Source organism: Podarcis bocagei (assembly GCF_964188305.1).
Source record: "Podarcis bocagei genome assembly, chromosome: 10".
Classification (NCBI taxonomy): Eukaryota; Metazoa; Chordata; class Lepidosauria; order Squamata; family Lacertidae; genus Podarcis; species Podarcis bocagei.
The window spans coordinates 69,189,795-69,322,004 of record NC_138135.1 but is presented as its reverse complement, the minus strand read 5'-3'; the positions used below and the strand labels follow the sequence as shown (position 1 = coordinate 69,322,004).

General features: G+C 43.6%; 3 protein-coding genes across 7 annotated transcripts; 2 read left to right on the top strand and 1 right to left on the bottom strand.

The window, feature by feature from the left end:
• The first annotated feature begins 27,787 nt into the window (after positions 1–27,787).
• LOC308596609 (uncharacterized protein) lies at positions 27,788–110,144 on the top strand. 3 transcript variants are annotated; one of them, XR_014012553.1, is made up of 5 exons: positions 27,788–27,903; positions 53,523–53,650; positions 91,598–91,723; positions 98,783–98,837; positions 99,633–100,149. XR_014012553.1 is itself a non-coding variant. In XM_081211882.1 (5 exons), the coding sequence occupies exons 2-5, from the start codon at positions 53,627–53,629 to the stop codon at positions 109,082–109,084; spliced, it is 381 nt and encodes a 126-aa protein (XP_081068008.1). In that variant the 5' UTR covers positions 53,113–53,217; positions 53,523–53,626; the 3' UTR covers positions 109,085–110,144. The 3 variants fall into 3 exon arrangements, 2 of the variants coding, with proteins under 2 accessions (XP_081068008.1, XP_081068009.1); XM_081211882.1 differs by lacking the exons at positions 27,788–27,903; positions 99,633–100,149 and adding exons at positions 53,113–53,217; positions 108,909–110,144; XM_081211883.1 differs by lacking the exon at positions 27,788–27,903 and adding an exon at positions 53,113–53,217 and having other exon boundaries at positions 99,633–100,148.
• Positions 110,145–110,222: 78 nt separating this feature from the next.
• ALG10 (ALG10 alpha-1,2-glucosyltransferase) lies at positions 110,223–122,832 on the bottom strand (the record flags this gene model as incomplete). Of its 3 annotated transcripts, none has more annotated exons than XM_081211731.1 (4): positions 110,223–111,253; positions 111,591–117,374; positions 118,782–118,976; positions 122,668–122,832. In XM_081211731.1, the coding sequence occupies 3 exons, from the start codon at positions 122,830–122,832 to the stop codon at positions 116,319–116,321; spliced, it is 1,416 nt and encodes a 471-aa protein (XP_081067857.1). In that variant the 3' UTR covers positions 110,223–111,253; positions 111,591–116,318. The 3 variants fall into 3 exon arrangements, with proteins under 3 accessions (XP_081067857.1, XP_081067859.1, XP_081067858.1); XM_081211733.1 differs by lacking the exon at positions 122,668–122,832 and adding an exon at positions 122,377–122,464; XM_081211732.1 differs by lacking the exon at positions 122,668–122,832 and adding an exon at positions 119,273–119,365.
• TPRKB (TP53RK binding protein) lies at positions 122,776–131,387 on the top strand. The gene is made up of 6 exons (XM_081211849.1): positions 122,776–122,914; positions 125,378–125,450; positions 126,721–126,904; positions 128,056–128,178; positions 129,398–129,574; positions 130,970–131,387. The coding sequence occupies exons 3-6, from the start codon at positions 126,761–126,763 to the stop codon at positions 131,054–131,056; spliced, it is 531 nt and encodes a 176-aa protein (XP_081067975.1). The 5' UTR covers positions 122,776–122,914; positions 125,378–125,450; positions 126,721–126,760; the 3' UTR covers positions 131,057–131,387.
• Positions 131,388–132,210: the final 823 nt, after the last annotated feature.

Here is a 132,210-nt window from a genome sequence, read left to right as displayed (position 1 = left end):
TGGTGGTCTATAATCTGATGTATGCTATAGGATGCAGAAAGCCTGTCACAAACTTCTCATAGATTTAATAATTGATTATTTCACTTAGTTCCTATGAAAACTACAGTCTTGTTATTTTAAGCTCTGTGTTGCAAATTCCATGTCAAATAAGATGTCTGCCTCATCAGCCTGGAAAAAAATATATGGCCTTTTACTATCCATTTATAACCAGGCTTCGAAATGGGCCCGGGTGTATCATTTGCAACACTTTGTTCATGCAAGCCGCTTCCAGCTAAAGAGAGATTAAATGTGTCACACCCTGAGAGGCCAAGCTTGTTATAGATTACCATGATCACTCTCAAGAATCATGATACTATGGTGGCTCAAGCTCAGGCTTGCATGGAAAGAATTTAAAACAACACATTTGACCCGGCATACTGTCAGAAATCAGTGCAGTGTAGAGTTGTGCGTTTTCATTGTTACCTAACTGAATGGAGGTCTGATGGTGTCTGAAGGGGTTACAGGTAACCATAAACTCAAACTGCATCAGCTAAAAATCTGTTCATGACTACATAATCATCACTGGTTCACCCAACTGTCACTGCAGAAGACTCAATTAAACGTGTGTGTTGTGACAGATACAATGCGGGATCCGTTAGGCGAAGTCCTTGGGCTGTTTCCATCCAGGGTTGGCCCAAGACATTTTGACAGCTGAGGAGTCTCCAAGGAGCTGTACACGGCAGTGGAAGTAACAATCCCAATTCTGTCTTGAGTTCCTAACATATCAGGTAGGGTGCCCCCATTTTCTTTTTTTTATAATTCTTATTAATTTTAACATATAAATTATAATACGTACCACAAAACTTCATCACTTACATAATCCTTTTTTGGGGGGGGGGGGACTTCCATCAGCACCTCTGATGATCCACCGTTTTGACCATTTCTTATGCATTTCTTAAATTCATATTGCCTTTAATTATTTTAACTAACCATCCTCCCCCTTATCCATTTTTGCAATAATTCCAATAATGCTCCTCACAAAACTTCTTGCAAACCTACAAATGTAGTCTGATCATCACAAATACTTTTCAGATAGTCTGTAAATTTACTCCAGTCTTCTGTGAATTTCTGGTCCCGCTGGTTTCAAATCCTTCATGTTAGTTTATCCAATTCTGCATAGTCCATTAGTTTCATCCTCCATTCTTCTTTCGTCAGTAGTTCTTCCATTTTTGGGCCAATAACATTCTTGATGCGGTTGTTGTATATAAAAACAACTTACATTCATTTCTATTGATATCACTTCCTACAATGCCCAGTAAAAATGCTTCTGGTTTCTTTATAAATGTACATTTCAACATTTTTTTTATCTCGTTATATATCATCTCCCAGAAGCTTTTCACCTTTTTACATTCCCACCACATGTGATAAAATGTTCCTTCTTTTTCTTTACATTTCCAACATTTATTGCTAACTTTATACATTTTAGCTAACTTCACAGGTGTAATATAACATCTATACATCATTTTCATCGCATAGGATGCCCCCATTTTCATCGGAGAAATGTTGGGGTGTGTGGAACAGGATGTCCCTTTCTTCATTGGAGAAATATTGGAGGGTACGAGCTGCAGAAAACTAGTCAACTACTAAACAGGAGGCCTGACCAAGGAAATTGAATTATTCCAGATCACGGTCACTACACTCCCCTTGGTCCTCAAGCCATGCCTGGGGTTGCCAGGCCGTATTGCTAACTGACCTTGTGGCTTTGGGTGTCAAGGCAGCTTATAATGAAGCATTCTGTATTTCCTTCTGCTTCGGCTTTTGGCATCTCAAGGTTTGCCTGTCCCTAAATATTCATTGCGGCAACATTTTCCCAATGAAAATAGGGATGTCCTAAACAAGCTATTCCAATTGCCATTTCCTAGTCTCAGCCGTTGCCCTTTATGGAGTACTTAAATGATGATGATTGTAATGAAAGCATAATGGTTGTAAGCACCAGGATCCTCATTATCTGTGTCTATTAGGAATAATGCAGCAGCAGGGGAAGGAAAAAGCCCACACTCTGCTTCACATTAATCCTGCTCTAATAACAGGGCCAGTTTCATTAGGAGTCCCGAATGCTTGCGGATAAAATCTTGATTCCTTTCCTCCCTCCATCCTGGCACATTCTGATGTCACATTTCAGGCCTGCCACAATCAACAGACCACATAGGTCTTGAATGAATGACTGCGCTCCATCAGTAAGTTTTGCTCCATTTTGCAGTAACAATGCTGCTCTCGGCTGGCCCAGGATCCTGAGAAGTAAAGCTGTCGAAAGAAAGCCTGGAAGATTCTTTCTCCCCCAGGAAGGGAACATTTCCTGTGTATTTTCTGAACAATTACAGTGGTACCTCAGGTTAAGAACTTAATTTGTTCTGGAGGTCCATTCTTAACCTGAAACTGTTCTTAACCTGAGGTACCACTTTAGCTAATGGGGCCTGCCACTGCCGCCGTGTGATTTCTGTTCTCATCCTGAAGCAAAGTTCTTAACCTGAGGTACTATTTCTGGGTTAGCGGAGTCTGTAACCTGAAGCGTCTGTAAACCGAGGTACCACTGTATCATGATATTAAACGAGAGAAGGTCTCAGAGTTGGGGAGACCGGTTCTGGGCACAGTTGCACTTCCTCCAAAGGAACAGGTAGATAATTTAGGGGTGCTCCTGGCTCCATCTCTATCACGAGGCTCTGTAGCGAAGATTGCCTTTTATCAACTTGGGTTGGTATACCAACTATACCCTCCTCATAACCCCCAACATTCCTCAGATGAAAATAGGGACATTTTTCACTTCCAGCCAACTGACCCTCCTCAACCCTCCACCCCATTTTTTGCCATCGTTCCCTGCGTAGCATTTCCTATCAGAAGAAGGATAGGTGCAGCCATCACCACACCAATGGGACACGGAATGCATGCCCTCCACTGTCCCGAAAAAACAACTTTCATCCCAATGTTACTATATATTTTTATTTGATAGAGTTACAGAAAGAAAAAGACACGGCACTAAATATATTTTAGAAAGCGGCAAGATTAGACGCGGACAGACAAATCGTACTTTAAAAAAAATCAAGACTCATTGCGCTCTGCTCCACTCCCCCTTTCTTCCCACACAGGGATGCCCTGCCCTCTGCCTGCACCTCAGAGCCATTGCGCCACACGGAGCTGGACCTTGGTAGCAGCAACAGCCCCTCCTCCTCCTCCTCCTTCTCCCTTGCACTCCAGCAGTTGCTATGAGCTGCCCAAGGGAGGAGGCTGGCAGTAATGGTCATGAAAAGGCATGAAGAGGCAACGGGATGCATAGCTGTCAACTTACAGATTTGAAAATAAGGGACCAGCAGCCTTGAAAATAAGGGACCAGCAGCCAAAAGAAGGGATTTTAGTCAACCAGCTGAAATACGAAGTTAAAAGGGACCAGATGATTTGGGAGAGCAGCGCCGGTTTTTAGCCCTTCGTTTCCAGAGGTTGCTGCTCAAGACACCAGCTGACGAAACACTGCAATTAAATAACTAAATAAGCAGCAAGCACTTTTCGCACAAAACAAAGTCCAAGCTACGAAGATGCTGCTGCAGTTCTGTATCTTTTCTCATGCTCCATCTGCAGCTCTGAGTTCCATCAGGTGGGGGGGGAGGAAGGTGGGGGGAAATAGCGCCCGAAGTAAACCCGCAGATCAGACCATCTATGCTAGTCTACCACTGCAAATCTATGGGAGAAGCGCTTGGGGTCCTTCCTCCGCTTTCCTCCTCTATGGTTAGCCCTTGGAACACCTGCCTCCTCCTCCTCTCTCTGAACTGCGTTCTCTATGGTTGCCCTCGCTCTCCTCTCAATGCTCCTCAGCAATTCATAGGCCGCGCCAGGCTGCCCATCTCATCCGGGTCCTTCGGCGGCACAGCCGCAGTACGGCCTAGCGGGAGCGGCAGCGGCAGGCAGAGGGGAGGCGCCAGGCAGAGATGCTCCGTTCAGCGGCCGCGAGGAGGATGGCAGCGGAAGGGCCCGAGGCTCCCGCCAGTTCCGGGGGGGAAGGGCTCCCGGGGGCCGAGGCTGGTGAGAGGAGGCTGGAGGGGGGTGGGCCGGGCAGCCAAGCAACACAGTTGGAGCCTCCCTGGCCGGGAGGGAGGGAGGGAGGGAAAGGAGCTGCTTCCTTTGAAACCCAGGAAATTTAAGGGACAGCAGCGGGACACAGTGCTGGGATAAGGGAGTTTCCCGCCAAATAAGGGACGGTTGACAGCTATGACGGGATGCTCCCTTCGAACAAGCACCAGTTTATGCTCCTCCCTGAGCTTGGCTCCGCGGGTGCTGGCAGGGGGTGGGATACGGACGTTCTGGGATCAAATCCGAAGCTGGGCTGGCTTTCATCATTCTGAGACTGCCCCTGGAAAATTGGGATACTCGGAGGCTGTGTCCCCTTTTGATGACAGGGTAGCTTGGCCGCTGTGATGGATGCACTGGTGACTTGAAGACTGAACTACTGTACAGTCACACACCTCTCCCTGTCTCCCATTCAGGTAAGCAAGCAGGCCTGGTAAGGGGTGTGGCCTGGGGAGAGGGGGGGGTGGCCGAGGAGAGTCCCAAGGTACAGGCTGAGAAATCTGGACGGCCTCCTTTGGCCCCCAAGTCTGAGGTTCTCCAACCAGCATTGGACTTCTTTAAATCTAAGGTGGGTGCAGATGTCTACTTATCCGATAAACAATTGAACTAGGTAAAGGTAAAGGGACCCCTGACCATTAGGTCCAGTCATGGCCGACTCTGGGGTTGTGGCGCTCATCTCGCTTTAGTGGCCGAGAGAGCCGGTGTATAGCTTCCGGGTCATGTGGCCAGCATGACTTAGCCGCTTCTGGCGAACCGGAACAGCGCACGGAAATGCCGTTTAACTTCCCGCTGGAGCGGTACCTAATTATCTACTTGCACTTTGATAGGCTTTCGAACTGCTAGGTGGGCAGGAGCAGGGACCGAGCAACAGGAGCTCACCCTGTTGCGGGGATTTGAACCGCCAACCTTCTCATTGGCAAGCCCTTGGCTCTGTGGTTTAACCCACAGTGCCACCTGCATCTCTCAATTGAACTAGAAATAGCCTAAAAACAAACCTTGTGGAGAACAGTTCCATTTGTGTTTCCAAAACTAACTCTGCTCAAGGAAAATAATATTGAGCTCAGACAAGAAAATCCCGCCTTTTAAGTCAACTCCACCCTTGGGAAAGGTTGTTCACTACTATTATAGCCAAGCTACACTCCTGCCTTTGTCGGTGTTCTCAGTTGGCCGTGTTAAATGCTATGGTTTATGAACCCTGGCAGGTGTGCAGAAATCCCCAGTTAGAAACCATCTTGAGAAGCACTGAGTGTGGAATTGCTTCACCAGCTCAGTAGAAAACAATAAAGATGCTTTTCCTTTATAAGGGAGGAGATGAGACAGATTTTCTTTTTTAAAAAGTGTTACTTCTTAAACAGAAACTCTTCATTTTTATTTAGGGAGCCTCAAAACACCTCCTTGTGATGTTACCAGGTTCTAACTAAGTTTTACTCATATTGAATGAATGAACCTAAGTTAATCATGCATATTAATTTCAGTGGGCCTACTCTGAGTAGGACTAACCTTGGCTACAATCTGCTGTATGTATCAGGTGACTGCTAATAAGTTTACTGGATAAAACCTTACAGGAAGAATATTTTACTATATTAAAAAATACGAAGAAAGTGTAACAAAAATGTCTTGACTTGGGAGGTAAAGATGGGAGAGAAATCCTACAGAGTTCACATTTAAAGTCAAATGTACCTAATTCTTGCTTTCCAAAACAGCAAACTGTTTCTCACATATGTGGGAACCCCTGACCCATAATACTTTTTCTACAAGAGTCACAAAATCCTTGCGCATGGAGAAAATCAGAGCTGAGTGAGTTGAGGAAACCTGATATAAACTTACCTTAAATAGGTTTTCATATCTGTGGGCTGGCAGGTAATAGGGGCATTAAATGGATGGATTTCATGATGGGTGGGTTTAATAAAGTTAAGGAACACCCTCCCTTCAGATGTGAAGGAAATAAGCAGCTATCCTATCTTGAAAAGACATCTGAAGGCAGCCCTGTTCAGTTTTTAATATTTAATGCTGTACTGTTTTTAACATTTGATTGGGAGCCGCCCAGTGTGGCTGGGGAAAGTCAGCCAGATGGGCGGGGTATAAATAAATTATTATTATTATTATTATTATTGGAGGGAAAGCTTAGTTTTGACCTGACAGGTATAAGTGATCAACTGTACATCAGGCTGATCATCTTTCTGAAATGATCCTTTGAATTTGATGCCCCCCAGTTTCATACTGTTTCCTGGTCTGACAGGTTACCTGAGATGAGTTTTATTACTCTGCTCATCCTTATGATCAACACCTCAATGGTACCCAAAGAGAGCTTGCATCCTTAGGTCAAAGACACAACGTCTCTACATTTAGCACTCTTGTGCAGTCAAATCATTATCGACATTATCAGACTGACAGATTTGCCTAGCCACTACAGGAAGCGTTCGGCAAACTAATGAATCTTTCCCCGAAATCAGCTGCCACAGCAGCTCTGGCTCTTTTTCAGACAGGAACCGTTTCAGTTGTTTTATGATGAACATGCAGAAACTGGGAGCTGATCTTGAATTGTGCACACTTGATTGTGCAGGAAGCATGCAAGGGAAGAGCTCCATCTGTTTTAGCAAAAAGAGACATCTAAGAAGCCATGCTTCTTACTTTGTACTAAGCTACACATTGCCAGGACATCAGTCAAATAATGGCTCCTGACCAAGGCATAAATACAATATGTATCACAGGGGCAAACTCTGCTGAACTCACAAACGTGACAAAGGAAGGATAATATCTAATACGTAAAAATATTCTCTTCTAAAATCTAATCACATCCCTACACATTTTTGGACATTGTTTTTTAAAAAAAAAAAATCTACATTTTTTATTTTCACGTTTTACAATAGAATCACAAATCTGATTTTACAGATCCAATTTTAAAATCCTATCTTTGAGCTTCCTCCCCACTTTCTGTGGTTACTTATGTCTATCCAGGTCATAGCTATCTACCAGTCATCCTTTCTATTAAATAGTGGGTGGACATAGCAGACGACACAGATATTTCTCCAAGTAGTTCTTCGTAAGTAAGCTGGAACTGAACTGAACAGCAAACAGCTCAGCCGGCCTGCTTTTATAGGCAGCCGGCTGTCAACACTGTAACAACAACAACCCAGGGTTTCCTGCCTAAATTAACTGATTTAGTGAAAACTATACAGTGGTACCTCGGGTTACAGACGCTTCAGGTTACAGATGCTTCAGGTTACAGACTCCGCTAACCCGGAAGTAGTACCTCGGGTTAAGAAATTTGCTTCAGGATAAGAACAGAAATCGCACGATGGCGGCGCAGCGGCATCGGGAGGCCCCATTAGCTAAAGTGGCACCTCAGGTTAAGAACAGTTTCAGGTTAAGAACGGACCTCCGGAACGAATTAAGTTCTTAACCCGAGGTACCACTGTATACACAACACCCCTGGTGGCCAGGGTGAGAACTTCAATACATAACATTTTCCGTTCTATTTAAGTTATTCTCACTGCACGTGTTCTTATCAGTCTGGCTAGTGATTTAAGCTGTTTACAATAATTCTTCAGATAATCAATAAATTTTCACCATTCTGTATTAAAACATCTCTCTTCTTGATTTCTCAATCTTCTGGTAAGTTTCGCCATTTCTGCATAGTCCATTAGTTTTTCTTGCCAGTCTTCCTTAGTTGGAACTGTTTCTTCTTTCCGTCTCTGGCCATACAATGTGCAAGCAGCCATGGAAGCATACATAAATCGTTTCCTTTGTTCTTTGGGTACCTCTAAACCTATTATTCCTTTAAAAAAGGCTTCTGGTATGTATGTATGTATGTATGTATGTATGTAAAGTTCTTATTTATACTTTTCAAGTTTATACATTTAATTAGTTTTACAATCAATTTAACATTTCAAAGTTTGACTTCCTTCGCCCTCTTTCTGTGGTTCCTTACATTTATTTTTTAATATCTTCTGCATATCCAAATTCATTTAATTATCTACTTTAAATAGACACTCTTATGAAATAATAATCCTGCCAATGTTTTTATCTGTTTGCAATTTATTTGTAAATATTCAATAAACCATTTCCATTCTTTTATTAAAAGTTTGTTATCTCGATTTCTTATTTTTCCAGTAAGTTTCGCCATTTCTGCATATTCCATGAATTTTTATATCCATTCTTCCTTTGTTGGAACGTCTGCTTCTTTCCACTTTGGGGCAAGTAGCATTCTTGCTGCTGCATTTATGTATGCTGCAGCATACCTAAATTTAAAAATTTCTATACAATTTCGGTAGGTCTGTCCCTATAACTCCCAAAAGAAAAGTTTCTGGTTTTTTTTACAAAAGTTATTTTGCACATCTTTTTCAGTTCATTGTATATCATTTCCCAGTAAGCTTTAACCGTTCTACAGTGGTAGCTCGGGTTACATATGCTTCAGGTTACATATACTTCAGGTTACAGACTCCGCTAACCCAGAAATAGTGCTTCAGGTTAAGAACTTTGCTTCAGGATAAGAACAGAAATCATGCTCTGGCGGTGCGGCGGCAGCAGGAGGCCCCATTAGCTAAAGTGGTGCTTCAGATTAAGAACAGTTTCAGGTTAAGAACGGACCTCCAGAATGAATTAAGTACTTAACCCGAGGTACCACTGTACAAGACTACCACATATGATAAAAAGAACCTTCTTTCTCTTTACATTTCCAACACTTGTTTGATTTAGATTTATACATTTTTGCCAATTTACTCTGTGTTACATACCAAATGTAATTTTCAGCATTTTCCCAACTCATTATATATCATTTCCCAGTATGCTTTTGCTGCCTTGGAAGACCACCACATATGAAAAAAGGCACTCTCTTTCTCCTTCCAACAGGTATCTGATTCTGACTTACACATTTTTGCTAATTTACTGGAAGTCAGATACCATCTATACATCATTTTCATATAATTTTCTTTTGTCCCATAAATTTCATATCAACATTCCACAATCGCTCTCACCCTGCCATTTCAATATTATGACCAATATCTACTGCCCAACGCTTTTGGACATTGATATTGAGTTAGTCGTACCTTGGAAGTCGAACGGAATCTGTTCCGGAAGTCCGTTCGACTTCCAAAATGTTTGGAAACCAAAGTGTGGCTTCTGATTGGCTGCAGGAAGCTCCTGCAGCCAATCGGAAGCCATGGAAGCCCCGTCGGACATTCGGGTTCCAAATAACGTTTGCAAACCGCAAACACTCACTTCCAGGTTTGCTGTGTTCGGGAGCCAAAACGTCCGAGTACCAACGTATTTGGGATCTAAGGTTGTATATTCGATTCCCATATATATATATATATATATATATATATATATGGCTTCCAAAAGAACATTAAAATACTATGATACATCAAACATTAAAAGCTTCCCTAAACAGGGCTGCCTTCAGATGTCTTCTAAAAGTCTGGTAGTTGTTCTTCTCTTTGACATCTGGTGGGAGGGTGTTCCACAGGGAGGGCGCCACTACCGAGAAGGCCCTCTGCCTGGTTCCCTGTAACTTGGCTTCTCGCAGTGAGGGAACCACCAGAAGGCCCTCGGTGCTGGACCTCAGTGTCCGGGTAGAACGATGGAGGTGGAGACGCTCCTTCAGGTATACTGGACCGAGGCCGTTTAGGGCTTTAAAGGTCAGCACCAACACTTTGAATTGTGCTCGGAAACGTACTGGGAGCCAATGTAGGTCTTTCAAGATCGGTGTTATATGGTCTCGGCGGCCGTTCCCAGTCACCAGTCTGGCTGCTGCATTCTGGATTAGTTGTAGTTTCCGGGTCACCTTCAAAGGTAGCCCCACGTAGAGCGCATTGCAGTAGTCCAAGCGGGAGATAACCAGAGCATGCACCACTCTGGCGAGGCAGTCCGCGGGCAGATAGGGTCTCAGCCTACGTACCAGATGGAGCTGGTACACAGCTGCCCTGGACACGGATTTAACCTGTGCCTCCATGGACAGCTGTGAGTCCAAAATGACTCCCAGGCTGCGCACCTGGTCCTTCAGGGGCACAGTTACCCCATTCAGGACCAGGGAATCCTCCACACCTGCCCGCCTCCTGTCCCCCAAAAACAGTACTTCTGTCTTGTCAGGATTCAACCTCAATCTGTTAGCCGCCATCCAACCTCCAACCTATATATATAGGTAAAGGGACCCCTGACCATTAGGTCCAGTCGTGACCGACTCTGGGGTTGCGGCGCTCATCTCGCTTTACTGGCCGAGGGAGCCGGCGTACTGCTTCCGGGTCAAGTGGCCAGCATGACTAAGCCACTTCTGGTGAATCAGAGCAGCACACGGAAATGCCGTTTACCTTCCCGCCAGACAGGTACCTATTTATCTACTTGCACTTTGACGTGCTTTCAAACTGCTAGGTTGGCAGGAGCAGGGACCGAGCAATGGGAACTCACCCCGTTGTGGGGATTCGAACCGCCGACCTTCTGATCAGCAAGTTCTAGGCTCTGTGGTTTAACCCACAGCGCCACCTGCGTCCACATATATAGATATATAGATAGATATATAGATATATAGATGATATATATAGATATATAACACCTCAAGGGCGTCATCAACACCTACCAACTGATTGTGGGCCATTTGATCCATAATCTATAGCTCTGCAGCAGAGAAATATAAAATCTCCTTTCCAGTGCTCATGGTGTTTTGCCCTCTTATTACAATGACATTCTTGCCACTTCCAGCCCTGTGATCAGGTCACCCCTTGCTGTTCTGGAGGCCGGGTCAACGTCTGAGTCTTTAGTCATTCCTCTGAAAGAGAGCGTTGTACTTCTGCATGTCACAGACCAAACGCGTGGGCCGTGAATGCCAACAATGGCCTTCCTATTTCAGGGTGTGCATTTCTTCCTTTTCTTTCTGTTCTACGTTCCACACCCACCAGCCAAGAGCGCTCAAATCATTATGCAAACAGTCTATTTAGCCTATGGACAATCTGTTCTAGGAAAAGCGGCAAAAAGTAATAACCCTTCTTTTCCTCCCCTCAGCCTCCTAGAACAGTCGACTGTACTTAAAGTCAGCCTCAGCAGGGTAACGCTGCTGTTGTGGCCCACAGTGGAAAGTTCTATTTTTGGTGTTTCCTTCATTATTTCCATCTGGCGTCGACGAGGGAGGCTGTGCTAGGTGGAATCCCGCCGCAAAGTCCTGCGTCGGCTCCACCACTCTGCAGAACACACCACCAGCAAGCTGAGAAAGTTGTGCGTCTTGCAGGCTTGTTCGTCAATCAATCAGTCTGGACCCCAGACAGGTCTACATCCCATGATTCATTGGCGATTCGTTGCTCACTAGACCTACCTTGCCCTGAGCTGCTGCTGCTGCCAATCTGGGAAGAGAGGGCAAGGTGGCGGGGAAGCTACTCCACAGTCTCCCAGGGCCAGGTGAGGAGTGAAAAGGGAGGAGCAGAAGCAGGTTACACAGGCGTAGTCTCTGCCTGAGGTCAGGGATAGGGGATCACTGTTGTGGCAACTGCCTCATCAGGTGCACACTAACAACAACAACAACAAATTATTTATACCCCACCCATCTGGCTGGGTTTCCCCAGCCACTCTGGGCAGCTCCCAACAGAATACAGTGGTGCCTCGCAAGACGAAAAGAATCCGTTCTGCGAGTCTCTTCGTCTTGCGGTTTTTTTGTATTGCGAAGCAAGCCCATTAGCGGCTTAGCGGATTAGCGCTATTAGCGGCTTAGCGGGCTTAGCGGATCAGCTGATAAGCAGTTTAGTGGCTTAGCGGATCAGCTGATAAGCGGCTTAGCGGCTTAGCAGATCAGCTGTTAAGCGGCTTAGCGGATCAGCTGATAAGCGGCTTAGCGGATCAGCTGTTAAGCGGCTTAGCGGCTTAGGATCAGCTGATAAGCGGCTTAGCGGCTTGGGAAAAGGGGGGGAGGAAAAAAACCCCGCAGGAACTCGCAAGACATTTTCGTCTTGCGAAGCAAGCCCATAGGAAATTCGTTTTGCAAAGGACCTCCAAAACGGAAAACCCTTTCGTCTAGCAGGATTTCCGTCTTGCGAGGCATTCGTCTTGTGGGGCACCACTGTATTAAAACACGATGAATCATTAAACATTGAAAACTTCCCTAAACATGTCTTCTGAAAGTCATATAGTTGTTTATTTCCTTGACCTCTGATGGGAGGGTGTTCCACAGGGCTGGTGCCACTACCGAGAAGGCCTTCTGCCTGGTTCCCTGTAACCTCACTTCTTGCAGCGAGGGAACTGCCAGAAGGCCCTTGGCGCTGGACCTCAGTGGCCGGGCAGAACGATGTGGGTGGAGACGCTTCTTCAGTTATACTGGACCGAGGCCATTTAGGGCTTTAAAGGACAGCACCAACACTTTGAATTGTGCTCGGAAACGTACAGGGAGCCAATGTAGGTCTTTCAAGACCAGTATTATATGGTCTCAGTGGCCACTCCCAGTCACCAGTCTAGCTGGCGCATTCTGGATTAATTGTAATTTCCAGGACACCGTAGTGGTGTTGTACACACAAAACTGGAAAGGAGACCAAATTCCAACGAAGAGGAACTGGCAAGTGAAGTTGTTGGACTACGCAGAGATGGACAAGCTGACAGGGCAGTTAAGAGACCAAGAGTACCAAAAATTCAACAACAATTGGAGTAAATTCAAAAAATATCTAGAAGACTACTGTGGCAATTTAAAATTTTTGACTGGGCTAGAATGCCTCTTGTAAAGACAACTAGTAGAAACTGTGGGAAAGATGGAAAACAGAAGATTAGATACAATTGGAAAGGCATACAACATAGAATTCTATGGACCTAAGTAAGAGGTGGAAGGAAGTCTGGTGCAAACAAGGTAACAACACAACAAGTAGATAAGTAACACAATTTTTATTTTTTGTTTACGCATACATGTTCAATGGTGTAATGTTGAGAGATCTCAAATATTTATTGTAAATGTTGACGTGTATAAAAAGGATGGCTGTAAATCAATTGAAAAACCAATACATATGGACAATGGAGAAAAAAAGTAATTTCCGTGTCACCTTCAAAGGTAGCCCCACATAGAGTGCATTGCAGTAGTCCAAGCGGGAGACAAGGAGCTGAGAGACTAGGACTGGTGGACATGCCTTTTCCAGACTTGTAAGTGCACTTGTGACAATTAAGAGTTGGTTCCTCACTCTGGACATTCCAGGCCTGCCAGCTCTATGACAAATGAGACCTCAAGAGATCTCACTAGAAATCGGTACCTATTCCAGTGCTGCTTTTGTGCCAGTGGCAGACCTGGACACCCAGAAGGTCCCTGTTTTCCAGGTATGTCCCTTATTTAGAGAAGCTGTCCTGCTGATCACCAGTATTGATTGAAACAAAAATAACTTTCTCGGTAATATATTCATCTTTCTGATTGACACTCTGCCCAGCAACAAAAGTTTCATTCTATTTGCAAATTTCTTTGAATATCCTCCCAGGTTTTCAAATAATTATCTTTAAGATTTATATTCTTTGCTGTTAACCATACACCTAAATACTTAATCTTCTTTTCAATCTTTAGACCTGATATTATTTTATTACTCTCCTCATTCATGTGGTTTTTTTTTTACTAGAAGCTTGGTTTTATCGTTGTTGATTTTAAGACCTGCTATTTACATATATATATATAAAATCTTTTCTAATGCTTTCAGGATTGACTTTTGTTTCTTCTACAGAAATCAGCACCTATTCTAGTGCTGCTTTTGCGCCAGTGGGAGAGCCAGACCCTCCAAGTGTCCCTATTTTCCAGGGGTATCCCTTATTTAGAGAAGCCATCCTGGCTTCTGATTTGATCCTGGAATATCCCACTTTTCCTTAAAGTTAAAGGTACCCCTGGGTTGTGGTGCTCATCTCGTTTTACTGGCTGAGGGAGCCGGCGTTTGTCCGCAGACAGCTTCCGGGTCATGTGGCCAGCATGACGAAGCTGCTTCTGGCGAACCAGAGCAGTGCACGGAAACGCTGTTTACCTTCCTGCCGGAGCGATACCCATTTATCTACTTGCACTTGACATGCTTTCAAACAGCTAGGTTGGCAGGAGCTGGGACAGAGCAATGGGAGCTCAGTCCATCGCAGGGATTCGAACCGCCGACCTTCTGATCGGCAAGCCCTAGACTCTGTGATTCAGACCACAGCGCCACTTTTCTTTAGGATGTCTCTATTTTCATTGGAGAAATGTTGGCGGGTATGGAGTTATCCAACCTCCAAGCTGCCTGAAGGCAATCCTGTATAGGGACGTCTTTTTTAATGTTTAATGTTCTATTATGTTTTTAGATATGTTGGAAGCTGCCCAGAGTGGCTGGGACAACTCAGTAAGATATCTGGGGTATAAATAGTAAAATTATCACTGTGGAATGGGACGTCCCTATCTTCATCGGAGAAATGTTGGAGGGTATGCAGAGCAGGTGAAGTGCCCTTGGGGGTGCTGCCTCGGGGGTTTCAGCCGCCTGAGGCAGCTGCTTCATCCCATCTCATGGGTGGACCACCCCTGCCTAATAATAATAATAATAATAATGGGCATCACAAGGCAAAAAATCCAACACACAGGCTAATTTAATTTGGGTGAATGTAAGAGAGCAGAACAGGGCCATTCACACTGTCCTGCTTTTGTCAAGTTGGCCATCAAGTTTCAAAAAGCACCGAAATGAACGATTTCAGAACTGCATGGAATGAATCCAGCCCAATTCCCCACCTGCCTGCCAATTGAGCCACAGATGTAAAATAAATAGAGTAGCCAAATAGGTCATGGTCAACAATTAAGTGTTTTTCCTCTAGCAACAATAACTCTGTATGAATTCTCTGCGTGCCTGCTTTGTTCAATGAGGAGGTGTGGCTCTGAGCTGGGAAGGGATCTATTTAGTAACGTTAATCTGCAGAGGCCGGCAGTAGCTTATCTGAATTTTCACGCCTGCCCCAAATTTGCTACTTGGTGTCTTTTTAGGGTTTGCTCTTATTTATTCCACATTGATTGTGGTTTCTTTTTAAAACAAAAAACCTGGTTGATCGTGAATGCAGAGGCTAATAAGGAATTGGCTAGACAGAAATTAGGCCTCTCTCAATGATGAGAGGGTTGGCTGGTTAGAGGAAGGGTGGAAGGCCACAGACATATGGAAATAATGACCCCAATTACAGTTGCAGAAGAGTTCAAATAATAGTTAATGATAATGGGCAGACAATATGATTATGCTAAACTAGGAAGGCCAAAATACAGCGCTCAGAGAGGAACAAGACCAAAGCAGGAAGATACTGCTGGATGGCTTGGGAGGAAAATTTGATTTGGTACAGCAAACAGAAGCTCAGCTGGGGAGCTCAGTTGCTGGATTTGGCCCAGAAAAAATTGTCTGGATGCAGAGAACCTGCCTGTCAGGGGCTGGACTGAGGAGGAATGGTGGGGGCCGGCCCCCCTTTTCCTGAACCTTCTCAAGAACAGGAGGACAGTATAGATTTAGAACAGTGGTTTGCAGAAGGGCATAGTTCAGAGGCTGCAGAGGGGAGAAGCTGGTAAATATTGGGAGAGGAACAGCAGGAAGAAGACATAGCACCAGGGGAGAGACAGCTGACAGACTCAGTGTCCTTGAAAAGAATTCCTGACCCTCCTTCTCCCAGGGCCAGGAGGGCTTTGAGAGTAGTAGAACAGAAAGCTCAGAGGCAGAAAGCTCAGATTAGCTGATGCAGGGATGACGTAGAATAGGAGAGATGGAGGGGGTGGGACTTGGAGCAATGTCATTATTTAGGGAAGACTGCATTCCTTTGTCTGTCACTGTGAATATTGAACAAATTGATTGGTAAGAACTTTTATTGTCTATCTGCTTCTTGGCTGCCACCGCAGGAAGGACGGAATTCCCCGAAGCCTGCCACTGCCACAGAACATGTGGAACTGCTTGCCCCAAGCAGTTGGGTGTAAATTCCTCAAACATTGAGCCTAACAGATTAGAAATGTTGGCCATCCCTGGATGCAAGGTATGCTATGGCATACCCTCCAACATTTCTCCAATGAAAATAGGGATGTCTTATTCCGTGTTATTATTTTTATACCCTGCCCATCTGACTGGGTTGCCCCAGGCGCTCTGAGCAGCTTCCAACATATATAAAAACATAATAAAACTATACAGGGTTGCCTTCAGGTGTCTTCAAACGGTGGCATAATTATTTATCTTCTTGCCTCAGGGGTCGCATAACTCCATACTCTCCAACATTTTTTTGATTTCAATAGGTATGTCCTAAGGAAAAGAGTGGCATTCTAGGATCAAATCAAAAAACGGAACGGCTTCTGTAAATCTGGGACTGTCCCCGGAAAATAGGGACACTTGGAGGGTCTTATGTGTGGGAAAGACCTACATTGGCTCCCAGTACATTTCTGAGCACAAATCAAAGTGTTGGTGCTGACCTTTAAAGTCCTAAACGTCCTCGGCTCAGTATACCTGAAGGAGCATCTCCACTCCCATCGTTCAGCCTGGACACTGAGGTCCAGCTCCGATGGCCTTCTGGCAGTTCCCTCACTGCAAGATGTGAGGTTGCAGGAAACTAGGTAGAGAGCCTTCTTGGTGGTGGCGCCAGCCCTGTGGAACGCCCCCTCATCAGATGTCAAGGAAATAAACAACTATCTGACTTTCAGAAGACATCTGAAGGCAGCCCTGTTTAGCAAAGTTTTTAATGTTTGATGTTTTATTCTGTTTTTAATCTGTTGGGAGCCGTCCAGAGTGGCTGGGGAAACACAGCCGGATCGACTGTGATTAATTTACTACTATAAATTAGTAGTAGTAGTAGTAGTAGTAGTAGTACTGGGTGGTGCTGTGGGTTAAACCACAGAGCCTAGGACTTGCCAATCAGAAGGTTGGCGGTTCGAATCCCCGCAATGGGGTGAGCTCCCTTTGCTCGGTCCCTGCTCTTGCCAACCTAGCCGTTCGAAAGCACGTCAAAGTGCAAGTAGATAAATAGGTACTGCTCTGACGGGAAGGTAAACGGTGTTTCTGTGCGCTGCTCTGGTTCACCAGAAGCGGCTTAGTCATGCTGGCCACATGACCCGGAAGCTGTACGCCGGCTCCCTCGGCCAATAAAGCGAGATGAGCGCCACAACCCCAGAGTCGGTCACGACTGGACCAAATGGTCAGGGGTCCCTTTACCTTTACCTTAGTAGTAATATTACACGCACCAGTGCTCAGACGCCGCTTGGGCCTCAGTCCCTGGCAGAGTGAGGTAGCTTTCATGAACGTGACTAGCCCTGGCTTGGATATTATGCACTTTGCATGCAGTTGTTCTGCCTCAGGCAGCAAAATGTCTTGGGCAGACCTTCGTGGTCACTGTGGTTGTGGTTATTACAGTGGTGCCTCGCAAAAGAATCCGTTCTGTGATTCTCTTCGTCTAGCGGTTTTTTCGTCTTGCAAAGCAAGCCCATTGACAGATTAGCGGATTAGCGCTATTAGCGGCTTTGAGCGGCTTTGAGCGGCTTTTAGCGGCTTATCTGCTGATCGGATCAGCTGATAAGCGGCTTAGCGGCTTAGAAAAAGGGGGGGGGAACCAGCAGGAACTCGAAGACATTGTCGTCTTGCGAAGCAAGCCCATAGGAAATTCGTTTTGCGAAGCACCTCCAAAACAGAAAACTCTTCCGTCTAGCAAGTTTTCCGTCTTGCGAGGCATTCGTCTTGCGAGGTACCACTGTACTAGAGTGGAAAGAGAAGTGGACAGTAGGACATTGAGGTTGAAAGATGAGCCGTGGAAGAGAGAAATTCAGGACCCTAGAAATGTTGCAGGTTTTGCGCTGGGTAATGGACCTTGCAGTTTACAAATACAATTCTGAAATGTTGGTTTAACAGCAGAAAGTCTCTTTCTTCCGGTGAGATGAGATTACCCAGGCTGACTGAACGCCAAGGGTGCTGTGGGAGCACACTGACCATTAAAAGCAACAGATTTACTTCTTTCCACAGATAGCAGAATATTCTCGGAGCAGATGGTATCTCTGTTTGCCAACTCAGTGAAATGTTGGCAGCTGAGCATTTCTTTAATAGCAACATCAACATCAGTTTTAGAGGTGAGTCCTTTTTTGCTTCCTTGTTCGTTGGTTTCCATGACGTCTAGAAAGCTATGACAACCAGAAAGACAGAGCAATGGCTATCATTATTTCCCTGTGACATTCTTTAAGCAGATTAAAGTTAGGGGAAGTGGAATTATTAGCTTGCATCTATATTTAAAGTAGGGGTTGTATTATTGCGTAGACTGCTTCGTACAAAAGCTGCAATTGTGGAATTACTCATAAACAAAGTTTACAAAATAAAATACGGATAACACACAACACTGTATATATTTAGAAAATGAAAATAACTACTGCCCCAAATCTTATATGTCTCTGGGTGTATTCTGTCAGTGTTCTTCAAAAGTTGTTGGACTACAACTCCCATCATCCCCAGGCAGTTTAGCCAATGGTCAAGGATGATGGCAGCTGAACTCCAATGACATCTAGAGGGCCAAGGTTCAAGATCATGGCTTTAAAGTGACCAGGAAACAGAAACGCAGGTTGTAGGTATTAGCAAGCCTGATTTCCAATGGCTGAAACTACCTGGAGGTGGAACATTGGTTTGTTTGTTTACTGAAAACAGGGGCTTATCTAGGGGTTGGCCAGCTTGGCGCCCGCCAAGAATGCAGGCCCAGGATGGCACAAAACCCCCGCCTCTCCACTCTGACTCAGAGTGGCTAGGAGCCCAGTCTCTCATCTGCAAGCTCCCTGGGCTCCTCTTCTGTAGCTCTGGGCGGCTGGGTGAGGTGCACAGGGTCCTCTGGGTGCCTCAGCAGAGGAATTTGGATGCTGGTGTGGACCGCTGCAGGCTCCTCTTCCCAGCTGGTTGGCAGCGCTATCATACCGTCCAATAAAACTGCTCTGTTCTGCCTTGGTCAGACCACACCTGGAATACTATGCCCAGTTCTGGGCGCCACAATTTAAGAAGCATGTTGACAAGCTGAAAGGTGTGCAGAGGAGTAAAAGGCGAAAGATTTATACGATCTGAGGTGAAACCAGAGTATGCCAGCGCTTAATGGCGGTCCTGCCTCCGAGCTCCGGAGAAGGACTGCTTCGCAAGTTCGGGTCTTACCCGCTACGGCGAGCGGGGGACCCCTAAAATCTCAGGCGCTGAAGCCTGAGAACAAGGAGACTCGGTGGGCACCTTTGCGCCCCCCGGTACCGTGAAAGAGCCTTTTTAAAGGCTACGGATCGACATCGGGAGTGAGCGCGGTGCTGAGAGTCGTTACCCAGCCATAAGCGGAGAGCGCCGATTCCTTCCTGAAAAGAAAATTTGGACGGAATTCCCGTGAGTAGGAGCTGAAAAATAATCGGGACCCTTTAAACTTTGAAAATTGAGCTAAAAGCGGGGAGATTAAATCAAGGAAGTCTGCCTCCCCCCGACTGCATGAAAGTGAAAGCAACGGAACTTTAAACTTGCATCCGCTGAAACCCGCTTTTTAATTAACCAAACCGGGCACTTAGACCTTAGATCTCCCCTCTAGCTAGCAGGGCAGAGGGGAGGTGAATGAGACTTTAATAACTGCATGATTCACCTGAAGTAAAAATCCTCCGCTGTCTTATCTATTGAAAGTACGAAACGGTCTGCCTCTTTAGAACAATAGGTCACTGAACTGACTTTTGCCTGCAAAGTGATACTGTGACACAAAGTTTATACAGTGACTGGCTACAGTATAGTACAAGAAGAAACAGCATAGACTGGGAAACTGTGGCAATTTGCAGCTACAAGCTTTTAGTAACATTGACTTTGACTGTGTTAATCCCTCTTTTTTATATCTTTGGACATTCTCCTTTGTTCTCGTACTTGGATACTTTATTTTATGGCCATTTTGATTTGCTCCCCCTAGAGGGTAAAGTAAAGTTCGGCACGGCCTAGGACAGTGGAATTTTCCAACGGGAAATAGTTCCCGTGGGAAGTGACCTTGACATGAGTGGCGCACAAGAAGAGATTGTCACAAGAGCCAAAATTAGGCAACAACAACAACAGCTGCAACAGCAACAGACAAAGAAAAGAGGCTCAATTTCAGCTGCAACTCCAGGACCAGCAGGAACAACAGAACAAGAAAAAGGAGCAGCTGCCTCTATGGAAGCTGTGACAGATGCTCTGCTCAAGATAAATCAAACTCTGGAGTCTTTGACAAAACAGACTTTAGAAAATACACAAAAATTAACAGAAATATCAGTAAGACTGAACCAGAACACAGAATCTATAAATAAATTGGTGGAGGAAAACGCTACTACACGTCAAATTGCCGAAGATGCTAAAGCTGCTGCTGGAGAGACGCAAGAGAAACTAGAGCCGATTGCTAAGAAGGTTTATGAGCATGACGCAACTTTGGCCTTGTGGGAGTTACAGAGAAAAGAGAGAAATTTGAAATTAAGATCGATTCCGGAGAATGAGAGAGACAACCTTGCGGAATACCTGACACGGGAGTTTGTGGACTGTTGGGATCTGGAGGAAGACGAATTTAAAATTACAACAGCTTTTAGACTGGGCAAAAAGCAGGACAGAAAGACTCCGAGAGACTGCCTGATTACATTTAGATCCAAGGAGGAAAGAGACAAAATATTAGGACTACATTTTGAAAAGGCCCTGCAAATTGGCAACTCAACTGTACAGATCTTTAAAGACATCCCAAAATACATTCTGGATCTAAGAAACTTTTACAAGGACCTGGTTCTTTTGTTAAAGAAAAATTCCATCCGCTTTAGGTGGGAATTTCCACAAGGACTGTCATTTGACTATAAGGCAAAGAAGGTGAAAATAAAGACAATTCAAGATAAAGACAAATTCTTGGCAAGAAATCAGGAGGACCTGCAGAAGGGGACCGTGGACGTACTTGCAGAACAGAGGAGAGCACTAGATATCCTGAATCTCTCGATTGGACAAAAATTACCACCATCAGAAGAAGAGCAACAACTTGGAGCTGTTGGAGGAGCTTTAGGAAAATAACAAGATGGCTCTGCAATTCCTCAGTTGGAATTGTAATGGGCTCAATGGGCCTTTGAAGAGAAGACAAGTATTTCATATTTTGAATAGAGAACAGTTGGATTTGATATGCCTACAAGAAACTCATATAACTAGAGCCCACAGGAGACTACTTACAAACAAAAGGCTAGGACAAGAATTTGTTTCATCAGATAAAGTTAAGAAAAGAGGAGTTGTAATATATGTGAAAGAGAAATGGGCTCCAAAAATGATATTTAAAGATGAACAAGGGAGATATTTGGCAGTGGAGATACAAGTACAAGGAGAAAAACTCTTAGTTGTTGGAATCTATGCACCAAATGAAGGCAAATCTGACTTCTTTAAGAGACTTCATGAAACCTTGACGGACTATCTGGATTACAATATGATAATTATGGGAGACATGAATGGCGTGGTCTCCACTAATATGGACAAGGCACAAAGACTAACAATTAGTAAGGAAGGGAGACTTCCTAAGACTTTCTTTGAAATGACTGAAAATATGGACTTGATAGATATATGGAGAACAAGGAACCCTCTGGAGAGAGAGGGAACCTTTTTCTCCCAAGCAATGATGACCTGGACCAGAATTGATCAAATTTGGATTACTAGTGGTATGGCTCCAAAGATTAAGAAGGTAGAAATCTGCCCAAAAACTTGCTCCGACCATAACGCCGTGAAGATGGAAATGAAACTTACAACAACTGGTCAATTTAGATGGAGAATGAATGACACCCTCTTTCGAGACAAGGAGATTCTTATGAAGGCCCAAAAAACTTTAAAAGACTATTTTGAAATAAATTTGAGGACTGACGTTGAGAAAAGAGTGATCTGGGACGCAAGCAAAGCGGTGATGCGAGGCTTCTTGATTCAACAAAACTAAATAAAGAGGAAAAAACAAAATGAGAAAAAAGAAAAGATTTTAGAAAAGATAAAGGAAGGAGAGAAAAAATTAAGAGTAAAACCAAAGTCCCAGGAGATTTTAAGAGAGATCAAGTTATATCAAACACAATATATGGAATTGATGAACCTAGAGATCGAATGGAAGATAAAGCAGATGAAGCAAAAGACATTTGAATCAGCAAACAAATGTGGCAAACTTCTGGCATGGCAATTGAAGAAAAGGCAGAAACTAAATACAGTTACAAGCCTAGAAGTGGATGGAAAGAATATATCTAAACCTAATGAAATTAGAAATTGCTTCCTGAGTTATTTTAAAAAACTTTATACTCAAGGCCTGCAAAATGAAGAAGATATAGACAAATTCCTTGATAAATATGGATTACAAAAAATCTCTCATCAAAGTAAGATGGATCTGAACCAGAGAATAACAGAACAAGAGATAGAGGCTGCCATTCAGAATATGCAACTGGGCAAATCTCCAGGACCAGATGGATTGACTTCAAGATACTACAAATCGCTGAAGGAATGGCTGATTCAACCACTAAAAGAAGTCTGTAATGAGATCCTTGAGGGAAAAAAGACACCTGAATCGTGGAAAGAAGCATATATTTCACTCATACCAAAGACAGAGACTGAAAAGACTCAACTGAAGAACTACCGCCCAATATCTCTACTTAATGTGGATTACAAAATTTTTGCAGACATTTTGGCAAAAAGATTTAAAAAAGTTTTGATGGAGAAGATTCATAGGGACCAAGCAGGCTTTCTCCCTAAAAGACACCTAGCAGACAATGTAAGGAATGTGATAGACATTTTGGAAAAGCTAGAGGTGAACATAAACACTAAAGCAGTATTGATCTTTGTGGACGCGGAGAAAGCCTTTGACAATATTTCTTGGAGTTTTATGATAAAGAATCTTCATGGGATGGGGGTAGGTCAAGGTTTTGAGAATGGTATGGCCGCAATATACTCTGAACAAAAAGCTAAATTGATTGTAAATAATGTAGTGACGGAGGAACTTAAGATAGAAAAAGGAACACGACAGGGGTGCCCAATTTCCCCATTACTTTTCATTTCAGTTCTGGAGGTGTTGCTGAACATGATAAGGGAAGACCAGCAGGTTAAAGGAGTGCAGGTCGGAGCTAAACATTACAAGTTAAGAGCGTTTGCAGATGACCTAGTATTGACTTTGCAAGAGCCAAACACTAGTACGAAAAAGGTTTTAGAAATAATACAACAGTTTGGCCAGGTAGCTGGATTTAAGTTGAATAAACAAAAAACCAAAGTCTTAGGAAAAAACTTAACAGATACAGAAAAGGAGAAGTTTCAAGAGGAGACAGGGTTGACATTGGTTAAGAAGGTGAAATATCTAGGGGTTTATTTGACATCTAAAAATGTGAATTTGTATAAAGACAATTATGAAAAATGTTGGTCAGAAATTAAAAAAGATCTAGAAATATGGTCAAATTTGAAATTGTCAATGTTAGGCCGAATTGCTGTGATTAAAATGAATGTATTGCCTAGAATGTTATTTTTGTTCCAGACCTTGCAGATTCTGGATAAGATGGAATGTTTCAAGAGGTGGCAGAAAGATATTTCGAAATTTGTCTGGCAGGGCAAAAAGCCCAGAATCAAATTTAAAATATTGACAGATGCTAAAGAAAGAGGGGGTTTTGCCCTGCCGGACTTGAAATTGTATTATGAGGCAGCAGCATTTTGCTGGCTGAAAGAATGGATGCTCCTCGAAAATACAGACATCTTAGATCTGGAAGGTTTTAATAATGCTTTTGGCTGGCATGCATATCTATGGTATGATAAAGTCAATAGTGCCTTTAAGAATCACATTGTTAGAAAAGCATTGTTTAATGTTTGGATAAGATACAAAGATCTGTTGGAAAACAAAACCCCTAGATGGGTCTCACCAGTGGAGGCCAAGGCAGTGAAGAAACTCAATATGGAGGTCGGATGGCCGAAGTATTGGGAAATCTTGGAACAAGATGGAGATAAGTTCAAATTGCAAAGTTATGAGAAACTGAAGCACAAGGTACAAAATTGGTTTCAATACCATCAAATAATGGAATTTTTCAAACAGGACAGGAAAATTGGCTTCCAGAGGGAAAAATCAAAATTAGAAACTGAATTGTTAGAACCCAGTATTAAGAATTTATCTAGAATGTATAACTTGTTGCTGAAATTGAATACACAGGATGAAACAGTCAAATCAGCTATGATTAAGTGGGCACAGGATGTCGGTCACAACATCATGTCAGATGACTGGGAATGGTTATGGAACACCGGTATCAAATTTACGGCGTGTAACGCCTTAAAGGAAAATATTATGAAAATGGTATACAGGTGGTACATGACCCCAGTCAAGCTGGCAAAAATTTATCATCTGCCCGACAACAAATGTTGGAAATGTAAAGAGACTGAAGGTACCTTCTATCACCTTTGGTGGACATGCCCGAGGATTAAGGCTTTCTGGGAAATGATCTATAATGAAATGAAAAAGGTACTTAAATGTACTTTTCCTAAAAAACCAGAGGCCTTTCTCTTGGGCATTGTCGGCCAATTGGTGCCAAAGAGGGATAGAACTTTTTTTATGTACGCTACAACAGCAGCAAGAATACTCATCGCAAAACATTGGAAGACACAAGATCTACCCACTCTGGAAGAATGGCAGATGAAGGTGATGGACTATATGACACTGGCTGAGATGACAGGCAGAATCCGTGACCAAGGAAAAGAGACGGCGGAAGAAGAATGGAGAAAATTCAAAAGTTATCTTAAGGACTATTATAAACTTAATGAATGTTAGAGTGTTGTGGTTTTCTGGAACAAAGGGATACAGTGGTATAAGGTCAGAACACAGAGATGACTAAGATGACAGAGGTTGGAAAATAACAATTGGGAGTTGCTTAAAATTATGGACATTGGGATGCAGAAAGGGGGGGTATGGGGAAGTCCCAGAAAAGAGGTTTATGAAATTATGTTATGAAATTATACGTGTATGTTTGTCTTTTTAAGTGTTTGTTTGTTCTCAAAAATTTTGTTAAACTAATAAAAATTTTATAAAAAAAAAAAAGAAAGGTGTGCAGAGGAGGGCAACCAAGATGATAAGGGTCTGGAAACCGAGCCTGATGAGGAACGGTTGAAGGATTTGGGTATGTTTATCCTGGAAAAGGGGAGACTGAGAGGCGATATGATAGCCCCCTCACTGCCACACCCCGTGCGACCTCACAGCTTGTTCCCCGTCTGCTCCGGCTGCTTCAGCCCGCCATTGCTGCCAAACGTACCCACCCTACTGCCTTATCTTTGCCAGCTGGACTCACTCCTCCTCCTCTGTTGCCACCACCACCACCTTGACAAGGCCACTGCCGCTCCAGGTTAAAGAAGGGGAATTTGAAAAAGCTACTCTAAACTGGACCTTGGTTTTTCTCAACCCACCAGCAGAAGTTGGCCGCATCACTTACAAAGTAAGATCTCTGAGAGCGAACTGTCAGAGTGCAAAGAAAAGATAGACTAGGCTGAAATATTTCCCACTTATACAAGCAACAAGAAGCCAATATCTGGGTCCTTTCTAACCCGATCTTTTAAGAAGTTGGAGCTACAGTGGTTGAAAAGGTGAGCCAGCAGCATTTATTCCACTGATCCTGTCAAGTTCTCTGCAATTATTAGCCGAAATGTGAGCAAAGGTTTCCTCCCCCTGGCATGTGGAAGATGGTTGGGATTAGAGGCTAAGAGTTATCCTTTTTGAGGCTTGAGAAGGAAACAAGCCACTGGAACTGATATACCCCTTGTCAGGGATTAGCTTGCAATACTGGCAGATAATGTTTCTTTGCCTTGCTTCCAGGGATCACTGCATTTCATTGGTCCAAACTTGCCAGGCTTAGCAAATAACAACTCTTCTTGCCCTGAACTCCATTTTCTAATGGGGGGGGGTTACAGAAGAGTGACAGCAAAATACACAAAAGCAGAGATGCCGTAGTGGACCCTGAGAAAAACATTGGTAGGGGGTAGCCATATGATAATAAATAATAATAATAATTTTTTATTTATACTCCGCCCTTCCTGGTTCAAAAACCGGGTTCAGGGTGGCTAACAACAAATTTAAAACACTAAATTATAAAAGCAGCATAAAATACAGTATAAAAACATGAATGACAATAAAAATCAAAAATCAGTTTGAGGGAAATAAGCATTAGATAATGCCCAGGGCTAGCTTTTGAATTGGTCCTACTTGGGCCAGCGAGGAGGCCAGGGGAGAATTAGCTGTGGGGTCTCAGAGCGGGTGATCTTCATAAAAGGGGAGGGGGAGGGAAGAGAAAGAAAATAAAGGATCAGGCTGAATTCAAATTAAAGGCCAGGTGGAATAGCTCTGTCTTACAGGCCCAATGGAAGGAGGTTAAATCTTGCAGGGTCCTAGTCTCATGGGACAGAACATTCCACGAGGTCGGTGCCATCACTGAAAAGGCTCTGGCCCTGGTGGAGGATAGTCTGACTTCCTTAGGGCCCGGGACCTCTAAACTATGATTATTCATGGACCTTAAGGTCCTCTGCGGGGCCCTCCATGGAATTGCTACTGGGTTACAATGCCATTTGTCCTTGGCAACTGGCCGTCCTCTATGGGACTGATGGCAGTCGTGTAGTCTGACAATACCTGGAGAGCACCTTGTTGCCTTAATACCTGCTTGGCATAAGCAACACTTCTCTCCACCACCACTCTATTGCCAGAGGCAATTGCTGGGACCTTCAGGCAGAGAGTGCTATGGTAGGACGCAGGTGCGCTGTGGTCTAAAACCTCTGAGCCTCTTGGGCTTGCCAATCAGAAGGTTGGCGGTTTGAATCCCTGCGACAGGGTGAGCTCCCATTGCTCAGTCCCAGCTCCTGCCAACCTAGCAGTTCAAAAGCACGTCAAAGTGCAAGTAGATAAATAGGTACCACTCCAGTGGGAAGGTAAACAACATTTCTGTGCGCTCTGGTTTCCATTACAGTGTCCTGTTGCACTAGAAGTGGTTTAGTCATGCTGTCCACATGACCCAGAAAGCTGTCTGTGGTCAAACGCCAGCTCCCTCGGCCTGAAAGCGGGATGAGCACCACATCCCATTGTTGACTTTAACTGGACTTAACCATCCAGGAGTCCTTTACCTTGACCTTTAACTTACTGCTTGCATGTCCAGCTTGTTGGCCACTGTAAGAACAGGATACTGGAAATGTTAAAAAGAATTATGTAAGAATATGTCATGGTTAAGAGAATTTGGTATAAATAAGATTTAAGTTTTAGGGCCTTTTATGGTAAGATAAGGTTAAAATAGATTAAGGTAATTTAATGACAGAATATTATGAAAGATGGAAAGGATTTGCTGAGATAATTAACAACTAGAATACAAAAAAAGGAGGTGTGAGGAGGTCGATGAAACAAGGTAATGACAGTTAATGATTTGGGAATATTGGATTTGTTTTTAATTTTTTGTCTATTTTTGATTTTGATGTATGTGTTTTGTTTTGTTTTTGACCTTGTTTTTTCATTGATTCGTATTGTTTAAATGTGACTTGTTTTTTCCTTCTTCTTTTTCCTTTGTTTCTTTGTAATCTTAAAATTCTCAATAAATATTATTATTTTTTAATAAAAAAAAAGAACAGGATACTGGATGGGGTTCTTCTCATGTGGACCTTGGATTGATTTCACAAGAGAGGGAAAGCACTTGCTGTATGCTTTGATAGCCTTCCAATGTCCACAAGGGGTAACGCATAGTGAGACGGGCAGCTGTGGTGCTCAAGGTGTGCTTCTGACTAAACATCAGGAAGAACTTTCTGATGGGAAAAGGTGCTCGACCGTGGTCTCCCTCAGGAGGTGGTGAACTCTCTTCCTTGGAGGTTTTCAAGCAGAGGTTGGATGGCCATTTGTCATGGGTGCTTTAGCTGAGATTCTTGCATCATGGTGATCCTCCAGGCCCTTCCAGCTCTATAATTAGCCCCATTAGCTAAAGTGGTACCCGCGTCCCTTGGTACCAGCTGTACTAGTTACCAATTCATTTCTGCTCTAGGCCCAGTTTAAAGTGCTAGGGGTTATCATCAAAGCCACAAATGGTTCGGAAACAGGTTATCTGAAGACTCACCCTCACGGACCTCCCTAGGCCTTAAGAATGGTTACCACCATCATGGCCCGCCCCAGTCTTTGCTGTCTGGTGTCATCCAGATGTTTTGGACTACAATTCCTATCAGCGCCAGCCAGCATGTTGGTGACCACAGGAGTCCAGATGTTTTTAGGAGTCATTCCTTTATAGACTGATTTGCTTGGCTTCTTCACTAACTGGCTTCAAACACGTCGTAAAAACCTTTAATGTTTCAATTAATGGAAAATTGATCTTGGTCTATATCTTGCAGGCTGTGGTTTTGCCACTCCTGCTTTTTACTTGAACTCTTGTATTGTATTGTCTTAGAGTCAAGTGCTCTTATCCTGGGATTTCAACTAATATGTATTCTATATTTTTATTGTATCTCTGAACCTCCCGAGAGAGGTGTTTTGTTTTTTTTTTTGCCCTAAAAGGCAGAATGAAAATACTCAAATAAATTAATAAATCTGAACACACATTCATTAATTAAAAAACTAAGACAAGATCTTGTCTCTGACCTTTCGGTCTTTGCCTTTCAGCACTCCCTATTTCCCCTGTAGAAACATGAAATTATTTATATTTTAAGCTTGCAAATTATAGGTAATACTATGGTTACCATCCTTAGAGCGAAAAGGCTTGCATCATCTTGCAAGCTGCCTGGTTATTTACATAAGTTGAATGCAATCAGAACTGTGTCACCAAACATCTAGATGATAAAATCCCAATGCTTTTTTGTGGACGTTGGCCAAGAAAATGGGAACATTGCTTGGCTCTGCTGGTACCAGGAACACTGCAAGAATCAATACAATCTTGGGACTAATCTATGCAATATTGAACGTATCTGGATGCAGCAAAAATCCAAGATGCTTCCAGTTCTGCATTATTTATGGTGACACATTAATGCTCGAAAGTGCTTGGAATTCCCACACCTAATTACATTAGTAGTTGGCACCTGGCCAACATAAAGACTCTATAATTTATTGCATCAATTAGCTGAAATGAAACGAAAAGGACATCTTATATAGTTGTAACTTGTTAAAGCCCCCAGGTTTGACGACAGGAGAATGTAATGGGGGCGGGGCGGGAGGCCACTCATTGAATGCTCAATTAAAGCCAGAAATCTGTGAGACAGAAATAGAAGGTAAAGGATTTCTGATTTTTCGTCGGTCCTCTCTCTATAAACTTCATCCACTCCAACATAACACCCAACAAAGGTTACCTTACCTTCTGAATTCTCTCTCTCTCTCTCTCTCTCTCTCTCTCTCTCTCTCTAATTTTCCCTCTCTCTTTATTGCTTTCTAACACCCCCCTGTGGCGATCACACAGGGTCCCTGGATGTTTCACCGTCTATTGATCCCTGTGCCACCACTTTATTTCTCACTGCCACCACCCAGACCCTTGTTATTGTTGTTGTTTAGTCGTTTAGTCATGTCCGACTCTTCGTGACCCCATGGATCAGAGCATACCAGGCATTCCTGTCTTCCACTGCCTCCTGCAGTTTGGTCAAACTCATGCTGGTAGCTTCAAGAACACTGCCCAACCATCTCGTCCTCTGTCGTCCCCTTCTCCTTGTGCCCTCCATCTTTCCCAACATCAGGGTTTTTTCCAGGGAGTCTTCTCTTCTCATGAGGTAGCCAAAGTATTGGAGCCTCAGCTTCAGGATCTGTCCTTCCAGTGAGCACTCAGGGCTGATTTCCTTAAGAATGGATAGTTCTGATCTTCTTGAAGTCCATGGGACTCTCAAGAGTCTCCTCCAGCACCATAATTCAAAAGCATCAATTCTTCGGTGATCAGCCTTCTTTATGGTCCAGCTCTCACTTCCATACATCACTACTGGGGAGCGGTACCTATTAATCTACTTGTACTTTGACGCTCTTTCGAACTGCTAGGTTGGCAGGAGCAGAGACTGAGGAACAGGAGCTCACCCCGTCGCGGGGATTCAAACTGCCAACCTTCTGATCAGCAAGTCCTAGGCTCTGTGGTTTAACCCACAGCGCCACCCGTGTCCCCCTAAAGGTTATTAACCTTATAAATCAGTGTTTCCCAACCACTGTTCCGCGGCACACTAGTGTGCCGCGAGATGTTGCCTGGTGTGCCGCGAGATGTTGCCTGGAGGGAGGCGGGCGAGTCGGGCGGCGAGAGGCGGGGCGGCGGCGGCGAGGAGAGGCCGCCCAGCGCGGGGCTCTCCCCGTCTGCCTGCCTGGCTGCCTGCGAGCTCGGCGGGCAGCGCCTCCGTCCGCAGCGCCCGCCTCGCGGCTCTCATTCCCTGCCCCTGCCAAAGCTCACCCAGCCAAGCCGCGCTCTCCTTCCTGCCTCGCTTTGCTGCCTCCTCCCCACCCCCAAAGCTTGGAGGTTCCCCGGCAAGGGGGAGGAAAAAAAATTGAAACTTACACTTTCGTGCGTCCCTCCCGGCGTGACGCTGCGCGCTGACGTCACGGGGCTGTAATGGTGGTGTGCCTCGAGATTTTTTTCATCAAACAAGTGTGCCTTTGCCCAAAAAAGGTTGGGAAACACTGTTATAAATGTTTGTGGATTGCAATCCAGCTACAATCTACACTATATGCAATTTTAATATATTGATCCCCATGGGTAACCAAAAGATTACGTTCAAATAAATTCTTATGCGCTCCTTCGTATAACACATAACTGATATGTGGAATTCACTGTCACAAGATGTGACGACCACCAGCTTAAAGGTAAAGGTAAAGGTACCCCTGACAGTTAAGTCCAGTTGCGGACGACTCTGGGGTTGTGGTGCTCATTTTGCTTTGCTGGCCGAGGGAGCCAGCGTTTGTCCGCAGTTTTTCCCGGTCATGTGGCCAGCATGACTAAGCCACTTCTGGCGAACCAGAGCAGCGCACGGAAACACCATTTACCTTCCCGCCGGAGTGGTACCTATTTATCTACTTGCACTCCCCATCGCAGGGATTCTAAAGGTTGTATTCCACATGGAAGGGATGGGGCTAAATTTCTTACAGCTGGATACCCTCCACCTCATTTTTGCCTGCACTCCAAACTCAGGTGTAAATACGTGAATAAATCATATTTCTTAAAGCTACAACAATCTCTGCAGTCTCTTCAATTCTCCAGACCCTGGGTAAGTGCCTGGGGATAGCACCCAATTTTTGTAACCGTATGTTCTGGTGCTCTGTGTCTTCGTTTTGGGGTTTTGATTTGATTTACCAGGCGACATGCAGAGGTTTAGCATGTTTTGCTGGAGTTATCACAAAGAATAAAGACTATGGTTCCAACCTTCGCATTTGTTACTCCTGGGTAATATGGTTGGTGGCGATTGTGCACGAGCTTGTATGCTACGTAACAGTTTAATTGACATCTATATAATTTTATGTCTATTTATAGTGGATGGAATTGAAGAAATGAAGCAGCGAATTCATACCATGTCACATTGGCATTGTTTTGTTATTTTTTTAAAACGCCAAGTTCAAAGAAGGGAAGCGAAAGCATTTTTCAATGCCATTAGCTGTTAACCTGAACTGCCACATGGGCTCCAGACCTTGAGCAATGCCTGCTAATGCACATTTCTCCTCTTGACATTTAAGGAATATACTAGGGGGTAAATTAAATCTTAACTCACTTTCACAGTGGATGCTTTCAGAGAATGAATGTCAACAGGTGAAATATATATATATATATATATATATATATATATATATATATATATATATATATATGCAGGTTTTGGTGTCTTCGGGTGTCTTCCCGTGTAAGAGTTGGGGTGTCTAGGCGACGTTTCGACGAGGTCTCACTCGTCATCTTCAGGCTGGTGCTTTCGGCTTCTTGTTACTGGAACAGAGCAGGATCTCAGTGTTTGAGTTCCTATAAATACTGTTGAGGGGGTGTGGTGTATAGCCTCCACCACACCCCCTCAACAGTATTTATAGGAACTCAAACACTGAGATCCTGCTCTGTTCCAGTAACAAGAAGCCGAAAGCACCAGCCTGAAGATGACGAGTGAGACCTCGTCGAAACGTCGCCTAGACACCCCAACTCTTACACGGGAAGACACCCGAAGACACCAAAACCTGCATTCCTGTACCCGTGAAAATCTACGAAAGCATATATATATATATATATATATATATATATATATATATATATATGCGCAATAGACAATTGTAAGTTTCATAATCGAAATATAGGCCCAATTCAGACATAGTTTGAAATTATGGTCCTCTGCTTTGTGGGGAAGAGTGCATAAACCCAGGCCCTCACACTCCCCACACCTGTCAGAAGCACCCATTTTGCTTTAAACTAACCACTGTTTCCCATGAATTCCAAACCAAGGGAACTGTGGTTTGTTTAAACGATGTTTGTAGAACAATCCAAGACCTCAAGGAATGCTTTGACCCTGACTTGTTCTCATTAACCATACTTTAAGCAAACGACCCTTTCATGAATTCCGATGTCACAGGGAGCTGTGGTTAGTTCAAAAGCAGCATTGGCATGTGAGGAAACCAGTGAGGGAGAACGCGCTAGCTTGGGGATCCCTGTAGCATACTCAAGGAGCAGGAAACCATGCTTTCTCCCATCCAGAAAAGCGCAAGGAGAAAGCAAGACACTGATGGATGATGGAGAGAGGGTAGCTTTCGCCCTGCTTATTTTGACATAGAGGTCTCACGTTTGAATTTCTTGAATATGACTCCCATGGTTTTGGTAAATGAAATGGGAATTCCATTTGAGCATTCTCCTGCACAGTCAACATTACACGAAGGAAGAGAGCAGGGTATATGATATACCCCTGTCCACGTGTCTGGAAAAGCCTCTCCTCCTTCCGGAGGGGAGGGATTGTGAGCGGGAGCCGATTCCCGTGTCACGCAGGGGACGTTCGGCCCCCTGCCCTGGCCATCATCGCTGGCGCGCCACGCCTCCCAGCTGAGCACCCAATCGGGTGACAGCGCGGGGGCATGGTCTAGCCACTGAAATGCGGCCGTGCCAGCTCTCCCCGCCATTGCTCTGCCAATCTCCACGAGTCACCCACCCACCACTCCTTATAGGCCGTAGCTTCTCGCTTGGCCTTGCTATGGACCCATGGTTGGTCGCCCTGGTTGCCCAGGGGGCCTGGTAGGAGTTTTTTCCAATTGGCAAATTGGCCTCTTGGTTTTTTCCGTCTACCTCGTAGCAATCGTCACAACTTTCTTGGTATTTGGTGGTTAGGCATTGGAATGTGTTGTTGGTGTATGGAAGGGCAAGGTGTGGCCATCGCCTACCCCTTCACTTATGGGTATTCCGTTAAAGGAATCCGACGATCGTGGATCCTGTCCGATACCCTGTGGGGCGGGGGGCCATGGCACGACCCTCGGTGACATCAGGGGAGAGCTTACAGTTGTATTTGCATCAACAGGCTCCCCCTACTGGTGGTTAACCCCTCATCAGACTCACCCCTCTCCGAGTGGGTGGAGTCCAATTTTCTGTGGTCCAAGGCCTAAGCCAATACCTTCTCACATGCTGTAATCAATAAAGTTGTGGCCTTTTTTAGCCCATTAACCTAATATACTGTGTCCATCATCAATCATTTTATTCGACCGTCAGTCAGTAAAAAAATACATTTGTCAGTACACAGTTAAAAACTCCAGGAAGATTTTAGAACTTAGTCAACACTAAAATGGGCTAAACAGATAGCCCCATATCAATACAGTCAATTTTAGTCTTGCGACGCTTAAAAGCTAAAAAAAGAAATTTGGCCACCAAGGAAGGTATAGCTCTAGTGACGTTATTCAGCAAGTGTAAAACCTGGTTTTCTCCGGATAGGAAGCTAGATTGACATAGAAGTAGGTCTATAAAATTTTGTCTAAGCTCTGCATAAGAAGGGCAAGTCAAGAGGATGTGTTCGGTGGACTCAACCACACCCATGGCGCAATGACAGGTTCTCTGGGCGTATGGTACTCCCCTGTACCTTCCCCACAATATCGCAGAGTCAAGGACATTTAATCTAGCCGCTGTAAGAAGTCTACGGTATTCCACATAGTGAATTTCTGCAAGGTAGGGGGCTGGTATAATCCGATAAATCTGGTCCCCTAGGAACATCCCTGGTTTTCTGTGTCCATGTGTCTTTATTACTCCCAAGCGGGGGACGGGTCCTCGAATCACAAGGTCTGCCGCAGAGAGACTGCTCTATGTGCGCAGGCTGTCCCTGTGATTGAAAAACCTGGTGGTGCCACGTTCTCAGCAAGGGAGGGGAGCCTATGCACGTTGAGCAGGCCCCACACTTCAGGCCTCCCCTCGACGTGTGTGCAATGGGAGGTGGGGCTCACAGACACAGCCCTGCCCTCTTTCTACCAACCGTGTTCACGAGGTGGAGGTCAATGACTAAAAGAGGGATCTAGAAGCCAGAACACCCAGCCAATTAATGTAAACCTGTGTCTAGGATACCATTTCCCCTAAGCAATCTCTTTCATGTTGTGATAAATGGAGGGTTAGCCTGGCTCACCCGAAGGTAATCAGAAGCAACTTGCGGGAGGCATCATTTTAATTACAGCTCTTGAGCATCATTTCAGTGCTCTAGTTGCATTGCCTAGGGGGTTGTTTGTCATATTTCTTTTTTAATGAAAGATGTGATTAAAGTTTGTTGGTCAGAGGACATTATCAGAATTTTAAAGCAGACAAAGGAAGGAGATTATGGATTCAGTCTCATACACACTTAACTAACAGCAAACCCCATGGAACTCTTTATTATTTTTTATTAAATTTTATCGTAAGATCTCTGGGAGGTCACAGAATAAAATACAAAGTAAAAACACAAGGAAATAGCTAAAACAACAAAACAATAACCGCCTTCCCACAAACATATTTAAGAATATTAATCAGCCAAATATTAATCAGCCAAAGGTTGGGGGTTCTGTTCCTGACACCCCCCCAAGCGTATTGGCAGAGCATGCCCCTCCCCCAGCCCGTTCCACCCCATTTTCAGGCAACTTCTGGGTCATCAGCAAGAAGCTCGTGTGTGATCGCGCATCAATCGGATGCGCATAAAATGGTAGCTGCCTATAGTCACTTTGGATGTGCAAAACATGGCGAGACTTATTTTGACTGAAGCTGTTGCCTGACTGCAAGTCGTGGTCTCCAGTTTTTTGGAACGAATGGAGATGAAGAATTCCTGAAAACGAGGGACTAAAAATGCTGTGGTGGGAGCTATTCACCCAAGAGCCCCCCAGGGAGGGCACAGAAGAAGATGACTTAGATCCCAGATCCTGGTGGTGGGACACTAAAAAAGGGACGAGATGGTAGGTGCTAGAAGCAGGGGGGTTGAGCGATCAAGGGGGGCTGGTCAGGAGAAGAAGGGTCTTCCAGGGCATGGTTAGAGACTGAGAGTCACAGTGACAGCGCAGACTCAGATTGAGGGGAGTCAGAGGTTGCCCCTGCTACCTGGTAGCAGGAGAGTCTGAGTCCTGATGGCTTGCCTCTGTGATAGGAATTTTATGGTCTTAGATATATGGTAATGTTCATAACTGCACATACATAGATCAACACAGGAAGACCAACCTGGAACCATTTTGATTCCTAAACTGACCAAATCCTTTCTCTGCAAGGTTAACCTGGAAAAGCCTCCCCATTGTCTCTTTCCTCACAAATCCTGTCTCAAGGATATGTCTGTTTGAATAAGGTGTGAGCCTGTGACCTGGCCAGGAAATAAGTATTTTACCACTACAAAAGAATGGCCCGGCTCCCCAGGCAATCCAATCAAGTAACTTGCCAGACAGGAGATAAACTGTGACAGGAGAAAAACAACATTAAAATTTCTGTGATGTAGGTGGGATGTATCTGAGGGGTGGTCTTAGGTTACACCCCTTCTGTGATGTATGCATAATGTTTCTGGGGGTGGTCTTGATCTAGAGGATGGGAATTTCAAAACTCTTTATAAGCCCTTGCACAGCATTTTTTGGGGGGTCCTCTTCCTCTCCTGTGTGTGAGGGGAGCACCTTGTTGCAACAGATCAATAAAGATCAGGCTTACTAGCTGCTTTGCTTCTCAATATTCTCTGGTTGGCCTCTGTTATTTTCTCCTACCAATAGGGAACCTATGTAAGGACTCTATATGGGCTCTTGGATACCCCATAAGGGAAAAGGGCATATTTTTATTTACAACACCTCCCCCTCTGACACCTCAAACTAGGAGAATCCTGCACATTGCTGAGCAATGGGCCGGAAAGGCCCGGAGGATGCGCTTGCCCCATCGACACAGCCTCTGTGGGAAGGATCTAGAGTGAAAGGCTGGAGGAGGAAGGGCAGAGCTACTGGTCAGTTTCAGTCTTAACTGGAGTAAGGCTAACCAGAGTGTTGTTAGAAAATAAAGAGCTAATTGCATTCCATGCCTGTCCTGTGTTTGCCTGCCTTGTGGTTGACCTGCCTCACCGACAGCTCCTTGACACCCTCCCAGCTCTCACCTGGGATATTTCCTTTCTCCTCCCAGCCTCTCACCCTGGGTGGCCTGTTGTGGAATTCTACTCAATACTGATCCAGAACGGAATCCAGTGTATAGTTAGCAGAGTAAAAACTTAAACATGTCACAGGATTCCCAAAATATAGACCAGAGGCAATTGTATTTCATCCAGCAGAACTTTACTGCTACCAAAGGCAAATAAGCATAATGGTCACAAATCCAACACATTCAGGATTGGCACTGGCCATAAGAAATCCAGTTGCAGCCGACTTAACTTAAACTTACAATAACTTAAAGGTAAAGGTAAAGGGACCCCTGACCATTAGGTCCAGCCGTGGCCGACTCTGGGGTTGCGGCGCTCATCTCGCTTTATTGGCCGAGGGAGCTGGCGTACAGCTTCCGGGTCATGTGGCCAGTATGACTAAGCCGCTTTTGGCGAAACCAGAGCAGCGCACGGAAACGCCGTTTACCTTCCCGCCAGAGCGGTACCTATTTATCTACTTGCACTTTGACGTGCTTTTGAACTGCTAGGTTGGCAGGAGCAGGGACTGAGCAATGGGAGCTCACCCCATCGTGGGGATTCGAACCGCCGACCTTCTGATCGGCAAGTCCTAGGCTCTGTGGTTTAACCCACAGCACCACCCGCGTCCCTACAATAACTTACAGTAAGTCTAAAACCTTAACACTAAGCATACCATGTACAGAACACCACTCCAGAAGGAAGAGAGATAGAAAGTGAAACTCAGGCTCCATCTGGCCCTACTTTTATAGTCAGCATGACCTTGACAGAAGAGATAAGAGAACCAGTTTAAGCCAGCTGTACTCAGCTTCTCTGAAGGGATAACCCAAACATCACAAACCTTCTGCTTGTTTCTTTCACACTGAGAAGCTTCCAGAACCCTCCTGAATTAATTAGAATAGGAAAGATCTCTACACATCTGAAACTGTTCTTAAACTGAGGTACCACTTTAGCTAATGGGGCCTCCCGCTGCTGCCGTCCGATTTCTGTTCTCATCCTGAAGCAAAGTTCTTAACCCGAGGTACTATTTCTGGGTTAGCGGAGTCTGTAACCTGAAGCGTCTGTAACCCGAGGTACCGCTGTACTAGGAAATGCAAACTGACATGCCCAACATTTCTCTGCTTCCCACCCAGGGTCCTCCATCTACTACCCCCATCAGTGTACAACCCCAGACCTAAAAAATACTGTTCTTCTGATACATGGGCTAAATGTGAAATCATTTCCAGGAAATGTCCAGTCTGACTGCGTGGTTATTTGAAAATCTAGAGATATGCCAGCCTTCTCTGTGTCGGGCTGAGCCTGCCTGAATGAGAGAAGGGCTTCTGCCAGAGCTGGCAATGAGTAGAAGGAACAGAACTTAATAAAAGAGGACAAGGTCTCTGGAAAGCCCCAGCAGGGAGCTTCATAAATGAGCTGGTCACTGTCGTTGTGTTACCAAGAGATCCCACTGCGTCTCCCTGCGGCATTATTTATGAATCAAGGGAGCACTGCAGATTACCGTGCCAGGGACGTCTTGAAGGAGGAATCTGAGGATGACTCAAGCATCCTCAAACAACCTTATACTGAATTAGACATTTGATATTCCTAGCCTAGTACTCTCTCTCCCTCTTCTGGCTGGCACCACGCTAACTGGGTTCCGTTTAAGTCGGCACAGTTGGAATTGTGGTAGGGATCGGACCCAGGATCGTTCCTATGCAAAGCATATATTGAGCAAGAAGATAGATACATATTTAAGTTACAGGGAACCAGGCAGAGAGCCTTCTCAGTAGTGGCACCCACCAGATGTCAAAGAGAACAACAACTACCAGACTTTTAGAAGACATCTGAAGGCAGCCCTGTTTAGGGAAGCTTTTAATGTTTGATGCATTGCTGCATTTTAATATTTTGTTGAAAGCCGCCCAGAGTGGTTGGGGAAGCCCAGCCAGATGGGCAGGATATAAATAGTAAATTATTATTATTATTATTATTATTATTATTATTATTATTATTATTATTATTATTATTATTATTATTGACCAATCAATGCCCTTGGCGGTGTTGGATGGATGCTACAGCAAAGTACATTATGAAGAGAGACTTTGTCTGTGTGGGAAACCCTGTGTGGAGGACCTGTGCCACTATTTATTGCAGTGCCCGTTACATATAGACCCAAGAGACCGATTCATAAAACCCCTGTTTCCAAATGGAACTCACCTGAATAGGGTGGAAAGGCTGCTGAGCGATACTGATGACTTTGTAACTTACAAAGTAGCACTCTATGCGTTGGCAGCTAAGAAGATCAGGAGGAAAGAACTAGATAAAATAGCGGTCAACTGCAAAGGGGATTCGGATATTTAATTTGGCACATTTTACTAGAGAATCTTCTGCTATTCTGTTTTATGCAACAAACAATCTTAGTAGTTGTGACCGTGGTTCATATTGTATGTGTGGTGCCTGATGGTTTTTATGGTTATTGCCGTTTTTCCTTTTGTGATTTTTCTGAATGATGCCATGGCCTATGGCTAGCGCAATAAAAGTCTATGACGATTTATGTGAGAGACCCGGCGCTGCGCAAGGGATGTGGCACAGTGTCAGCATGGTGGTCTACTTTACCTTACTCATCGTTCGACAGAGCACTCTTTTTCCCAGGCTGAAAAAGAGCATCCTAAAAGAAAATGTGGTTTGTTATCCTGAAGAGGAGGCAGTCTCCACACTAAGACATTTTGCTGCAAGCCAGACTAGTCATTAATTACTACTGTCTATGTACATGTTTCAAAGCAAAGGAACATAAGAAAAAAGGACAGGTTCCTTTCCCTAGGAGTTAGTAATCTAAAACTTGATAGGACAGGGAGACAGGAAATAGAGGGGAGGAGAGACAAAGGCAAGAGCTTGTTGTTGTTGTTGTTTAAAGGGATGATTTAACTGAAAACATTCATCTGCAATTAGTGCTGCGTGGTTAAGTTAAATGAAAAGCAATGGTATTTAATACATTTTTAAAATAAAAAATATTTATACGTTTCAAATATATTTATACTTTTCACTGGTTTTACAATCATTTTGACATTTTAAAACTTGACTTCCTTCCCCCTCTTTCTGCGGTTCCTTAAACGTATTTTTATATCTTCTGCATATCCAAATTAATTTCTCATTTATTTCTCTTCTTTATATGTATACTCTTATATAGCTGCAGGTGATTCCAATAGTCCTGCCAGTGTTTTTATCTGTTTACAATTTATCTGTAAATATTCAATAAACCATTTCCATTCTTTTATTTTAAAAAAATTGTTATCTTGATTTCTTACTCTTCCGGCAAGTTTTGCCATTTCTGCATATTCCATAAGTTTTTGTATCCTTTGCTGAGACTTCTTCTTCTTTCCATTTTTGGGCAAGTAACATTCTTGCTGCTGTAGTTGCATACATGAATAAATTTCTATACAATTTAGGTAGTTCTATCCCTATCACTCCCAAAAGAAAGGCTTCCAGTTGTTGTTTTTTACAAACCTTATTTTAAACATCCTTTTCATTCCACTGTATATGGTATTTAATACATGTCATTCTTTTTGAAGGCGGAATAAATGATAGTCTTACACTGTGCATTCTGTGACATTTTATCACAAGAACACACAATTCTGCAGGGAGTCTGGTGCAAAGGGTATTTCAGAGTTGGTGTAATTGGGGTTGGAGCTATATTATACTTTCTTCTTACCAGGCTTTCTTAATAAATCGGGGACTTGGGAAGGAGGCAGTCATTGTCAGATAACGAGCGTGAGCGGCAATAATTTAGGATCCAAATTAATCGTACTGTAAATGTTAACTCTAGAAGGAGACAGAAGAAATGAACTCCTGCTGTGCCTTATCGTGCAGCCTTCCCAACTGACATCCTACTGGGGAAGTGATGTGCTAAATCTCCAGGCTGACTCAGTGCTACCACTCTTGCAAAAAACAAAAAACAAAACCCTCCCCCCAAAAAGCCACATTGATCCTAGAGATAAGTAGGTGCTCTCAGAATGATGTAGAGCAGGGGTAGGCAACCTAAGGCCCGGGGGCCGGATCCGGCCCAATCACCTTCTCAATCTGGCCCATGAACGGTCCAGGAATCAGTGTGTTTTTACATGTGTAGAATGTGTCCTTTTATTTAAAATGCATCTCTGGGTTTTTTGTGGGGCATAGGAATTCGTTCATTTCACACACACCCCAAAATATAGTCCAGCCCACCACATGGTCTGAGGGACGGTGGGCCAGCCCAAGGCTGGAAAAGGTTGCTGACCTCTGATGTAGAGCAAGGACAATTATTCCCTCTATTTGTGAAATTAAACAGGCCTCTCCAGCACTCTGTCTGACCATTCTGAACTATCTGAACACTCCATCGTCCCCATAAATTCTCTGCCACATGAACCTTGGTGGTTCCTTGTTGTTGTTCCTTAGAAAACAAATGGATGTCGAGAGGATCCCTTTAATGGTCAAAGTTGTTGGTCTTTTTACAGCACACCTGTGTAGAAGTGGCATTTTTAGAATGGTATTCTCCAAGAAGTTAGGAAGCTTTCCAGGCAATCATGAAGTCTTGTGGCAATTTGAAGCCTAGAAAATGCACACTGTCCTAGGTTTTTGTGGACTCTTGCCATGATATATATATATCTGTTAGCCTTTAAAGTGCCGTTGTTAATAATAATAATAATAATAATAATAATAATAATAATAATAATAATAATAATAAATTATTATTATTTATACCCCATCCATCTGGCTGGGCTTCCCCAGCCACTCTGGGCTGGGAAAATACAGTAAACCATCAAACATTAAAAATTTCCCTAAACAGGGCTGCCTTCAGATGACTTCTAAAAGTCTGGTAGTTGTTTTTCTCTTTGACATCTGTTGAGAGGGCGTTCCACAGGGCGGGTGCCACTACCGAGAAGGCCCTCTGCCTTGTTCCCTGTAACCTCACTTCTCGCAGTGAGGGAACCGCCAGAAGGCCCTTGGTGCTGGACCTCAGTGTCCGGGCAGAACGATGGGGGTGGAGACGCCCCTTCAGGTATACTGGACCAAGGCCATTTAGGGCTTTAAAGGTCAGCACCAACACTTTGAATTGTGCTCGGAAACGTACTGGGAGCCAATGTAGGTCTTTCAAGACCGGTGTTATACGGTCTCAGCGGCCACTCCCAGTCACCAGTCTAGCTGCCGCACTCTGGATTAGTTGTAGTTTCTGGGTCACCTTCAAAGGTAGCCCCACGTAGAGCGCATTGCAGTAGTTATTAGATTCGTTTTTGCTGCAACAGACAAATATGGATACAGTTCACGTGAAACAGCAATGAGTCGAAGCAAGTCTGTGAATGTGAGCATCAGGAGGTACCAGCATCTTCAGAGGAGGAACCCCAAGCTTTTCAGAAGCACAAATAACAGAACTGAAGTCAACCTACCTCAGATATATGGAAGGATGAACCATTGCCTCATTCCTTCCTTGCTAGAAGTGTACTGTAGGGGGAAACTCAGGAAAAAAAGAGAGATTGTGTTTCAAGTACTATTGAATCCTCTCTCTCTCTCTCTCTGTGTGTGTGTGTGTGTGTGTGTGTCAGAGAGAGAGAGGTTGTGAACACACGGCATTAAAAAGTAGATAAAGTTACAGCATGAAAGCAGTAATATTTTTTTAAAAAATCCAAAGTTGATAATATACTCCAGAGAAAAGCTTTTTCAGTGAATTAAAATCGCCTCTCATGGGAAATGCAGGAACGAGAAGTTATAGAATGGCAGCGAATTGGTTTCCACTTCCATCTGAATACTAATCTTCCTGCTCTGCAAAGGAAGAAGTGAGACTGATGGAGAATAACATTCTATAGTTACTAGTGAGAGTCAGGCTGGTGGGATTTCAATCATAAAATGAGCTCTACTGGAAGAGACAGAATTTAAATGTGAAAGCACCTCTCAACCCACACAGACTGCCATTTCTGCAGTTTTCAACTGGGAATTCCTCTGTGCTGCTCTCAGTTTAAAATGTTGGTGCTGTGCTCTTCTCAGTTTAAAACCTCCCTCCCAATTTTAAAATATCATTTGTTGTGCTCACGTGCGAAGAATTGGGACTCAAAATGGTTGCTGCCACACCTCTTCACGTAGGACTCAGCTATACAGCTGCAAATGTTTTAAGTGCATTATACAAATGTGACACTAGATGGCGATGGTGAGCTAATGGCAAATTCAATATTTATATTTAAAACTTTTTTTAAAAAAGCATTTTCACAGCATTTTTTGATATGTGTCTAGATGCCACCTGAGTTTAAGCAATATATTAAATCGCTTCTCCACTTGGAATGACTAGGCAGCCTTGCAAAATACTTGATGAGAGGAAATTCTGCTTGTGTGCTGGCAAACTAGGCCCCAAATCCATAACCGAGTACAGTCAAACCTCGGTTGTCGAACGTAATCTGTTCCGGAAGCCTGTTCAGCTTTCGAAATATTCAACAACGAAGGCGCAGCTTCTGATTGGTTGCAAGAGCTTCCTGCACTCAAGCGGATGCTGTGTCGGACATTTGGCTTCCGAAAAACCTTTGTAAACCAGAGCATTTACTGTTGGAACGACGCTTGCCTCCCGGGAGCAGTGCCAGCCTCCCAGTGCACTCCAAAGGCGAAACACTCCGATGGTCACTCCCTGGCTGCCATTCAGGAATCTCCCTCTCAGTCCAGGTGAAAGAAAAGTCCAGCAAAGAAAAGAGAACTTTCCCTGGGGCTCCTGCTGGCTTCTCCGGAATCAGTCGCATTTCCGCACTGGACGCCTCGCGGTGCCCGTCTCCGCCACTCCGGCTTCAGGCATCGGAACCCGACTCCCCAACTTTAGAGTGGGGTAAAGTACAGAGGAGTTCAGGCGCTGAGATTTGACTGTACACCCACCCAGCTAGACTCACTTCAGGTACTGGAGCCCAATGGAGGGGGGAGAGGAGTTGAAATATCAGTACAGTGGTGCCCCGCAAGACGAACGCCTCGCGAGACGAAAAACTCGCAAAACGAAAGGTTTTTTCGTTTTCAAATTGCCTCGCAAGACGAATTTCCCTATGGGCTCGCTTCGCAAAACGAAGCTTGCCCCGCAAGCTCCGGGGACAGCGGGAAGCGCAGCGCGTCTTCCCCGCTGTCCCCGGACCTGGGGCTGAGGGGAGAAGATCGCTTCTCCCTGCCGCCCCTTGCTTCAAAAGAGGTCCGGGGACAGCGGGAAGTGCAGGGGCTGCGGGGAGAAGATCGCCCCTTGCTTGCCCCAGCATCTTCCCCGCTGTCCCCGGACCTCTTTTGAAGCAAGGGGCGGCGGGGAGAAGCGATCTTCTCCCCGCAGCCCCTTGCTTCAAAAGAGGGGACAGAGCGGCGCTTCCCCTCTGTCCCCGGACGGTCTCCATAGGAACGCATTGATTGATTTTCAATGCATTCCTATGGGAAACTCGCAAGAAGAAAAAACTTGCGGAACGAATTAATTTTGTCTTGCGAGGCACCACTGTATGTAGGAAAGCTCTAGGTTTTAGAGGCTAACTGTCCTCTGCTGGGTCTATTTTTATGTTGAGGAATCTCTGGTTGCAGAATTACCTGGTATCAGTTGCAGGCTACAACGAACCACCATTGACAATTCCCCCACTTTGCTTGCTGGGTAGCCCTGTGCTCCTCATTGGGCTACTCTGGCGGGGAAAATAGCGACTCACAGAGCAAGTGTTATCACCAGTGAGCTCTGCTGTGGCCCGGCAACTTCCAGAGGATGCCACATGGCGATGCTGCACATCACCTGCAGGAAGCATGGGATGCAGGTTTCTGTGCCAGTTTTGCTCCTTAACTAAACTACAAGGGTAAAGGTAAAGGTAAAGGGACCCCTGACCATTAGGTCCAATCATGGCTGACTGGGGTTACAGTGCTCATCTCGCTTTACTGGCGGAGGGAGTCGGCGTACAGCTTCCAGGTCATGTGGCCAGCATGACTAAGCCACTTCTGGCGAACCAGAGCAGCGCACGGAAATGCCGTTTACCTTCCCGCTGGAGTGGTACCTATTTATCAACTTGCACTTTGACGTGCTTTTGAACTGCTAAAACTATAAGGGTAGACCAAGGTTTAAACAAACTGGTCTGTCACAGTCATGTCCAGTTTCAGCCTTAAATTCAGTTCCCAACATTCCTGCAGCAATCTGCAAGCTTTTTTAAAAAAAATTAATAATAATAGAAATTCATCCACATTTTACTGCAGATTTCTCATCATGTGCCTAATGTACCCATTTCTGCCATTCACCTAGTATACTGCATCTTCAATTATTGTCACAAAGTACATGTGCGTTTTTTATGCATGTGTTTTTGTACATATTTTGTACACATTGGCTGGAGTACCATGCTGCAAAATTCAGAGACGTGCCCTTTTCAAAGGAAGGCTGTGTTTTGGTTTGCATAGCATTTGGGGAAGTGTGAATTTGGTTCTCCTTTAAAAGTAAACTTAATCAAATCTCTCTCCTTCATTCCTTGCTGTGCTCCTAGCAAGCATTTTGAAGGGGATTGCTTAAACCTTCACATCCTTTTTTTGCTTCCTGAAAAATAGCTGACAACCTGATCTCTTGGTGGCTCTGTTTAATACTCTTATCCACCGCTGGATAGGGTTGTTGCTGTTATTATTATTATTATTATTACAGTGGTACCTCAGGTTACATACGCTTCAGGTTACAGACTCCGCTAACCCAGAAATATTACCTCAGGTTAAGAACTTTGCTTCAGGATGAGAACAGAAATCGTGCTCTGGCGGCGCGGCAGCAGCAGGAGGCCCCATTAGCTAAAGTGGTGCTTCAAGTTAAGAACAGTTTCAGGTTAAGAACGGACCTCCAGAACGAATTAAGTATTTAACCTGAGGTACCACTGTATTCTTTAGATATTCTTCTTCTTTAGAAGACATCTGTAGGCAGCCCTGTATAGGGAAGTTTTTAATGTTTCATGTATTATTATGTTTCTGTATATACTGGAAGCCACTCAGAGTACCTGGGGAAACACAGTCAGATGGGTGGAGTACAAATAATAAAGTTGTTGTTGTTGTTGTTGTTATGGTTTGAAAAACTGCACAAAGAGCACAAAAAATTCCAGCCATCGCAGCCTCCCCCATTGCTGCGTCTCCACACAGAAGGAAGATTTCATCTCTAGAATTTCTTCTTGGCGTGCAATTGTTTAAAGAGCAGGCGTCTCAACTGGAACAGTGCTACCTATGTGAAAGTGAGCTTTTGCTTCCAAACCTCCAAACTTCAACACAATATTTCCCACTCAGTTTTGTCTCTGCTTCACCTTGAGAGGAAGCAGATACGCAAAGATTGCCGCCGAACTAAAGTAAAAGATGAGGGAATGTCAAGGCAGCAAAGCAGGTGTCAACGTTGAGAGTGTATTGCCAGAAAACGCTGTTGTTTTAAGTGACAAGTTCTTTTGAGGCATCATATGGAATGATTTGGAAAACCTGCTTTATCTCTGACAATTACACCATTCTCCCCCCTTACCTTTTCCTCACCGCTTGCCTTTCAAACAATTTGGCTTCTTCCCAGATTCCTCCGCAGGAGCCTATTTCCTTCCTCAATCTGTGTGTGATAATGCAGTGAAAATTCACCAGCGACTCATGGTACATTCAAATCTCCTGATGTTTCCACTTCAAGCACTGATAACTTCTCTCCTTATTTTTCCTCCTCCACCTTCCCCCCCCCATTTTAATGAGCCTTATTTCAGTCTTTTGTGTTAAATTATAAAAGATTTGCCTCTGAAAAGGAAGCCATTAATAGTGCTATTGTGCGACACCAGGAAGACCTGCCACGCTTCGGTTCTATGAATAGAAAACGCAGAAATCTAGCGAGGTCCCCAAGCTTTTCGTTCCCAAAGGTAGATTGTGTCATTTATGGCCTGAGCCCAAGATTGGAAGCCACCGTTTTTTCAACATGCTGGTGATTGACTGCAAGGATAACAGGCAACATGTAGCAATGACAATAACTTTACACATTACAGTGGTACCTCAGAAGTCAAATGGAATCCATTCCGGAAATCCGTTCAACTTCCAAAATGTGCGGAACCCAAAGCGCGGCTTCCTATGCCTGCAGGAAGCTCCTGCAGCCAATTGGAAGATGTGGAAGTCACATTGGACATTTGGGTTCCAAAGAACGTTTGCAAACCGGAACACTCACTTCCGGGTTTGCAGCATTCGGGAGCCAAAACGTTTGATTCGCAAGGCGTTCGGGATTCAAGGTACGACTGTACTTGGAGCCTTTCCAGACACCATTTTATCATGCATTCATGTTGGTTTGTGCTCATGATGGGGTGGTTATAATCTTGCTTTCAATACTGCTTGCACCTGCAAAAGTATTGGGGTGGACATACTGCTTCATTACCCTATCTGGGACCCCACATTTAAATTCTTATTCACACAGCTCCTTGCTGTCCCTAGTAGGACCAACTTGGCCATTTAGCCCTGGTGATCATTCAATGTCTACTGCCTGGGGTTTTCCTCCCCAAAGAATGACTTTTTGAATTTTATTAATATTGATGCTGCATTTTATGTTGTATTCTGTGCTGTTTTATGCTGTTTTTAAGTTGCATTTTAATTAATGTTTTATATTTGCTGTTAGCCTCCCTGAGCCCGGTTTTTAAACTGGGAAGGGCAGGGTATAAATAAATTATTATTATTATTATTATTATTATTATTATTATTATTATTATCATTATTATTATCATTATTTCCAATAAGTGCGTATGCTGTAGCTTCTTGCTAAAATCATGTAACTTTTCATAATGCAAATGAAATTATCCAGATGGCAATAATGCTGCGTCAAAGCATCACAGACTTACCTCTAAGTAAATATGCATAGGATTGTGTTATTAATATGTTGTTCAATTGCTGCTGAATGAGCAGAGGATGGTGTTAATACAGTGGTACCTCGGGTTAAGAACTTAATTCGTTCTGGAGGTCTGTTCTTAACCTGAAACTGTTCTTAATCTGAGGTACCACTTTAGCTAATGGGGCCTCCCACTGTTGCTGCACGGTTTCTGTTCTCAGCTGAAGCAAAGTTCTTAACTATTTTTGGGTTAGCGGAGTCTGTAACCTGAAGCATCTGTAACCTGAAATGTCTGTAACCCAAGGTACCACTGTACAAGGTTTGGTAATGTGTCTGAAGAGGCCCATAATACCAAGCTGTCAATTATGGATATGCCCATCCTCTGGTTTATGCCAACTCTTGCAGCTTTGCCAAAGATGGAATTTGCCTATATTAAGAAGAAACTCAAGACGACTATGTTAAACTACCAAATCAGTGCTGCTTCTAATAAACTCTACATAATTCTTCATTTCCACAGCAATAATGGCTGCATAAAGACTATTGAATCATTTCTCATTCTGAATCAGTGTTCATTCTCTTCCAGCTCTGTAACCAATCATACAATTTACTTATTGAAATTTCTGCTGTACTAGACAATGTACAAAATACATTTTTGTGTGTGTGTGGAAGAGCAAATATGCCTGTGCTTGCAACTTTAAATGAATAATCTCTTACTTCTCCTAAGTGGCAACGTTCCACGTGTCGCCTTCCTTCCCTACGAAAACGTGGCCTTTAATAATGGGGAAGAACAAACAAAGGCACAGAAGATCCGGTTATTCACAGTATTGTTTAGATTAGGTCTACAGAGATGCTTTCAGAGAGAGGCAACTGGGCTGTTTCCTCCATATGTGTAAATCAGGGGCAACCAGAACTTAATGGGAGCCAAGATTTGGCTTTGGGACACCATACCCTAATTCCTCAGATGAAAATGGGACAATTCACATTCCTCCCCAACCCTCATTTTTTGGTCATGTCCTCCGAACATTTCCTACCAGAAGAAGGGCGGCTGCCATCAACAACACACTAACAGGACACAGGACACACACCCTCCACCGTCCTGAGAAAACCCCTAATCCCGAGTGTATTTTATTTTATTCTTTGGTAGATTTACAAAAATTAAAAAGACTCACATTAATAAATATTTTTTAGAAAGAGCCAAGATTATTTCCCCCCAAATTATTTCTATTAATTTTCCAAATTATTACAAATCTAACCAAATTACTTAAATTTAATACAATTTCTTAAAATCAGGTTTCCCACTCCTGTTGCAAACATACGTTGACCATTTCCTCCCATAGCTGCATCATCTCTTGTTTAATGTTCAATTGTCATCCTTCGCTAGTCGTCCATCCTTGCAGCTGATCACATTTTTTTCCTCTTTACAAACAGCACCTCTGTTACATCTTATAAATATAAATCCATTTCACGTGTGCAGTCCTTCATATACGTTGTTCCAGGTACAGGTTGGTAGCCGTGTTGGTCTGCCATAGTCAAAATAGAAAAATTCCTTCCAGTAGCACCTTAAAGACCAACTAAGTTAGTTCTTGGTATGAGCTTTCGTGTGCATGCACACTTCTTCAGATACGCTTCAGATACACTTCTTCAGATACACGTATCTGAAGAAGTGTGCATGCACACAAAAGCTCATACCAAGAACTAATATACATTGTTGTTTCAGACCTGGTGTGCTGGGAGAATTAATTACTATCTTCCCTTGTTCAGTTCTTTGCAGTGTTTATCTGGATGGGACAAGGTCACATTCCATTCCTTCCACTGTTTACTGACTAGCGCAGGGGTCAGCAACCTAAGGCCCATGGGCCAGAAGCTGCCTACGGAGGCCATTTAACTGGCCCACGAGCCACCCCCGCACCAAGCCGCCCGCTCGGTGAGTCCCCATGCTAAACTGGTGCAGTGCGGTGCGGGGACTCTCCCATGGCTCCGGAAATAGCTTCTGCGCATGCCCAGACGCCGGAAATCGCGTCTGCGCATGTCCGTGGTGCTGGAAATTGCTTCTGCGCTTGCCCAGATGCCAAAAATCGCTTCTGCGCAGGTGCAATTTTCAGCGTCTGAGCATGTGCAGAAGTGATTTCCGGCGCCACAGACATGCGCAGATGCGCTTTTTGGCATCGCGCTGCACCAGTCCACGGAAGTGATCCAGCCCATGCTCAGTAAGCCTTGCTGACCCTTGACGTACGAGCTGCGGCCATAAATAACTCCAGTCTCCACCATTAAAATTCTACTCTGGAGTTCTTCCTCGGCACACAGTTGAAAGCAAAATCTCTTCTCAAATTCGGCCTCTTGCCAGATCGAAAGAGCCAAGATTAGAGGTGGGTGCACAAAACATTTTAAAAAATAAATCAAAGACTCATTGCGCTCCGATCCACTTTTCTTTCTTCCCGCCCAGGGCGGCCCTGCCCTCTGCCTGCCCCTCAGAGCCAGTGGGTCATGCAGGGTTGGGCCTCAGCAGTGGCAGCTGCTGCTCCTCCTTGCTTCCAGCTGCGCAAGGGAAGAGGCCCACAGCAGTGGCCACAGAGAGGCCACACTGGAGGATGCTGCTGCACAGCCACCACCACTCGTCCTCCTCTCTGAGCTTGTTGGCGGTGGCTCTGGCAGGGGAAATATTTATTTACTTGATTTTGTACACCACCCTTCATCACAAGATCTCAGGGCGGATCGCAGGGACATTCTGGGATCAAATCAGAAACCAGGATTGCTTTCTCAGTTCCGGGACTGTCCCTGCAAAATTGGGACACTTGGAGGGTATGGGATACATGGAGTCCAGAAACGCCCCTGGAGATGTCCAGAGCATATATTTCTCACTGCAATGTTCCTGGAAATCTACCTTCTCACTGCCCCTAACTGTGTAACCAGCTACATTTTATCAGTTTCTTGCTATTCTCCTAATAGATCAATGCTTGAAATAGTTGAATATCTGGCAATATTTGAATATATGTTTTTAAGCTGACCCCTTTTGGTTTCCGCATGTGACAGGAAGCATGTCTCTTTCTCAATGGGCATCCTTTCCCCCAGCAACATGAATAGCAGAAGGACCATATGTTGAAATAAAAGAAGCTTGTCCGTATTATTCCCTCTGTGATAGCTAATCTGCCTACCCTTTCCAATGCGCGCGCGCTCTCTCTCTCTCTCATAGTTTTATATTCTGCTAATTGCTTCCAGGCCTTTAGGGGGGTTGTCATGAAGACGTACAAAGCGTTGATAGCTTAACTGTTAATTAATGTGGTAGAATAACGGTTGAGGTGAAGCACTGAACTGTCAGAAAGAAGAGGTTAAGTTGGGTGCATAAAAGCCACAAGAAGGTAAAGACAGGAGAGTTATCACTCCTGATTTATGGCTTCATCTTAAGAAAAATGAACGGCACTGCCCGATTTCAAACATGAAGCAACCAAAATGCCTAAGCTCATCACATAGTTGCTTCCTAAATGAGGGTACTGACTTCAGCATTTGCACAGGAAGTTGGAAACCAAGTAGTTTTGGTAAACCGTAATTCCCTAGGGCAACAGGTAAGGATGGAAGGAAATGTCAATTGTGGTTCTCTTAATTTCTATCCCCCCCCCCCATTTTAAATTCAGGTTTCCACATTTCTAAAGGAATTTGCAGTTTTGACTAACAGACAGATTTTTAAAATAATAATAATAATAATAATAATAATAATAATAATAATAATAATAATATCAATAGCAATATTTATTAGACATTCTACTAATAGAAATGACTCAAAGCAACACATCATACATTTTCACAAATAAATTCATCTTTATGCATGCTTTCTCCTAATGTATGCATTTTTGGGAACATTATTTCGCTAGAGGAGTACATCGCAAAATTCAAATACGTACAAAAGTGGAAGGACAGCTGTGTTTCAGTTCTCACATTGTTTTGGAAGGTGTGGATTCAATGGATTTGGCTTTAAATGCCAACCAAATCAAATCCCTCCCCCATCCCTAGCAGCCAGAGAGTCTCGCTGAAGTTGTTGGACTGCAATTCCCATCATCCTTGACCATTGTCCCTGCTGTCTGGGACTGATGGGAGCAGGAGTCCAACAACATCAGAATAGCTACCAGTTTCCCACTCTTGCCCCACCAGGAAGTGATAGCAAGTGGGATTCGTCACCCTTTTGAATCCTGGAATTTTAATGTTCCGAGTGTCATGAACTGGCAGGACACCCAGGAAGAGGAAGGGGATCCCAGCTGAGGAAGGGGAAGAGGAGCTACTCAGTGGACATCAGAGAACATCAAAGGGTCAGCTGACAGTTCATGGGAACCAAGGGAAGTGGACACATCACCAGAACCGGAAGTGCCCCCTTCTTCACAAAAATGACAGTCTCTGAGGCAACGTGAACAGCAGGAACTACACTTTAAGAGACAGAGACAGGCGAAAGAAGACAGCCCAGCTTACTAGCTGATCAGGGAAGATCATGGGACTTGCTAGGTCTGGGAGGAGGTTTGTGGTCACTAAGCTGGACTGAACTCAGGGGAGGTGAAGATCATATGCTTCATTAAGGAGAGAGACACAGCTACTCAGCTGGAGCAAGCTCAGGTGCATTCAATAAGATTGGGAGGAATAAAAGCAGAAGGAAGGCAGACTCAACATTCAGGCTCAACATTCACCATTGATGGACCATGGCTTGACTGTCTTGGGATCTCCACCAGACTGTGGTTCCAACCCTGGATCTTATTCAGAGACGGGAACCTGGCCTTAAAGTTTGAATTTGAACCTTTCTCATTGCATTGGACCTGAACTTGCACTCAGCCATTAGACTATCTGATTCCTCTCCACCGTTGTCTTTGGGACTGTGGTCAATAGAACTTCCTACTTAGTGCACATGGCAAGCAGCATAGCCTATTGGGAGTAAACTTTGAGTATGCTGGGGCTCAGGACAGCAAGAGACCTTGGAGGTCATCTGGTCCAGAAATGGGGACCTGTGGTCCTCCTGATGTTATTTGATTACAAGCCCCACGCTGGCTGGGGCTGATGGGAGCTGGAGACCTATAACATCGGGGTGGGGCACAGTTTCCTGAGTTAGATCTGGAACGTGTGGTTATGCTATGTCATGCACATATGAGCAGCAAAAAAGGTGGGAGGGGGTTGGAAGACTTTCTGTATTTTTCATTCTCTGTTCCTGACAACTTACCAAGGCCAGCAAAATACTATCTGCCAAGCATCCCTAAATTCTCCCTATTGTTTTCACATTTCCTCCCAAAATCCCAGGTCAATATTCAAGATGTCAGCAATTAGAACATATGGTTATAAGGAGCAATTAAAAATGATCCACATACACCCCTTATTGTTCAGTCCAACAGTGGGTGAAATGATAACAGATCTAAGTTAATTAATTTTATGATGAATGATTTTAGAGTGTTGTTTATGCTATACTTTTATACTGTTTTATTGTTGTTAGCCGCCCTGAGCCCGGCTTCGGCTGGGGAGGGCGGGATATAAATAAAATTTATTATTATTATTATTATTATTATTATTATTATTATTATTATTAGGGGAAGGAGGGCAGCGATGAGCTGCTCCTCCTGGCACCACAAGCAGGCAAAACAGGGTGGCAGCGCTGCTACTGTCCTGCGTGCTCCACTTTTGGGGGCAGCAGAGGCTTTCTGGAGGAGGATTGGGGCCTGAAGGGGGTGCAGGGGACAGGCAGCGGCCTTGGCAGGCCTCCCCGGCAGCCCAGAAAATCGGCCTATGTGAGGAAAATGAGACTAGGCCGAGTAGATTCGGCCTTGCCTTGCCTTGGCCCCGCCCCCAACCCAGCTGGCCAATCGGCTGCTTCCAGCAAAGGCAAGGCAAGGCCTAGTCTACTCGGCCTACTCTCATTTTCCTCACACAGGCCACCTTCTGGGACCCAGGAAGCCCAGCGCCGGGTCCCAAACCACCTCTCAGAGGGTAGGGCACTAATTGTTCTTGATAATTTTGCCGCCCCCCCCCTCCGTGATGGCACCTGGGGCAGACCGCCCCCCCCCCATTCGCCCCTGAAGGCAGAGTGGATTCTCCAGATATTTTCCCCTTTTCTTCCCCATGAAACAACAAGCACACCATCTTGCAAACGGTAAAAAAACAAGATTTACTCGCTCGGAATACTGGTTGAAGAGTAACGGGTGCAGCAGCTTTAAGGCAGACTTAACATGGTGATTCAGTTACCAAGACCTACCTTAATACAGTTTTGGGTTTGTTTGTTTTTTAATTATTAGATTTCCCACCTTAATACAGTTTAAAATGGGGTCTGAGGATTGGCATGCAGATTGTTCTTCACATTTCTGGTTCGGTGATCCGATGAAGAAGAGGAAGAGAAGAAATGGGGTGGGGTGTGCCCAGGCAGGTAAGAGAATATATCTGTGTCTCTCACAGAGTTCTCTCTAGCAAATTTACAAGAAAACTCCTATCATGTGCCTATCGAGCAAAACACGAATCGTTGGTTTGTCTGCATTGTAAATATCCCACAATACAGTGGTGCCCCGCAAGACGAAATTAATTCGTTCCGCAATTTTTGTCGCCTAGCGAATTTTTCGTCTTGCGAAGCACGAAATCCCATAGGAATGCATTGAAAATCAATTAATGCGTTCCTATGGTCAAAAACGCGGGTGGCGCTGTGGGTAAAAGCCTCAGCGCCTAGGGTTTGCCGATCGAAAGGTCGGCGGTTCGAATCCCCGCGGTGGGGTGCGCTCCCGCTGCTCGGTCCCAGCGCCTGCCAACCTAGCAGTTCGAAAGCACCCCCGGGTGCAAGTAGATAAATAGGTACCGCTTACCAGCGGGAAGGTAAACGGCGTTCCGTGTGCTGCGCTGGCTCGCCAGATGCAGCTTTGTCACGCTGGCCACGTGACCCGGAAGTGTCTCCGGACAGCGCTGGCCCCCGGCCTCTTGAGTAAGATGGGCGCACAAACCCCAGAGTCTGTCAAGACTGGCCCGTTCGGGCAGGGGTACCTTTACCTTTACCTATGGTCAAAAAAAGTCCAAACAAAGCCAAATTTGGTACAACAACAGTTTATTAACTGCTCTTTAAAGTCACACATACTGTAAAGAGCAGTTCAAAAATTGAAGGGAAAATAAATTAACTTTATAAACAAAACATGTCTTTGTTTTTAGACAAAGAAAACAAAGTCGCGAGACGTTTTCGTCTTGCGAAGCAAGCCCATAGGGAAATTCGTCTTGTGAGGCAAATCGAAAACGGAAAAACCTTTCGTCTAGCGGGTTTTTTGTCTTGCGAGGCATTTGTCTTGCGAGGTACCACTGTATCTAGATGCCTCTGGGAAAATTAAGATTGTGAGCAACTGGGTTCTTTGCAGTACCCCCAGCTGCTTTGGGGGGGAAAGAAAAGATTTTTTAAATAATTAAAAGGGATGATCTTGGGTTAGCACAAAAGACCCAGGATTTAGCCTTTCTGGGCCCTTACGGTTGCCCCTTTCTTAAGACAATTTCCTTTCTAAAGCTTAGGGAAAGCCTATCTCTGACTGGCTTGGGATCTATCAAATTGTATGTGGGAACTATGGTAGATCGCATCTATTGCGTATAATCCATTTCACTAATAAATAATACAGAGCTCCACATGGTTCTCCAGAATGAATTATGCTGTAGTATCAGAAGCTATTTCCCCAAAGGTCATTTAACAAACTGTTGAAATAAGCAACTGCAGCCGAGTGGATGAATTTCATGCAATTTGCAATTGCACAAGTACGAATTAGAGTTGTTTGTCAAAGGAACTGGCTATTCAGAAACGGGCTATTCAGAAACAATTTGTGAATGTGAAAAGCAGGGATTGCTTTTGGTCTAAGTTAAGGAAATCATTGAAAACCAGTGGCCACCTCTTGCAGGATCTGTGCATAGGGAAATACATAGAGCATGATCTGGTTCACATGAAGCACTTTTAAATCTCACCGATTTCCATGGTGGAGAGGGACTGCAAGTGCTTCAACTTGGCTAGGCAATGGTTTTGTGCCACAGATTTCCTTTCCAGGGACAGTCCTGGATTTAAAGAAGCTGCCCTGGTTTCTTACTTGATCCTAGACTTTTCCATAGGACGTCCCTATTTTCATCTGAGAAATGTTGGAGAGTATGGAATTATCCGACCCCTGAGCCATCTAATGGCAGCCCTCTATACGGAAATTTGTTAATGGTCAATGCTTTATTATGCTTTTATGTATGTTGGAAGCTGCCCAGAGTGGCTGGGGCAACCCAGTCAAATGAGTGGGGTATAAACAGTAAAATTATTATTATTATTATTATTAATTAATTAAATAGGACACCCCTATTTTCATTGGAGGAGTGTTGGAGGGTATGGGTTTCTTTGGGAGTACTCAAACAAATAAAAGGTAAAGGACGTGGGTGGCCCTGTGGTCTAAACCACTGAGCCTCTTGGACTTGCTGATCAGAAGGTCAGCAGTTTGAATCCCCCAAAGGAGGGAGCTCCTGTTGCTCTGTCCCAGCTCCTGCCAACCTAGCAGTTCAAAAGCACACCAGTGCAAGTAGATAAATAGGCGCCGCTGTAGCGGGAAGGTAAACAGCGTTTTCACTCCCTCTGGCTTCTGTCACGGTGTCCTGTTGCGCTAGAAGTGGTTTAGTCATGCTGGCCACATAACCCAGAAAGCTGTCTGTGGACAAACGCCGGCTCCCTTGGCCTGAAAGCGAGATGAATGCTGCAACCCCATAGTTGCCTTTGACTGGACTTAACTGTTCAGGTGTCCTTTACTCCCCCCCCCCTTACTCAAACAAATCAGATTTTGCTAGTGCTTCCTTTGCCTTACAACGTAGTTTTTGCATATAGAAATATATATCTTCTTTGGCGATCACTCGTAGCCGAGTAAGATTGTCTTCCATAAACATGGTTTTAACAGTGAGTCTGTAAGTGACTGTGGAGGCCAATTCTGGATCCACACGTCCTTCCACAGTGGGGACATTAGTTTCAAGGCGGGAGTTGATCACGGTATGGATTTGCCAAGCGTGCCTTCCTCTCAGCAAGTTTCTCCCTTGCGTCCTGAGTTCGAGTGTCTTCAAAGCCCATGACACCTTTGGTAAAGGCTGTTCTCCAACTGGAGCGCTCGCAGGCCAGTGTTTCCCAGTTGTCAGTGTTTATATTACATTTTTTTAGATTTGCCTTGAGAGAGTCTTTAAACCTCTTTTGTTGACCACCAGCATTACACTTTCCATTTTTAAGTTTGGAATAGAGTAGTTGCTTTGGAAGATGATAATCAGGCATCCGCAAAATATGACCAGTCCAACGAAGTTGATGTTGAAGAATCATTGCTTCAACACTGGTGATCTTTGCTTCTTCCAATACACTGATATTAGTTTGCCTGTCTTCCCAAGTGATGTGTAAAGTTTTTCGGAGACACTGTTGATGGAATCTTTCAAGGAGTTGGAGATGATGTTTATGGTTCATGTTTCACAAGCATATAGTACAGTGATACCTCAGGTTCTTTTTATCATATGTGGTAGTCTTGTACAGTGGTACCTCGGGTTAAGTACTTAATTCGTTCCGGAGGTCCGTACTTAACCTGAAACTGTTCTTAACCTGAAGCACCACTTTAGCTAATGGGGCCTCCTGCTGCCGCGCCGCTGGAGCATGATTCCTGTTCTCATCCTAAAGCAAAGTTCTTAATCTGAAGCACTATTTCTGCGTTAGTGGAGTCTGTAACCTGAAGCATATGTAACCTGAAGCGTATGTAACATGAGGTACCACTGTATACCCTGAGGTGCACATATAGAAATATCTATATATACCCTGAGGAAATTTGCCTTTTTGGTGTAGGGATCAAAAAATCGTCAAGAACCAAAAAATGCCACCAGCCTCTTTATGTAACAGAAGGTGCATTGTCACAGAAATAACATCTGTAGTGTATCAAATTCCAAGCCACTGCCCTAATGTGTCATTAACATTCAGATGCCTGCATTGTGTAGTCTTTTAGAAACGGGGGCGAGGGGGGGCTGAAACGATCCAATCTTTAAGGCTACATTTGGAGCACAGTGCTCTGTAATAACTTGTGCTTTTCAAAACCCCTTTCCCCACTCAGTCTAAAGAGGGTGGTGAAGGCTGTTGTTTGAGCCACAGCTGCTCTGATATTTTGAGAAAAATGAAAAGTGCCATTATGGTTAAAATGCTGTGAGATCAGCATTCTTTCCCCCCATGCACACACTCACATCCCCATTGCACATTTCAGGTTTTTTAATATATAAGGTCTCTGTTTTCCTGGTTAGTAATTATATAGGATTGCCAGGTGACTCAAATTTTAATGGGTTTTCTTTCCTCGTGTTTACTCCTCACTTGGTTTAGGTTTAAGTTACAAGGAAAACATTCGAAACAATGGAAATTAAAATAAAACAATGGAAATTAAAATAATTTTCAGGAACACAACAGTTCCTGGTTGTTACACTGCTTTTTGCTTTGCTCACAGCAACTAGCCTTATGGTACAGAAGGCAAAATGAGGTATAAATTTGAGAATAAGAAATAAGGAGCATTCAACTATGCATATGTGTGTGTGTGTGTGTGTGTGTGCGCGCGCGCGCATGGTGTTTGGGTGGTTTGTCGCAGCCTTTTCTGTTCTGCTGCCAACCAGATGTTTTTGATTCCAACTCCCAGCAACCCCAGTCACTATGGTCATGATGGGAGTTGATTTCCAAACAGCTGGATGGCACCAAACCAGGAAGGCAGGGAGAGGTGGATTTTCCCATTGATCAAGTGAAATCGCGTACCCAAAATCTTGCCCCCACCTTATCATAACTTCTTTAATCTGTTCTTCTTTAAGTTCCCATTCAAGTAATAAATTATACATTTTTGACAAATTAATTTGGAATTATTTAGAAGTTCTAGCTTGAGTTTTGATTCTTTATGAAAGCCAATTTTATTATCGGAATTAAATTTATCATATAGTTGATGATATTGTAACCAAGTAGAACAAGCCTGTTTGAGTTCTTCATACGGTTTCAATTTTAATTGTCCTTGTTCTTCTTTTAAAAGTTGTTTATACGTAACTCCAATTTTTCCATGTTTTTCTTTTTATTGAGATAATTTCAGATTCAGTTGTTTTTGCTTCATCTCCAAAAGGGCTATATTGTCCAACATCTCTTCTTGTGTTTTATTAATTTCTATGACCTCTCCTCCAACCCGTTCTGTCTCCCTCTTTGTCTCCTTCAATTCTTTCTGTGTGCGTTTCATTGAGTCTTCCACAGCCTTGGATCTAACTGCAAGGTCTTTTACTTTGCCTGACAATTCCCCCCCCCAACTGCATCTAGATTTTTATCTAATGTTTCCTGTACCTCCAATAATTTTTTCTCCATATATTGTTCATTCTGTTTAAATTCTTTCCTTATTTCCACCATTAAACTTTCCTAGTCTCTGATCTCCTTCCCCTCCTTCCCTTTCAGGAGAAGGGAAGTGCCTAGAGGGACGTCTTTCCCCTGGGGTGCCTATTCCCTTTTCCTCATTTTTCCCAGACATGATGTTTATTTTGGCCCAAAATACTGCTGACAACCTCCAGAAAGTCCAATCTTTCTATTTTTACGTCAAATTCCCTCCCGTCCCACACGATGGCAGCAAACAAAGAAATGACCTTTCCTTCAGTACAGTTACTTTCGTTTTCTTTGTCTATCGCACCATCGTGTCCAAAGAAAGCTCACAGGAAACAAAGAGCAGAAAAACCAAACTACTGTATATGAGGAATAATAATAATAATAATAAATTTTATTTAGACCCCACCCTCCCCAGCCAAGGATGGACCGGGGCGGCTAACAGCCAATAATAAAAGCAAGTTGAATGAATACAACTGAAAAAAACAAGATATAAATACATTAAAACATTAAAAGGAAGATATTTGTAATCCAATTTGCATTCTTCTTCTTTTTCTGCCGCTTGTCGGCTTAATCCACTGGTGACCTCTGAAAAGCGCCACAAACTCCAGCAACAATAGCGAACAGGGTTTCCAATGTCTTCCTCCTCACGAAACAATGCTGGCAAGGGGGTGAATTTTATAAGTCCCAGCGCCAAAATCTCCTTCTCCAACACTGTCTTAAAATCCCCCAACAAAGTCCGCTGATCGGCTTAGTCCACTGGAAGCCTCAAGAAAACGCCACGTACTCCAAAAGCAATCAGGAACAGGGTTTCCGGGGTCTTCCTCCTCATGAAGTAATTCCTTGCTCCTCCTGCAACCTTCCGCCATATGCCGTCTTCTCCCAGCTGCCGGGACGGACTCCCTTTCTGCGCCGCGCTCATTCAATTTCTTCGACAATGATGTTCTCTGGAAGAGAATGAAAGAGAGACTGAATTAACAGCCTCTCTCAACAACGCCTGCCAAACAATACCCAACCCAAGGGTCCAACCACCTCAGCTTTTGTAGCTGGAGTCAGTCAGGGCTCTGCCTACTGAGGTGAAGTGAAAAAGGCCTGCAAGGCACAGCAAGAAGGCCTGGGAGATCTTTCTCAGGAATGAACCATAACTCTACTAAGTGAAAAGTCCCCAGGGTGTGGAGATTAGTTTACCTTCCTGGGGTGCTGGCCGAACACGGGACCGGTGTCATTGGGCTATTGCCTTCTGCAGAGGAAAGAGAAAGCTGGATGAGACGCCTTATGTGAAACTACAAAACCCACCATTGACAGGTGCAAGGGAGCCCACAAGGAGGCCCAAGCCAGGAAAGACTGGCCTCCCTCAGGCTTGGGCCCCATCCCTTGCCCCAGAGGACCTTCATGGGCCCTGCAGCCTCCTGAAGGGCAGAGGTGGAAGGGCAGCACCAGGGAAGAGGGCAGGACATGCCTCTGGCATCATCCTGACACCCCAAGAACCCATGCCACCTGCAGCTCCGTCTGCAGGTGAATCTTCTCTTTTGGAGTTCATGTTTTTATATCGGATCATTCTTCATTCAGCCCCATTTCCAAAGGAAGACAATCCCAACGTCCCTTGAAATGCAGTAGAAGACGCCCAAGTCTAGGGGTGTCCATAGCACAGGATTAGACAATCTGCTTTGCATTATCACCATCCTCACTGATATTCCTGGATGACATCTCCAGGTGGGGCAGAGAAGGTTCCCTGTCTGAAACCCGGGAGAGATGCTGCTGGTCAGTGTAGACGACGGTGAGGTGGATGGGTCAATGTCTGACTCTGTCCCAGGCAGTTTCCTATGAATATTCCTCTTAAGTCATTTACCCTGAAGACAAGCAAGCTAACTTCTCCACAAGACCAACCATCAATTTCTCTATTTAGAAGACAATATGGAAAAGTCCCTGAAATATATACAACAATGCAAGTACAAAAATATTGAATATGAGAGGATTCTGACCTCTGTAATGAAGCAATAGGCAAAGGGTCCTGAGGCAGAGCAAGTTGGGGGGGGGGCATCTGTCAGGGACTCTTCACTGTGATTCCTGCATTGCAGGGAGTTGGGCTAGATGGCATTTGGTGTGGCGCCCAGTTCCACTGTCCTGGGTCCTGTTATATTTAGGCACCATCACTTTTCTATATGCCTGCTTCAGTCCTTGGAGACCTAGTTCATTCACCCTTCAAAAGCACGTCTTTAATGTGGTACCTTGTCGAAGGTGCACACCTCATTCCTGGCATCTATCTGCCCTGTGCACACTACAAACACATTTATACTACAAACAACAACAAAAACAGAAACAAAGAGCAAACCACCAATCCTGCATTGAACATATACAGTGGTGTCTCGCAAGACGGAAAGAATCCGTTCCGCGAGTCTCTTCGTCTTGCGGTTTTTTCGTCTTGCGAAGCAACCCCATTAACGGCTTAGCGGATCAGCTGATAAGCGGCTTAGCGGCTTAGCGGATCAGCTGATAAGCGGCTTAGCGGATCAGCTGATAAGCGGCTTAGTGGATCAGCTGATAAGCGGCTTAGCGGATCAGCTGATAAGCGGCTTAGCGGCTTGGGAAAAAGGGGGGGAGGGAAAAAAACCCCGCAGGAACTCGCAAGACATTTTCGTCTTGCGAAGCAAGCCCATAGGAAATTCGTTTTGCGAAGCACCTCCAAAACGGAAAACCCTTTCGTCTAGCGGGTTTTCCGTCTTGCGAGGCATTCGTCTTGCGGAGCACCACTGTATATAATTTTCATTAAATTTTCTGTTTTGCAATTTAGAATATTCATTTAAACAACCTTAAAATAGCAATGACTTCCGTTCTTTTCTTTCCATGGTTCATTTTACATAACATAAATCCTTGCATATTTTACATAAACTAAACCATTCAGTATTTTTTTATTGCATCCATCAAAACTTATTTACACTGTTGAATTTATCTTAATCCTGCCAGCATTTTCAGTTGTGCACAGTTATTTCCCATATATTCAATAAACGTTTTCCAATCTCTAAACGTATGTTTCTCGTTCTCTTATGTTAAGTCTGCAAGTTGTGCATATTCTGTCAACTTAAGTTGCCATTCTTCTTTGGTTGGGACCTCGCTCGTATTCCATTTTGGTGCTAACAAAACACGGGCCACAGTACTGGCATACATAAATAACCTCTTTTGACACCTGGGAATTTCAGTCTGAATTCTCCCCAACAGAAAGGACTCTTTGTTTTTTGGGGAAAGTACTTTTGAACATTTTTTTCAATTCATTATGTATCATTTCCCAATATTCTCTTACACCTTTACAAGTCAACCACATATGAAAGAATGTTCCCTCAACCTTTTTGCATCTCCAGCACTTATCTAATTCAGACTTATACATCTTAGCAAGCCTACTCGGAGTTAAATACCGTCTGTACATTATTTTCACGTAGTTCTCCTTCAAAGAATAGCATGCTATTAACTTCAAATCACTTTTCCGGAGCTTTTCCCAGAGGTTAAAAATCGATATTGTGACCTATATCTATTGCCCAGTGTGTCATTGAGGCTTTAACAAACTCATCTTTTGTTTCCCAATCTTATAACAGATTCTACATTTTGGAGAAAAGTTACCGTATTTTTCGCTCTATAAGACGCACCAGACCACAAGACGCACCTAGTTTTTGGAGGAGGAAAACAAGAAAAAAAATATTCTGAATCTCAGAAGCCAGAACAGCAAGAGGGATCGCTGCGCAGTGAAAGCAGCAATCCCTCTTGCTGTTCTGGCTTCTGGGATAGCTGCGCAGCCTGCATTCGCTCCATAAGACGCACACACATTTCCCCTTACTTTTTAGGAGGGAAAAAGTGAGTCTTATAGAGCAAAAAATACGGTACTCATTGTTTTTTAATAGTTCTTTTGAATTGTGAACTTTGGTCCAGAAAACCATTTTTTCCTATCTAATTTAAACATTTTATGTAACTGATGGTATTGTAACCAATCCATGATATGGCTCTGTACATTTTGAATGTGTTATAAACATGCAATGCCAGATGGCACTGGAGAGCAAATAAATTTTCTATGCGATTTGTCCATAGCGATATTTTCTTTTCTTATAACCATTTAATTTCTTATCTATAGCGGGGCGTTTCCTGTGTGTAGATCCATCCCTGGTCTCGCATTCTGCACTAACTTCCGCTTCTGGATCAAGCCCAAGGGAAGCCCCATATAGACTGCATGGCAGTAGTCCAGTCCTAATGAGTTGTAATGGGTTGGTTTTTTTGGGGGGGGGGGTTGTGATTTTATTAATTTCTTGTAACCAACCTTGGAAGGATTTGTATCCTGAAAGGCGTGGTGATGGCGATGGAAGATAAATGAGAGAAGACAGGATGGCAGCTGAACTTGCATCCTTCTAATTAAAAGGTTTTTGATTGTGATGGGTGGAAAACAGTTGGCAATTTCATAGCGATGCCTCTTATCAGAAAGGTGCCGGGAGGAAGATCTGTTCATGTTCTATCAGCAGTGCTGCAGCTTCCGAGACAGAAAAATTTGCCATGCCATATGTATAATCAAATGTGGCATCTGCCTGTGTGTGTGTGTGTGTGTAGCTGGTTCACCTCAGCAAGAGAGAGGAAAGGCATATTGTATTCTTCTCGTTATGAAAGCATTGCCTTTATTATTAAGGTCAAAAAGCAGAATCTTGGAGACAACTGTGCAATAGCTATTTCAGTCTGTCAGTGCCGAAATGAATTGCTTCAAATTAATTACCCTGAAAGCAAGCCATTGGTTGTTTTAAGAGCCAGAATGTTTCGTGTCTGCGGTAGGGCCTGAAGTGGGCTAAAAAAATTTGCTACAATTTTTCCTCATTTGTGATATAATGGGGTTTTTTTTTAATAGAAAAAAATGACTGAGGAGAAGCAGCCTTGACCCCCTACAAGTGGTAGTCAAGAGAAACCTTACGTGTTCAAGTGTTTAATGCATGCAGGAAATGTATGCTCAAAACTGTAAGTGTATGGGAGGCAAGTGCATCTTCCGAAATACAAGTGGGGCCTACAACAAAATGTTGCAGGGTGAAGTGTTTCTGTTGAGGTTTCCACCCACTCTGTTCCATTGTCTCTCCTGCCCAACTTTCTGTGTCCCCCTCTCTTTCATCAGTCAGTCAGTATTCCATGGCCACTAAACCCACATGGTCTTCATTGAGGTATTGGCAATGGACGGCATTGAGGTATTTAGGGTTTTTCCTCTTAAAAATATGTACTTCCTTCTACCTTTGGGTCCTCTTAACCCTGATGATACTCCCCTTGTGGTGCTGTTTTAGCAATTACATTTAATTCCTGAACTTTAGGATTAGATAGAATCACACTGCTAGAGGTCCTCAGTTCCTCAGAGAATTCTGTTGTTTTTTTCCTATCAGAGACGGCCAGCTGTTTTATTTTATGTAGTGCAGCTAGGAAATGGATGAATCGGTCCATTTCAGTTCTCTACGTTTCTCATTCTTCCAATCTTCAACTTGCTTACAGTCTGCAGCAATTTCTGATTTGCTTTTTTAACCCTCATGAAGATTCGTTACCATTTTGGTGCAAATTTCTCCTAATGAGCTCTTCTGTATATGCAGTTAGGCCAACACACATATTCCTGCCAGCAATTGCCCATAATGTACACCCTGTATTCTATTTTCACAAATATATGCATTACACACACACTTTAACCTAGTATATGCATTTTTCTTTTTCCTTTTTTTTTAAAAAAATGCATTTTTATACATTGGCTGGAGATCAGCATTACAAAATTCAGAAAAGTGTGAATTTCGAAAGGTTGAATTCTGATTCACACCTTGTTTCTAAAAGCCCCAATGAGGGAAGTCTTCCTTAAAGTACAAACTGAATTGCAATTCTCCTCCATCCCCTTAATGCAGGGCCTTCTCGGTAGTGGCACCCGCCCTGTGGAATGCTCTCCCATCAGATGTCAGAGAAATAAACAACTATCTGACTTTTAGAAAGCAGCCGTGCTTAGGGAAGTTTTTCATATTTGATGAATTATTGTATTTTAATGTTTTGGTTGGAAGCCACCTAGAATGGCTGGGGAATAAATTATTATTATAAGTAGTAGTAGTACTCTCTGCCTACCAAGGGCAGCTCACCCATAAGGTTACTCAGAAGGCAGGATCCACAGGGGCAGCAGATCTGGCCGCTGGTAAATGCATTGCCCACTGTTGCCACTACAGTGGCAGCAACAACTGGGGTCTCCTTGGAGGCTGGATCTGCCTCTTCCTCAGAAGCCCCTCCAATGCTACCTTTACAGCAACTTCTTGGTGAATAGGAGGCTGTTCTCCTCCCACCTTTGTTCCCAAGGTAGATCTTTATTCCCTCCTTGTTCTTGATGTAGTGTCAGGCTTCAGGGAATCAGCTTCCTCCCCCCGTGGCAGTAGATAAGAGATCAAACAAAAGGAACATCTTACCAGTTAGAATCTTTAATAATCACAGCAAGAGAACAAAGAACACGTCTCCTAGAAATGGCGGTGCTCCCAATTAAGGGTTACTCCCCCCCACGGCCCTATTAATCTACATCACTCCTACGTCTTGTAATCTAAGTTTGTAACCTCTGCGCTTTTTGTTCTGACACTTTCTGAGCTCTCTGCGACTTTGGAGAAGGGAAGGGGGAGTGCTGTCCAGAGACTGTGAATCTGTTAACTCTCTCTCTTCCAGTGTTTCTTCTGCTAGCTGTTCCCCACCCAGTATTTCCCAGCTTCTGGCTTCTGAACTATGCCCTTCTGCAAACCACTCTTCCAAATCTATACTGTCCTCCTGTTCCTGGGAAGATGCAGGATCGGGGGGGAGGGGGGTGGCTCCCACCATTCTTCCTCAGTGCAGCCCTCCTCAGGATGACATGTAGCTCTTCACTCACCCATTCTTCCCCAGTGAGAGGGATGCCACTTTGCGCTTTGCCTCGGGTGCCAAATTGCCTTGGACCCGCACACCCTCTTGTTTTCTGTAGTGTTGTGATACCCTTCCCTCATCCTCAGCCTTCTCCCTCCCAGCTCCCTGCTGGACCTGCAAACCCACAATCTGCTTCTTTACCCTTTACTGTACTTTTATTTTCCCTTGAAATCCTTCAATTTTACCTCCTAGATTGTCCATTTTGCTTTCTGTGTCCCAGAAAGCCTTCTCTAACCATCTTTTCCAACTCTCGCCTTCTAGAGCCGTAGGACCTCTACCTGATGCTGTCCTATCCGAGGCCACACAATACATTTAGAGCACATGGCCTTACCCCCAAAGAATGTGGGGGACTGTAGTTTCTCCCTCACAGAGCCACAATTCCCACCCCTTTAACAAACTACAGTTATGTAAAGCCACGTGCTTTACATAAATGGTTTGTGTGTGGCCCTACTCTTTACAAAGATGCTATGTATGAGCATCTGCTTAACTCTCCATCCCTGCCGTCATCTCGCTGTATCACTTCTGGTCCACCTGCATCTCCATCCACTTGAGACAGAAGAGAAAGCAGCAGCATCTTCTGCATCTACCTAACAGTTAGAAGCAGAGGAACAATCAGTACCTTGGCATGCAAGAGACTGAGCTCTGTTGCACATGCAGATCTTTGAAATATGTGGTTGTGTGAAGAAACCTATTGCTAGCTGTGGAGAGAAACAACAGCGTTCCATTCTCTCCAAAAGCTGGCAGCTTTCCCAAACTGCAGGGAACCTTGGGATTCCTCAGAAGCTTGTCATGTTCCACAGCGAGAAGATCAATAATGGCAGGCAAGCTCGCCTGGAAGCAGCAGAGCTGCCCCGAGACATTTTGCTGCCTGAGTTAAGGTGCATATTATCTAAAGCAGGCATCCCCAAACTCGGCCCTCCAGCTGTTTTGGGACTACAACTACCATCATCCCTAGCTAACAGGACCGGTGGTCAGGGATGATGGGAATTGTAGTCCCAAAACAGCTGGAGGGCCGAGTTTGGGGATGCCTGATCTAAAGCAATTCAAGTAATTCTGGCCACTGAGGCAGGAGATCCCACAGCCCCTCTTCCTTCAGTAAAAATAAAACAACAATAAGTGAAATTTTCAACGAGTCGCTGTCCTTTCATGGAACCCTGAATCACAGTCTGCCTAATGGTTGGGCCGTCCCTATAAAAGTTGGTTAACCACTGCTGATCTTCTCCTGGAATGCACAGAAGGACGTTGAGAGTTTATGGAACTGGGGAAGAGATTCAATTCAGTTTGTATTTCAAGAAGAATCTTTCAGATCCACACTTTCCAAAACTAGGTGAGAACCTGAACTCGGCCATCCTTTGGAATTCACCCTCTTCCACATTTTGAAATGCAGTTCCTCTGATCAAACAAGGTTTGCAAAAATACACATAATAGGAAAAGTGTGCAGTCCAGTGGATCTGTTAGTAACAACAAATTCATACAACAATGCCATCTGTTTAGGGAAACTGTTTGCAAAATATGGACATAGGTTGAAATGGCAGACAAAACCATGTTTATTAGGGTAAATTTGCACTAAAATGCAGATGAATTTGTATGAGGAATTTTTTTTTTAAAACCCTGCAATTTGCTGTAGAAATGTGGAGAACTAAATTTAAGATTTGGAAAATGAGAAAATAAGAAACCCCAAATTGGCAGGCCCGTCTGTCCCTAGCTGGGATTCACTTATGCTTCACCTTGGGGCTACATTGAAGCCAAAATGGCGCACTCAGCACCTTAATTTGGAAAAGAGATGTAGAACATTCCTCAAAACGCTATGCAATATTCAGGAATTCTGTGGCAGATGAACAGGAGCTCCTTAGCAGACAAATGAGTCTGGAAAAAGAAAGAGACCACTGTTGTAAATAGTGTGTTCCTTCTTGTGGTTTAACCGTAGCATCATCATTAAATATTTTATACACTGCCGTCATACGTCATGTACAAATGGCCACTCTTTTTTCCAATTTAATATCGTCGCCACGGTAAATCAATCTTGACAAGTTTTCTTCAGCTCGGAGGAGATATATGGCTCTCATATGTATTTTTGGAAACTACCAATTACAGCTTGACAGAAGCAGACAGCCTTCCCTCACCGCAGACTGCTGACCAAAGAGCTGCAAGGTTCAGGAGGCAAAAAGAATATTGAACACTTTAAATTGGTTTTGAACTCGGAGCATGTTGAATGGCTTTGTGCTGACATGGCGAGGTCAAAAGGTGTCACGGTCTCTCAATAACTGTGTTCAGATTCTTCCATCTTAGCTCGCAGAAACACAATAAATCACCTGAATATAAGAAAAAAACAACCACCCCAAAAGCCTTTTAGTACAGAATCGGCAAATAAGCAGGAACCTACCGAATCAGTATCATTGTGGTCAGAAAAAGAGGAAAAAAACCTTTTCCATTCATCGTGGTTTGCTGAGTTTTTTATTTGAATTCAATGAACTCAAATAACAAAATGTGATTATTTTTAAGCATTCTTGCTGTACTTCAGTTTTACTTTAATATCCTTGTTGGTTTACCATCCTCGCTGTGCTCTTCCTGACAACAAGCCTGGAATATAGATCACTGTTATTGCGATGCAAGACAGCTGACACTGAAAGATGGGGATTTGCTAGGTATGTTGAGCTTGAACCTGTTGATGCAAGGAAAAAAATAGGTATATAGAAAGGAGAAATTCTGGATGCCCAGAGCCAAGTTGGAACAAATACTCTTTGGTGAGAGAATGCCAGCAGAGATTTAAAATCACAAAATATGTAACAAAGTGGAAGGTGGAAATATAGGCTGTTAGACCTTTAAAATATGCATTTCCAAGTTAGTTCCAAAATAGTCCTCTCTTCCCCAAGCATGGGGGGGGGGGAATCCAGATTTCGTACATTAGAAGTGGTTTACTAACAAACTCTTGAAAGGTCAGGTTCATGTGTTTTTCCATACATCAGTCAGAAAGGTTGCACAGGCAAGCAGTAAAACTTAGCATAAGTTCCAAAGTGGTGAAAGTTCCTAAATTATTGGTTTAGAAATACAAAAATGGCTAGTGCGAGACATTCGGCTAAACTGGAGCAACCAGCTTAGCCTCTCCACATGCTAAATTTATCAAGTAGACTGAAAGGGGAACAAATGCTTGCTTACCTAGTTCCTCCCAAGTTGAACGGATTTAGCTATACCTGTTCAGACAGCTTACTCTGTGGTATTAACCCCTTCATAAGAAGTAAGCATGTTGGTTATATGAGGCTGGGTATCCCACAGAACCCACCCACCACCCATGGAAAACACAGGGAGACATTAATCTACTGGAATGCAGTTTAGTGTGGTTAGCTTATCTGCCCCCAAGAAGCTGCTATTGAATGTATAATAACATAGGAAGCAAGTATTAGCGGCTTTACTAGACTACTCTGGCAAAATATTGCATAGCTGCCCAAAGGCAACATAGCAACCACCCCAGGCGTATCAAAGAGGAAATATTCTAAGGGACAACAAAACAAGCCTTGAGCAGATGTTCAGCAAAGGGGGAGATAAATTGGGCTGATTTTGAGATATCTGAAAGCATCTTTCTTGAGAGATCTGTGCAGAAGGAGCAGGAAGTACAGAAGCAGCGGGGTGAGAACAGAATGCTACTCAGCAATATTTTAATGAGCCGTGAACAAAAAAACCCCCCAACCCTTTTGTTTCCTTAGTTATGGTGCTCATAAGAATTATGAATTATTAGCAGCATAGATTTTATTGTTGCTTTCAGCTGGAAGGATGCTGCAGTGTGATCTATAAACAAAACCATCTGGCCTCCATAAAAATGTGCATTAAATTAAAATGGGATTGAGAAACTAATGGGATTACTCTTCCACGTACTGATATTTGGTATCACAACAAACACTTGTGTGCATTAACAAGAGGAAGTCCTGACTCACTTGTGTATTTAATCTAATATCCTAATACATGGGCAGGCAAACTAAGGCCCGGGGCCTGATCCGGCCCAATCGCCTTCTAAATCCGGCCCACAGCATGTTTTTACATGAGTAGAATGTGTCCTTTTATTTAAAATGCATCTCTGGGTTATTTGTGGGGCATAGGAATTCTTCATATATATTTTTCAAAATATAGTCCAGCCCCCCGCAAGGTCTGAGGGACAGTGGACCGGCCCCCTGCTGAAATTTTTTTTCTGACCCCTGCCCTAACACATTCACAACCTTAAAGAATATGAGCCCTGCGCTAAAGAAATGAAGGGAAAGACTGGGAGCATGTGAACTTTACATGACACTCCAGAAAACAGAGAGAAATAAAGGGTTTATCCACACTTCCTCTTCTCCCAATGCTTTCACTTGGAGAGCTCAATTGGAGCAAACAGCAATTTGGGTTTTCCATGGATTATCCTTTGTTCCGATTTAGAGCTAAAGAGCAGGTTTTCCCTGGGAAAGGAGTGGGACAAGGGGAAAACCCACTCTAAAGGTTTACCTATCCATAGCCCAGTGCAGAGGGGACGCGGGTGGCGCTGTGGGTTAAACCACAGAGCCTAGGACTTGCTGATCAGAAGGTCGGCGGTTCGAATCCCCGCGACGGGGTGAGCTCCCGTTGCTTAGTTCCTGCTCCTGCCAACCTAGCAGTTCGAAAGCACATCAAAGTGCAAGTAGATAAACAGGTACCGCTCCGGCGGGAAGGTCAACGGCGTTTCTGTGCGCTGCTCTGGTTCGCCAGAAGCGGCTTAGTGACCTGGAAGCTGTATGCCGGCTCCCTTGGCCAATAAAGCGAGATGAGTGCCGCAACCCCAGAGTCAGTCACGACTGGACCTAATGGTCAGGGGTCCCTTTACCTTTACCTTTAGCCCAGTGCAGCTGTTAATTGGTAAGGACACAATGAGTGCGTATTTTGAAGCCAGAAGCAGAAGGATAGGTCAGGAACCCTATGCCTAAGACGGGGTTGACAACCTGGCGCCCCCAGGCACCAGAAAGGCTTTTCTGGTATCCCTGGGTAGGTGCCCCAGACTCTAAGCTTTATTTTTTTTAAAAAAAAAGTCTCTAGCCCTCCTAGAAAGAAAGTTGCAGGGAGAAATGTGCAGTTATGTTCTAGATGATTTCTGTGAAGTGAGTGTGATTTGCCACCTTGTAGATATTTGCTGGAATTGTAGGGTGTTGTTCCCTGTTGCTATTATACAGCAACTGTGTGTGTGTGTGTGTGTGTGTGTGTGTGTGTGTGAGAGAGAGAGAGAGAGAGAGAGAGAGAGAGAGAGAGAGAGAGAGAGATTTAGTGTAGGAAGGAAAATCTGAAAACTGCTTTGCCTTGGGTTTGTATAAGCATTGCCTGTTATCCATCTCGTCTCTATTTCACTTTAGCTGAAGACTTAAAATGGGGGTAGGGGTGGAATGTATTAGGAATACCGAAGGGCCTTGTCTTGTGTGTGTGTTGCTGTTTTGTGCCCAGTCCCTATGAATCGACACATCTAATTAGCTGACAATGCGAACTGTCTCTGTGGGCCTTGCATCAGTGCATGTTGTGCGCAATGTTTTATTCAGACACTAAACGCTTCCCCCATGGACCATTGAACAAGTGCAGATAATGAGAACTCTGCTTTATAGGGCCGCTTTAAAATGTCTGCCTAGTAAACCCAGGACAGGAAGAATAATGCCGAACTGTGGGAATTGCGGGGCTTACGGCAACCAGAAGACAATCTATGGTTCTTTTTAAATATATAAACAAATAGTTTGTGTACAGATAAACAGGGCCACCTGATCCATACAAGATAGCAGAGATGAAAGACTCTGTCTTAAAAGAGTTTTGCTAAAAAGTAATGTGAGTCACGCAGTTAGGTAATTTTAGACTCTGGACTTTATGCATAATCTCCAGCATTTCTCTGATGAAAACAGGGGCGTCCTTCTCTGTTGTTGTTGTTGTACCCCATCTATCCGACTGGGTTGCTTCAGCCATTCTGGGTGGCTTCCAAGACATAATAAAACATTAAGCATTAAAAAAACTCCCCTATACAGGACTGCCTTCAGATGTCTTCTCAAGGTTGTATAGTTACTTATCTCCTTGGCGTGGGGGTTTGCATGACTCCATACCCTCCAACATTTCTCTGATGAAAACAGGGACGTCGTAAGGAAAAGCAGGACATCCCAGGATCAAATCGAAAACCAAGACGGCTTCTATAAATCTGTAAACCTGGAAAATAGGGACACTTGGAGGGTCCATTAATAGTCTTATATAGGGCTCCCTCTTTAGTTGATAATGTGTATTACTCCAAAATGTATTAAGGTTACTGTGCTGAGTCTGGGGGCCTTTCTGCTGAGTTGGGGCTTGGACTTCTGCTGCAAAGTTCTGCCCTGATGACAGCACCACTCAGTGAAACAATGGTTCTTGTTGTTGTTTAATATATATGGGGAAGGAAACCTTTGGCCCTCCAGATGCTGTTGGACTCCAAATCCCATCAGCGCCAGCCAGCAAAGCCAACAGTCCAGGACGATGGGAGTCGGGAGTCCAGCAACGTCTGGGGGTCCACAGTTCCTCCATCACTGCATTTTTGCACATGGCCATTTCTCATCAAATCAGTATACAGTGGTACCTCAGGTTAAGTACTTAATTTGTTCTGGAGGTCCGTACTTAACCTGAAACTGTTCTTAACCTGAAGCACCACTTTAGCTAATGGGGCCTCCTGCTGCCGCCGCGCTGCCGGAGCACGATTTCTGTTCTCATCCTGAAGCAAAGTTCTTAACCTGAAGCACTATTTCTGGATTAGCGGAGTCTGTAACCTGAAGCATATGTAACCTGAAGCGTATGCAACCTGAGGTACCACTGTACATAACTAACTACAAAGCTGCTTGCAGACTGTTGCTCTTTTCAGGTGGAATCCAATCACGTGCCAACAAATTCAGGTTGTGTAGTTTATAGCTGATTGGAGGGTCTTGCACACGGGTGCAAGCACCCAAAGTTTATACACTGCCTACTTATTTCAAAATGTTGCTATGTCCAATGACCTATCTTCTGGGATTTATATCTGTATTTCAAACTATTTACAAACGCAGAGTGAAAAAGACAGAATGCTGTATCCAAAAGACAGCAGCCGGAGGTAGGTTCCTACTTACCTTGAGGTAACTACTGAAATGCCTGGATGACGTTCTGCTTACCCGGCAGTAAATGGGCAATCGCCCCATGGAAGCAAGACATCCCATGTGTCAGAACACATTGATGTTTTTGAGATTTGATCATGTCCCTGATTTTTTTCTGAAAATGCAGCACTCTAAAGAGGCCATTTTGGTTTTTTTCATCTGAAACCAATTGCAAACCAAGAATTAGGCATGATCAGTCTTGAGTTGGGCAGCTCCTTTGATGAAATCAGGATGAAACAGTGCAATAATATATATATATTTAAAAATCTCTTGCTCCACTTATTCACAGCCTTTCTGTACGGCGTACATCTTAGCTAGTAAAAGAGTAGATCTTTCTTATTACCCCTTGCATTTGGAATCTTTCAACCAACATTTTCATCGATATTATTCGTATCAAAGGGGAAAGTATTTGACAGACAGCTGTTCCTGAACTTTGATTTATTTCACTTTTCCTAGAGACATCTTCCCCTCTCCACACAATTTTCTGTTCATCCTTTGAGTCAGTCAGTCAAGAAATAGTTTCATTATTCAAGTCCTCTTTCTACTCTCGTTTCACTGTAATACTCTGGGTCGTAGCTGTCCTTCTAATTATCTTCTGGAATAGATGTGACTGATGTATATAGTGAATTTGGATGTTTTCTGTTCGCTAAATAATTAAGCCTTTCCTCCTTGCTTACGGAACCGTACTATAGCTTGCATATATATATGGGATGCTGCATATAAATTCTCCCTTAACATTGCATGTGTGCTGGAGAAATGTCCTCTGCAAAAAGAAATGTATTTTAACAAGCTAGCAGAGTTTTAAATCACAGGTGGTCCCCAGATATCAGAAAGAAAGAAAAAAGGCCCAGTTCAAAGCATCAAGGTTTTTGTTTCTTTCCATTTGCTTTTTTGCCTTAAAAAAAATCAACGACAAATCCTTTCTGGGCAGAGCTTTGAAACAAACAAACAAAAAAGCTTTTGAGATTTTCAACCTTGTGAGCCAGGCAGAAACAACTAATCATATGATTTGAAGTGCCCTCCACAGATGTAACCAGAGGCGAGGACTCACTTCTTGTACAAACCTTCTGCCCAGCATTGAAAATAAGATTTATAAATAAGATCTATTTTGCCCCATAGCAGAACTGATTCCCCAAGTACCTTAATACTTGACTTGGGCAATACACAAAACCCTGAAGAGTGATGTGCAGATAAAGGCATGTTCTAGTTAGTACCTCTGCAGCCTGAATGTCTCAATAGGGTATTCCTCGGGCAGCAAAGATCCCAATGTGTTCTATCCTGAGACTTGAGGGAGGGGAAAGTATGCATGGCAAAGAGAGGAGAAATGTTTGTGTGGCTGTTCACATGTGGAGTGTCTGTGTGCATGTGAGAAGCAGGTACAGGTGTGTCTGCTCTGTAGGGCCCAATCCAAAGTGCTGGTTTTAACCTATAAAGCCTTAAACAGCTCAAGACTGCAATACCTCAAGGACCGCCTCTTTCCATATGAACCTACCTGAGATCATCTTCTGCGGCCCTCCTTCGTATGCCTCATCCTCGAGAGGTCCGGAGGGTGGCAACACGAGAACAGGCCTTCTCTGTAGTGGCTCCCTGTTTGTGGAATGCACTCCCCAGGGAAGTTCGGCTGGTGCCTTCATTATACACCTTTAGGTGCCAGGCAAAAATGTTCCTTTTTAAGCAGACATTTGGCTGATCTGACTAGATTGAAGATTAAGGTATAATTATAACAGAGAACTAGATACATATAATAATTTTGTCGTTTGTTATTATTATTATTTATTGGTGTTATTCTTTTTTTTAATTAATTAAATTTTCTGTTTTACCATTTAGAATATTCATTTAGACAACCTTAAAATATCAGTGACTTCTTTTCTTCTCTTTCCATGGTTCATTTTGCATAACATGAATCCCTGCATATTTTATAAACCATTCAGTATTCCATTATTACTTCCATCAGAACAAATTTATACTGTTGAATTTATCTTAATGCTGCCAATGTTCTCAAGTGTACACAATTCCCCCCCCCATATATTCAATAAACATTTTCCAATCTCCTTTAAACGAATGCTCTTCTTGTTCTCTTATTCTATAAGTTAGATCCACAAGCTGCGCATATTCCATCAGTTCAAGTTGTCATTCTTCTTTGGTTGGGACCTCGCTCGTTTTCCATTTTGGGGCTTACAAAACACGGGCTTCTTCCTGCTATTATTGATGTTATTCTTAATGCTCTTTATCTCTCTGCTTCCTCTTCCTCTTCTTATTCCTCTTGATCTTTTCTTGATCTTTTCTCTTTCCTTTTCGTATTTTTGATTTCATTTGTTCTAGATACTACTTTGCTGTATTGTGAAAACTTTAATGAAACTGTTGGGGGGGGGGATCCACGAGACACTGTTTGCTTTTTCTGCTCTGCTTCTGCCAGGATCGGACACTCACCCACTCCTCTGTTCTGAACAGAGGAGCTATGTCGAGATACGAGAGTGAACATGGCAGGGGCTGATCTAGGTGCATTCCCTGCCCCCAGTGATAGGACAGCTTCAGGGTGGTGGGCTACACCATCTTGTGGTCTTGGCTCTTTTCCTGCTCTATTTACAGTAGATATGGCAGCCATTACGCTATTCACCCAGCCGCCATGTTGTGTTACGCCACCAGGATGTTGTGGCGTTTGCCCTCCTAGGTGGGTCATAAGGAAAGGGTTAAATGAGTGTGAAGTGATTGGCCAGTGGGAACCCAAGGGGAGGGGTTAGAGTTAGAGTTGGTGGTGTTTGGAGGTCAGTTGAGAGTTGGGAGTTGGAGAAGGAAGAGGGGGGATAGGTCTGTGGGTTGGTCAAGCTGTGTTGTGAGAGAGTGAGAAGGGACTGTTAGGTGGAGTCAGATAGATAGTTGGGATGATCAGTTTGAAGTTGTTAGGAATGTATAGGTCAGTAAAGAAACTAAGATTAAGAAACTGCCAAGAAAAATTAACTGAAACCATAAACTTGTTCATGCCTATAAAATAAACTTGATTATTTGTTAATGTTAACAACTGTCTGGACTCTGTGTGTACCTGAGAGAAATGGGTTGGTGGCAGCGGGAAAGCAATCACAGTGGTGGCACAGGGATCAGTAGACCGTCAAACGTCTGGGGACCCTGTGTGATTGCCACAGGTGTCCTCACCGGGTTCTTTTTGTACATCTTCGGTGTGCACGATATTACGGAGGACATGGGCGGCATATCTCCACACTCTCTGACTCTTTGAGCTCGCAAGCAAGTGACAAGCTGTTAGCACAGAAGCATCTCCAAGTGAGCTGTAGGTGTCAGACGGATGTCAAGGTCAAATGGGGCTAATACGTGAGGCAGAAGAAACCGAAGGTGGTGGCGTGGCGGTCTGACATGCAGTCTCGGTTAATGGCATCAAATGGCCTAGAAAAGAGGAGAGGTGGAACTGTTAAGTGAGGCATAACAACTAAACCTGCCGTTTAATAAACCGCAGCGGAGATCAAAAAGAGCTCCTTCCTTCTTCCCAGCCGGGTCACACTTAATCCCAAAACGCGTGTGGTTTGCTGAAACATGCATCTCAAAGCTGATTACATTTTGGGGGTGCTCCCCAATGGAGGGGATTTCAGGTGAGGCGCATCTGGAGTCAACATGCTTCAAATTCTGAGGTAGAGTCTCTGTTCAGTGTACGGTATCTGACACTAGATGTTCATATTTGAGATCAGAAATGGGCACTATTTCACAGCTATGGCAAGCAGATGTTGGAGAATCCAAAAGCATCACACTGCTGAGAGAATACCTTCCCATTCCTGAGTCCCGGCAGGGCAAGCGGGAGGTTCAGTGGTGCAAACTTCTGTGGTGTGCATTATGGAAATTTTATGTCTAATTTTTTTTGTCTAAAATAGTATGTATTATTTCACTTCCTTCAATATGTGGTAAGGCAGTCCTGCTGCATTTGGGGACCCTTCTGCTTATTCTCTGAGCAAGATCCTGGACTTCTGCTCCCCAAAACATGACCTGGTTGCATCACTGGGGAGGATGTGACAAAAGATAAAAAAAATGAAAAAAAAATGTGGTAAAAGAGTATTGGGAAATGATCCATAATGAATTTTTAAAAATGTTTAAAAGCACCTTCCCCCCCACCCCCCCCCCCAGTTTTTTTTGTTGGGGATAATTCAGATGGAAATCCGCAGGTGTCAAAAATTGTTATTTATGTATGCCACTACTACAGCCTGTGTTTCGTTAGCTCAAAAATGGAAAACGAGTGAGATCCCAACTAAAGAAGAATGGCAACTAAAGTTGACGGAATATGCACATTTTGCAGACTTAACATATAGAATAAGATAACAAGAACATTTTAAAAAGGTTGGAAAACGTTTATTGAATATATGGGGGGAAATTGTGTACACTTGAAAATGCTGGCAGGATTAGTTTTGATGTAAATCAGTTTTGATGGATATAATAATGGAATACTGAATAGTTTACTTTATGTAAAATATGCAGGGGTTTATGATAAGAGGGACGCGGGTGGCGCTGTGGGTTAAACCACTGTGCTGCTTGGGCTTGCCGATTAAAAGGTTGGCAGTTCGAATCCCTGCAATGGGGTGAGCTCCCACTGCTCGGTCCCAGCTCCTGCCAACCTAGCAGTTCAAAAGCATGCAGTGCAAGTAGATAAATAGGTACCACTCCAGCGAAAGGTAAACGGCGTTTCCGTGTGCTGCTCTGGTTTCACCAGAAGCAGCTTAGTCATGTTGGCCACATGACCCGGAAAAAATGTCTGCAGAAGCAGACAAATGCCAGCTCCCTCGGCCTGTAAAGCGAGATGAGCGCCGCAACCCCAGAGTCGTTTGTGACTGGACTTAATTGTCAGGGATCCCTTTACCTTTTACTTTATGATATGCAATGAACCATGGAAAGAGAAGAAGGGAAGTCTCTCTCTCCCTCCCTCTCTCTCTCTCTCTCTCTTTCTCTCTCTAAAGGTAAAGGTACCCCTGACAGTTAAGTCCAGTTGCGAACGACTCTGGGGTTGTGACACCCATCTCACTTTACAGGCCAAGGGAGCTAGCGTTTGTCCGCTCTGCAGACACGTTTTTCTGGGTCATGTGGCCAGCATGACTAAGCTGCTTCTGGCGAAACTAGAGCAGCGCACGGAAATGCCGTTTACCTTCCTGCTGGAGCAGTACCTATTTATTTACTTGCACTTTTTGGCGTGCTTTCGAACTGCTAGGTTGGCAGGAGCTGGGACTGAGCAATGGGAGCTCAACCTGTCACGGGGATTCGAACCGCCGACCTTTTGATCGGCAAGCCCAAGGCTCAGTGGTTTAGACCACAGCGCCACCGACATCCCTATCTATCTATATCTATATATATCAGAGTTCCTTGTGTTGCAAGGAGGCTGCCTGCCCATTGTCCTTGAAGTGGAGTGTGTGAGAGACTGATATCTTTCTGAGTGTGAGAATAAAGTAGCTACGTCTTCTAACTGAATCCAAGTTGTGTGGGAGAAACATTTCAAGTGTCTCATATATTCAGAGTTTATAATCACTGGGACACGAGAAGGTTCCCCCCCCTCCTAAGCGGAATGCAAACTCTGACAGTTGACAGGGGTCTATTGGGTGACTTCTGCATACCTAGCCTTCTTTCAGATGTTGATATTTTCATACAGGATTAATGTAGAAATGAATTTGCTAGAGGACAGCATTTGACTTCGGTGAGCTAATCTGACTGAAAATTGTTGAGTACTTTCTTTTTGTGCTCCCCGGCTTCCCTTGCCCTCCTCCTCGTTGTTTTTATGCGTCTTCCCACTCTGCTTGACAGGTAGCGTCGTTAACAATTAGCATTTATATAGAGCTTCATCTCCGAAGCATATCGTAAACATTAGCCAATTTAATCCAAGGAGCTATTTGTGTTGTTGCACAGGGAGAAAGAATGAGGCTCGCCACATGTCTGACAGTTGTATAATTGGAATCAATAGCACAGAAGCCCACTCATCTCTGAGTGGGGGGGGGGGGTTGCCTTGGTTTTAGAGTTATAGCCCAGCTCTCTTTAAGGGTGTGTCAAAACAGTGGGTTTTTTCTACTACTACGTTCTACAACTTAGAACGACCCCAGAAGTGTGGGGAATGGCAGCCAGGGTTTGGGGGGGTGGTGGCGGCAGAGCGATCTTCATGCAATCTGTAATTATTCAGATTATGCTCAGCGTGTCAGTCTCCCTCATCTCTTGGCCTGGGATTTGCACATCGGCAAGGGGGGGGAAAGGAGGATCAACATATTCCCTTGGGAATTGCTAGTGTTGCTTACACTGAAAACAGAAGCAAGCAGCAACAGGAGCCCAGTTGTGGATGAGGGAGTTGTGGTGGTGGGGAGAAAAAACAGTTTCTACGCAAATGCGATTCTGGTTCTAAATGCAGCATAAGGGGTCTCTGTAGTATAGTGTATTTTAAAATGGGGTTTTAGAGTTTTTAGGGGTTTTTGAATGTTTTATGTAGTTTTGTAGTAGTTTTATGTAGCTTTTATGTAGTTTTATGTAAGTTTATGGTAGTTTTTAAAAAAATTTTTTTTAAATTTTATTAAATTTTATTTCCAATATACAATGTTTTAAAACCACAAACATACCAAGATAAAAAGAAGAAAAAATAGACAAAAATAAACAACATACATCAAAACATAAGGGCATTTCTCCAAAAGTACTAATTCCTATAGTATCATAACATATCATCATTCTGACTTCCCTCCACCACGATTTGAGCTATATCCTATTAATAACCTTCTTGCAGTTCCTTCTTTCAGCCGTTGTCTTTACTTCGCAGATTCTATAGTTCACCTACTGTTATTTTGATATTTCCTAAGTTTTTTTCCATGTATAATATAAATTTGTTCCAATCATTAATAAATTTTTTGTTACTCTGATGCCTGATCTTCTGTGTCATTTTTGCTAGCTCTGAGTACTCAATTAGCTTGTTTTGCCATTCTCTAATAGTTGGGGTATTAGGTGTTTTCCACTTTTGTGCCAACAGTATCCTGGCTGCTGCCATTGCATACTGGAACATGATTTGGTCTTCTTTCCTAATCTCATCACCAACCATTCGTAAAAGGAATGCTTCTGGTTTTTTAGGGAATGTGCATTTCAGTATCTTTTTCAATTCATCATAGATAGAACCCCAGAACCTCTTCACCTCCTCGCATGACCACCACATATGGTGGAAGTCACCCTCTTTTTTTTTACATTTCCAACATTTTTTGTCTCCAGTCCTGTACATTTTTTCCAGTTTCACGGGGGTGATATGCCAGCGATACATCATTTTTTCCATATTTTCTCAGAGGCCAACACAAGCTGTAAATTTCATATCCTTAGTCCAAAGTTTCACCCATCTTTCATATTCTAAATTATATCCCAAATCTATGGCCCACTTTATCATAACCTCTTTCACCTCCTCGTCTTTGGTATCCCATTCCAGTAGTTGGTTATACATTTTAGATAAAAGTTTGCTCTTTCCTTCTAATATTTCCACCTGAAATTTTGATTTTTTCTCATTCATCCCTATTTTTTTATGTTCATTCCATAGGGCATTAATTTGGTGAACCTGTAGCCACCCCATTGACTTATCCTTTAATTCTTCATATGGTCTAATTCTCCACCCTTTATCCGATTTAATCAAGAGGTCTTCATAGGTCCATCTTTGGTTTCCCATATTAAGGCTTTTAATTGTTGTGATGTTAACTGGTGATAACCACCATGGGATGCCCTTTTCCAACAGTCTTTTAGTTCTATTCCATACTTCTAACAACGCTCCCCTAACAATATGATTGGAGAATTCCTTATGCACCCTTTCTTTATCTTGCCATAAATAGGCATGCCAGCCAAATCTAGCATCAAATCCTTCCAGGTCTAGCATATCCAGATTTTCTAAAACTATCCAATCCTTAATCCAACACAGGCACGCAGCCTCATAATATAATTGTAAATTCGGGACAGCAAACCCCCCTCTTTCTCTTCTGTCTGTAAGCAATTTAAACTTAATTCTTGCTCTCTTTCCCTGCCAGATAAACCTGGACAGGGTCCTCTGCCATTCCTTAAACATTGTCGTGCCTCTGATCACAGGAATATTCTGAAATAAGAATAGTAATTTTGGAAGGATACTCATTTTAATGGCAGCCATTCTTCCCTCCCAGGAGAGTGTTAATCTACTCCAGCTGTCTAAATCTTTTTTAATCTCTCTCCAGGTTCTGTTATAATTATCTTCTATTAAATTTATATTTTTTGTAGTCACCCAAATGCCCAAATACTTCACCTTTTTCACTACTTTAATCCCTGTTTGTTGTTCTAATTTAGTTCTTAAATCCTCAGCCAAATTCTTTGTCAGCATTTTTGTTTTAATTTTATTTAGCTTATGGTAGTTTTATGTACTGGTAGTTTTATGTAGTTTTTCAATTTCATTGTTCTGCAAGCGACAATGACAATAAAGATATCGTATCGTATCGTAAATGTCTGCAGGGCTCACTGTCTTGAATTATCAAGCCTGCACTTGATTTGAGTTTTCTGCCATATATTTGGGGAGGGCCATAGCTCATCTGTTTTACATGCAGAAGGTCTCAGGTTCAATCCTTCTCGGGAACGCGTTTTGAGTGGGTGGTCACAGATGGGATCTAGGCTATGGGTAGGCAACCTAAGGCCCAGGGGCCGGATGCGGCCCAATCTTCTTCTCAATCCAGCCCGTGGACAGTCTGGGAATCAGTGTGTTTTTACATGACAGGGGGTTTGGACTGGGTGTCCATCAATATTCAGATGATACCCCTCTACCTCTCTTTCAAATCAGAACCAGTGAAGGCGGTGAAGGTCCTGTGCGAGTGCCTGGAGGCGGTTGGAGGATGGATGGCGGCTAATGGATTGAAGTTGAATCCTGACAAGACAGAAGTACTGCTTTTGGGGAACAGGGGGCGGGCTGGTGTGGAGGACTCCCTGGTCCTGAATAGGGTAACTGTGCCCCTGAAGGACCAGGTGCGCAGCCTGGGAGTCATTTTGGACTAGCTGTCCATGGAGGCGCAGGTCAACTCTGTATCCAGGGCAGCTGTCTACCAGCTCCATCTGCTACACAGGCTGAGATCCTACCTGCCCGCAGACTGTCTCGCCAGAGTGGTGCATGCTCTAGTTATCTCCCGCTTGGACTACTGCAATGTGCTCTACGTGGAGCTACCTTTGAAGGTGACCTGGAAACTACAACTAATCCAGAATGCGGCAGCTAGACTGATGATTGGGGGCGTCCGCCGAGACCACATAACACCGGTCTTGAAAGACCTACATTGGCTCCCAGTACGTTTCGAGCACAATTCAAAGTGTGGTGTTGACCTTTAAAGCCCTAAACGGCCTCGGCCCAGTATACCTGAAGGAGCGTCTCTACCCCCATCGTTCTGCCCAGATGCTGAGGTCCAGCTCCGAGGGCCTTCTGGAGGTTCCCTCACTGCAAGAAGTGAGGTTACAGGGAACCAGGCCTTCTCGGTAGTGGCACCCGCCCTGTGGAACGCCCTCCCATCAGATGTCAAAGAGATAAACAACTACCTGACATTTAGAAGACATCTGAAGGCAGCCCTGTTCAGGGACGTTTTTAATGTGTGACATTTTAATGTATTTTTAATCTTTGTTGGAAGCCGCCCAGAGTGGCTGGGGAAACCCAGGCAGATGGGAGGTGTACAAATAATAAATTATTATAATTATGAGTAGAATGTGTCCTTTTATTTAAAATGCATCTCTGGGTTATTTGTGGGGCATAGGAATTCATTCATATTTTTTCCCCAAAATAACCTCCAGCCCACCACATGGTCTGAGGGACGGTGGACCGGCCCATGGCTGAAAAAGGTTGCTGACCCTCCAGGCAGGATGATCTCCAGCGGGCAAGGTACAGAGGTGAAAGCTGTTTCTGGATTCCGCTGGATCTCTCCGGGGCTTTTGATACCTTTATCCATGGTCTCCTTCTGGACTGCCTAGGGCGGCTGGGTCCCTCAGGGCTCTGTCCTCTCCTCCATACTTTTTCACATCTACACAAAGGAGCTTGGATGACTTGAATGGACAGCAACGAGGCTGTCGTGGGCTGGCTTGTTTTTAATTGTGGCACAGTTTTAGTCTATAGATCATGCTGTGATCTATGAGGCTGGGAGCGCCGGCACCAAGTAGGGATGGCAGCCGTTTGGTGGCAGGAGACCTGGAAGCACATGCAGTAGCTCCATGTGTTAGATGGAGCATATTCTCTGTGTTAGATGTGTTAGATGGAGCATATTCTCAGCCCCAAGGGATCCATAGGCTGTGCCATCAGGTGTGCTCAGGTGCAACCTTTGGCTCTTACTGCCAAATATATAAATATATTTATTTAAAACTGGCTTCCTGAGGTGCGTGGGGTAGGATACATATGCAATGGCAGAGCCTGTGAGTGCCTTGCAGCAGACTCCTCATAAAACATCCTGCTCCTCTGTCAGATAGCCTGTTTACTGAGCATTCTTCTTGATTTGTTTCTGGAAATATTACACAACCTTGGCTATTTATCGAGTATCCATTCCATTATTATTTATTTATAATAATTTTTATTAGTTTTCACTTACAGTCCAATGATAGCCTCATTGTAACAATGCCAAATTATAATACAATTACTAATACCAATCATTTGGATACCAAATTATGTAATTTAGGTGCTCCCCCACTCGTGCAAGAATTGATGGTTTGATGCTTTTCTTTATTTCTGCGTTCCAAAATCTTACTAATTTCAATTACACTCCAGTCAAGATAACAATCCCTCATACAACAACTGCAATATTAACAACTTTAATTCGTTTTGACACATTAAATCAGGGGTCAGCAAACTTTTTCAACAGGGGGCTGGTCCACTGTCCCTCAGACCTTGTGGGGGGCCGGAGTATATTTTGAAAAAAATATATGAACAAATTCCTATGCCCCACCCAGAGATGCATTTTAAATAAAAGGACACACTCTACTCATATAAAAACATGCTGATTCCTGGACTATCCGCGGACCAGATTTAAAAGGTGATTGGGCCGGATCCGGCCCCCGGGCCTTAGTTTGCCTACCCATGCATTAAATGATTTATGAAGCTACAAGTGAGGCATTCAGTCTATATCCTTATTCTTCCTGTGTGTGGCAATTATTCTGTCCGTGGTGTTTCTGCCTGTCCTTGTAAAATGTTATGTCTATCTTTTCCCATTTGTTGCTGTTCTCCATCATGCCTTGGGCAGAGAAATATCCCATTGTTGTTTCAGAAATTCTCCATTGCTCTGCCCCAGACTTCATTGTTTTGCAACTCTAACAGCAGCTGCAAAAATCACACTGTCCAGCATCCATTCCAATTCATTTGTGAGGGGATTAAACAATAATGCATCAAGCAAAGAGGAAAAGGGACACGGAGGGATGAGGAAAATAAAAACCCGGGTGCCAATTTCTAAACAGTTGTTCCTGTAGCGACTGGCTGGCCCAGTTCAGGGGCAGGAGGTGCACGATAGCACTGGACCTCCGGGAAAGCTGATGAAAGGAGCTCTGCTTCCTTTCCAGCCCACTGCGGCAGCCTGATAATGGTTACCTGGCCCCAGGTAACAGTAGAGGAAAGAGGATACCTCATGGAGTGAGCCCTGCTTTCCATCTCTCCCACTGAGCCAGCCTGGGGAAATGACTAGTAGTGACAGCACCCTCAGTTAGCAATGCTAATGCTAATGCTAATAATAAATAAATAAATAAATAAATAAATAAATAAATAAATAAATAAACAAACAAATTTGTACTTTGCTTTAACATTGTACAGGGACGCGGGTGGCACTGTGGGTTAAACCACAGAGCCTAGGCCTTGCTGATCAGAAGGTCGGCGGTTTGAATCCCCGTGGCGGGGTGAGCTCCCGTTGCTCAGTCCCTGCTCCTGCCAACCTAGCAGTTTGAAAGCATGTCAAAGTGCAAGTAGAAAAACAGGTACCGCTCCGGTGGGAAGGTAAACGGCATTTCCGTGCGCTGCTATGGTTTGCCAGAAGCGGTTTAGTCATGCTGGCCACATGACCCAGAAGCTGTACGCCGGCTCCCTTGGCCAATAAAGCGAGATGAGCGCCGCAACCCCAGAGTCGGTCACGACTGGACCTAATGGCCAGGGGTCCCTTTACCTTTACCTTTACCTTTAACATCGTACAATGGACGCTCGGGTTGAGAACGCAATCTGTGCAGGATGCATGTTCGCAACCTGCAGCATTTGCAACCCGCAGTGGCGCGTCTGCGCACGTGCGGGTTGCAATTCGGCGCTTCTGCACACGTGCAAAGCGCGATTTAGCGCTTCTGTGCATGCACGACCGCCAAAACCCGGAAGTAACCCATTCCGGTACTTCCAGGTTTCGGTGCGTCCGTAACCTGAAAAAACACAACCTGAAGCGTCTGTAACCCGAGGTATGGCTGTATTTTATGCCTCATGACTGCCTGCACATGCACACACTCCCTCTCCAGATATTGTTAAAAAGCCTTTCAGAGATGTGTGGTTCCCTCACCTCCAGCGAAATGCCTAAGAGCATTAACAAAGGTGGGTTTATGTGAGCATAAACCCTTGCCAGTTTTTGAATTCAAGCTGGCGTTACTCATGTGTGGAGATTGTTGGAGCGGAAAAGGAGTCTTACTGGAGGATTTTCTTCTCTTTGCCTCTGTTGCCTTTGGCACGCTGCGTTAGAGTCACGGTTTTGTATTAACTCCTTTTCCCCAAAAGAAGTAGGTTTGATGAGTGTCCAAAATGATATAAAAATAAGAATGAGAAAGGTAACACTTTAAAAAGGGGATGGGACAAAGAAAACTGGGTAACTCGAAGCAGGGCCGAATTTAGGTTTGATGAGGCCCTAAGCTAGTGAAGGTAATGGGGCCCTTTATATGTCCTTGGTCAACAACAAATTGTCACAAAACACTGTTTTGTGTTGAATATATGCTATATGGTAATTTATGGACCTAATAGGTATGTAAAGCCATTTTCACATGCAAAATGTAGGCACCCCATATATCGAAATGAGCAAACCAGTGATATTTTAGGGAGCAGGCTAGCAGGGGGGCCCATTACTTACATCATAGGAGCCTACACGACACAAAACACTGTTGCTGTATGTAGGTTTTATTTTATTTGTTTTTAATCTTACATTTTGGAAATGTACATCCAGGTTTTTTCCCTTAAAATTTTTTTGGCGGCCCCAAGAGAGTGGGGCCTTAAGCTATAGCTTGTTTAGCTTATACATAAATCTGACACTGACTAGAAGGCAGTAGTAGCCCAGGAAAGTAAAACTGGAATGAACAATGAATAACAGTGGTGTTATTAGCAGCTCGTGGGGCAATACTGCAGCCAGCCTGCCACTGGCCCATTGCACAGGCAGGCTGCAATCTATTTCCCGGGCCTGGGAGAAGCAGGGTTCACCCAAGCCCGGGAAAACCCCGTGTCTCCAGCACAGCTGCTGAATCTTGGGGCTGGCGTTGTCGCCGTCCCGCAATGGTGCCCGACTTAAAAGGTGAGTTTCATTGGAAGACAAGCTGTTGTCTATGTGGCGCACACACAGTTAAAGGGTGCCTGGGATGTGACAAAGCCCAACACAGAAATAAAATTGTGCGTTTGTGATGAAATTAGTGTCCTCATAAAAAATTGAAACGGCTCGCTGAAAACCAGCTTTTTTCAGTGGGAGCTCTCTTGAATATTTCATCCCAAAGCCTCCCACTGTTTTGCAAGGGTGGCGTTTCCAAAGTATGTAAGGCAGCGACTGAAATGACCTGCTAAGTATAATGCCAATGTAGTTCGGAGACTGCCTACAACTCAATTCCTGTAGGTCTTCCCCCCCATGAAGCAGTTGCTGGAACTGAAGGTCCCTGCCTTCCCACAGCTGCATAAGTCTCCTCTTCTCATGGGTTTCTTCCAAGCAATCGGAGACTGTGTCTGCACGAAGCTAACCTCTCCTCCATCCTTTTCATACCTCCTCTGGTTCTGAGAGACAAAGGGAGAGGGGAGCTTGTCGCAGCAGGAAAGGGAGACAACTGTGAATCTTCACCAGCCTGACTCATCTCTGCCTCTTGGTCTCTCTCCTCCCACCCTCCTTGCTTCAGCTTCTGCCTCTGATTCTGGGATTCTCTCTGCCACAGATTCTCCCAGCTCACTTAAGCCCTGTTACCTCCTCAGTTTCTGACACCTCCTCTTTCCAGTCTTCTCCCTCTGACCTCTTATTGTTGTCCCACCACCAACCCCCTGGCTCTGAGTCTTCTTCCCTTGGGGGGTCCCCAGCTGCCTCCTCCTACCATTCATCTGCATCCAACCAGTCCATGACATTCAAGTTGGCTTCACATTTGAGGATTCTGTTTCACATAAGAAGCTGCCTGCCATAAACCATTGGTCCATCTTGCTCGGCGCTGTCTGTACTGACAGGCAATGGCTCCTCCTGATTTCAGATGCCTGAGATTGAACCACGGATGTTCTACCTGCAAAATAGATGCTCTACTGCTGAACCACAGTCTTTCCACGTTGAAGATTAAGGAATGGAAGGTTGCCATTTTGAAGGCTGAGAATAAAATTTCACCCATGAAGGAAAGCATTGCTTTTGCACATGACTGTGGCATGATGGGAAGCTTTGCTTCTGCACATAACTGTGGCATGATGGGAAGTCTTGCTTCTAAGCTTTACTTCTTCTCGTGCTGCACAAACCGTGCTGATGCTAAGACATTCCCTCATCACCCTGGTACGTTCTGTTCACCTTGAGTTCACACCATATCAATCTGTACTTATCCCTCTATGTACATCCCTTTTCGTACCACCCTGGTACGGGCAGTCCGAAACCATGCCTGTCTAAACTCCGCGTTCCTTTTCCCAACCTTTAACCTATCGATGATTAATGTCTTATATGCAACCCTTGCTTTGTATTTATGTTAACCAATCAGCAACAAGCACACACGGGGCAAACGTTGTAATATTCAATAAAAGGGGCTCTCCGGGGCTTGCCCGAGAGACGCCTCCCATATGACACCTACCTACTCCTCTCGTTCATTTCAACCCAACACACCCAGATTAGAAAACATTGGTTTCTAATAGTTACTGCAAAGTTTGGAGCAGTGGGGAGCATGTTTTGCTTTCTCTTGTTGGGATGTGACTTGTTCCAGTTTCTGGAGCTGTCCAAATTGGTGCAATAAACGCTTCTTGAGTGTCTAGCACAGTTTGTTCTATTTCATTCTGATTTCTACTTGTGAGACATTGTCATCTGGCTGTTGAGGGGTTAATCTCAAGACCACCATATGGTGTGTATGTAGGTTAATAGGAAGAGTATTTTGCCTTGAGGCAGAGGTTCGACCAGATTCTTTAACTAGGTCATAGTGCAAGGCCACAAATAAATTAGAGTAAAAATTGAGGCATTTTCCAGTATTGAACCGTGAGTTAAAGGGAAAGGGAAGAAGGCATTGCTTGTTTTACATAAGTAAATAAAATGCTATTGCATATTGCCAAAGACCTTTGTGAAACCTCTCACTTCATCCAATTCCATCCTATATACACAGTCAAAAGTAACGTGTTAACTATATTCATAAAAATCAACCACCATTTAAATCCATCTTAATCAATTCAGTTCAAACTACTGTTAAAACTCTTGCATGTCATTTTCTAGCTGCTGTGGCAAGCAGTGCCACCATATAATTAATATGAAACCAATTATGTGTTAATAATCTAGTCATAGGATCCTGAGCTGTTTTTTTTCCAGAATCTTGTGATAGAATATATAAAAAGAAAAATGGCATAGTCGTGGTGGGAGGCAATTTTGTCTAACTGGGTTTCACCACAACCAGCAGCCTTTATATTGATGCTGAGCAGGGTAGGTATGTTGGCAAGGCAGCTATGGCAATGGCTCACGTCTCCAAAAGGGTATGGGAGAATGTGATGCTGGTAGACGAAGGTCTACCAGGCTTGTGTGTTGAGCCTGCTGCTTTATGGAAGTGAGTAGTTGTCAAGGACTGGGCAGAGGAGGAATGGTGGAGACCGCCTCCCCAGCTTGACCCTTCCAGGGAGGAGGAAGAAAGTTTAGCTCTACAACAGGGGTTTGAGGGAGATCACAGCTCAGAGGAAGATGAGGGGGAAAGTTGGGAAATGATGGGAGAGGAGAAGGAGGAAGCACCAGGGAGCATAGCTGTCAAGTGTCCCTTATTTGAAGGGACAGTCCCTTATTCCAGCACCATGTCCCGCTGCTGTCCCTTATTGATGGATGTCCCTTAAATTTCAAAGGAAGCAGCTTCTCTCCCTCCCTCCCTGCTGGCCAGCAGGGAGGGAGGGAGGCTCCAACTGTGTTGCTTAGCTGTGTTGCTCACCCAATAAGGAGTCTAAGAACGACTGGGGGGGTGGAGCTTGCATGCCTTGTGTGTGGCTGGTTAATGCAAGCTGAGGGGTTTTTTTGAATGCTGGACGCCATTTTGTTGCACGTGCTGCTGCAAACTTTGCAGTGCAAAGCCAGGCTGGGGAGCCATCTTAAGCTGAGGCTTCATAGGCCTTGTGGTGCATGTGATTCAGATTCTATTCAGTTGAACCTCTGGTTACAAAGTTGGTTGGACAGTATTCTCGACGCTACCAGCATGAGTTTGACCAGACTGCAGGAGGACAGGAAGACTGGAGTGCCTGGAACAGGTGAGGCTGCAGGTCGCTTATTTTGGCTGCTGGTCCCTTATTTTCAAGGCTGCTGGTCCCTTATTTTCAAGGCTGCTGGTCCCTTATTTTCAAATCCGTAAGTTGACAGCTATGCCAGGGAGGTGGCAGCTGATGGACACAGTGCCTTTAGAAAGCATTCCAGATCCCCACCTATCCCAGAACCTGGTGAGCCTTGAAAGTAGGAGAGCAAAAAGCTCAAAGGCAGAGGGCACTTAGCAGGAGAGACAATGAGATTGATGAATGAGGAAGTAGGAGAGACAGAGGCTGGAGATTCACTTGGGACAACACCATTATCCAAGAGGCAGGGTTATATAGCCTCTCTCTGTAAATACTGGATGGTAAGAATCATTTCCTTGTTTTTGTACATTCCTGGCAACCGGCCAGGAGTCGCTGGCAGCAGCCTGGCAGTCGTGGGCGACTTACAACCATCAGTGCTTTCCACATGTGCTGTGTCAGGAAGATTTTGGGTATCACATAGCAGGACAGAGTTTCAGACAAAGAAACACATTGCCTATGTTTGCACGCCTGTCTCAGTGATGTCGATGCTGGCTTGATCATGCCCACAGCATGGAAGATGGCAGAATCCCCAAAGATATGCTTTACAGGAAACTGGAGCTCCCCAAGGAAGAGAATTCCTATCCTTCCAGGCTGTTTCCAGATGCAAACGGTAACACTTTGCATTATGGAAATAACATTGACTCCGTTCTGAAGCACAGATAATAAACAAAGTGTTTCCCTTTGATAAAACTTGATAGATTGTAGTTTAACCATCAGGGACATTTGCTGGTCCTGTTTGGCATCAGTGGAGATCATATCATCATCCCATTGAAGTGTATAGCAGATAGCATTGCACAATTTATTTCAAAGTGTGCCAAACTTGAGAAGCTTCCTTCCCATCACCCCCTCCCCCTTCCCTGCTCCTGAGCCTTCAAGAAGGCTGCAGTCTTCTTTGAATATTTTCCCTTCACAGGAAAAAGTCATTAGTGCACAGCGGAGGGTTTTAGAACTTCTGTGCAATGTTTTATAGGTGTAAATTGGAAGCTAAGTGATGCCTCTTGAGATTTTTTGTGGTTTCTTTTAAGCTGAAATCGGAGGTCATCTCTATCAGAAACGAGGGGAGTCATCATTTTAATAGGTAATCTCCATGTTGTCCTACAGGCGATGTTATTTTGCTACCCTCCTGTCATTGTTGTTTTAAGAATTACGCTTTGGACTCAGCAATGCAGCTGCAAATAAAATGTTTTATGTGTATTTTAAGTGCAATATACAATGTGACACTAGATGGCAATGATGAGCCTTATGGAAAATCCAATGTATTTTTAAAAACATTGTAGATAAGGCGGAAAGGGAGAGAGATTGTCTTGACAGAAAGGCTCTTTATGAAGTGCAATGAATGCTTCATGTGCATCAAAATGTAGCAAGCCAGTCCTGTTGCATTTTATTTTATTTTGCGGCCCTGCAGCTCATTCTGCTAAGGGGGCTTCTGTTCCAAAATTCTTCCCTGATGGGACCCACGGTTCCAGGTCCCAGGACAACCAATCAGGGAGCCTGGTATCTGTGGATCTGCCTGTTTTGTAGCCCACAAAGAACTAAACATTGTGCATGTGATGGCCACATCTAAGGATAAATTGCTGGACCACAAAGCAATTTATAGGGGCTTGTTTGCAAGGAAGGCTGCAGGATGTGGGAGATTGTTCCGCCAACACAGACTGCTGCTCTTTTAAGAATCCTCCCCCTACCATGTCCTTTGCTCCCTGAAATACTTTTGGGTCTGTTGTGGTTTCCTCTGCATTTTTCTGTAAATCAGAAGGGACAGAGGAAAAAGGCACAGTCTAATGTGCAGGATATGCAAATGATCGTAGTTTAACTATGCAAAGCCTATTTGCTTCGGAGCAGCTCATTGGTTGCAAGCCGACACAGGATAAAATGTGGTCATTGGGTTTACAGAGACTACTGTAAAATAAATTAACTGCAAATTAATCTCTCTCTCTCTCTCTTTCTCTTTCCCCGTGAGAGATACATTTTGCACATTTCACACCTGTTAGGAGGAACAACATTTTCTTAGGAAGTTACTGACATTAAAACTGATGAATCTGAGCATATTTTAAACACAGTTTAAAATAGGTGTGCAGGTGGTGGGGGATTTGGTCGTGATTCGTAAGTTTTTTGTAAACAGCAGCGACGTCAAAGTTGCTGTTTTACAGCACATATTTTTGGCTCAAGCAGGAGAGGAAAGCTACCTAGTCTGGCAATAGCAACTATCTTGGCCAAAAATAACCACATCACTTTTTCATTTTTAATAGTGGCATCTGTTTTCCCTTTTAGGCTCGCCTACTCGGAGAACAGCTTAATGCCAAAAGATCCCCCAGCACATGGTCTCTGGGGGCTCTGAAAGAGTCAGCCAACAGACTGCTACAAGTGAAGAAGGAATCTACTGGGGGTTGTGAAATGGTAAGCAAGGATAGCACATCTGTCCTAACATTTACGGTTGACTTATGTGCTGGTTTTCTAATTCAAACAACGCCATGCCAATGACAATATACCATGATGCCAACATCTTGACTGATCTCAAGCTGATTGCAAGCAATGACCAAAATGGGACTTGCATACCCTCCAAAATTTCTCCAATGAAAATAAAGGTAAAGGGACCCCTGACCATTAGGTCCAGTCATGGTCAACTCTGGGGTTGCGGTGCTCATCTCGCTCTATAGGCCGAGGGAGCCGGCGTACAGCTTCCAGGTCATGTGGCCAGCATGACTAAGCCACTTCTGGCGAACCAGAGCAGCGCACGGAAACACTGTTTACCTTCCCGCCGGAGCGGTACCTATTTATCTACTTGCACTTTGGCATGCTTTAGAACTGCTAGGTTGGCAGGAGCAGGGACAGAGCAACGGGAACTCACCCCGTCGCGGGGATTCGAACCGCCGACCTTCTGATCGGCAAGTCCTAGGCTCTGTGGTTTAACTCACAGCGCCACCCGCGTCCTGATGAAAATAGGGACATCCTACTCCATAATGATGATGATACTATTATTATTATTATTATTATTATTATTATTATTATTATTATTATTATTTACCCTGCCCAACTGACTGGGTTGCCCCAGCCACTCTGGGAGGCTTCCAACAGATATAAAAACATAATAAAACATTAAAGATTGAAAAAACTTCCCTATACAGGGCTGCCTTCAACTATCTTCTAAAGGTTGTGTATTTACTTATCTCCTTGGTTCAGGGGTCACATAGCTCCTTTGAAAATAGAGATGTCCTAAGGAAAAGCAGGACGTTCCAGGATCAAATTAGAAACCAGGATGGCTTCTGTAAATCTAGCACTGTCCCTGGAAAATAGGGATACTTGGAAGGTCTGGACTTGGCTACCATTTTGAAGACATGACCTTTAGTGTATCTAAAGATGCTATTATTACTGGTATTTTATTTATTAAATCTCTATACTGCCCTTTCACCTGAGCATCATGGGGCAGTTTACAGTATAAAATCACAAAAAGGAACAACAAAGTAACAAGCAAAAACAATACCCACCCAGAATTTAAAAGGCCATAGATCATTTATTTAGCCAAAGGCCTGGGAGAAGAGGAATGTTCTTGCCCAGCACCTAAAGATAGGTAACAAAGGTGCCTGGTGAAGCTCCTTGGAGAGAGCATTCCACAAGTGGGGAGCCACCACAGAAAAGACCCTGTTCTTGCATTGCCACCCTCTGGATGTCTTGTGGCGGAAGCACACCAAAAAGGAACTAAGATGATCATAACAAGGTTGGGGGCTGTTCTTATGGGGAGAGGTGGTCCTATACATTTCCACCTGTAGGACTCTAGGGCCCAGTTCAGCAGAATGAACAGAAGGCATCCCAAACACAGCTTAATGCCATTTTAATACACATTGCCATCTAAAGTGGGCAGTCCCTATAAGGTCATTCAGCCCAGAGGCTAACATTACCTAAACTGCATCGCTGCTTCAGGTTTTCTCCTTTGGTACTACTATACATTTAAAGCACATTCAAACTGATAGAGCACTAGATCAACAGAACACTTTAATCTACTTTAGTTGCACAAACCTACATTTCCAGTATGGTGATTAAACCACGAAATACTGACAACCTGGAGGCAGCCCCTAACTGTCTCATTGAAATCCCAACATAAGGTTGTCTCAGCCTATATAATCATTATTAAGCACAGGTTGGCTCATGCTCAGGAACAGATGCTGAAAAGGTGCATAATTTATTTTTCAAATCCCTAAATGGAGAGGAGGGGAGAGCCATCTAGATTTGTATTGTGATGCTCCTATCATTTTCCCTAAATCCCTTGATAAAACCATCTTCTATTGTTATTCTTTTGGAAAAAGGAACCAATGAGAGTATTTAGCACAGATTGTATGCTTTTCTTAGTGATTCCCGCCCCCCCCCCAAAAAAAATAATAATTCATGCCTTCGTTTGTTTCCCAAGTGTTTTGACAGGAAAACCTTAAAACATCCTTGTCTCATCATTCTTACTCATCCAGTTATTGGGGGTTTTGGGGGTTGTTTTTTATGTTCTCCCCTGCTTGATTTTAAACAGCATCTTTCAACAGAAACCCTAAGTATTTTTACAGCCAGGGCTTTTAAAAGCTCTGAGCTCTTGAGAATTTCCTTTTCCTGACAGTTATGTTAATGATGCCATTTTAAATAGCTGGCTAATTTTGTTTACAAAGGCACATACTGTAACGTCAGCCTCCCGGTTTAATATCTTCCAATATCATCATTGTACTGATCTGCTCAATTACCTTGCTTAAGTATGTTCTCTTTGTCTGCAAACGCAGCTCGGCCCACACGTTTCTCTTTTCCCTTTTAGAATAATGAAGTCTGGGGGGAATAGGCCAAAAGCTGTCATCTGAAATACAGGGCTGCAGAAGCAATGGCAGAAAATAGAATTTTTAAAAAAGAAAAAAAGGAGAAAACGCACAAGTGAGTTTACAAAGATGGGCTAAGCAGCTTTAAAATAAATTATTTCCCAGTAGTTACCAGACTACGATCCCATCCTGTTGGAAGTTTAAAGGTAAAAATGTTGAGTGATGTTGTTTCTGCAAGGCTGAATCTACACACACATATAAAAAAACACTGTGAAAATGCTTTTTAAAAAAAGATTTTAAAATATATGTGGAATTTGTCGTTAGCCCACCAGCGCCATCTAGTGTCACATTTGTAGAATGCACTGAAAACACACTTAAATTGTTATCTTTGCAGCTGTATAGCTGAGTCCCAAGTTAATACTCAGGTTAGATCCTTGTTTAGGGAAGAAAATGGCTCACTTATTAGATTCTGCCTGCTTTGTAAGCAGCAGTTTTATGTTGTGAATTGCCCTGAGATTTATGGATGAAGGTCGGTATACAAATTTAAATACTAATACTAATATACTAATACTAATAATACCTGTCTGGGGACATGATTCATGCCGTTGTATAAAGAGTGTATAATGTTCAAACAAGATCTTATGGAAAGCATGGGAAGGTGCCATGTATCAAGTCAGATTATTGGCTCACCCAATTCAGTACCATCTTCTTTGAAGATGGCTGCGGTCCTTCTTGATTGTTCTCAACCCTACCTGGAGAGGCCAGGGAGTAAACCTGCATTTTGCATACAAAGTACGCCGCAGAGCTGCTGTGATTTTCCAAAGGCACCTACAGTAGCTGCCATTGATGAGCAGAATCAGACAGAGTGGGTCACTTGAGGCTGCTGCTGAAAACATCCCACAAATATCTCATTCTCCTTGAACCCCGTAACATGACATGACCCTGCTGCGAGTTTCCTTGCCCTGACCAGTGGCAGCCAATAATGTAGCATAGCAGTGGGGAAACTCACAGTATGGTGTGGTCAAATGATGCTGCTGGTCCATGATCCATTACTGGGGGTGGGGGTGAATATGGTTTTCGGCAAAAGTCCAAAGTCACCCTTTCCGGCTTGTTCTGCTCATCCATGGCAGTAAGAAGCAGCCTTGAAGTGTGCTACACAAGACTTTGAAATGTATTTCCAGAATTCCATGCCACAGCTCACCCCATCTTTATTTAAAACCTCTGTACAGTGGTGCCCCGCAAGACGAATGCCTCGCAAGACGGAAAAATCGCTAGACGAAAGAGTTTTCCGTTTTGGAGGTGCTTCGCAAAACGAATCTCCTATGGGCTTGCTTCGCAAGACGAAAATGTCTTGCGAGTTCGTGCGGGGTTATTTTCCTCCCCCCCCCTTTTCTAAGCCGCTAAGCCGCTTATCAGCTGATCTGATAAGCTGCTAAAAGCCGCTAATAGTGCTAATCCTCTAATCCGTCAATGGGCTTGCTTCGCAAGACGAAAAAACCGCTAGACGAAGAGAATCACGGAACGGATTCTTTTCGTCTTGCGAGGCACCACTGTATATAATGTCCTGTTTCCCCACGTAACACTTCTGTTCGCTCTCATTGGTCTCACCTGCCTCAGATAGCGAAGTTAGCAGGTGAGAGCTGTTATCTAAGAAACCTTCCACCTCGGAGCCTCTCTCTTCAAAGAAGGACAGTTGTGAGGGGAACAAGGCTATATAATATGTACATGCAGGTTTCAAGGTCTTTATGATATCAGTCGCAGACCAATACCCTCCTGGTTCCCACATCTACTGGCATGGTTATAACTCCTCCACCTCTAACTGGGTATTCAAGGCGATAACAGAAATCACTGGGTTACAACTGACCGAAAGTCCAGAAGTAGCATTATTATCAACTTATGATGGGGTGGAAGGTTCGCAGGCTATGAAGGACTTGCTCACAAATTCATTGACAGATGCACAAATTATGATAGCTAGGTACTGCCAGAGCGGTACCTATTTATCTACTTGCACTTTGACGTGCTTTTGGACTGCTAGGTTGGCAGGAGCGGGGACAGAACAACGGGAGCTCACCCCGTTGTGGGGATTCGAACCACCGACCTTCTGATCGGCAAAGTCCTAGGCTCTGTGGTTTAACCCACAGCGCCACCTGTGTCCCATTGGATCTGGGTTCAAATCCCCACTCAGCCATGAAACTGACCTTGGTCAAGTCAATGCCTCTCAGCCTAACCTACCTCACAGGGTAGATTAAATGGGGATTAAATGCTTTCCCTCTCTTACGTTTTTGTACTTTTAAGAATCTAGGGGTCCCTCGATCCTGCTAAATGCTTCTCTCCTGTGCATGTGTGACGTAGTTTCAGCTTCCTAAGCAATGTCGCTCACCACCCAAACATCAGAAAGAGAAGGAATGATGTAATCTGGCAGCATTTTATTACTTGCTCGTTTGGCAGCAAGGAAATCTGCATTATGAGAGTTGACAATTAAAAAAGGTCAGCTTGTGAGGCCTGCTATATGAAACGCTCACAGTTAATCGGTTTTGCTTGTACGTTTTTCTGGAACAGCTACCTTTTGATTGCAAAATGTAAGTGGAAAACAAGGAACCACCAGATCTGAACACAATTATAATCATCACATATAACCTCTCTGGTCTTTCACAGAAACCCTCCTACCTGATAATCAGCACTGGATGGTTTGATCAGACTGTGGCAGCTTTTTGTACACAGGTCCAATAAATTAGCTCTTTATTCTCATTGCTGATACGAGGTGCTTTCAGACGGTGGGAACAAGTACGGTTGCCGTCTTAGCTGCTTGTTTTGATTGCCTTTTCCTATTTTCAACCATCCTCCGCAAGCATCTCTGTCCTCTGCTGTGCTCTTTTATTTCCTTTCCTTTTGATATGCCTTGAATTGCCTGTGGTGAAATGCTCGCTTGTGTCTTTGTTGCTCTCTCTCATTAGCATAGATGCCCAGCTTGCGTTTGACTTCTGTTTCCCCTAATACACGTTCTGGATGCTTTTGGGGGTACATTTGCCCTCAAAATGTAAGAATTGCAGAGCGAGGAATTTCCCCCCGATTGCTGCAGAATGATCCTTAAGGCCCAGAAAATGCCTATAGGTTTGGCCGAGGTACAAGGCCATCAGCAGCAGCAAGGCATGTTTTGGAAATAGCAGCATGGAATGAACAGTGTCTGCTTATTTTCTTCTTCTTTAATTTTATTTTAACAAAGTACAGTGGTGCCTCGCAAGACGAAAAGAATCCGTTCTGTGATTCTCTTCGTCTAGCGGTTTTTTCGTCTTGCGAAGCAAGCCCATTGACGGATTAGCAGATTAGCGCTATTAGCGGCTTTTAGCGGCTTATCTGCTGATCAGATCAGCTGATAAGCGGCTTAGCGGCTTAGAAAAAGGGGGGGAAAGGAAAAAAAACCAGCAGGAACTCGCAAGTCATTGTCGTCTTGCGAAGCAAGCCCATAGGAGATTCGTTTTGCGAAACACCTCCAAAACGGAAAACCATTTCGTCTAGCGGGTTTTCCGTCTTGCGAGGCATTCGTCTTGCGGGGCACCACTGTAATAATCATAAAAGGGGACGCGGGTGGCGCTGTGGGTTAAACCACAGAACCTAGGGCTTGCCAATCAGAAGGTCGGTGGCTCGAATCCCCGCGACGGGGTGAGCTCCTGTTGCTCAGTCCCTGCTCCTGCCAACCTAGCAGTTCAAAAGCACGTCAAAGTGCAAGTAGATAAATAGGTACCGCTCCGACGGGAAGGTAAACAGTGTTTCCGTGCGCTGCTCTGCTTCGCCAGAAGCGGCTTAGTCATGCTGGCCACATGGGCCGGAAGCTGTATGCTGGCTCCCTCAGCCAGTAAAGTGAGATGAGCGCCACAACCCCAGAGTCGGTCACGACTGGACCTAATGGTCAGGGGTCCCTTTACCTCCAAGATCCAAGTCAAACACTCTTAACCACCACACCAATACTAGCTCTGTGGGAAATGAAGCAGTGTGACTGCCTCAAAACTTTTGCGGACACAAATAACTTAGAACGGCCATAGGCAAACTCTGCCCTCCAGAAGTTTTGGGACTACAACTCCCATCATCTCTGACTACAGGTCCAGTTAGCTAGGGATGATGGGAGTTGTAGTCCTGAAACATCTGGAGGGCCAAGTTTGCCTCTGTCTGATTTAGAAAGTGAGATCACATGTGACTGCCCCACTAGCATCAAGAGCCCAAATCATCATGGATGTGGAATAAAAAGGAAGCCCGTGTGTGTGTGTGTGTGTGTGTGTGTGTGTGTGTGTGTGTGTGTGTAGGTAGGTGTAGAATTCAGTGCTATTTTTGCAGAAAAAGAGGTGCTGAATCTCACTGTGAACATTCTTATAGAATGGCAATGATGTCCACCTGAAAGGTGCCGGAACTGAGTTCCAGAGAGTTCCACCTGAAAAAAAAGCCCTGGAGATGTATCTCAATATGAGTAGGAAAATGAGAGTACCCCTAAACATTTTTTAAGAAAGAAATGTACCTGGATGTACTTGTTCTTACACAAGCGGTTAATGGAGGGAATGTTTTCTGTACTGTCTGTGATGAACTCCTGGAGCCTAAGAGCCTTGGCTGTATCATTTAATGTTAAAGCTACCGACTGGGTTTTATGGTTATGGCTAACATGCCTTTCTTGCTTTCATTTCAGGAGCTGATTAACGGGTCTTTTCAATGTTTTCAGGGAGTTACTAAAGCTACAAAAGGTAGGATGCTTGCTTTACGGTTTCATGATATATTGAGATGACCTGCCGGTTCCCGTCTCATAAAATGAGCATGCAACTATTTCTTGCCTCAGGAAAGGAAAGCAATGCACAAGAAGGCAGCAGCATGCTTGAGAACATTTCCAATATAATTTTCATTTTGAGTGACAGTCTGCTGCGAACCCATCACATTATAATCCTCGCCTACAGACTGGGACGAGTTACTGTCACTTTCTTTAGGTGTCACTGTTTGGAATGGCATTGCTTACGCCTCGTCCAAATCCAAAAGCAAATTGTTTCGGATAGTTTGATAAAGACCTTTCTAGGGATTGCGTTCGGTTTCCAAAGTGTCGGAGAATCAATTTAATCCTGTGAAAATCAGTATTTCACATTCTACCCATGCGAATAAAGCAGAATGCCTCTGACTAAATTTTGATGTAGCTCCTCTCAAGGGTCTATATGATGTCGTGAAATGCCAGAATAACAGCATGTCACCCAATTGACCCTGAAGCGTCCATCTGTCCTGGGGGACATTAAGGGAATTTATAGTTTATATCAGTGTTGTGGGCGAAACATGTCACATTAATTTAGACGGAGGGAGGTTGATCTCTGCAGATAACCTGGGGAATGGCTTCGTCCTGAAGCAAAAAGGCGGCATCTGCTGAAATTTCCATTTTCTAGTCCCTCTACCTCCAACCTGTTGGCATATTATGTGAATTCTTTGCTGCTTATGCAAATAAAGTGGAGGTTTGAAGAATTCCCTTTATTTATTTAACACATTTCTAGCCTGCCCTTCAGGGAGGACCCTCACAATGGAAGGATCTGCTGCTTTTACAAGGCCAGTCCTAGCAGCTGCAGATGATGGTGATGATTAACTCCAGGTGTTTTCGATCTGAGTCCCTGCTTACAGCATCTGAAACGGGGTCCTAATTCTGCATCCTCATAGGCGGGAACTTTGGGGTGTAATCCACCGGAGCAGTCAAGTACAACATTACCTGTTTTGCTAGAGTGGACATGTAGGAGATGTTGGTCCAGCCAATTGAACTTCCTGTTACACCTGGCTGGAGCATCCTTCCTTTGCATGTGACTAGTAGGTGGGCATGACTTTTCCAGACCTGGTAAAAGGCCCAGTCACATAGCCATCTTCCCTTTCTCCTTTTTCTGCTTCCTGCTTCACCTGGACTGCACTGCTGGCTGTGGGTTATTTCCTATATGGGGTAAACCTATTTGTACAAATTTATAACATCAAGACTTATGCCTGCCTTCAGGGATCACTGTGCTCTGCCTGATTGTGAATAAAACTTCTTGTTGTTACTTACGAACAGTGCTTTTTTCCTATTTAAAACAATGCTTAGGGGCACTCTCATTTTCCTACTCATATGGAAAAACTGCCCCTCAATGAGGCCAAACTTAGATTCACAAAATGTTAGGGGTATGCGTACCCCAGCGTACCCCCAGAAAAAGCACTGCTTATGAATAAGACTGTTGTGTCTTTATTCTTTTATGAGGGAATCAAAGGGGTCTTACCAGGAACATACTCCAATCTGGGCAAGCCAGATTGGATTGTTTATTATCTTAAGAGATTCTAACGAGTCTGCAACCAGCTTCCTGTTGTGTGATAGGGGAACACACTGTGCTATGTGAATAAACTTGCTAGTGCGAGTTAGGAAGGATAATATTAATCAATATATCCTCTCCTGTTGTCCACAACATTCCCACAAGAACATAGGGTACATTAGGGTGGTCCTTCCCATCTACCTCCCAGGGTGATTATGCAGACCACCCTAAATTCCATGGAGGGAGGCCAGGATGTTGTTGGTGGTTTAATATATTCCAAAGCTGAGCCTTCTTTCGGTAGAGCTCAGTGGCAGATCATGTCCTGTGCATGCAAAACGTCCCCAATTCAATCCCTGGTCTCTCCAGGTACAGGTGGAGAAGATCCCTGCCTGAAATCCTGGACAGCTGCTGCCAGTCAATTCCAGACCCTCCAAGTATCCCTACTTTCTAGGGACAGCCCCAGATTTACAGAAGCCGTCCTGGTTTCTGATTTGATCCTGGAATGTCCCGCTTCTCCTTAGGACATCTCTATTTTCATCGGAGAAATGTTGGAGGCTGTAGAGTTATGCAACCCTCAAGCCAAGGAGATAAGTAACTATACAATCTTTAGAAGACATCTGAAGGCAACCCAGTATAGGGATTTCTTTAAATGTTGAATGTTGTATTGTTGTTGTTTAGTCATTTAGTCGTTTCTGACTCTTCGTGACCCCGTGGACCAGAGCATGCCAGGCACTCCTGTCTTCCACTGCCTCCCGCAGTTTGGTCAAACTCATGCTGGTAGCTTCGAGAACATTGTCCCACCATCTCATCCTCTGTTGTCCCCTTCTCCTTGTGCCCTCAATCTTTCCCAACATCAGGGTCTTTTCCAGGGAGTCTTCTCTTCTCATGAGGTGGTCAAAGTATTGGAGCCTCAGCTTCAGGATCTGACCTTCCAGTGAGCACTCAGGGCTGATTTCCTTCAGAATGGAGAGGTTTGATCTTCTTGCAGTCCATGGGACTCTTAAGAGTCTCCTCCAGCACCATGTTGTATTATGTTTTTTAAAAGTTGGAAGCCACCCAGCATGGCTGGGGCAACCTACTCAGATGGGTGATGATGATCATTATCATTATCATTATTATTAAATAAGATGCCTCTCTTTACATTGGAGAAATGTTGGAGGGTATGCAGTGCTGTATAGACAACACCAACACAGGTCCTTGATAAAAGGCACCTGTCAATGTGTCCTAGCACCAAAACAAATATTCCTGGAAGTAAGTAGGCTGTATATTTAAGACAGGGAATTTCTATTTAATAGTGATAATAAAACAAAAGCCTGTGTTACTCATTCACCTCCTGGTAGGCATGAATGTTGAGAGCAATTAAGAAAAGGGGAAAAAACACCTAGCTGCATCCTGTATCTTCCTACAGAGAATTTTTTAAAAAAAGAAATAGACCTCTACACGGATGTAAAAATAATTCTAAAATGGCTTCCCCCACAAGGCAATTGTGACAATTCAATGCAATACCCCCCTTTTCTTCCACCCTGCCCCCATCTCCCTCTCCACTTGTGCTGTATTTTGCAAGGGATAAGAATAGAACGATTAAGGCGCTCTTTGGTATAATCTTAACCTCCTACACATGGATTGTTTGCCTCTCTCCACCCCCGTGTAAATGCTAGGTCTTGTTTCTAAAACTGTGAATCAATTGTTGGAGCTGGAGTCATTGACAACTTCCAGCCTCTGTTCTGTGCCATGGAGACTGGTATGCCCTTTATGTAGTTCCACAGAGACACGTGAGTTGGCCAACAGGCTGCCCTCCCAAGAGTTTTGGAATACAGCTCCCATCAGATCCAGCTAATAGGACTATCCGTCAGAGGTGATGCGAGATGTAGTCTGCAGCAACTGCCAGGTAGCACATTGGTTACCCCTAGTGTGGTCCTTAAGGTAGAAATGGGAGTCACGCCTAATACAGAGAATCATTTGGAAGGGGTCCCACAGGCAGTCTATTCCAAACCTTTTACTCTAGGGCAGTGGTGTAGCGTGGGTTGCCAGTGACCCGGGCTGTGCAGAGGCAGGGAAACGGACGGATTATGCATGCGCATTAAACTGCCTAACGGCGTCTGCGTCACCCAGGAGATCACAGCTGCAGAAATAAGAAGAGTCGTTCCGTTGTCTGGAGAGGTCACTTCCTGGTTCGCACAGAGAAGCTGTTTTCAACGGAGCCCAGCGACGGAAGCATGCAGCTGTATTGAGTCAGCATCAGGTGTTGAAATGTTGTGCTCCCTAACCAGTTTGTGCCCGGGGCAACTGCCCCTATGCCTCCCCCATGCTACTTCACTGCTCTAGGGCAGGATCGTTTCCTCCGATATCTGACGGTAGAAATTAGGGTGGAGAGAGAGAGAACCAGTCCACGCCAAAAGCCATTGTGCTATACCGACTGAAAATTACCATATGCTTCACCTGGAATAGCTACTTGGGAAAGAACAGTGAGCAGGCACAATCTAATATGCTTATTCCTAATAAGTGCCGTTGCAAATGATGATCTTTAAATGGTTATAAACTAAGCTTCTAACGGAGACAGAGACATCTAATCCAAATTCAGGATATTCGTTACTAAACATTTCCATCCCCCACCCTGTTTAGTGGCAGCTCTAGTGAATCCTGTCTCGGTTAATAGAGATTGAACTAAATGCTCTTTTGTTCTCATCTATTTTCTGTGATTCCGAGAAGCTGTGACGAGGAAACAATAACCTGTGGGTGGCAGTTAACAGTAGAGTATCCCTGTACTCTGGCTGACAAGGCACTTTGACTACAGTATAATTTAAAATAATTATTGGCAGCTAAAAGCTGTGAGAGGACAAGGGAGGAACTGCCGGAAACCACAGCCCTGCCCTGATTATTGCAAAGCTGCATTGCATTAGCATTCCTCTCCATTTCCTCATATCAGAGCAAAATAATGCTAAAGGGTCCATGGAAATCTTTACCATGGAATCTGCCAGCCAACTTGTTCAAATCGTTGCAAAGAGTAATGTTTGCCACTTAAACATAAAAACATCTCTGAAATATCCTGTGATAAAAACAAACACTGCTATTCTTTTTTTAAAAGGGAGAAAATCAGGGGTGGGGGATTTTGCCCTTTGAGATACATATATATTTGATCCCGATTAATAATGATGCTGGGATAGGCAATCCATTTTTATTTTAAATAGTTGCCTGCTTGCTATTTCTGCAATGAACCTGATGTTCACTTTTCTGCTTGCCCCAAGAAATAATAGGTCAAGATTTTCATTGAATGTGGCATGCGCTGTGATAAGTCATAGTTTTTCCATGTGTATCTGTGCTACAGCTAGGCAGTACCCGAGGCATATTATTAGACAGTTAGAAAGAATTGGTTAGACTAGGGTTAAAGTCAAAGAGAAGCAGAGATTCTCAGGAGGTGCTTGTTCTCAGGCTCTTGGTTGCACTTTTTGTCCCAGCCAGGCAGAGAAACATGACAGGAGGCAGACAGCAAGGAGTAAATCTTTGCAAGAAGAAGAAAGCATACAGAGGCATGTCCAAAGTCCGTTTCGGGCGCCTAATCCGGCCCTCCAGTCAGTTTAATCCAGCCCCTGTGGCAGTTTATTAGGTTATTATTTCCTGGGGTAAATCCTAAAAAAAGCTCAACAACTTTGAGCCCTCTTTGAAAAAACCACTGGGTTCAAGAGAGCTTGTCTCTGTGAAAAGACATAATATGATGCTTGTTCCAGCCTTGCCAATCACAATCCTGCTGTCACTGCAACAACTTTCTCTGTGCTTAATAGGCTGGAATTAGATGATATAATAGTAGCCAGGGAGTGCATGGCACTGCCTGGGAATTTTTAGGAACCAAAAAAATTGTCATTGCTAAATAGATAGTGTAATTGGTGAATTTAGGCCTGTCATGCCAAAAACCGGGCAAGCCACACCCAAGTCACATTTTGGTCCACTGTAATGATTCAAAATGGCATTGGCATCCAAACCACACACCTTTTGACCTTAGAAGTGACCCAAATTATAGGTACTTTCCCTTCAAAGATTTGCTGTTTCTTTTCATTGCTCAAACAAAAGTTGTGGGCTTTCCTTGCTACAGAATTTTAGATACCCTGATGATGAATTTGTTCAACTGTCTTCTCATATGACTCCTAGGAGTTATCTGTTCCTCCCAAGTGAGGATTGGTTCTTACAATATTCTCTTACGGCTACTTCACACGCTACAGACCCTCCAAGTGTCCCTATTTTACAGGGACGGTCCCAGTGCAGCAATTTCAAAACAAGGGTTTATGTAAGTTTTAAATGGAACCCCAGTAATCTGGTTGCTCCATTTTTGACCAGCTGAAGTTTCTGAGTCGTCTTCAAGAATATAGAGCACATAACTCCATACCCTCCAACATTCCTCTGATAAAAATACGATGTCCTCAAGAAAAGAGGGGCATTCCGGGATCAAATCAGAAACCGGGACAACTAAATCTGGGATTGGTCCTGGAAAATAGAGACACTTGGAAGTAATCGAATCTGGAAATTACCAGCATGGCCAAGTCAGGTCTGTGAGAAGGGGCCTGTGACTATGATCCCCTCTTCCACTACCCAATTTGTCCAGCTTAGTGTTTTGACACCTAGCATTGACAGGAACCTGTGACACCTTGGTGATGTTTGAAAGCACCTGCTCCCCAAAATTTAAAACTCTTCCCTCACATATGATTCCACTATTCATTAAAAAGGGTTTAAATGTCTTTTAACAGTGCCCACGTAAAAGCCATTGGGCGTGTATATACCACCCACATTTTTTTTAAAAAAAGAAAAGCAATTCTTTGAAGGGAAAACACATATAACTTCAGTCAGTTTTAAGATCAAAATGTCTGTTTCAGAGAGACAGCTTTAAAAAGCCATCAGAGAGAATCAGTCACAGGAAAGCCATCGCGCCGAATGCAGTCACAAATCCTTTAAACCTATTTGTGGGGAAAAAGAATGCTGACTACAAGAACCAACTTTTGATATCCCATTTTCAGACAGCTGCCGTCATCACAGATATGCACGGATACAACTGGAAAGGTTTCAAGTCTCAACAGGCAAGAGTTTGGCAGGGAATCTGAACACAAATGCATTCTGACTGCTGTGATGGGCTTCCATTTTTACATATGCCATTTATACGCTACGCATTGAAGCACGTACTTTCCTGCCCAGGGTCCAGGGGTCTTGTGAGACTTCCGTCGCTGCCAGGGGAAGCTGGAGGTGGCGGCGGCTGAGGGGGCAGCCTGAGGGAGGAGGAAGAGGAGGGGATGGGGAGGGATGCAGAAGGGCGGCTCTTTAGTGGCCGCTGCAACCGCCTCATGCTGGGCTTGCGGGTAGCGTGAGAGTCTCTCTCCCTCCCTCTCCCTCAGGTGGGGAAGGGCCGATGGAATTCCTCGCGCCAGGATGACGGCAGCCCCGACGTGCTGCTTAGCATCCCCTCCAACCAGTGCAGCATCTTAATGTAGTGATTTCCCCCTCTGCATCCCTTTCGTAACTCTATTTTTAACAATCATTTGTCCATCCATAGTTCAAATTTTTACTACAAGTTTTCTGTCAATCCTACCAATGTATGTAACTCTTTACAATAGCTTTTCAAATAAATTATAAACTTTCCCCATTCTTTATGAAAGAGGTCCTATTCCTGGTTTCTAATTCTGCCTGTAAGCTTTGCCATCTCAACGCTGTTCATCAGTTTTGTCTGCCCCTCTTCTTTGGTGGGAGTCGTAGACCCTTAGGATCATCTAACCCAACCCCCTGCAAAAGACAGTCAGTGGCAGCCAAAGCAGCATGGCTCCATCAGTGCCGGATTTCTGTATAAACTAAGCCAAAATCCCTTATTTTGGCTGCTGATCCCTTATTTTTGAGGCTGCTGGTCCCTTATTTTCAAATCTATAAGTTGACAGCTATGTACAGGAGGCTCTCGCTCAACGTTTGAAGTGACCTGAAGCCAAGGCGACTGCATAAGGAAGTGTACTTCACACTTTGAGAAGCGTAGACCTGAGGGATTGTGTAGGTAAAGAGGAGCATTTGTTACACTCCCAGAGAATTTAGGTTGAAAGCTAAACATGAGAAGGAAAAGAAAGTACTTTCTGGAAGAGTCAACGAAAAGGATCAATGCAAAGCTGAACTGAGAGGAGTTGTCTAAGGGAAAAGCAGGTCGGCAGGAACAGTCCTCCCTTGACCCTAATGGCAATTTCATTTGTTCCAGGGCTTGCCTGGAAACAAAACAAACCAGCAGTCTAAAATGCCATGTACTTGGGGTTAAGTGTAATCCCTAATTGCTCCCATTTTTCAACATTACACAGAAAGCCTAAAATCTTTCTCTGGGGCTTTTGAACCGACACAGTCTGTTTTTTCTTTGTTGCTTCATAAAATAGGAGTGTGACCAAAATTCTCTTCTCCTTAGAGGCTAAATAGAATTCATCGCTGCCTGGAATACGTCTACAAACATTATTTATCTATTCATTCATTTTTAAAAACAGCTTTTCTCGGCAGATTTGTTTGGCTCTGCCAGCCAGCTGCATATGTGTTGTGTGTGTATGTGTGCAAGAAGTGAATTTACAGGGAACAAAGCAGAAGGTCTTCTTGGCTATGGTACCCTCCCTTCAGATGTCAAGGAGATAAAGAACTACACAATTTTTAGAAGACATATGAAGGCAGCCCTGAATTGGGTAGTATTTAATGTTTGACGTTTTATTATGTCTTTATATGTGCGGGGTATTTTTATTTTTATATTTTGATTTCTACGAGCCCACTATGAACACAGGGCAGAGGTAACTGGCTCAAGGAAACACAGCACAGGCATAGTAAGAGCATTCAGCATAAGCCTTTAAATGGGGAACTTCTTATGGTCTTTGTATTAGCAGTTTAGGGGATCTAAGACAGAAAAAATCCAACATCTTACTGATCCCAGTTGCTCCTGCTGTTTACGTCCCATAATTCTGCATGCAGTTTTGAGCTTGTTCACACAGGGCGGGACTCAACTAAGTTTTACTCAAGAGTCGACCCACTGAAACTAATGGACCTATCTTGGTAATGTTCATTAATTTCTCATATATGTGTGTGTGTGTATATCTGTTGTTGTTGTTTAGTCGTTTAGTCATGTCCGACTCTTTGTGACCCCATGGACCAGAGCACGCCAGGCACTCCTGTCTTCCACTGCCTCCCGCAGTTTGGTCAAACTCATACTGGTAGCTTCGAGAACACTGTCCAACCATCTCGTCCTCGCACCTTCTCCTTGTGCCCTCCATCTTTCCCAACAGGGTCTTTTCCAGGGAGTCTTCTCTTCTCATGAAGTGGCCAAAGTATTGGAGCCTCAGCTTCAGGATCTGTCATTCCAGTGAGCACTCAGGGCTGATTTCCTTCAGAATGGAGAGGTTTGATCTTCTTGCAGTCCATGGGACTCTCAAGAGTCTCCTCCAGCACCATAATTCAAAAGCATCCATTCTTCGGCGATCAGCCTTCTTTATGGTCCAGCTCTCACTTCCATACATCACCACTGGGAAAACCATAGCTTTTACTAGTGTGTGTATCTATATATATATATTTGTGTGTGTAATTTTTATTAAGTTTTTTTTTTTAAAATTATATATATAAAACATAGCGATTTCAAACATTAAAATACAGAGTTCTTTCGAACCCTTAGACCTCCTTCTCTCCTTCCATGGGTTCCATCTTTAAGATTAAATTTACTGCATCTTTTACCGTTATCTAACTATTGTTAGATAAGGGTACGTGGGTGGCGCTGTGGGTTAAACCACAGAGCCTAGGACTTGCTGATCAGAAGGTCGGCAGTTCAAATCCCCGTGACGGGGTGAGCTCCCATTGCTCGGTCCCTGCTCCTGCCCACCTAGCAGTTTGAAAGCACATAAAGTGCAAGTAGATAAATAGGGACCGCTCTGGCAGGAAGGTAAACGGTGTTTCTGTGCGCTGCTCTGGTTCACCAGAAGTGGCTTAGTCATGCTGGCCATATGACTCGGAAGCCGTATGCCGGCTCCCTTGGCCAGTAAAGCGAGATGAGCGCCGCAAGCCCAGAGTCGGTCACGACTGGACCTAGTGGTCAGGGGTCCCTTTACCTTTACCTATTGTATAACCATAATTACCATTAAAACAATTCCACATTACAAGTGTCTTTATATCCCTGCCAAAGACTTTAACTGTTTACAGTGGTCTTTTAAGTAAATGACAAATTTACTCCAGTCTTTGGAAAATACTTGATCTTCCCGGTTTCGGATCCTCCCCGTCAGTTTTGCCATTTCCACATACTCCATTAGTTTCATCTGTCATTCTTTTGTTGGTATTTCTTCTTCCTTCCATCCCTGAGCTAGTAGCCTTCTCGCTGCCGTTGTTGCATACATAAAAAGTATTTTATTTTCTCTTGGAAACTCTTCACCTATAATACCTAGGGAAAAGGCTTCAATGTTCATTAGTTTCACTGAGTTGACTCTGAGTAAAACTTATTCAAATTCACCCACAAATTGCCCTGTACCTTCTCTTTGTGTGCCTTTGCAGGGAGAAAGGAATATGAGAACCGGTTGACTGTAGTTATAAATAGCATCAGTTCCTGCAAATCCTGTGGCTGGAAGAATTGCTGCCATGCCTTATACTTGCCCGTGGATTTAATTCCTTTTATCTGCTACTTCATATATTACATATCCTTGCACGGCCAGAAAATATACTTTGTATGAAACAGCACCAGCTCCCAGCTTCCTGGAAGATTTTTGGACAAAAGACCGACGTTTCAATGAATGAATGAATGTAGTTAAGATTTCCTTTCATTTCTCCCAATGAAAATGCTCCTGTCCAGTTTGCAAGAAGATGCCACAAAATGCTGGGGAGGCAGTGACAGACAGACAATGTTCAGAGAAGAATGCAGGTATTGGTAGGGATTAAATTCGCATTTACAGAGAAACCTACCAAATTCAGACCTTCCAAAACAGTATGCAAACTGAAGCACAGCCATACCTCAAAATTTACACTTCTCTGAATTTAGAAATGACATTCTATAGCCAAGGAACGTGCCCAAAATGCACATATTAGGATAAAGTTTGCAAATTGCTGAAAAATGCATTATATTGGGGGAAATCGCTTTTCAAAAATGACTGCGTTAGGGAAAATCTTCTTAGGAGAAATCAGCTGATGGGTTTAAAGAATTTCCATGAGGACTTTAAAAACAATTCACAAACTGATGTGGAAATGGGAACAGAACTTATGGTTGGAAAAATGAGAAACCAACATTGATTGATTCACCCAACCCCTGGATACAGGAGATATCATCCATGTGGCACTAGAGATATGCCCAGAGATAATTGTGAGATTAAAAAAGAAATATATGCAACAAAATAGGATTGGGGAATGCTAGATGAGAAAGTGAAGGCTTGGTGATAAGTGGGACATCTGCTTACAGTGTTTCCTAACACTGGCCAAACTTTATGGCCAAATGACCAGATTGCTTACCCAAACCTTCACTCAGTCACAGGCCAGCAACATAAAAAATGGTCTGTCGAAAGTAATAACATATCACAGTTAAAAGCTGTAAGGGGATACAAGGACAAGGCAGTGTTAAGCATTTCATAGATTCCACCAATTAAATATGAGAGCTAATCAAAGACAAAATCAGGAAAGCTGCAGGTTTAGAGAGAGCAAAAGGCACCTAATCAGTGAAAACACTGAAGGTGACAGATGTAGAAATATGAACTGTAAAACTGTTAATATTCCGCGATCAATCCATTCGATTCAGACATATGGTGCATACAATGCCGAAGAATGATACTACATTAATTTAGTAATCAAATAGCATGTAAATGAAAGATGCTCACCTCAAGCCACCTTAGTGAAATTCTTTATTATAACATCGCACCCACAATAATGCGGGTGTTCCAAAATTATTAAGGGAAAGCACACGTATAATGTAACAAAAGGACACAAGGTTACAATTTTAAAAACCAACAATTTTCCTAAAAATGAAGAGGCAGTTGCTTTATTTTATATACTCACAAACAACAGCAGTCTTGATTTGGCATCTTTAACATGAAAGTGATTCCTTCATGTTTCATATATCGTGTATTTAGATCATTCTCATAATTGAGACCAGCTACCTAGTCCCAGAGCCACTTTTTTTCTATAAAGGGACATCTCCAGTGGCTTGCCTTGCAATTTATATGGCATCCTAAACTATCCAAAAAAGCAGCATCTTAAACCAGTGATTGTGTACGCAGTACAGTCACAGCAATAAATATACAACCTACAAGGGCGTGCCCTTTCACAAATACACCCCTTTGCACACACAGAGCTGCCCTCTCCATTGAAGTAAATGTAGCAGCCAAGACACACAGGACTCTCTATACTGCAGGTTAATGTACAACAAGCCATTAAGAACACAACTATTTCTTTCTCGGCACACAATAGATAAGTTGGATCAGATTCCCTTACTTTTTCCTATCGCATGGTAGCTCCACATAACGTTATAGCCATTCTATAACGTTCTGTAGAACTCGTTCCAAACATTTCCGCGGAAAAGAAACCTTATGGTCAGTTTGTTCAGCCACTTTGGCCTTTAGTGGTTAGGGATCAGGCATACCCATAGGTAAAATGGGTTCATACTTATTGCAAACTTTGTTGACCTGGTCATATCACTACTCACAGTCTGCAGGCACAATTCATAGCATCTCTCCAAACCCACTATTTTACTTTTTTTGTTTCCTCTTGTGCCCAGCAGAGAGAAACATATTCGCCTTCTCTTCCAAGACAGAAAAGCAAGAGGTGAGTACACAAAGTCCTGGCCCATAATCCCAGGACTGTTTTCTTATCTTTGCATTTTTTGACACAGGAAGCTCCCAGGACATTGGTCCATGTAGCTCGGTACAGTGGTGCCCCGCAAGACGAATGCCTCGCAAGACGGAAAACTCGCTAGACGAAAGAGTTTTCCGTTTTGGAGGTGCTTCGCAAAACGAATCTCCTATGGGCTTGCTTCGCAAGACGAAAATGTCTTGCGAGTTCCTGCGGGTTTTTTTTCCTTCCCCCCCTTTTTCTAAGCTGCTAAGCCGCTTACCAGCTGATCCGATCAGCAGATAAGCCGCTAAAAGCCGCTAAAAGCGCTAATCCTCTAATCCGTCAATGGGCTTGCTTCGCAAGACAAAAAAACCGCTAGACGAAGAGAATCACAGAACGGATTCTTTTCGTCTTGCGAGGCACCACTGTATTGTCTAGAACGGGTTGCAGAAATTTATCGTCTGCTTTACCAAGCCTAAATGCCAGTAGATGGGAGTTAGTAAAGGTAAAGGGACCCCTGACCATTAGGTCCAGTCATGGCCGACTCTGGGGTTGCGGCACTCATCTCGCTTTTTGGCCAAGGGAGCCGGCGTACAGCTTCTGGGTCATGTGGCCAGCATGACTAAGCCGCTTCTGGCGAACCAGAGCAGCGCACGGAAACGCTGTTTACCTTCCCGCTGGAGTGGTACCTATTTATCTACTTGCACTTTGACGTGCTTTTGAACTGCTAGGTTGGCAGGAGCAGGGACCGAGTAACGGGAGCTCACTCCGTCGTGGGGATCTGAACCGCCGACCTTCTGATCGGCAAGTCCTAGGCTCTGTGGTTTAACCCACAGCGCCACCCGCGTCCCTCCCAAGGTGGGAGTTAGTCGACTGCAAAACCAAGTTGACTATCTATAGATAAGACTGAGCTGCACCTAGCCTTTCCATTCTGCGATCGTCCCAATGATAACTTTTCCACTTCACATACTGGGAACCTATTGCTATGTGATATGTTGGCAAAAGGAAACTATCTAGAGAAAGAAAAGGTGGTTGTGGTTGTCGAGAATTAAGGAAATGTGACAGATGTACATATTCTGGGAAGCAGACCTCCTTGGTTCTGCATGCCTCAGCAGAATGTAGGTGACATTTAACACACAAAGTCAAACTAGCAGATGGCTCCAAGCCCTCTGAGGATACATCTTTTTTAAGCCCAACTTACTCCACCGTTAAAAAATAATTAATATTTTAGAGAGAGGCCTTCTGCTCTAGTTGAACAATACGGTGCTCTTCCTTTCCGTAACAGAACTAGATGAATCCTGTCATAGCGAAAGAATGATTATCCTAAGTATAAAGTACAGGAATTTTCTAGAAATTCAACAGGATTTCTACTGCTTTAAACACTGCAGTCTACAAATTCTATTTTTAAAAAAATATTCACAATGCATTAAGAAAAGCTGATTTTTGAAACACACCGTTAGACTAAGATAAGCACAAATTACTGGAGGGTGGGAATCACAGAACGTGATGGTCTTCAAATGTTTTAACCTCAATAACTCTAGAAGTGACATAAAATTTCTAAAAAGAAGAGTAATAAAACCCTGCTAGACATACGAATAGAAAAGACAGCTCAACAGTGCCACCTTGTGAATTTAGTTAACCAGTATTTCTTCCTTGCTGTTTAAAGAATTTAGGGTTATATTGGCTTTTTTATGGAATGCATATCTTTAATCTAATCTATTTAAAACCATTGACAATAAACATCTGGAAGAGGGGGCATCTCTAATTAGCAAGCACTTAATTTGTTAAAGGGTTAGGGGAAAGGTATAAAAAAATTCAGTTATTCCTCTGAAAATAGCCACAAGTCCGGCCCTTAGAAACACTGCTCACTCTTCTCATGCTAAACACTGAATAAAATGATAAATTCTGAACAAATATGTCTCCCTGTTTTGCAAAACAGGGCAAAACAATTAAATTGATCCTGGGGGATTTCTCAACTAGGGGTTATGCAGATAGTCCTAGCTCTGGTTAGATTATGGTAACACCAAGGTTGCAGGTTTGATCCCCGTGTGGGACAAAGTCTATTATTACTTTTTGGTTGAATTTCCCGCATGTTGTGCTGCAGGGTAATTGCATCACACAAAAATGGCAGGCCTTGATACCAAAAGTGCACAATACCTCTTACATAGTCATTCATGTCCACATTTCGCAGTGCAATACTGTCACAGTGCAGCAGAGGAAGAATTTGCCACAAAGAAGGGACTTTGCAACAGCTGGTGTGACACAACCTTGGGTTAAGAAACTCTGCCCAGGTTTCATGTTTTGAGAGATGAGAGATTTATGCCAATGTGCAGCTTGGTTTAGGACAAAAAACTGTAGCCTGAAATAGATTTCTTAAGACATTATTGTATGCTAGAAGTCTTTCCAATTGCATTTTCTGATATAAAACTTATGTAAAGTTATAGAGAAGTTTGCTGCAAAATCATAGTTAGCATAAGGTACTTCAGCCATGCCTTATTATCCACAGCTTCTGTCTGTGTCTTCAACATGTCAGGTAGGAAAAAAACAGGTGCAGTTGTTTCTAGAATGCAGATAATACATAGGGACTCATTCACCTCCTGGATTTCTGCTTTCAAAAAAGCTAGCTAACACAGGGAACTGTTTTAGCTTACTTATTAACCTAACCTAGATTTATAGCCTGCTTTTAAAGTCCAAAGAAAGTGTCCCAAAGGGACTACTCTGAATGGCAACAGCTCTCAAAGGTTATCTTCTGGAACCTCTTCCCAACACTGCTCCAAAAGGATCCTTAATTAGAAGTATAAGAAAGTGAACCTGAGACTTGCATGTAAAATATGCACTTTCCCACTGAGCTATGAGTCTTTCCCAGAGGTGAAAACTCCTCCAAAATGAAGGAAACTGAAGTCAATATGTGAAAGTTACTCTACACGCAACTATTGAAAGAGATTTCCCCAGCACTCGAAGCTGCAGGATCAGTTCGGTGTTGCATTTCTGCAGCATGGAGAGATGCTCTGTGCCACCAGTGCCTATTCCTAGTGGTGGCTGGAATGGGAATGAAGAATTATGAATCAAAACTTTGTATTAACCACAAGCGGCAATTATACTGGCACGCTGAAGAACGGTAAATTTAAAAGGTTCGTGATAATAAGGAAGATGCTCATTTTGCAATCTTTTGTAAGTTGTGTGCATCATTTCAGAAGCCCTGCGGATTTCATTTACAATTAATAGAAGCAATGAACAATACCAGTTATCTTTGTACTATTGCCTTTTGAGTTTCTGAACTGCGTTTCCAAAAGACTCCAATCAAACCCACAAGACTCATCTCAAAAAGCAGATTAGTGTTATTGCTGAAAGCAATAACAAACAGCTCATTATTGCTTTGTTTATTCCTCCAAGAACCTTGATTAGGAAACTTCAGCTGCATCTTATTTTTATTAAACCAGTAAGCTAAGTAATTTATTCTATTTGGCCTGTGTTTCAATTTAAAATGTTCCCATCCTGCATGGCGTAAGATGTTCCTGTTAAACCAATAAGGAAAATTCATGTTGTATTCTGAAGCCCTGTACCCTGGACATCAGCCACTAAAGTTAATCAGATTTTTTGAAATATTTTTAGTATTATTTATCATGTAGAAATTTAATGGCATTTGCTTGGAAATGGTTTAAAGTTCAAAATCTTTCATTGCTAAATTTCATCCTGTTATTTCACATATGAACTGCTTGGAGCCCATTTCTAGTGTTTCCCAACCTTGGGCCTCCAGCTGTTTTCGAACTACAATTCCCATCATCCCTGACCACTGGTCTTGCTAGTTGAGGATTATGGGAGTTGTAGTCCAAAAACAGCTGGAGGCCCAAGGTTATCGGAATGGATTGGCAAATGTATATACCCTGCTCTATCTTAGGAGAGAGATGGGGAACCCGTGATTTTATTTTTAAAAGAAACCATAAATTTCCAGCTGCCATAATTATGAAATAGCAGAAAGTAACAAAAGCAAGCATAGAAACAATAAGGAAGATAATTCTACAACGTTTTGGGTACTGGCATACACTGAAAGCGAACAAATGGAGGCAGCCCTTGGAAATTCTTGCCTGTTCATCCTCAATGGATACAAAATTCTCAAAACATTGCAGAATCAATGCAGTGGGTGCAAAAGTTGGGAAAGGCATTGAAACAAGGAAGGTTGAACCTCTCAAGTCTTAAGGGTGTTTATGCTAAAAAAAACACACAACTCTACTGGGTTCAATGGAACTTTCTGATAAGTTATTAGACTGAAAACCTTGTAGCATAACCCTATGCATGTTCAGAAGGAAGACCCACTGTGTTCAGTGGGGCTTACTTAGGAAAGTGTGCATAGGAACGCAACCTTAAAATACTCAGCTATACTTTAAACTTCATTGCTTTCATCAGAACTTCAGTCTGGCATCCGGCATATTAAGTGACATGCAGATTAGGTTAATTGCATGATGTGTAAATCAGCTGTGGTCCTAGATTTCAGTGTTCTTTGTTCTTGCCATTTTATTCCTGAAACCCCATTTTCAGGTTCATTTGGGTTGCAGTAAAGGTCATCGTCATCCACTAACTTTCACGCGTAAATTTCTCCATGGTGAACAGTTCCTGCAAATGAGCTTCAACGTATTGATATGTGAGATTCAACCCATTTTGGAGAAGACATGCTGTCCAAGTAGTAAAATCTGAATTCTTGATAGCACAAGTGCAGGAACAAGAACCAAGCAAAAACTATGTTTAGGAGCCGCATTGCAGTAAACGAACCATATCAAAAATTAGCCTATTGGACTTAAGCTACGCCACTGTTTTCCATCTTTTCATTGCATACAGCTAGGAACACACATAGATCTACTGAAAGCATCCCAGATTTATAGCCCCTGCAACACAGGAAGCATGATGTAAACAATTTTATTCACATTAGTTTTTTGTGGTTTAATTTCCCTGATCTTATATTTATTAATTCCCAGGATTTTAACTGTATAAAAATGGCTTTTCAATATCTGCAAAAACAGTGCATCAGATTTCACATTCACTGCCAGTTACAAACATCCAGAATGTTTCTTTTTTCCTTGGTAGAGTTTCAAAGCCTGCAGACTCTTTATTTGCTGCAGGAAAAGTCCTAGAATTTAGTCATCCCATTGCCCAAAATTACCACATAAACCTTTGGATTTCCTCGCTGTTCGGCCATTGAAAAGGTTTGTTCAAAAAGATATGGAAAGTCACCACGTTCACCAAAATATAAAAAGCCAATTCCAGGAAAAGTTTAGAAAGCGATGGCACAGGAATATTCAGCCTGTATATGATATATGGCAAAATGAAGTAACGGAACTCTAATAGCTTCTGGGGAACTGTGACAACAAACAAACATAAAAAATATACCAAATTCCAGAAAACAGATTTTGATTTCAGTGCATCCGTGAAACTCCAGCCAGCAAATATATAGACTGGAACTAATATGTACTTCACCAGTTCGTGTCTTTGAAAGATCTTTCTCCATATGTAAAATGTGTAATGCCTGTTGTCTGCAAGCAAGTATTTGTGAGCAAACGTAAACTTCCAGACGAGGAATAGAGAGACGGTGGTGAGGATGCTGTATCGCAAAAAATGCTTCTGGACGGAACGGAGAAAATTGGCCATTTTGCCTGGGGTTACTAGGTGAGGAAAGGAAAAAACGAGAGTAAAAGAAAGGAAGTAGAAAAGCTGGGGGAAATGCAGACAGGCTTCATGGCTGCTCCTGTCGCCAACGACAATGCCGCCATTGAGGACCACAAAAGTGAAGAAAACAAGCACCATCATGATGTACGGCCATGTCAAGAGAAAGAGAGTGGTTAGGTTTTTAAGTGACATGAGGTAGGCCTGGAGAAACCTGAAGAGTCTGATGAGTTCTGAAAAGGATCCCTTCGCAGGCGAGTTCTTCTGCTCTTTGCTTTTCGACAGCTCTGCCTTCCAGGCCTCGCTTAGTTTCTGCGCAACGACACTTCCTCCGCAGAACACAGTCCATACAATGTTGGTCTGACGAAACATGAAGCCGCAGAACCCAAGCAGGGCCGACGTTTTATGATTGCCGTAAAGGCACATTAAATAAGCAAAGAGAGTGAAAAAGGTTGAGCCTGTGTCGGTATAATAAAGGAATGTAAAAAAATAAAGAGTTGGAAATGCTGCGAGCGTCAAGGTTGACAGAATTCTCTGGAATCCAGAGGCAGCCTAGAAAGGGCGACGAAAAGGAATAATTAGGACTGTCGCTTCCGTTACGAATTAATTACAAAATGGAAAACCATTGGAAACATCATTTGCGCAAGCACCACTGAATTGGACAGGCATCTCATTTGTCGCAAACCATTTTGTTTTTAAGGTAACTTCCAGGATTTCAACTGCTAAAAACAGAACTGCGAACTGATTAAATAAGTTAAATCATCTTTAATCAAGTGCATTTCACTTGATTAATGTACTGATTAAAATCATGCATTGATAAAAACAATACAGTGGTACCTTGGGTTACATATGCTTCAGGTTACAGATTCCGCTAACCCAGAAAGAGTGCTTCAGGTTAAGAACTTTGCTTCAGGATAAGAACAGAAATTGTGCTCTGGCGGCGCAGCGGCAGCAGGAGGCCCCATTAGCTAAAGTGGTCTTCAGGTTAAGAACAGTTTCAGGTTAAGAATGGACCTCCGGAACAAGTGAAGTACTTAACCTGAGGTACCACTGTACTTCTGAAGCAAGAAGCATGCTTTTTTGTTTTTAAGTGATGCACCACTTCTTCTTCTACTTATTCTTTGAATTTATATACTGTCCTATACCCGGAGGTCTCACATATGTCACAGTAAGCATTCTCTTAAAAAAAAGGATTTCCCTTTCTCTCACAGGCACAAAGAATCCCTGTTCTAAGAGGGTTTGTAATTTGCAGTTTATATAAGTATTGTATTTTAAAAATAATGGCCTAAATCTAACAGAGAATTGGGTGTGCTTAATCCCACTGACTTCAATGAGTTTAAAATTTAGAACCATATTTTTTCTTTTAAAAAATACGTTGCCTGATTAATGGAAGGGGATAACTTTTTCGCTTATTATTATTTTTTAACTGGTTAATCCTAACCAATTAATCTACCAAGCGCTGCAACCCTAGTAAAACCACATTTCTGACCAAATGACCCATCAAGAGTAAGACTGGATTCCCATAAACACTTACCTGGGACTACATGGCTCTTACTTCTGAGTAGACTTGTATAGGATTGCACCCAAAATGGATATTGCTAAGATCCTGAACATAACATAGTGTAAACCCTCCTAAAATCCTTTAAAAGTCCTTATGACTGCAATACAAGCCTATGAAAGATCAATGTGACTTGTAGTCACAGGTGTAATATTAAGCACATGCGTAAGTCTTTGCTTGCCACGTGCGCAAAAAGCTTCTAAAAGTACTTGCTTTTAGAAAAACAGGAAGGCAACATAGTCTAAGATGCTGGGAAGATCCAAATGTTATTGCAGAAACAGAATAAAATGCAGCTACATCATAATGGAAGAGTTCAGAGTTTTGCCAAGCCTCTGACACATTAATGGTGCTACTGTGTATAGGAATGACACTCTTTTAAGTGTGATACATTTGCACTGTACCTTTTTATGGTGCATCCTGCAAAAAAGCAAATATAGTAAATAGAAGTTCCCAATGCTGAACAGAAGATTGATGAATCTGAGCATTCCTGTAGAGCAGACTATGCTTCCAGACCACCCAAAGAGCCACGCTGCAGGTTTCACAATTCCAACTGACACCAAATATAAACCAGGAAGTGTAGTAATCATGGGGTCCCACTGCAAAAAGAGAGAACAGAAAGACAATAAAATTAAACAGCTCAGAAATGTGTTTTTATAATTAGAAAAACAGAATGCAAAATTAATGAATTCAATTAAACTCCTGCTTCCTCTTTCTGTTATTCCCATGTATATTATTATTATTATTATTATTATTATTATTATTATTATTATTATTATTATTATTAGGAGAAACAGAGATTTATACATCTCCCTGTGCAGAAATTAGTGTTCCAGGTATATGGGAAATTTAATCATCTTGGGAGAGAGAGATTATAATCCCTGATTCACATTACATTGGCAGTTTCAAAAATGAAATGCATGTCATTTGTGTCACTTTTTTTTTTGCTAAGGACGCAGTCTGCCGAAGTCATGTTTTAGAATTTTTGTGTAAACAGAAGACGAAGTTCCATCTTAACTGAATTCCATTTAACTGATTCTTATACAGTGGTACCTCGGGTTAAGTACTTAATTCGTTCCGGAGGTCCGTTCTTAACCTGAAACCGTTCTTAACCTGAAGCACCACTTTAGCTAATGGGGCCTCCCGCTGCCGCCACGCCTCCAGAGCACGATTTCTGTTCTCATCCTGAAGCAAAGTTCTTAACCTGAAGCACTATTTCTGGGTTAGCGGAGTCTGTAACCTGAAGCGTATGTTACCTGAAGAATATGTAACCCGAGGTACCACTGTATGCTATACAATTTGATATGTCAATATTTGACTATATGAGTCGGCTAACCCTTAATGCCAAACAGTGCTGGGTACAAACTGGGAAATTACAAATTAAGCCTTGTTTCCAAATCATGATCTAGTGTTATGGATGAACTGGCCCTTGCATCCTCTTAGCTGTCTCATATAGGCAACTGGGTTTCATCTCTGAAACGTCTCTGATAGCTCATTCTGAACTGCTAGCCAAGAATCTAGTATGTTTTTTCCTGACATATTATAAAAATTTGTCCCTTTCTGACTATCCCAACCGCTAAGTCCATGTAAAGCCGATCTCTGCACCACTGCATGCTTACTGCCAAACAGTTGCAACAGGCTAGAAAAGTTATATGTGCTAATCCCTGCATAAAAGCTATTTGGGCAGCAATGGGGAACTTCCAGCCAGCTGGCCTAACTAGGCTGGCACAGGTCCGAATTTGACACTTGAGGCCAGTTCCCACAAGCTGCCACTCTGCCCCACAGCCGGCATCATATATATGATGTCACGTGTAATGCAGGTATGGGTGCAGCTAGCAACTGGCTGCATAAGGTGAGATCCTCATTGTTCCTTTGCAAGCAGGGTTCCCTCTCAGCGCTGATCAACTGATCACCATTGATCATAACAGGTAGGAATGGGCCAATATATATGTGGACTGTCCCTGGATAAAGTGAATTTTCTTCATTAAGTTCCCAAAGTTCTTAACCTAGCTCAAGGTTTCATCAGAACTAGCCAGATGCTTAACGGATAATCAATCGCAGTCAGCCAATCTTTTGAAAAATATGACTTTAGAGCTGTCTTGTCCCAAAATGGCTACTAGACATTCTGTTTCAGTGAGAAGAACTTGTGCAGTCTAACGATTATTCTATTTATTACCCATTGCTACTTATATCAGGAAAGTGGCAAATTGTGTGGTAATAGTCACTGGGTGTGAAGCAAGATCTGAGTGGTGTTGCATATTCCATTTAATGAAAGTATATGCCATTTTTAAGTGCATATACCTTTTTATAAGCTGCCACTGAAATTATGCTATTATTTCTGAAGGAAGGCTTGTAGGTGGAGCCTATGTATAAATTAAGTGGGTCTTTGAAATAACTGTAGGCGGGAATTTTGCTCATACAACAATCCTGTATCACTTACTTTGGAGTAAGCCCAATCGAACTCAGTGGGATTTACTTCTGAATACCCATGTATAGAATTGTGTTGTTAATGTGCTCTGCTTCTATGTTCATGTATGATGCGCATCGATTGCTGCTGCAGACTTACTGGGGACAGTTGAGGGGGAGAGTAAAGTGGACAGGGAAGGATTTAGAAAGATTAGGACTGTAATCCCTTGGGCTGCACAAATAAAGGGGGGAAATGGAGTTTCTAAGGAACTGCAATTGCAGCACAGATGCAGCTCCAGAATCTGTTTCCCATGCCAGGGCTCAGACGGGAAACATGTAAATTGATTTTTATAAAGGGAGGAGTCTCTGAACGTGAGCAGATTGCATTGTACAATTCCTCACCAATTAGGGTTGGAATTGGGGGTGGACTTTAAGTATCAAAGGGTGCAGTTTGGGGGCACTTTGAGCCCCAGCACTTATCTTAAAAATCAGAATTCTGGGACACAACTGGGCACCATCAAGACCTTGCGGTGCCATTCGGAAAGTGAAACACATGAAGAGCTTTGCAGACTGAAAGCAGCCCTTTTACGCACATGATTTAGTTCTTATAGATGTATAACAGAAGTTGTCCTTCGCCACCTGTCTTGTATAGTACAGGATTGCCCCATATTTCAATGTACAATTCTACGTCCTGTATCGGTAACAGTTTTGTCCTGCATTTCAGGTCTTCCCCTCTTTGCCAAGTTAGAGATCCTCTCCCAAGGCACGTGTTTGAAAAGCTGTGCATTTAAGCACAGACAGATCTATAAATTCATGTGTATGTGTGTGCATGCGACAAATTCCAGACGGGCCACCTTAAAAGGCTGCAATAGATGGCAATGGATTGCTTTGAAGTCACTTAGGGGAGGAAAATCACCATCATCATCATCACCAGTGCTTTTTTCTGGGGGGATGCATACCCTTAAACATTTTGTGAATCTAAGTTTGGCCTCATTGAGGGGCAATATTTCAATATGAGTAGGAAAATGAGAGTATCCCTAAACATTTTTTAAGTGGAAAAAGCACTGATAATCACCCAACTGCCCCACCCCACCCTATATTTTGCCAGAACAAAAGTGGTAACCCTAGTTCTAAACCCTGATGGCCAAATTCGGATTTGCAGGGCTTGAGTAATAGTAGTAGTAGTAGTAGTAGTAGTAGTAGTAGTAGTAATAATAATAATAATTTATTTATACCACACCCATCTGGCTGGGTTTCCCCAGCCACTCTGGGTGGCTTCCATCAAAACACAATACAGTAAAATACAAGAACCTATTAAACTTTAAAAGCAACCCTGTATCGGGAAATTTTTAATATCTAATGCTTGACATTTCTTTAACGTGCTGTAAGCCGCCCAGAGTGGCTGGGGAAACCTAGCCAGATGGGCAGGGTATAAATAATGAAATTATTATTATTATTATTATTATTATTATTATTATTATTATTATTATTATTATTATTATTACTATTATTAAGCATAGGTTCCCTGCACCCCTTGACAGATGCCCTGCAAATCATAAATGGAAAGGTACGTGCGTGAGGTTTAAAACCTACAAGATCCGACAAACTACCCCTCTGCTTTGACTCAAGGCGGGCGTCTTAAGAGCAGGTGAAACTAGGGGGGATTCGTCGGACTCCATCTCCCATCAACCCCCGCCATCAAGAGCCACGCAGAGGGATGATGGGAGTTGTAGTCCAGCTGCGGCCCGGCGCGCCCTCCCCCCCCCCCACCTAGCCACCCCTGAACAAACCCCTTTAGTCGCCGGGGATAAAAGAGGGCGAGGAAGGCGACCGTAGCAAAGAGAGGCGGTTTGGTTATCCCCGCGGCTCGCGCGGCCTACCTACCTGCTGGAAGCGCCCCTCGCAGTAGGCGTGCGCCTGAGGGACGTGGAAGGCCTCGTCCATGTAGGGCGAGCGTTGCTGTCGGTTGAGCGCCGAGAAGAGCAGGCACGAGGCGAGGAAGGCGCAGCTGAGCGCCGCCGAGAAGTAGTAGGCCTCGGAGCGCTCCATTGCTGGCGCCGGGGGTCGGGAGGGGAACCGGGCAAGAAACGCGAGGCCCGCCCGCCCGCCGCCTCAGGATAAGGCGAGCCCGGTAAGCCTGAGGCGCTGCTGCCTCGTGCGGCCGCCCAACCCCCGGCTCGGCGTTGTCCTCTCAGGCGGGGGAAGCCGCTGCTTCAAGCCGAGCCTTGCGGGGAAGGGGCTGCCGGGGACCGCCAGGCCGGGCGCTTGGCGAATATCTCCCTTTTTTGTAAGCTCGCCTTGAAAGGCTGTGTGTGTGTGTGTGTGTGTGTTATTGCCACACTTTGTGCAACGGCTTCCGTGTCGCGTGTGAGCTTTGAAAAATAATATTTAAAAAAAAATACTTTTCAAGTTTACGCATTTCACCCATTTTTATACCTTTCACTCATTTTACAATCCTTTCTTTTTAAAAAAATATTTATACTTTCAAGTTTATGCATTTCACCAGCTTTATATATTTCACTCATTTTACAGTCCTTTTGACATTTCAAAACTTGGACTTCCTTCCCCCTCTTTCTGTGGCTCCATAACTTTATTCAATATTTCAATATTTAATATTCAATTATTCAATATTTTCTGCGTATTGCAAATTAACTCAATGTGCTCATTTATTCATCTTCTTTAAATATATACTCTTATGAAACAGCAGGTTGTTACAGTAATCCTGCCAAATGTTTTTATCTGTTACCCAGTCAGATGGATGGGGTATAAATAATAAAAATTATTATTATTAATCTGTAAATATTCAGTAAACCATTTCTATTCTTTTTATTTTTTAAGAAATTGTTATCTCGATTTCTTATTCTTCCGGTAAATTTTACCCCATTTCTGCATATTCCATAAGTTTTTGTATCCATTTTTCCTTTGCTGGGACTTGTCACGTGTGAGCTCCCTGTGTGCAGATTGCAGACCCTCCTGATATAGGCAAAAATAGGGGTGGTTGGCTTTTGCTCCCCAACTCCCCAGGGACCCCTAAGTCCAGGATCGGTCAGAGATGAATGGATGGAGGCAGGATCCAGTGGAAACCAAGGCGGATGTAGCAAGGAGGCGAAAGAGACCCAGAACGTTTCTTTTCAGGGTTTGCATTTTGGCTGGAGAAGAAGGACATCCCCTCTACAAACAGTCAGAAATTACATCCCACCCAAGGTGGGGTTAGTGTGGCAAATCCTCAGGATTTGGCAAGTTTTACATAGTTCCAGTTTACACAAAAACATTAGCATTTGATAAAACCATCAGGAGGCCTGTCAGGCATCCCTCAATCTGGGCAAACAGTGACAATTACCGTATTTTTTGCTCCATAACACTCACTTTTTTCCTCCTAGAAAGTAAGGGGAAATGTCTGTGCGTGTTATGGAGGGAATGCCTATGGGTGGCGGGGGGATCTGCTGCAGTCGTGACCAGAGGATCCATGGTTCCCCTTCCTTCCCTCCTCCGTGGCTCGCTTTGCTTGCTTTGAAACAGCAAAGCGGGAGAAGAGCCACTGAGTGGGGAGAAGAGAGGGACAGAGAGCCTGGTTACAAAGCACGGATCCACATAGATACTCAGGATTTTTGCACTGGGTCACCCCAAATTCTCCATCAGATCACATAGCATGTCCATGGCTACAGCTTGCACCAAAAAAATCACGCACCCACTGTTGCCTGGGGCCGCAGTGGTGCAAAAACGTGGTTACAAAGCATGGATCCACATGGATCCTCAGGATTTTTGCATTGGGCTACCCCAAACTCACTGTCAGATCACATGTCTGTGGCCACAGCATGAACCACAAAAATCATACAAGAATATTTTAGAATATTTAGAATATTTTTTTCCTTCTTTTCCTCCTCTAAAAACTATGTGCGTGTTATGGTCGGGTGCGTGTTATAGAGCGAAAAATACGGTAATTCAAAGGAGGTTCATAGATATAGGAGATGAATCCCTTCAGGAACTTCCCCTGATGGCTATCTGCTTACCTGTTCTCAGTTAAGGGGGATTAAAGAGGCAGAGGAAATATTTGCAGTCTTTATGAGAGCCAAGATGGCTTTTGGATTGCCCTCCTGTACTATTTTAGACACATGGTTCGTATACTTATGTATGTGTGTTTACCTTGTGCAATCATCAACATTTATTCTATATTTGAGATCTTAGCATTCCTATAGCACTCCCAAAGGTTCCTATTTTCAAGGGATTTACAGAAGTCATCACACTTTTCAATTTGAACTCTGAATGCCCCACTTTTCCTTACGACATCCCTAAGGAGGTTTGAGAGCGAACATCCTTTTCCTGTCGTCAGCCAGCCAGTCACTTTAATCAGAGGAAGACTGTCCCAGAATATTGAGGTTCTATGCATTTTGATCTGATGCGCGGGGGCGGGGGGAGTTGCAGAAATTGTTAAATGCCAGAATATTAACAAGGGTCTAAATTTGAGGCCCCCTGTGAGGCCACAGGCCAAAAGACCCTTCTGTCCCACCCCTTGGCTGTGCACACATATGTAGTAGAAAGATAATTGTCTATTAAGATCTTATTTTGTTGTTTTTGCTTATCTGCTTCTGCACAGGACCAACAGTGACTCACTGATCCTACGCACAGTATCATCTCGGAAAAAATTAATTGGATCACTAGTGCTAAAGGTATTCATTTATGGAATTTATTTAAAAAGTGACCCCATTGACAGCAAAGATTGCCCATTAATAGCAAAGATTGCATCAGAATCATCCCTTTGTCAAGTGAAAAGTTCAAGAACACATTTGGAAACATTTTTTAAGCTTACTGATGGGGGTGGATGAGAGAGAGAGAGAGGGCGGGAGGAGCATATTTCATTTGACCCATCACTCCTGAACGCTCTTTCCATAATGAGTGTCTCTTATTCTAAGCAATAACATTTCTGTGGAATTTTGTAGATATTTTTTTTAAGAAACACTATGCATCAGTTCACTCTGTGAACAGACTCTGTCCGTCACAAAAGTCCCAGCACATTTCAGAGAACTTGGGGGTGTGTGTGGATCTGCTGTCACTTTGTGTATGGTTTGGAAAAGAAAAAAAGCAGTGATAACTGCCTTTTGCAAAAACACGGTATGGCTGTTGGAATCCAGCTTTTGCAGGGTTTTCCAGAGAATGGGTCAATGACAACTCCAGATAATGACCGGCTGAGCCAAAATGTATAAACACTGAAATGCAACGTATTTTTAAATGCTGGTTTGGCCGTGAAAGTCATGTATGTATTGTACTTCTGCACAATGAGAGGGTACGAGTCTTACATTTTTGTTTAAAGCAGAAAAGCTCAATATAACTATAAAAATTAGTATGAGCGATATTCCCAAAGCTGATGCACGTTTTGCATTTTCGCACTGTGTCTTTGTCGAAGAATGACAGGCCACATAAACCCTTTATACTTACAAGATCAGACTGCTTAAATCAGAATAAATTTAGAGCATAAACTTTTCAAAGTAGTTCGGTTTTTCCAGCTGCTGACATGGAACACGGTCACTAGGCCAAGTTCATACTAATCTTGTGCAGACTTGACAACTTTTGAAAGAGAGCCAGTGTGGTGTAGTGGTTAAGAGTGGTGGACTCATAATCTGGTGAACCGGGTTCGCTTCCCCGCTCCTCCACATGCAGCTGCTGGGTGACCTTGGGCTAGTCACACTTCTCTGAAGTCTCTCAGCCCCACTCACCTCACAGAGTGTTTGTTGTGGGGGAGGAAGGGAAAGGAGAATGTTAGCCGCTTTGAGACTCCTTAGGGTAGTGATAAAGCGGGATATCAAATCCAAACTCTTCTTCTTCTTCTTGAAATGTCTGTATGGAATGTAGCCTTAAGCTTAATTAAGTAAAACTACTAGGCAAAGAGCAAACACAAAAGTATCAACAATACCCATTGGTCACTTTTTATAAATGTTCCAGGTTTGACTGATTCGGAAGCAGCGTACTGCTGTGTTGCAAGATGCAGTGTTTAACACATCGACTGGAACTGTTTCCTGACTGCCTTGTTACTCTTATCCTGTTTAATGATGTGAAAAATGCTGCCACGCTAAGAAAAAAAGCAATGGAAGGAGCTATTGATGGAGCATTAATTAATCCTGCAATGGTGAGCAAATAATTTTTTTGTGTATTCATTACTTTGGTACCGTAAGGTTTGCAAATCTCACAGAGCTATTGCAATCCTGCCTGTGTGAAATTCCGAGTTTCAGGAGCTGTATTAGATTTGAAGGAGAAGGCAATAGATTGCTATTCAGGTAGGAGCAGGTCAGCGAGAATGTTAACTGTGCCCAGTTGGACAAAAGTACAGATCTTTCAGGAAACTTGTGAAAGGTTGTATGAGAGAATGGATGGAACATTTACCGGGGCGCTCTGCCCTTTCTGTAGCAACTTTCCTGCATCCAAGAAACATTGTGTTTTGCTGAACACAAAGTAAAATGAAAGGGGACTTTAATGGGTGTGTTCGTTCTCTACCCATCCTTGGGTTCAAGCCAACCGTGTTTGATCTCTATGGCTCCCTCTGTCTCCCAGATGTCTTTGCAGGGAACTGCTGTGCTGGCATGGCTAGTGAGTAGAGCAGACAAATGAGGAAATACTGGATATGTTTAGATGCTGATGGCTGCCTGAAAGTGGCCCAAAACCACTGTTTGAGAAGCACTGCCCTACTGGCTGTCTTTTTGCTTCTTATCTGGACTTTGGTTTATTTGTCCTCATATTAAACCATTTTGAATATGCTAGATCAGTTTCTCATTTTTTAAAAAAACTGCAAAATAGAAATTTCGCATCTGGGTGAGAGAAGAGCTTTAGAAAAGTTTTCACTTTCCTCAGGATTTCAAAATGTTTATCCACATTTTCTCATGATTTTTTCTTCTTTGTTTCTTCTCAATAGTCTTCTCATTATACTGCTATACTCTCTGCAAAAGGCTTTTTTCTGATTCTTTACAAGATAGTGAGAGCTGTATTAATAGGATTCCAGTTTCCCCTGGTAGAAATGTGATGTGTGAATTTAATTTTCATTTAAATATCTACTTGTACTGTTACTACTGTATGTTTAGACCTCAGACATGGTTTTAGTGATAGACCAAAGTTATTTACAATGTGTGGAATTGCCCCCCCTCCTTGTTTCAACATTTAATTGATGGCATAACTGGCTCTTTGCCATTTCTAAAGTATACTTTTCCTTGTTGAGCTAAGGAAAGCAGTGGGTCTATTTTGAGGCCTATCCCTGGAAACCAAACTTTATTCTGTATTTTTTGGCAGATTGTTGATCCATTTCAGTTACTCGTGGCAACGAATAAAGCTGTACATCTCTACAAGATCGATAAAATGAAGACAAGAACTCTTAACGCTGAGATAATATTCAACCTTTCTCCGAACAACAATGTAAGATGGCTTCCTACAGCATGCTCTGAATTTTTTTCCCTTTTTTGCAGTAAGAGCCCTGCCAGATCAAGCCAAAAGGCCCATCTAGTCCAGTATTCTGGCCTCATAGTGGCCAAACAGGTGCCTACGGGAAGAATTTGAGCAGGACCTCCTGACTGTAACAGTGAAATAAGATTTGCTTGTCCCCGAAGAAGGCTGCTAATTGAAAGGTGTTATGTGTATTATTCACCACACAAAATATTTCCTGACCATCAGTTTGCCTGCACACATACCCTCTTATTAAGCCACCCTCGTCTCTGCAAGACTGAAACAAGGTCTTAACAAAGCATTCAGTCTTAGGCTTCACAACTGCTGTCCTTATACTGAGTTCATAAAATATGTAATCTGAATACTAATTTTATGGATACTAATGTTTTTTGTTCCCATTCAGGAACTGCCTCTGATTGTCTACTATAATCTGCCCCTACCCCAGTAAACAAGCACTGTAGGAAACAGTGTTCTTGGTTCTCTGGCTTGAGAATCCTCACAGAGGTCTGACCTATAAGAAGGCAGGCTTTCCTGTACAGGCCTGGACACTTTGTGACACCCCCATCACCCCAGGAAAACATAACCCAGCCATGTATTTTGCCTTGTTGGCTCCCTTTCTTGTTCTTGCAGACCTGGGTGGGTAGTAAAAACACTGGAGAATTTAGTTTCTGGTTGATAGTATTTTGTTTGATTGCTTACAAGATGTGCAGGTCTGCTCTGCAGTCCACACATGCAAAGTGTCCTGGGCTTCCTCCAGACTCTTCCTGCGGTAATATTAGAACAAAAATCAACCAGAGGTTATCATGTACAGTATAAATACAGTAATATTTATACCACCAGAATGTGTCAACTAAGGGTCTTAGAAGTCCCATAACCATACAGGAAGTTTATACCACTCCTGCCCATCCCTTGACACAGCTTATCATTCTTTAAATCTGACATTAAAATCCTCTGCATGTCCCTCATATAGTGACTTGAAAACAAATGAATGAATATTAAACTGCCTATGATAAAATATGCCCACATTTGTTGAAAGTATTTATCTTGTGAAATAGTTAACATTTCACTTAACAACTAATTTAATCTTTTCAGAGCTTTGGAACCAAATAAATTGGAAAATATGTTTTGTGAGATGCTTTGGATTGCTAGAATGTGACTGACGTATATAAGAACACACAATTCTGTGTTTTAGATTTCAGATGCCTTCAGAAAGTTTGGCATTTCCGACAGTGACACTGCCGTACTCGTCGTTCTGGTTGAAGACCAAGAGAAAACCGTGAATCTGGATGACGTAATACGTCAAGTGGAAGGCCAGCAAGTCCCCTTAGCAGACCTCCCCAAAATAACAGACCTACAGAAAGTTAAAAAGGTTTGTACAAGTTTGTCCCAGGTTAAGGGTTGAGATAAGACAAAATGTAGCACTTTCTTTGGTTTGTAATGACAGTTTGTAATTGTAATTTTGCAGTTACTTTTAGTACAGAGTGGGGGGGGCGGACCTGTGACTCTCCAGATTCCCACAGCCCCAACTAAAAGGAGTGTGGCAAATGGGAGTTGAAATTCAATTTGTGGTGGGCCACAAGGTATTAATTTCTGAGATAGATGGACATATAGTGCAGTCTTAAGCTCACTAAATCCAGTTGGATTCCCTCCCCCCCAGCTAAGCATGAGGGGATCTAACCACTGATCTAAACCACTGAGCCTCTTGGGCTTGCTGATCAGAAGGTCGGCGGTTTGAATCCCCGCGACAGAGTGAGCTCCTGTTGCTAGGTCCCAACTCCCACCAAGCTAGCAGTTCAAAAGCACGCTGAAAAAGTGCAAGTAGATAAATAGGTAATGGCATTTCTGTGCACTTCTCTGGTTTCGGTGTTCCGTTGTGCTACAAGCGGCTTAGTCATGCTGGCCACATGACCCGGAAAAACTGTCTGCGGAAGCGGACAAACGCTGGCTCCCTCGGCCTGTAAAGTGAGATGAGCACCGCAACCCCAGAGTTGTCTGCGACTGGACTGTCAGGGGTTCTTTACCTTTACCTTTAAGCATCCTTAGGAATGCAAGCATACCCCTACATTTTCTTAATCTTCATTTGTGTCTTACATTTTCCCCACTCTGTATTGAGAGTTTTGACTACAAAGTACATTAGGGTGCAGTCCCATGGTCCCTGGAGAGGTCATCCCAGCAGCCATTGCCATTTTTTGTGGGTGTAGAGAGAGGTCCAGAAGTAGAAAAGTAGGTCCACCCCTGGAGACCCCTGGAGATCTTCTCCATTCAGCCATGGAGACTTCTGAAACCATCCCTCTTCCACTGTTGGTGCAGGGGGGACAGAGAGAGAGAGAGAGAGAGAGAGAGAGAGAGAGAGAGAGAGAGAGAGAGAGAGAAGGAGCACGATGGGGCTGAATCAAGCGAGATCTTGGATTCATAGAATCAAAAGTCACCCCATTCCCCTAAGAAGGGTGTGAAAAAATATGACAGCCTTGGAGCTGCCATACTTATTTCCGTTCTAGCTGTCTCCTCCCCAGCTTTGATTCCTGCATTTGATTCCTGCATAGTCCAGGGGATTGGACTAGATGACCCTCATGGTCCCTTCCAACTCTACAAGTCTTAAGATTTTATTATTTGCTCTAGCAGGGCATTGGAAGTTATAGCAGCTATGCTTTGGATTCTCCCTTCTGCCTGCCATAGGATTGCTGTGCCCATTTTTTCAACTTGACCTATAAAGCTGGACAACCTTTTGCTCCTCTGGAAAGTGACTATTCCATTTTCTTTGCAGTTGTACAAGCTAACCCCACAGGAAGAAAAAATAGGCACGCTGCTGGATGGCATCATTTGTAGAATGGCAACTAAAGATGTTTCATGAAAAAAAAAGTTAGGACATTGAAACAGTTTTAGCCTGAAACAAATGTTTCTTTCGATTTTTCTGTTTGGTCGAACCAGTGTTAAAATGCCCTGAAGTCTAACTCTTATTTTGTTTGAAAACGGAAGCTGTCACAATTTTATTACAAACATGGAAGAATGTTTGGGTATTGTGATTATTTTATAATCAAGAAGTAAAAGTTTATTGTTCACTGTATTTTTGCATACTGCCCTTCTGGCAATGTACGCCAGGCGGTGCACAATTTAAAAGACTAAAAGAGGGAGTAAAAGATACAAAAAGCAAAACAATAAAATGACAGCATTCTCTCGGCTTATTGGTCTTGCTAGGTGCGAATGGTGTGGGCATTGTGGCTTGGCCTTCTCCTTCCCCCTTAGTTAACACAGTTCTTTAAAGTAACCCTTGGGGGTGTGGTGGAGCTAGTAGCGCTGTCAGATAAGGACTTTGGGCAGATGTGGAGGCTGCCCTCAGCAAAACAAGGACAGGGGCCTCCAAATGAACCATGGCTGGCTTACCACACTTTGAAGCAAGTGGTACGCATTACCAGATGAGCTTGTGAAGGTGTTGTATCAGTTCAGTTCTGACCATTTCGAAGATTTCGGCAAGTATCCCATCAGGTCCACTGGCTTTGTTGTTTTTCATTTGGTTAATAGTTGTACACATCTCTCCCAAATTTGGAGATACCGCAAGCAAATCCTCACCGTGATCAACTCCCATCCAGAAACCTATGTCACTACTGTGGAAGGACGTGTGGATCCAGGATTGGCCTCCACAGTCACTTACGGACTCACTGTTAAAACCGTGTTCATGGAAGGCAATCTTACTCAGCTACGAGTGATCGCCAAAGAAGAAAACACATTACCATCAAAAAAAACTTGCCCACAATAGGACTGTTGAAGCCATAGTCTAAAATTGCCAAATTGTGCCACTGAGCAGAGAGGCTGATGCTGCTGTACTCTTTCTTAAAGCAATTCCTGAATCTGCAGTATTTATCAGTACAGAACCTGGAACTAACTTTGTAGGGATTTGAATATCTGTGGTGTGATCCATATAGGCAGTCTTGGCTTAAGTGTGGTCCATCTGGTGCTGTTCCTCTTAAGTATTAAGAGCTTAAGATGAGCAGCTCGATCGGGGCCAGA

What these genes read in the sequence shown, in the direction of transcription:
- TPRKB (XM_081211849.1), top strand. Translation starts at nt 126,761, where the DNA reads ATGCAGTGTTTAACACATCGACTGGAACTGTTTCCTGACTGCCTTGTT. An exon ending in CATTAATTAATCCTGCAATG is followed by an intron (nt 126,905 to 128,055) that starts GTGAGCAAATAA and finishes ATTTTTTGGCAG; the next exon opens with ATTGTTGATCCATTTCAGTT. An exon ending in ACCTTTCTCCGAACAACAAT is followed by an intron (nt 128,179 to 129,397) that starts GTAAGATGGCTT and finishes TCTGTGTTTTAG; the next exon opens with ATTTCAGATGCCTTCAGAAA.
- LOC308596609 (XM_081211882.1), top strand. Translation starts at nt 53,627, where the DNA reads ATGGGGTGGGGTGTGCCCAGGCAG. An exon ending in CTACTGGGGGTTGTGAAATG is followed by an intron (nt 91,724 to 98,782) that starts GTAAGCAAGGAT and finishes CTTTCATTTCAG; the next exon opens with GAGCTGATTAACGGGTCTTT. An exon ending in AGTTACTAAAGCTACAAAAG is followed by an intron (nt 98,838 to 108,908) that starts GTAGGATGCTTG and finishes GTGCCTTTGCAG; the next exon opens with GGAGAAAGGAATATGAGAAC.